The sequence below is a fragment of the Ovis aries genome, chromosome X (genome assembly GCF_016772045.2).
Source record: "Ovis aries strain OAR_USU_Benz2616 breed Rambouillet chromosome X, ARS-UI_Ramb_v3.0, whole genome shotgun sequence".
Taxonomy (NCBI): domain Eukaryota; kingdom Metazoa; phylum Chordata; class Mammalia; order Artiodactyla; family Bovidae; genus Ovis; species Ovis aries.
In genome coordinates, this window is record NC_056080.1 from 119,538,137 (window position 1) to 119,677,847 (window position 139,711).

General features: G+C 36.4%; 1 protein-coding gene and 1 non-coding gene across 5 annotated transcripts; both read left to right on the forward strand.

Annotated features, from left to right (window-relative positions):
- The first annotated feature begins 9,367 nt into the window (after window positions 1-9,367).
- On the forward strand, window positions 9,368-115,286 carry LRCH2 (leucine rich repeats and calponin homology domain containing 2). 4 transcript variants are annotated; one of them, XM_060407885.1, is made up of 22 exons: window positions 9,424-9,787; window positions 43,688-43,832; window positions 47,539-47,665; window positions 51,967-52,072; window positions 52,155-52,291; window positions 61,822-61,955; window positions 68,794-68,881; window positions 69,203-69,314; window positions 69,756-69,853; window positions 69,950-70,008; window positions 74,899-75,006; window positions 78,741-78,818; window positions 80,634-80,699; window positions 90,347-90,395; window positions 90,471-90,587; window positions 100,201-100,245; window positions 102,274-102,324; window positions 104,563-104,620; window positions 105,368-105,480; window positions 105,653-105,790; window positions 105,943-106,020; window positions 112,553-115,286. In XM_060407885.1, the coding sequence occupies exons 1-22, from the start codon at window positions 9,439-9,441 to the stop codon at window positions 112,670-112,672; spliced, it is 2,376 nt and encodes a 791-aa protein (XP_060263868.1). In that variant the 5' UTR covers window positions 9,424-9,438; the 3' UTR covers window positions 112,673-115,286. The 4 variants fall into 4 exon arrangements, with proteins under 4 accessions (XP_014960565.2, XP_027818767.1, XP_060263868.1 ...); XM_015105079.4 differs by lacking the exon at window positions 78,741-78,818 and having other exon boundaries at window positions 9,368-9,787; XM_060407886.1 differs by lacking the exon at window positions 102,274-102,324.
- Window positions 102,656-102,784, forward strand: LOC114111831 (small nucleolar RNA SNORA35). The gene has a single exon (XR_003587570.1). It is a non-coding gene; the product is annotated as a small nucleolar RNA SNORA35 (small nucleolar RNA).
- Window positions 115,287-139,711: the final 24,425 nt, after the last annotated feature.

Sequence of the window (139,711 nt, forward strand, 5' to 3'; positions counted from 1 at the left end):
AGGATTCAGTCTTTTGCAATCACAGCTCAGTGGTCAAGAATCTGCCTGCAAATGCTGGAGACATAAGAGAGGCAGGTTGATCCTTGGGTTGGGAAGATCCCTCGGAGAAAGGAATGGCAACCCACTCCAGTATTCTTGCCTGGAGAATCTCATGGATTGCAAAGCACAATGGGCTACAGTCCAGGGGGTTGCAAAGAGTCTGACACAACTGAGCATACACTCATACACATTTCCACCATTAGGTTTATTTTTAGCTGTAGGTTTTTCATAGATCCCCTTTTTTCCAGCTGAAGAAGTTTCTGGAAACTCACTCAAAACAATAAGATTGGGCAGTTGCAGGCCTTACTTCTTTTGTGTCTCATACCAGTATTACTGTTTTTGTTGACTGATACTCAGTATTTTGAAAGTCATCATTCTATATACATTGTCCAAATTTTTGATGGTCTCAGGTGAGAGGCTAAGTTTTGTCTTTAAAGCAGAAGAACTAACATTTTTTTTTCTGTGTCATATATAATATAGTAAAGATATTTAAAAACTGAACATTCCCAGTACTGGCAAAGGTATTTTTACTTAGAAAATTCCCTGGTGGTCTAGTGGTTAGGACTCTGTACTTTTACTAATGAGGGCATAAGTTCAGTCCTCAGTCTGGGAACTAAGATCCCACAAGCCATGTGGTACAGCCAAAAAAATTTTTTCTTGCTTATATTGCTATTGACAATGTAAACTGGTACAAGACTTTTGGAAATAACTTGGCAATGTTTATTAAGAGGATTAAAGTACTTCTACTCTATGATTGAATAACTGAATTTCTTAGGATCTAACATAAAGGAATAGTAAGAAAAATTCTTTATTAATAAAAATGTTAATAGAAAGCTTATATATAATAAAGGAATATTGGTAAGAACCCAGCTATCCCATAGCAGATATACATATCAAGTGGTATGTGGTTATATAATTGGATATCATCAAAAAGTCTACAAATAGTAAATGCTGGAGAAGGTGTCGAGAAAAGGGAAACTTTCTACACTGTTTGGTGGGAATGTAAATTGGTATAGCCACTATAAAAACAGTATGGAAGTTCCCTAAAAAACTAAAATAGAGTTAGTTACCATATGATCTAGTAATCCCACTCCTGGGCAAAACTATAATTCAAAAAGATACATGTACCTCAATGTTCATAGCAGCACTATTTACTATAGCCAAGACATGGAAGCAATGTAAATATCCATTGACAGATAAATGAGTAAAGAAGATGTGGTGTGTGTGTTTGTGTGTATGTATGTGTGTGTATATATATATATATATATATATATATATATGCATGTGTGTGTATAATGGAATATTAGTCTTTTAAAAGTATGAAATAATGACATGTGCAGCAACATGGATGGACCTAGAGATTATCATACTAAGTGAAGTAAGTTAGAGAAAGACAAATATCATATGATATCACTTGTATATGGAAGCTAAAAAAATGATGCAAATGAACTTATTTTAAAAACAGAAATAGACTCACAGAAAAAACACTTTATGGTTACCAAAGGGGAGAAGTGGGGGGAGGGATAAGTTAGGAGTTTGGAATTAACAAATACACACACACACACACACACACACACATATATATATATATATATAATAGTTAAACAATATGGACCTACTGTATAGCACAAGGGACTATATTCAGTATTTTGTAATAACCCATAGTGGAAAAGAATCTGACAGAGGAGCCTAATGGGCTATAGTCCATATGGTTGCAAAGAATTGGACACGACTGAAGAGACTTAGCATGTGTGTGTGTGTGTGTGTGTGTATATATATATATATACACATATATTGTGTATATATTTATATGATGTATATATACATATATATATAAAAGTCAGTCACTTTGTTGTACACTTGAAACATAAATTATATTTCAATTAAAAAAAGGGTTGATGTGAAACTTGATGAAAGTTGTTAATGAATAAACTTAATGATTTTATATAAGTTAACCAGGCAGCACTTAGCAACTGTTTTATGGAGATAGTTTGGAAGGAGTTAAACAGCTAAGAATTTTTGAAGTGAGAAAAGATACAAGGCAAATATCAATAGATTACTGCCAGAAGTTACAGTGGTTAAGAGCCTCAGTTTAGCAGTCAGGTATATTTCTATTCAAATTTTTGCTGTGCCACTTCTCAACTGAGACCTTGAACTAGTTACTTAATTTCTCTGGAGTGTAGTATCCTCACATGTAAAATGGGGATAATACTGTCCACTGCATAAGACTCTTGTGCAATTAAGAGAGATAATTTACCTTTCACTGCTAGATATTATTAGCTAGTAGAAAATTTTAATGATAACAATAATGACAATGATACTAGCTAAAGTTCTTACCATATGCTAGACTCATATTAATTTTAATCCTCATAATATCCCTATAAGGTAGGTAGTATTATCATTCCTATTTTTCAGATGAAAATGAAGTCATGAAGAAACTAAGGTTCTTGCCCAAGGCCACATAATTATTAAGTGGTAGAAGGGTAGAAGTAGAAAAGTCAATTAGGAGACAACTGTAGTAGTCCAGAGAAAATAGTGACTTGAGTTAAGGTTGTGGCAGTGGAGATAATGCTAGTAGTCAAACAGTACGGTGTATTTATATCTTTGGTTTTGTCAGCTTCTCAGAAGTTTATTGTCTATGACCAGTAGGAGAAATCTCAACCAGGTCAGGAAATTTTAAAGTCCTCTGAAACTTTAAGTATGTATCTTGGAAAAAAAGAACTTATTCTAAGTAGAGGTATTTAAGATGAAGATTTTATTAAGGAGAGTTTAAGAAATACAAAATGGAAGAAGGGGATGAAGTCATCAAGGATAACCTAACACTTTACTAATTAGTACCTTAGAATTGGAGAAGGAAATGGCAACCCACTCCAGTATTCTTGCCTGGAGAATCCTATGGACAGAGGAACCTTGCGGGCTGCAGTCCATGGGGTCGCAAGAGTCGGACACGACTGGGTGACTTTGAGTACTACTTGACTACCTTAGAATTATTTGCTCCATTATTTAATGACTATGGCTAGCTGTTTTAAGAAAGAGATTTTTAAAACCACAAAAGAGTGGCAAAGTATGTTAGTTTCCTACATCAATACACCTATTAAAGCCTGGAAGTGTGAAACATGAGGTCATCAGAACCAATATATTTTCTCCTACTTTGTAGAATCATACCATAATTGTAGACAAAGTACTTAAGCAGAAGTAAGTGTCTTCTTAAGGGTCAGCATTGCCAACCTATACTTATAAGTGAAGGCTGAAATTTCTGACTGCCACACCAAAAAAAAACCACATCTAAAATATTCTGCAATACTTCATAACACACTCTCTTATTGAGGGAACAGAGCTTTGACCCTTCTTCTGACAACCCACCAATAGGCTAACTGGGGTCATGATCATGACCATGGTTCAGAAGAAATAGTCTTATTGCTACATAGAGAGAAGCACTGGATTTTAAGGTCACGTGTGACCCAGTTATCACTTGAGAGCTTCAGGTTAACAGATTCAGCCTTTTAAAGAAATTGCATCAAAAATTAAAAAAAAAAAAACAAACATAATTTAGGCACACTGCCACCAGGCCTGAAGTCACTTCAGTCACAGTCCCACAGAGATTTATTTCATATGTTTATTTGATTTAGAGAAAGAAACAAAACCCCATAAACCTCTAACAGACACACTTTGCCATATATAGTGATGAAGATTTGAAGCAAAATTTAAGGTAAACAAATATAATTAGACTTTGGTAGATGCCCAACTTGATTCTTCATCATTTCATTCCAACCTTCATTTTATACACAGATTTTGGTCCAGTATTTCTATTTCATTCTGTTTAAGGAAATACAGAATCTAAATCTTTTTGGGATTTATCTTTTCTCCTGGGGTTTTAATCTATCTTGATATTGTAATTCTTTTAATGTTGTTGTTCATAAGCTAAGTTGTGTACAACTCTTTGCAACCTCCTCTGTTTCTGGGGTTCTTCAGGCAAGAATATTGGAATGAGTTGCCATTTCCTTCTCCAGGGTATCTTCCCGAACTAGGGGTCAAACCTAAGTCTTCTGCATTGGCAGGTGGATTCTTTACCATTTGAGCCACCTGGGAAGCCCAATTCCTTTAACAGGTTTTACTGAAATGTCATTAACATCTTTTATTTTTTCCCTTACACATGTATAGCCTGCCATGACAGTTGCCTAGGTCTTCCTTTTAGGAATTTAGATTTTACTTGAAAAGGCCCAATTTCATCATTTTCTCTCACATACAGCCAGCAGAGGAAGATAATTATACAAGATTGCCCAAAAGGCATATGGCTTGTTTCCATGTTTACCTATAAAAAGGAGACTTATAAAAAGGAAATAGGATTACTTTCCAATGTAATACCAAAGAAAGTGAAAAAATCTTTCTCAGCCTTATATTTTCTAATTGGACATAAGAGTAGTCTGAATAATTTAATGTGATATTTATTTTATTTACTTTCTTTTGGCCAAGCTAAACTAAGCAAAAATTCAGCAATCTGTATTTTACACACTAATAAGAAACTCTTCAGGATTTTTTAATAGACCTTTGTTGCTTCAGTTCAGTTCATTCACTCAGTCATGTCCGACTCTGTGACCCCATGGACTGTGGCACGCCAGGCTTCCCTGTCCATCACTAACTCCCAGAGCTTACTCAAAATCATGTCCATCAAGTCGGTGATGCCATCCAACCATCTGATTCTCTGTTGTCCCATTCTCCTCCTATCTTCAATCTTTCTCTGCATCAGGGTCTTTTCTAATGAGTCAGTTCTTCATTACCTCCACCATAGTTTGGCCTCAGGTCAAATAACAGGGAGGGAACATAGCCCCACCCATCAACAGAAAATTAGATTAAAGATTTATGGAGCCCTGCCCATCAAAACAAGACCCAGTTCCCCCGACAGTCAGTCTCTCCAATCAGGAAGCTTCCATAAGCCTTTATCCTTATTCATCAGAGGGCAGACAGAATGAAAACCCACAATATCAGAAAACTAATCAAACTGATTACATAGACCACAGCCTTGTCTAACTCAATGAAACTATGAGCCATGCCATAGTTGTATGGCTCATAACAAATCCATTAATCCCAAAGTTAATATTTCTTAGCTCAAAAGGGATTTGGAGAAATATAGAACGATTACTATTACTTAAAAGAGACTATTATATAACTAATCTTTAATGGTGATGTCAGTAAAGCACTATTATGTTCTGTCTTGGTGAGAATCCCTGCTATGATGCATGTATGGCCACCCAAGACGGACAGGTCATGGTGGAGAGTTCTGACAAAACGTGGTCCACTGGAGAAGGGAATGGCAAACCACTTCAGTATTCTTGCCTTGAGAACCTCTGTGTTGTTTACATAAAGCAAAAACATTTAAGATATATTTTAAAGGAGGATTTGGAACAGATATTTAAATTGATTTCATGATATCAGGAGCCCCTTTTTTTTGGGGGGGGGGCAAGAATACTGGAGTGGGTTGCTATTTCCTTCTCCAGGAGATCTTCCCGACCCAGAAATTGAACCCGGGTCTCATACTAGGAACACAGAGGTCAAAAACCTGGGATTGCATTAGAGACAGTAAGCAAGAATTGGAATCAAGTTACTGAATCACATAGTGAAAACACAAACGTTAGGAGAGGCAGAAACCTGGGGTGGATCAGTAAGGATGTAACTTCAAGAGCAACACAGAGGAAAAGGTCTATTAATACTGGTAGCACAGTAGTACAGAGGAATTTAAGAACTGCTGTGCTGATAATTCATCATTCACTTTGCTCAGTGTTCTACAGGCAAAGTAAACATAAAAAAGGTAACAATCATTATAATATATGTGCTTTGTGTAAATATCTCATGTAATCCTCACTAAAGTCTTCTGAGATAGCTAATAATGTTATGATCCTTGTTTTATAGACAAGAAATCTGAGACTTTGAGAGCTTAAATGACTTGTTTATCTTGCATCTTGTAAGCATCATAGCAGGGATTCTAACCAAGACAGAACATAATAGTGCTTACTGACATCACCATTAAAGATTAGTTATATAATAGTCTCTTTTTAGTAATAGTAATCATTCTATATTTCTCCAAATCCCTTTTGAGTTAAGAAATATTAACTTTGGGATTAATGGATTTGTTAGGATTGGTTAAAGCAGTGCAAAGGGGGAATTACCTGGTGGTCCAGTAGTTTGGACTCAGTGCTTTCACTGCCAGGGAACCTGGGTTTAATCCCTGATGGGGGAAGATCCCATCCAGAAAGCTGTGTTTAGTTCAGTTCAGCGACTGAACTAAACTAAACTAAACTATACTCACTCCTCCGATGGTTCCATGCTAGAACAGGGATTTTGGAAGGGACTGAAGATCAGGTTACCACAGAGAGGAAGGCCAAGTAAATTTCTCCTTCTCTCATTTCTCTGATTATTTTAGGTGTACTTCTTAGGGCTTTGTCTAATTCAGGACTTATGCTGAAAGAGGAGTGAGCAGAACTTCATATCACATTCCAGCAGCAGCTGTGGAATAGTTCAGTATGATATAAATAATATTTTCAGGGTTTCTAATATATGTCTTTTTAAAAATTTTTTAAAAATCTTAAGTGGAGTAGGTTGCCATGCCCTCCTCCAGGCGATCTTCCCGACCCAGGGATAGAAACCACGTCTCCTGCATTGCAGGGAGATTCTTTACTGCTGAGACACCAGGGAAGCACCCCTGATATGTCTTGACGATACTCAACATTTCACTGTTTCTTCTCTCCTGAGTTTAGTATTTCAATTCAGTTCAGTTCAGTTCAGTCGCTCAGTCCTGTCTGACTCATTGCAACCCCATGAATCGCAGCATGCCAGGCCTCCCTGCCCATCACCAACTCCCGGAGTTCACTCAAACTCATATCCATCCAGTCGGTGATGCCATCCAGCCATCTCATCCTAGGTCGTCCCCTTCTCCTCCTGCCCCCAATCCCTGCCAGCATCAGAGTCTTTTCCAATGAGTCAGCTCTTTGCATGAGGTGGCCAAAGTACTGGAGTTTCAGCTTTAGCATCATTCCTTCCAAAGAAATCCCAGGGCTGATCTCCTTCAGAATGGACTGGTTGGATCTCCTTGCAGTCCAAGGGACTCTCAAGAGTCTTCTCCAACACCACAGTTCAAAAGCATCAATTCTTTGGCACTCAGCCTTCTTCACAGTCCAACTCTCACATCCATACATGACCACAGGAAAAACCATAGCCTTGACTAGACGGACCTTAGTCGGCAAAGTAATGTCTCTGCTTTTGAATATGCTGTCTAGGTTGGTCATAACTTTTCTTCCAAGGAGTAAGTGTCTTTTAATTTCATGACTGCAGTCACCATCTGCAGTGTTCAGTACTTAACCAATGTTAAATACTAATATTTTCAGGAAACAAACTGCAGAGACTCCCTTGGCTTTTTCCTGCATCCTGATCAGAATTTTAACCTAAATTAATATTATAGTTCTGTCTAGTTCATCCCCAAGTTCACTGCCTTCTTCTAGATTCCAAGATAAAACATCTCACTTTTAATTTGTTTATATGCTGATAAGAACATCCTATAGTCTATCCCAGTAATCTTGATCTCTAATAGAAGAATTTGGAGCTTTGGACTCTGCCTTCTTCTCTATATTATTTATAAATGTTGGGTAACTACCAATTTGCTTGGTTCTCTTGAATACAAATCACATTTGTAGTTTTCCAGTGCTTTATTCAATAAAGACTGCATATTTTGTTCAAAATTCTTTGTCAAAGAGCTTCAGAATGTGTTATTTTGCCTGATTTTCATGTATATCTAGCCTACCTTGAAGGCTTCTTGTTTTTTCTACTTAGACTATCTTTTAAATTCTTTGAAAGATTACTTTTCTTCTTATATTGGTTGTATGAGGCCTTCATCTCTTGACAGGTATTCTGAGGACATACTTTTCCTGGAGTCCAATACATTGTTTTAAATAATCACTAATTTTTTTATTGCCTAGTTATTAAATGTTCCTTTCCTAATCTTATCTCTATCTAATGCATTTAGTTTCCCTTTCCATCCTTTTTGATTCTAGGAATTCTCAATTAATACCTAATTTGATTTGTGATGTAAGAAAGATGAGATATAAGGTAGAATGTTCTTTTTTGACACCAGTGAGTTTAAATAATTTGATTTCACTTCCTAATTCATTGTGGAGGTCTGATTTTCAGTCCTGGTCCTTCTGTGGGTCATGCATGTGGCAAATGTGATTTCTTGCACCATAGTTATCTTAGTTAACCTATATGGCCAGAAAGCAATTTAGACAAGTTGTAATTCTTTCCTGTATTTTTTTCCCCAAAGTAGTGATTTTTGTGGAGCTTTCTCCAAGAAAATGAGACTGTTGATAGATTGTTTAAACTGAAGTGGATGTAAAAGAGATGCACAAGATATTATAATTAATGATAACTGAATATGATCAAGTATTCTGATAGTTTTATTGTGTAACTTTTCTACGAGGGAAAAAGATTTGAATAACTCTGAGTGGGAGTGGAGGGAAGGCAGTGACCTACCTAAATGGTTGGCTTCAGGTTCCAAGAATGAACTCCGAAAATCCAAGATTGATTAGCTTCCTATCCACAGCATTAAATCTTCAGAAAGGCTGTATATCAAAAATAAACTTTAAGGTTGTTTGATGATCAGAGTTTTCCATCAGCCATACTAACATGATAAGAAACTCGAGATATTTTGGAGACCTTGGCAGGACTTCAAAGAGTTATAGAACAGAATGCAGAGAACTTTTCCAAGTTTTGGAAGGCAGCAGTTTGGCTGAGACACACACACACACTGAAACGAGAGGCTTCCTTGAAAACATTTTAAAAGGCTTTTCTTATTTTGGAATTCTAAATTATGGGAAAATTCATGCAGGCTTAAAAAACAATTCTGCACCCATATTCCTCCCCAAAGTTTCTCTCCGTGTTAACACTGCTAAAGGATTCCTGAGGCATTTGCAGTAAGCGTTTCAATCAGGTAGCTGATAGTCCTTCTAAATGCCGCTTCAAAATATTCTGAAACGAATCTCTTTCATCTCTAATATATTTACTTTTGTTTTGCAGATCTCAAAAGGTGAAGCAACTTAGAGATCTGGGGTCACATCCCTGACGACCTAGAGTTAAGCTGGTGTCGCTTCCCAAGATTTTGGTACCCAAAGCAGCGGAACCGGGGTTTAGCATCCTTCCTCTGATAGCACATTTCTTAAAGCAAGCATTCTGCACGTTTGAACAGCGTCTGTTCCATACCCAACACCTCCTCCCAGCCCGCCCCCTGGTTGCTTCCCACCCTCTACCTCGCACCCCCCACCTCCCGCCCCCAGCCTGCGCATGCGTCCTAAGAACCCCCTACACTCGCGGCACAGGCTCAGAGTATTGTCGGGGGCTATTCTCTCTCCCAGGAACATGGCGGCGAGTCAGGGAGGTGGTGGTAACAGTGGGGGCGGCAGTTGTGGTGGAGGTGGAAGTAGCGGTGGCGGTGGTGGGGCCGGAGGGGGAGGCGGCGGAACCGGAGTGGGAGGCGGCGGCGGCGGCGGGACCCTGGTGGTGCCCATCCCGGTACCGACTCTTTTCGGTCAGCCGTTCCCCAACGGGCCGCAGTGGAACCCGGGGAGCCTGCAGCCTCAACACACCGTGAGGAGCCTGGACCGGGCCCTGGAGGAGGCGGGCAACTCCGGCATCCTGAGCCTCAGCGGTAGGAAGCTCCGAGACTTCCCGGGCAGCGGCTACGACCTGACGGACACCACCCAAGCAGGTGACAGGGCGGGGAGGGGGAGGGGAAGCGGGGCGAGGAGGAGGTGGGGGCAGTGGGTTTCTGGGTGGCTGCGTGGCTGCGTTGTTAGACTCCGCTGGTCGGGGCGGGTGCGCGGGGGCGGCGAGACAGTCGCAGCAGCCAGCTCTGAATGTGAGGGGCAGAGCGGGGAAGTGGCGGCGGGGGGGTGGGCAGGAATGCTGACTGAAGGGTCTGTGGAAACCGGGTGGGATGTGAGGAGTGAAAGAGCATTATTGTTAAAGCGAGTTTCCCCCCTAAAGGGGTGGGGAGGGAGGCATTGACACCTTCCTGAATGCACTTCTTCCAACTCTCGTGAATGTTCCGGTCTTTCCTGGAGGAAAAAAAGACAATGCATAAGACCATAATCTATACATATTCTTTAAAGCCATGCGTGCCTGTAAGAATGGTATATCCCTTTTCCTAGTGCAGCAGCAATATTGCCACGGTTTTTTTTCTGTGTTCTTATTTTGTGTGTGTTTTAATCATCCTAGAATAGTCTTGCCTTCTTGTCACGTATGGCTTTAAATACTGAGATTTGTCATTTTCCTGGTGTTGAGGTAGTGGCGCTTAAATTAGTATTTGCTGCAACGGCAAATTAAATCATCAATCACTTATGTGTCTGCTTTACTAAGGGAAAGAATCCTTGTTTTGAGTTGTGCTGGAGTCTTAATTTTCATTACAGATGTAACCAAAAATTGTAAGGGCATTTTTGAGAATCAAAATTAACTCCATTCTTTTTGGAGTTGTGGGTTAACAGTTTATCATTTTGGATGAGAAATTGGCTATTGTAATGTTCTTCATATACTCTCTGGTACTCTTTGTTGTGGATGGCATTTTTTTGTTATGAACAGTCTCCCCTCTGCCTTATAAGCCAAGGCTGATTATTTTAGGTGTGTTTTGATTTGATGAAGGACTTTTCACTTTTCATAATCTTCAAATTTGTTATTTATGTATCTGTTTTCAGCTTTGCTGAAAGAAATCATGGACAAAATGATCTTAATAAATTTAGTGATTTTGAGGCAATGTAGTAAGTAAATTCACTCATAATGGGAGGTAATAAAAGATCTCTTATTTTCAGAATAACACTATTTCATTGTATTGTGTTTCTAGGTATTAAATCAAGATGTGTGTTTGGATGAGGGTGGGGAGAGGAAGAGAACCTAAAATTGAAGCCTCCTATCCAGTTATTCTCTTAGGAGTTATCCTAAGAACCATCAATGATTTTGTATGTTGGAAAGCATATTTGAGTGTTTACTCTTTCACTCTGAACAGATTTCCTAAACAATATGTTCACATATTCAAGATATATTGGCAAGACATTGTACTACTAGGTATGTTCTTCAAAGGCTTCAAGAAAAATGGTTTCAGGCATCATTATAGGGATATGTTGTTTTGCTTGTTGTTAGCTATAAAAGATTTATCTATCTATAGCGCAGAGTTGAAGTATCCTAGGTTGGCATTCTGGCCTTTCACTGTCTGGCTCCAGTTTATTGTTTCAACCTTAAGTCCTCAAATGCTCCTACATAGAACCCTCTGTTCCAAGTAGGTCAGCTCGCAGTTCCTCAAACATAGTTTATGAATTTCGGCCTTATCTTTGTAGAAGATCCATATTCATGAGATTTCCTTTTCTCCACCTATTTAATTTTGTTCAAGCCCCAGCTTTTCCAAGATGCTGTCTCCAACTCCCTTAGTCCAGGGCAGTCTTCTGTTTCTTTGAATTCCCATGGTACTTAATGTCTTTACCACTTACGTGCTAGTGCTGGCTTTATTTTCTTTTTTATGTTTTGCTTTCCCTGGGAAGATGGAAAACTGCTTACGGTCAGGGAATAAGTAATGCACTTCCTTAGTTTTCTCATTATATACATCTTATATTATACTTAATATTTTTCATAAATATGAGTATCATCTTATGTGATTATAACCATTGGCTTTTAGGGCTTTAGTTTGTTTTCTGAGGCAAGTTTTAACACAAACCAGAACCGTATTTATTCTTGGTAATATTCATTCATCATAAATTTTATCAGTGTCTACAGTAACAGAGAACTTTTTAAAATAATTCCACCTCATTTTACTTTAAAAAAAAAATTGAATTGGTGTTCCTTGTGGGAACAAGTGAGAATTTAAATTAGAGATCTGTGGGTGATTCATTTGCCATTCATTTTTGACCAAATTCAACCACAACTACTTAGGGGCAATAATCTTGTATGTAAAGAGACTAGTATCCATTATATATAAATGGAATTGAAGAAAAATAGAGCATGTTTGAGATTATACATACATACTTGTATATATACAAACATATAAATATGTATATGCAATATAGTCTCTGCTCAATGAAAACAGTTCTGTTTGTTGTTATTGTTATATTTAAAATGACTCTCAGTGGAATAATGTTTCAGTACCAAATTGATTAGTTAGACAGCAATGGTTTATTGAGTTGGGAAGAGACTGGAAGAAGGGAAAATCGGTAGGAAACTATTTGTTAATCTAGGTGTGAGGTGGTGAGAATCTAGGTGTGAGGTGGTGAGAATCTAGGTTAAAACAAAATTGGATTAGAAGGGGAAATTGATACATTTAAAGGAAGGGAGATGGCTCTTCACATTGTTTGCTGTTCCTTTCCCATGTACATAAAAGATGAAATAGACCTGTGGCTTTCCACCTTCCCTGCCAGTCTATGTTCGATACAGGATATGGGATGCTTGGGGCTGGTGCACGGGGATGATCCAGAGAGATGATATGGGGTGGGAGGTGGGATGTGGCAGATTCATGTCAATGTATGGCAAAACCAATACAATATTGTAAAGTAAAGTTAAAAAAATTAAAAAAAAAGATAGCAAGGGAGTTTTTTTGTTTGTTTGTTTGTTTGTTTTTTAATCTATGCCCGGGCTCCACCCCAGACCAATTAAATCAGTCTCAGGGGCAAAGAGGTGTGTGTGTGTGTGTGTGTGTGTGTGTGTGTGTGTGTGTGTGTGTGTGTGTGTGTGTGTGTGTGTGTGTGTGTGCGTGCCCGGGGTGTGTGTGTGTGTGTGTGTGTGTGTGTGTGTGTGTGTGTGTGTGTGTGCCCGGGCTCCACCCCAGACCAATTAAATCAGTCTCAGGGGCAAAGAGGTGTGTGTGTGTGTGTGTGTGTGTGTGTGTGTGTGTGTGTGTGTGTGTGTGTGTGTGTGTGTGTGTGTAAGTATTCCCAGGTGATTCTTCTGTGCAGTCAGGGTTGGGAAACTCTAGAATTTTTTAGACATTTAAGAAATATTTATTGTTTGAGTGAATGAGAACATTGATAAAAGTTTGGTGACTAACGCAAAGCTAATTGTCAAGAAGGTCAAAACCAAAGCTAGGAAGGAACTAAATGTTCAAGTTCTAGTTCAGTACTCTTTCTGATAGACTTGTGTAAAGCAGACTCATTTTTTTCATCATATTATGTCTTTAGTGACTAGGAACTTACAGGAAACTATAGTTTCTTCAGTTCCCTTGAATAACTGTTTTACATTTAACATTGTTGGATAAACTTGTGTTAAAATAATGACTGTAAAATATGTAGCAGCAAAATCTTAATTTCTCTATTAATAGTCTTCCTGTGAGGGAGTGTGGATTGTATGTAGCTGATGGCAAAGTTTATCTTTGGTATCTTTTTTATTTCTCTTTGCATTTCTGGTGTCTGTTCTTCTTCACCTGTCCCCTTCCTCCTGCTGCCCTCCTTATTTCTTTTTCCCTCTTCAGCCTCACTCCCTTTTCTTTGCTAGGATGGAGCTCAACTGCTAATAACTAATTATGGCAGCCTTTCTAGGCGATTAACATTTAAAAGGGAGAGTTTGCCAGTTTACTTGATTCTCCATTTGGTGGTTTGTGCTCATGACCTTTTTTGAATTGATATGCATTCCAGATACTTCTTAATTAAAATCCTCATGCATATAAAAACAGGAAATCAGGGATCTGAAAGTTTCAAGAAAATAGCTAACTCTGGTTGTAATGTCTTATCTTTGCTGGTCTGTGGGTAGACTTGGAAAGACAAAGGGAAACGGCCTAGAAAGTTTTAGTCTATCTGGATACTGTGATACTTGTTGACTTTAAGAGAGCTTAAAAATGATAATGGGTAATGGCTATGCAAACACATTTGGAAACTTTTCATATTTGACTGTCACCAGTACTACAGATAAGTCTCAGTCTATTTGCAGCTGCCCCCTCTGCTTCTTCATAGTTCTTTATGTCCATAAACAATAGGTCTGTGAAACAGATTTAGGAATTCTTTACATACATCAGATTGTGTTGTGTCCTGGTGAATCACATGTTTTCCTGTAAACCTGCAGTCAACTCTAGTATTTCCTACATGTGCTGGTTCACCTCTTCAACTGTGGAGCATGGTGTATTGTATCTGCTTGTAAAATGGAGCCGATTAAACTTTGCAGCTTCTGATTTTGTTACATAGGTGAAGGCCATCTAAGTGCATTCGGTGGAATAAGCTTGTGATTTTGTGGCCGGAATCAAATATCTGCCTTGCTTTATGTAATAAATATCTTGCTGAAAAGTTGAATATTAAGGACATTTTTGTTAGTTGACTCATATTTTAATTGGTTCAGATTGAATTTGAGTTGCTAAACCTTGCAGTGTTTTATTCAGTGATGAATTCTTCTAGAGCATAAATACTTGCCCTTTAATTTCTTTCTTTTGCAAGTTCACATTTTAAAATGTTAAAAAAAAAAGAACCAACTCAAAACCCATGGTAAATAAGAAACACAAAATAAAAAAAATGTTATCTTAAATCAGAGTGTATGGTTGTCATTAAACTCATACCATTTATACAGCTCCTTGTAAATTCTAAGCACTTTCATATATATTACCCTTTTGTATCCTAATAATAACCCTGTGGGCTTTGTAGAGTGCATAGTAATTACCCTTTGTTGTTGAGAGAGGTTAAGTGATTTGCCCGAAGTTAAATGGCTAGTATATGGCAGAGTGTGGGTCAGAGGCTAGATTTTCTAAATCTAACACTATTCCAGTGTTATTCCTGTTGCAACACTTTTTCTTCTTATAACAAAGCTATTAATAAACACTGTGCTAATAAATAGGTGATTTAATCTGAAAGATGAATGCTTATTTAGCTTCATAGACCATATAGTTTCTGTTTATGGTGCAGTGTGTTTTGTTTTGCACATGATATTTGCATAGCTTGTCTTCATGGTATTGGTTTTACAATAGGTACATTAAGCAAGCTTTTATTAAACTCTAACTATGGAAACATGATCCTATAAAGGTTTATAAAATAGGTGCATGTGTACAGTAATATATGTAATTATTAGAAAAGAGATGTAGCAATATTAAAAATATATATTTTAATAAATGATACAAATAAGTTATATGGAACTGTGGCATAAGGCTTAACTTTATTGGGAGTTAAGTTAGTTTGAGAAAATTTCCTATAAAGTTAACTCTTGCTGAATCTTGAGTTAAATGATCACTGTGGGATCAGCTTCAGTTCAGTTCAGTTGCTAAATTGTGTCCGACTGTTTGCGACCCTATGCATGCCGGGTTGGTTAGGATTAAGCAGAAAGGGACAATTGCAGGCTTTCAGGGGAGAAATTACACCCATATGGCGTTGAGAATGGCATTGCATATTAAGGGCAGATGTTAACTGAAAGTTCACTCTGTATTTTCTCAAACATACTTGGAGGCTGAGAGGATGGAATTGGTGGAGAGTTCAGTGTTAAAATACAAGAAGGGGAGGGAGAATCTTCATGGACTGGTCGTTAGCAATGGACATGGTCGTTAGCAGTGGACATGGTCGTTAGCAATGGAAGAGAGGGGTTACCTAGTTCTCTGACTTTTGCTAAGGTGGCGGGAATGTAGATCCCTGGGGATAATGATGTCTTAAATTTTAGTGTTAATCAATGCAGTGTCATGGGAAAACAAGTTTATAAGCATAGGAATAGGTACTCAATAGAGCAAAATGCTTTAAGGAATCATTATGGAGAATAAGCCACAGTTTAAAATTAGGACTGTGTGATAAGCAGCTAGATTAATTGCATTTGAAAAATATGATCTTACCATGTTTTCTGGAAAAAATTACCATATATACTTCATGACAGGTAAAAGAACAGAAGTGGTTGATTGGAATATTTTGGAATTGGGATTAGAGACACTGGCTTAAAGTTTAAAATTTAATATTTTGATTTAGATTGTTTGTAACATAAACTCTGAAGTATTTATTTATCATCAAAAGCATAAAGATATACAAGATCCAGAACCTCATTGACAGCATGAGAAGTGATGTTCAGGACACTTTTCACAAATAAAAGTAATTGAAGACTTAGAGCATGTTGATTTCCTGGGAGGTGGTATTTAAGTTCCAAGGCATACAGTCACACTTTGCAAAAGGGTATATCATTCTCCTAGCCCATCCCAACAGTACACTCTAAGGGATACTTAAACTGTGTGATGCCCCATGGTACAGAGACTGTTCATCATCATGAACAATTTAGAAGGGGAAACCTTTTACTTTTCTCTATACTTTGTGTATATTTAGGTAGTTCTTGAAGCATTGTAATACAATCAGTTCTCTGAAAAATTTCAGAAAGTTTTCTCTGCTTCCCTTTTTTTCCCCCATTTCCCTTTTATAGAAAAAAAAAATACCTTATACTCCAGGGAACCATTTAATGTAATAAAAGAAAACTGTACAAGTGAGTTTTATAACAATAATTTAAGTTTGTGTTTAGTTTCATTTTAAACTAGTGTATTCAGTCTGCTAAAGGTCTAACTTTTAGTCTTTACATTTCTACTGTTTCAAATATATTATAAATTGATAGCATTCCACTTATAGACTGCCAGTCAGTAGACTGTAATGGATAGTTAAACAATAGATATTGTCTAATATATGTTTTGATAAAAAATTTATTTTAAGTTTTTTTTCCAAATAGGAAAATAAAGTCTTACCTATTTGTGGACATTGTTTATCTGTGTACTCTTATAATTTGAGGCATGGATTGGTGTTTAAATTAATTATGCTTCTTTCGGTGAAATTTTATGCATAATATTAGGGATTTAAGGGGACACGAGACAGAAATAAAATGATTGTGTATAAACTTTTATTTGAACTGTATGGAGACTAACCAATTCTAGAACATTTGTGAATTTGGATTTGATTCAAAAATGACTTCGTGAAATGCTTATGTCCCTAAGAGACTCCAGAATATGCAGCATAGAAATTTTCCCCTCTTAAAAAAATAATTCCAGTATATAAATCCTTAGTACTTTAGCTAATTGGTTAGAGATGCCTGTGTCAATGGGAAATCAATTACTTTTAAAGATATTTATAAATTTAAAAATAGTAAATCAAACATAGATAACTATCCCCTTAATCTACCTTGATGAGTATGTAAGAATACATTTGTCATATCTATTTTATATAAATGGGCAAAATGGTAAAGTTGCTGCCTTTAGGGAATTTATGATTTTAAGTGGTGGTATAAATTAAGTATTCATGTATCTATTATATAGGCTAGATCATGGTTTTAAGGAATGGGGAACTTGCCCCCAAGAGATATTTGGTAATGTTGGGGCTTCCCTGGTAGCTCAGACGGTAAAGCGTCTGCCTGCAATGCAGGAGATCTGGGTTCAATCCCTGGGTTGGGATGATCCCCTGGAGAAGGAAATGGCAGCCCACTCCAGTACTCTTGCCTGGCAAATTCCATGGATGGAGGAGCCTGGTAGGTTACAGTCCATGGGATCACAAAGAGTCGGACACGACTGAGCAACTTCATTGGTTTTTGGAAACAGTTTTGATTGTTATAACTTGGGGATGCTACTCACATCTAGTGGGTAGAAGCCAGGGATGCTGCTCAGCATCTTAAAATGAACAGGACTGCACACACAACAAAGACTTTCCAGGTCCAAAATGTCAGTGGTGCCAAGACTGAGCACTGCTTGGCTAAAGTAAGATGAATGTCATAAGCGAAAACAAAGCAGTATGCAGATTTGAAGAGGGAGTGGTGACATCGATTATAGGATAGGCTTTGAAGGGGAAAGGATCAGATTTTATACTTAATCATAAAAAGAGGATCCAATTCTCTGCGACCCCATGGACTATAGCTCACCAGTCTCCTCTGTCCATGGAATTTTCCAGGCAAGAATACTGGAGTGGGTTGCCATTTCCTCCTCCAGGGGATATTCCCAACCCAGGGATCGAACCCATGTCTCCAGCATCTCCTGCAGTGGCAGGTGGGTTCTTTACCACTGTGACACCTGGGAAGCCCATTAAAAAAAAAAAAAAAAGAGGATACTACATGAATATTGACATCCCAGAATCTCTTGAAACTCAAAATGTCCAAAAAAAATCAACTTTTGTATTGACCCTAGGACCTCTGGTCTTGCAGACCAGAAACTTGGGAATTATTCTTGACTCGTCAACTTCCCTCACCATCTATATATGGTTGGAACTTAAGGGCTCTTGATCATAACTCTTTGAATAGCTTTCAATTCTGTTCCATTCCTGTCTAATCTCAGTGTCAGTTGTTGTTGTTTATGTCCTTCTCTCCTCACCTTTAACTGACCCTATCAGCGGTTTTTCCCAAATGATTTCTCTGCTTCACCTTCAGTTTGCTTCAAGTCCAATTCGTTCTTCATACTGTAGCCTGAGGACTCTTTCTCATGTGCAAAACTGCTTATCACTCGTTGCTACTAAGACAGCTTCCAGCCAGTAAGCTTGCTCCTTAATAATACATTGCTTAGTTCTTGTTTTGAACTTTTAAAAAATGTAATACATAACTCTGCTTTATATAACTGGTAGTTTTAATATTATATTGCTTACTGCTAAGTTGCAAAGATACAAATTGTTGTATGAAACTATAGTTCATTCTTTTTGATGGCTGAATTATCTTTCATTGTGCAACTATAGCATACTTTATCCACTTTCTCACTGGTGGCCATAATATTGTTAACATATTTTTACTCTTGTGAACAGTACTACTATAAGCAGCATTATTCACGTGTCCTGTTGTAGATGTACAATAATTTCTTGTGTGTATACTTGTGAATGAAATAGCTGGGTTATATAATAATATTTGTTGTTGTTCATTTGCCAAGTTGTGTCTGACTTTTGACCCCATGCACTGCAGCATGCCAGGCTCCCTGTCCTTCACCATTTCCTGGAGATTGCTCAAACTCATGTCTATTGAGTTGTTGATGTCATCCAACCATGCTGGATCATGGAAAAAGCAAGAGAGTTCCAGAAAAAACATCTATTTCTGCCTTATTGACTATGCCAGAGCCTTTGAGTGTGTGGATCACAATAAACTGTGGAAAATTCTGAAAGAGATGGGAATACCAGACCACCTGACCTGCCTCTTGAGAAATCTGTATGCAGATCAGGAAGCAACAGTTAGAACTGGACATGGAACAACAGACTGGTTCCAAACAGGAAAAGGAGTACGTCAAGGCTGTATATTGTCACCCTGCTTATTTAACTTCTATGCAGAGTACATAATGAGAAACGCTGGACTGGAAGAAGCACAAGCTGGAATCAAGATGGCCGGGAGAAATATCAATAACCTCAGATTTGCAGATGACACCACCATTATGGCAGAAAGTGAAGAGGAACTAAAAAGCCTCTTGATGAAAGTGAAAGAAGAGAGTGAAAAAGTTGGCTTAAAGCTCAACATTCAGAAAACGAAGATCATGGCATCCGGTCCCATCACTTCATGGGAAATAGATGGGGAAACAGTGTCAGACTTTATTTGGAGGGGGGGCTCCAAAATCACTGCAGATGGTGACTGCAGCCATGAAGTTAAAAGACGCTTACTCCTTGGAAGGAAAGTTATGACCAACCTATATAGCATATTCAAAAGCAGAGACATTACTTTGCCAACAAAGGTCCGTCTAGTCAAGGCTATGGTTTTTCCTGTGGTCATATATGGATGTGAGAGTTGGACTGTGAAGAAGGCTGAGCGCCGAAGAATTGATGCTTTTGAACTGTGGTGTTGGAGAAGACTCTTGAGAGTCCCTTGGACTGCAAGGAGATCCAACCAGTCCATTCTGAAGGAGATCAGCCCTGGGATTTCTTTGGAGGGAATGATGCTGAAGCTGAAACTCCAATACTTTGGCCTGCTCATGCGAAGAGTTGACTCACTGGAAAAAACTCTGATGCTGGGAGGGATTGAGGGCAGGAGGAGAAGGGGACGACAGAGGATGAGATGGCTGGATGGCATCACTGACTCGATGGACGTGAGTCTGAGTGAACTCTGGGAGTTAGTGATGTACAGGGAGGCCTGGCATGCTGTGATTCATGGGGTCACAAAGAGTCAGACATGACTGAGCGACTGAATTGAACTGAACCATCTCATCCTCTGTTGTCCCCTTCTCCTCCTGGCTTCAGTCTTGCCCAGCATCAGGGTCTTTTCCAATGACTCAGCTATCGTATCAGGTGGCCAAAGTATTCGAGCTTCAGCTTCAGCATCAGTCCTTCCAATGAATATTCAGGGTTGATTTCCTTTAGGATTGACTGGTTTCATCTTGCAGTTGAAGGAACTCTCAAGAGTCTTCCCCAGCACCACAGTTCAAAAGCTTCAGTTCTTCACCACTCAGCCTTCTTTATGGTCCAGCTCTCACATCCGTACCTGACTACTGGAAAAACCGCAGCTATTACTATACAGACCTATTTTGGCAAAGTGATATCTCTGCTTCTTAAAAACACTGGCTAGGCTTGACATAGCTGTTCTTCCAAGGAGCAAGCATCTTTTAATTTCGCAGTCAACTTCTGCATTGATTTTGTAGCCCAAGAAAATGAAATCTGACACTGTTTCCACATTTTCCCCATCTATTTGCTATGAAGTGATGGGACCGGATGCCATGATCTTAGTTTTTTAAATGTTGAATTTTAATCCAGCTTTTTTCCTCTCTTCTTTCACCTTCGTCAAAAGGCTCTTAAGTTCCTCTTCACTTTCTGCCATTAAAGTGGTGTCATATGCACAGCTAAGGTTATTGATATTTCTCCCAGCAATCTTGATACCAGCTTGTGCTTCATCCAGCCCAGCATTTCACATGATATACGCTGCATATAAGTTAAATAAGCAGGGTGACAATATATAGCCTTGACATACTCCTTTCTCAATTTTTTTCCATGTACAGTTCTAACTGTTGCTTCTTGACCTGCATACCTACCTCAGAAGGCAGGTAAGGTGCTTTGGTATTCCTTTCTCTTTAAGAATATTCCACAATTTGTTGTGATCCACATAGTCAAGGGGTTTAGCATAGTGAATGAAGCAGAAGTAGATTTTTTTAAAAAATTTTTTATTGGAGACTAATTACAATATTGTGGTTTTTGCCATACATTCGCATGAATCAGCCTTGGGTGTACATATGTTCCCCATCCTGACTCTCCCCCTCCACCCTCCCCATCCCATCCCTCAGGGTCATCCCAGTTCACCAGCCCTGAGCACCCTGTCTCATGTATTGAACCTGGACTGGCGATCTATTTCACATATGATAATATACATGTTTCAATGCTATTCTCTCAAATCATCCCACCCTTACCTTCTCCCACAGAGTCCAACAGTCTGTTCTTTACATCTGTGTTTCTTTTGCTATCTGACATATAGGGTCATCATTACCATCTTTCTAAATTCCATGTATATATGCTAATATACTGTATTGGGGTTTTTCTTTCTGACTTACTTCGCTCTGTATAATAGGCTCCAGTTTCATCCACCTCATTAGAACTGGCTCAAATGTATTCTTTTTAATGGCTGAGTAATATTCCGTTGTGTATATGTACCACAGCTTTCTTATCCATTCATCTTCTGATGGACATCTAGGTTGCTTCCATGTCCTGGCTATTGTAAACGGTGCTGCAATGAACATTGGGGTACACGTGTCTTTTTCAATTCTGGTTTCCTCACTGTGTATGCCCAGCAGTGGGATTGCTGGGTGGTATGGCAGTTCTATTTCCAGTTTTTTAAGGAATCTCCACAGTATTCTCCATAGTGGCTGTACTAGTTTGCATTCCCACCAACAGTATAAGAGGGTTCCTTTTTCTCTGCACCCTCTCCAGCATATATTTTTTGTAGACTTTTTAATAGCAGCCGTTCTGACCGGCATGAGATGGTACCTCACTGTGGTTTTGATTTGCATTTCTCTGATAATGAGTATGCTGAGCATTTTTTCATGTGTTTATTAGGCATTTGTATGTCTTCTTTGGAGAAATGTCTGTTTAGTTCTTTGGCCCATTTTTTGATTGGGTTGTTTATTTTTTCTGGAATTGAGCTGCAGGAGTTGCTTGTATATTTTTGAGATTAGTTCTTTGTCAGTTGCTTCATTTGCTATTATTTTCTCCCATTCTGAAGGCTTTTTCACCTTGCTTATAGTTTCCTTTATTGTGCAAAGTCTTTTATGTTTAATTAGGTCCCATTTGTTTTTAAGGAATTCGCTTACTTTTTCTATGATCAGCGTATGGCAATTTGACCTCTGGTTCCTCTGCCTTTTCTAAATACAGCTTGTACATCTGGACATTCTCTGTTTATGTACTGCTGAAACCTAGCTTGAAGGGTTTTGAGCATAATCTTGCTGGCATGTGAAATGAGTGCAATTGTACAGTACTTTTTACATTCTTTGGCATTGCCCTTCTTTGGGATTGGAATGAAAACTGATTTTTTGCAGTCCTGTGGCCACTGCTGAGTTTTCCAAATTTGTTGGCATAATGAATACAGCAATCTAACAGCATCATCTTTTAAGATTTGATATAGCTCAGCTGGAATTCCATCACCTTCTCTAGCTTTGTTTTTCAGTTCAGTTCAGTTGCTCAGTCGTGTCCGACTCTTTGGGACCCCATGAACTGCAGCATGCCAGGCTTCCCTGTCCATCACCAATTCCCAGAGTTTTCTCAAACTCATGTCCATTGAGTCAGTGATGGCATCTGACCATCTCATCCTCTGTTGTCCTCTTCTCCTCCTACCTTCAGTCTTTCCTAGTATTAGGGTCTTTTCCAGTGAGTCAGCTCTTCACATCAGATAGCCAAAGTATTGAAACTTCAGCTTCAGCATCAGTCCTTTGTAATGAATTGAATTACACCACTTTTGTTGTAATGCTTCTCAAGACCCACTTGACTTCACATTCCAGGACATCTGGCTGTAGGTGATTCACCACATCATTGTGGTTAACTGGGTGATTAAGAGCTGTTTTGTATAGTTCTGTGTATTCTTGCCACCTTTTCTTAATTTCTTCTGCTTCTGTTCCATCATTGCTATTTTATTCCTTTATTGTGCCTATCTTTGTATGAAATATTCCCTTGGTAACTCCAATTTTCTTAAAGAGATCTCTAGTTTTTCCCATTCTCTGGGACTCTGCATTTAGTTGAATATACCTTTCCCTTTCTCCTTTGCCTTTCACTTCTCTTCCTTTCTCAGCTATTTGTAAGGCCTCCTCAGACAACCACTTTGCCTTCTTTCATTTCTTTTTCTTGGGGATGGTTTTGGTCATCACCTCCTGTGAAATGTTATGAACCTCCATCCATGGTCCTTCAGGCACTCTGTGTACCAGATCTAGTCCCTTGAATCTATTTGTCACCTCCACTTTATAATCATAAGGGATTTGATTTAGGTCGTAATGAATGGCTTAATGGTTTTCCCTATATTCTTCAATCTGAGCCTGAATTTTACAATAAGAAGCTGATGATCTGAGTGACAGTCAGCTCCAGGTCTTGTTTTGGCTCACTGTATATGTCTTCTCCATCTTTGCTGCAAAGAATATAATTGGTCGATTTTGGTACTGACCATCTGGTGATGTCCCTGTGTAGAGTTGGCTCTTGTATTGTTGAAAAGGGGTGTTTGCTATGACCAGTGTGTTCTCTTGGCAAAACTCTGTTAGCCTTTGCCCTGCTTCATTTGGTACTCCAAGACCAAACTTGCCTGTTATTCCAGGTGTCTCTTGACTTCCTGCTTTTGCATTCCAGTCCCCTATGATGAAAAGGGCATCTTTTTTTGGTGTTAGTTCTAGAAGGTCTTGTAGGTCTTCATAGAACCATTCAACTTCAGCTTCTTCGGCATTAGTGGTTGGGGCATAGACTTGGATTACTGTGATATTGAATGGTTAGTCTTGGAAACGAACAGAGATCATTCTGTTGTTTTTGAGACTACACCCAAGTACTGCATTTCGGACTCTTGTTGACTATGAGGGCTACGCCATTTCTTCTAAGGTATTCTTTGACACAATAGTAGATATAATGGTCATCTGAGTTAAATTCACCCATTCCAGTGCATTTTAGTTCACTGATTGCTAAAATGTCCATGTTCACTCTTGCCACCTCCTGTTTGACCACTTCCAATTTACCTTGATTCATGGACCTAACATTCTAGGTTCCTATGCAGTATTGTTCTTTCCAGTGTTGTTCTGGAAGTAAGTCGGACTTTACTTCCATCACTAGTCACATCCACAACTGGGTGGGTGTTGTTTTTGCTTTGACTCCATTTCTTCATTCTTTCTGGAGTTATTTCTCCACTCTTCTCCAGTGACATATTGGGCACCTACTGACCTGCGGAGTTCATCTTTCAGTGTCATATCTTTTTGCCTTTTCATACTGTTCATGGCATGAATACTGAAGTGATTTGCCATTCCGTTCTCCAGCATCCCATGTTTTGTCAGAACTCTCCACCATGACCTGTTTATTTTGGGTGGCCCTACATGGCATGGCTCATAGTTTCATTGAGTTAGACAAGGCTGTGGTCCATGTGATCAGTTTGATTAGTTTTTGTGATTGTGGTTTTCATTCTCTGAAAACCACAGCCCTCTGATGAATAAGGATAAGAGGCTTATGGAAGCTTCTTGATGGGAGAGACTAACTGTTGGGGAAGCTGGATCTTGTTCTGATGGGCAGGGCCATGCTCAGTAAATCTTTAATCTAATTTTCTGTTCATGGTTGGGGCTGTGTTCCCTCCCAGTTGTTTGGCCTGAGGCCAAACTGTTGAGCCATGCCTCCACTCCTGGACACTCACAGGCAAGTCTGATTCAGTCTCTTGTGGGGACACTGCTCCATTCTCCTGGCTCCTAGTGCACACAGGTTTGATTTGTGTCTTCCAAGAATCTGTTTCCCCAGTCCTGTGGAAGTTCTGTGATCAAATCCTACTGGCCTCCAAAGTCAAATTTCCTGAGGGTTCTCAGTCCCTTTGCTGGATCCCCAGGTTGGTAAATCTGTTGTCAGTCCTAGAACTTTCTTAACAGTGCAGGAATTTCTTTGATCTAATTGTTCTGCAGTTTGTGGGTCATCTGCCTGGTGGCTGTATGGTGCAGCTAATGGTGACCTCCTCTAAGAGGGCTTATGCCACATGCTGCGTGACCCAGTTCTGCTGCAGTTAGAGCCCCTATCCCCATGGCAGGCCACCGCTGACCAGTGTCTCTTCAGGAGACACTCAAACACTCAAAGGCAGGTCTGGCTGTCTCTGTGGTCCTGGTGTACATAAGGTTTTGTTTGAGCCCTCCAAGTGTCTCTGGTGGGTATAGGGTTTGATTCTAAATGTGATTTTTCCCCTCTTACTGTCTTTTTGGGGCTTCCCCTTTGCCTTTGGACATGAGGTATCTTTCTGGTGGGATCCAACATTCTCCTGTCAATGGTTGTTCAGCATCAAGTTGCAGTTTTGGAGTTTTCACAGAAGATGAGCGCACATCCTTCTCTTTGATTCCTGTGCTCATTTACACATCTGAAGGTTGTCAGGGGGCCAGCAGGTTCTAGACACTAGGGGGACCAGCAGCTTTTAGACACATTCCCTAAGGACGGGTCACACGCTTGTCATCAGTTACTTAAGCCAGACTGGTTCCTCCTCATCCTGCAGATCTTGGTGGCCGCCACTTGGGATTCTGGCTGTGACAGCTATACCAACCCAGCTGGGGTTTGGAGTGGGTAGCCTATCCTTTCTCCAGGGGATGTTCCCGACCCAGGAATCGAACTGGGGTCTCCTGCATTTCAGGGAGATTCTTTAGCAGCTGAGCTACTAGGGAAGCCCCTGTAATATCTTTGAGAACCTTTAAAATGATGGGCAAATCATAGTGTCTTATTCTTTACTCTTCTTTTGATTAATAGTGAGGTTGAATGTATTTTCACATATATCTAGGTCATTAATAATTTTTATATTTGAATCTATTTATGTCCTTGGCCCAGGCTTTATATATGAACTGTTAGTATCATTTTGGTTAAATTTTTTTTTTAATTTATTTCACTGCACTGGGTCTTACTTGCAGCACTCTGAATCTTCAATTTTCGTTGGTGGCATGGGGATCTTTAATTGCAGCATGTGAACTGTTAGTTTCAGCATGCAAGATTTTTGTTGTGGCTTGTGAACTCCCAGTTGGTGCATGTGGGATCTAGTTCCCTGACCGGGTATTGAACACAGGCCCCTGCATTGGAGCACAGAGTCTTAGCCACTGGACCACCAGAGAAGTCCCTCATTTTGCTCTTTGATAGACTGTAGTTTTCTTTATGTAAAACTTATGTAGCTAAATCTAGAAATCTTTTCATTTGTGAATTATTTCTTCATTCGATGCTTTGAAAGTCCATCCCCAATTCTAGAATTGAGTGACTGTTCACTAAAATGTTTTTCTAGTTTTCTATGATTCATTATTATGTTTATCTTTTTCTTCCATCTGAAACTTATTTTAGTAAAAGTTATGTGATGAGGCTATAACATTTGTCTTTTGAAAATAAAAAGTTTTTGAGAACCACTTAATAATACAACATGAGTTCAAAATGCTAAATTTATAGTATAATAGATTTTATAGGGGTTGAAGTAGAGTGCCATTCTCAAACATCACTTTGATGTTTGAATGTCATTATACTGCATTATTTTTTTGTGAAATTGAAACAATATGTAGAATTTTCTACATACAGCTGTGCATAGAGCTTCCCCTTCCCCCCTTACAAAATAAAGTCTTGTCTTTCCACGTGGCTTAGTAATTGTATGACTCAAAGTCCTTTTCTCACTGAGCATGCATGTAATCTGTCCTTTGGTTAGCAGCTGTGCTTTCTCCTTGCAGCATCTGTTTTTGTTTGCACCCTTGTTTCTCAAAGCGCCTGTGCTCAAAAGGAGTCTTCCATTGTTGGTTGCTGCAGGTCACTGAGGTCTGCTTGTTATTGTTTCTCATAACTGTTGGCTTTAAAGCATTTTTATTCACTTTTTTGAATATCTACATCACTTTTTTCTCTCCACTGTACTTATGGTTAATACTTTAACTCATGAAGTAGCTTAGAAATTCTTGAGCTGTGCATCTTATTCAATGAGGCTTCAGTGCTATAGTGGAGAAGGCAATGGCACCCCACTCCAGTACTCTTGTCTGGAAAATCCCATAGATGGAGGAGCCTGGTAAGCTGCAGTCCATGGCGTCACTAAGAGTCGGAGACGACTTGAGCGGCTTCACTTTCACTTTTCACTTTCGTGCATTGGAGAAGGAAATGGCAACCCACTCCAGTGTTCTTGCCTGGAGAATCCCAGGGATGGGGGAGCCTGGTGGGCTGCCGTCTATGGGGTCACACAGAATCGGGCACAACTGAAGTGACTTAGCAGCAGCAGCAGCTATAGACTGATTTTTCATTATCTTGTTCTGAATGACAGCACAATACCTTTTTAGGGAATACTGAATCAAGAAATCACCTGTCTTTGCTGAGGACATCTGTTGAAAGCAGATGCCAGAGCCATGGGGTTGTCATTTCCCATCAAGTTCCAACATCAGAGTCTTAATACTTCAAAAATATTCTCCATTCTTTTATTGACAGACAGCTGTGGTGCCTCATGTTTTCTTGTTGCTTTTGTTTCTACTCCTAACGTTTCTTTTAGATGAGAAAATAGATAATGAAGCATTAATATTTTAGAGCATATTACTCAGATTTTATGTACACCAATTACTGAAAAGCACAGAAAATTTATTTTTTTCATTTTCATGTTGGGAAATAAGTATTTAAGCTAGTTGATTTTATGCACTTTCCTGAAGACATATAATTCTAGCATATATTTTTAATGTAAATAAGAACTGAATAGTCAGTTTTCAGCATTTTATTTTGTACCCTTATGAACATTATACATCATTGGCTGCAAATTGATAATTTTCCTTTCATTTCTTTTGTTTATTTCCTCTAGGGATTTAAGAATGTTTATTCATTTCCAGTAGCTCTGAGGTAGTGAAGAGCAGTAATTAAGTGATTTGGACAATCTTTTATAGGTAATCATGAGTAGAATTAGAATATAGTTCAGATACAGTCTAGTGCTCATCTACTAAATAACAGTTATACCGCATTTTTCAGTCTACAGGACTTCTGTAAACTGTGAGATAAACCCCAAGGATGATGAAGTATTGGTCCTGTCACAGCATGTTTGTACAAATCACAATTTTAGTCAAACTAAGTGGGAGTAATTTTTTTTTTTTTGTATAGTTCCTTTCACCGAAGTGTTAGGGAACACTAATTAGAATTTCTTAGAGGTGATATCTGATTTGCTTTTAACCTACCCTAACATGTAGTACCTGATTTGGTCCTTACGGAATTTTGAATGAATGACACAGGTTATGATTCAGTTTAGGATGCTGCCTGGGAAATAAGAATGAGACTTGGAAGGTGAGAATGAGGATTTGCCTGCCTCTGTCTCAGACTCTGAGTGCAGAACTACAGAGAATTTGGTGCTCATGATATTTATTTTACCTTGTATATTTTCTGTGGTGAGGCTGCAACTTCCAATCTCTGGTCAATAAGGAATGTACATGGTAGAGCTGGAGATAATATTCCATGGGTCTCATGTTTTTATACATCTTGCCAGTGAAGCACTAACAGCCCTTTGTTCAGGACCATCTTTGGGAAGAATGAGATAATTTCTGTCTCGAGAGCAAAGGACAATTATGCTTATTATCAAGAAAAACAATGTTTCCGTTTGAACACAGTGCAGGCATATGTACTGTCTATTATAAAAGATTTGAGTTCCCTTAATTCGAAGCTCCTCTTCTGTAATGTGGTGTATTGTATGTGCAAGTATCCATCTATACCCATATATGTTGCCCCTGTGAGATACTGGGAGAAAGACGAACTGCTACAGATATGCTGGTCATGCCACTTGCTGTGCTGTGAGTAATTAAGTCCTTTGACTCACACAGGGGTTTCATGCCTTCTGCCAGCACCCGTTAAACTGTTAGGCTAGCTTGTTGGCTGACAAGTAGGTTGAAGTCTCAGATCCTTTAGAATTCTTGACAAGTACTCAACAGAATGGTTTTGCCTATAAGATGTTACAAACCTTTTGAAGAAACTTGTTTAATTTTCTTTAATCCTTGTTAATTGAGTTGGTTAAAATATTGAAAAATTAATAAGGGTCCTCTCTTTTAAGGAGCCAAGAAAGCTGTGTGTTGGCTCAGACTAAGCAGTTCTGAAATGCTAAATTGGGAACAGCTGAAAGTTTTTTTAATGTTCATTATTTTCTTAACTGAAAATTGGGGCTTGAAGTAAGATTTTTGTTCTGCTTCCTATTGCAAGAAGAAACCTAGGATATGAATGTAGTTAGGAGATTTAGAATTTCTTTGATTCTACTTTGGGGTTCCAGTGGAACAGAATATTTGAAGTCTGGGACAGGAAGTCACAATGCATAATGTGTTGGAGGAATGGACAAGCACACATAAAACATGGACTTTGAAGTCACATCTAAGTTGGGAACCTCTGTGCTGTCAATTACTACTAGTTGTTTTTTAACATTAGACATGCCATTCAATATGTCTTTGATTCATGTGTATAATGAGGGGTAGTGGCTACCTCATAAGATTGTTTTGAAGATTAGAAATTGTGCAAAGCCTATAGCCTTCAGATCTAGCATATATGGAAGGTGCGTGTTTATGTTCACGCGCAAGTGTGTGTATAAGGTATTTGCTTTAGTTCCACTTAGCTTATTGTTGATGTGATTTTACAATTCTGATTTCAAATTATTTCTCTACTTAACTGTCATATTTCTTCAAGCAGAAAATTCTCTATCTCTGTTAATGATGAGCCTGTGTTCTAACAACACCCATCATTTGTTAGACATTTTTCCATAGGTGAAAATGTGACAGTTTTTCAGTTGATCTAGGATTTTCTTTTTAATAAGAGGAACTATAGCAGCCTGTACTATTAAATACCACCCAGAGAAGACTCATGTATCAGTTCATTTTAACAATATGTGACAAAAGTCATACAGCCTTTTGTACAGTGAATAAAACAAAACTGAAATTAGTATAGTATAATAGTACACGTTCTGAAAATAATTTGCTATACCGTGGCAGAAATGATAGCCAGTGGGCCAAGAATTGTACTTGGTGACAGATGGACCCATCTGTGGCTCTTGTGGCTGCAGCTTGGGAGGCAGCAAACAGATTTCCATTCCATCTGACTCCTTTTCTCCCTTCTCTAGCTTTTTTGACCTCTGAAACTTGAGTGATACAGAACATAATTTAGATCAGATTATTTAAAATGATCTATTAACGTCTTTAACAGGCTCCCAGCAGTTTTACAAGGAGCAGTTTGAAGGAAGGCAAGAAACAGTACACAGTCTGTCTACTGTTGAGTTATTGCCAATACTACTTGATATGATTTATAATAAAAACTAAGATGAAACCTAGTTCACTGGTGATACAGGTTTTTATCCTCAAGGATATTAATTAATTGAGTTATCACCTTACTACTAAAGAAAAAAATGTACAACTATTAAAATATTTTTGCAGGCATTTTCTCATTAATTTTGATAAACTATTTTTGAGAAATGTGTTTGTTTCCTGTGGCTGCTGTAACAAATGACCCATAAACTTGGTGGTTTGAAACAACAGAAATTTACTCTCTTATAGTTCTTGAGACCAGAAGTCCAAAATAAGTCTTTTGAAGCTAAAATCAAGGTTTCAGCAGGGATATAAACCCTCTGGAGACTTGAGAGAATCCACTCCTCACCTCTTCCAGCATCTGGTAACTGCTGGCATTCTGTGACCTCATCACTCCAGTGTCTTCCTCCATCTTTCACATGGCCTTTTCCTCAATGTGCATCTTGTTTCCCTCTGTTGTCTTCCTGTAAAGATATGTGCGATGGCACTTAGCACCCACCTGGATGGTGCAGAATATTCTCCATTGCAAGACACTTAATTATATCTGCCAAAAAATTTTACCATATAAGCTAATTCCTTGACAGGTTCCAGGAATTATTAGGACCTGATATCTTTGAGGGCTACCATTCAGCTCACTACAGGAAGATAAAGAGCAGAATTTAATTTCTTTTCTTGTGAGTATGTGGGAAAGGTGAAACATTTTTACAATTGTCATTTCCCAAGTCTTACTTGTCCCCTAAGAAGGTAGACTTTAAAGCTGTTGTGAAATGAATCTCACCATCAGGAAGAAATTAAAAGTTTGTTTTCCATCTTTAGATGGAACCATATTAAATAAAATACCAATTTTGCATGTATTTCTTGAGTATAATGTGTTCTTTTTTAATATTATTCTAGTTGCCTTACTGCATGTGTTCATTAAAAGATTTTTAATGTTATAAAATCTATTTAATTGTACATCACAAGGTAAAAATATTAAAACAGAGTTTAAATTTTATCCATTATATCTATGTAAAAGTTAATTTTTACTTTTTTGAAGGAAAATACGAGATGCTGTTAGTGTGAGATAGATCAAGAAATTAAAATACAGATTGTTACGTGTTATTGGCCACCTTTGTCTCTATGGTTGTATTTTTCTTTTGGCACTGTTCTGTTTACCCCATTCTTAGAAAAGATGTTTATACAGATTTAAAATATTGGAAAAGCCAAACAAGTAAAGAAATAATGCAATGAGCCCCCTAAAATAAAAAACGAAAAAGAAAAAAAAATATCTGAAAAAGCTTAGAACAAGATTTTCTTAGAGGCTTTATAATGGCTTGAGTTTTAATTTTGACTTTATTATGCTTTATTTGCTTTACTCAATTATACCTGAAAAATAATTGTAATTTAAAGTGGTGTTTACTAAATAAATATATTAGCTCATTCAGAAAATAGTTTATGAATGAAAATTCATTTAGATTCCCTAAGGGAATTCATAATATTACTTTGTAATTTAACCGAGTCTTGTTTTTGGAGGGGAAGGAAGATAAAGCATCACACAATAATAAATCTATAAATTATTAAAATAATATTTTGATTTTATTTAAATTATTGAAACCATTGGTTATTAATACTGATACTTTTGCTTTTTCTCCAGTTGCTTCTTTGAATGTTCTCTTTTTTATGGTTCTTGTATTTTCTCTTGACTGTTAGTTTTAGTCTCCTCTGCTTGCTTTTTTTTTTTCTATGCTTAACTAAACATTGGTCTTCTGAATGGCCCAGTCTTGAATTTCTTTTTGACTTAGTACTCTGATTTTAGGTGATGTCTTCCATTTTTATAGTGCTAACCATATTCCCACAACTTTCAATTTTATGTATCCATCCCAGACCTCACGTATGAAATCCAGAATGATCTGATTAACTGGCCATTTCACAATCCCTTATCTTTCAGATATCTCAGTTTGTACAAATGTAAAATTGAACCCTTGATTCTATCCTCTTCTTCAAAAAGCAAAAGAAAACTGTATAGCAAAAATAAGAATAAAAATCCTGTTCCACCTCTCACTTTTCTGTTAAGTAGCATCATTTAGTTGCCTAAGCCAGAATTCTGGATTCCATTCTTTTAAAAAAAATTATTTTTTAATTGAAGAATAATTACAGAATTTTGTTTTCTGTCAAATATCAACATGAGTCAGCAATAGGTAAACATATGTCCCCTCCCCTTTGTACCCCTCTAGGTTAATACAGAGCCCCTGTTTGAGTTTCCTGAGACATACAGCATATTCCCATTGGCTATCTATTTTACATATGGTAATGTAAGTACTCTCTCTATACATCTCATCTTCTCCTCCCCTCTCCCCGTGTCCTTAAGTCCTTTCTCTATATCTGTTTCTCTATTGCTGCCGTGCAAATAAATTCTTCAGTACCATCTTTTTAGATTCCGTATATATGCATTAGTATATGATATTTATCTTTCTCTTTCTGACTTACTTCACTCTGTATAACAGATCTACTTATTTTGAAAAATACTCCTTTATGTTGTGGTGAGTGCATATCATGAGATCTATCCTTTTAACATGAGATCTATCCTTTTAAGATAGATAGGTTCATCTACCTCATTAGAACTGACTCAAATGTGTTCCTTTTTATGGCTGAGTAATATTCCATTGTGTATATGTACCACAACTTCTTCATCCATTCATCTGTTGATGGACATCTAGGTTGCTTCCATGATCTAGCTATTGTAAATGTTGTAAATAGTGCTGCAGTGAACATTGGGGTACATGTGTCTTTTTCAGTTTTGATTTTCTCAGGGTTTATGCCAAGGAGTGAGATTGCTGGGTCATATGGTGGGTTTCTTCTTAGTTTTTTAAGGAATCTTCATACCATCTTCCACAGTGCCTCTATCAATTTGCATTCCCACCAGCAGTGCAAGAGGGTTTCCTTTTATCCACACCCTCTCCAGCATTTATTGTTTATAAACTTTTTGATGATGGGCATTGTGACTGGTGTGAGGTGATACTTCATTGTAGTTTTGATTTGCATTTCTCTAATGATGAGCAATATTGAGCATCTTTTCATGTGTTTGTTAGCCATCTATATGTCTTCTTTGGAGAAATGTCTCTTTAGGTCTTTTTCCCACTTTTTGACTGGCTTATTTGTTTTTCTGGTATTGAGTTGTATAAGCTGCTTGTATATTTTGGAAATTAATTCTTTGTCAGTTGTTTGATTTGCTGTTACTTTTTCCCATTCTGAGGGTTGTCTTTTCATCTGGCTTATAGTTTCCTTTGCTGTGCAAAAGCTTTTAAGTTTAATCAGATCCTACTTGTTTACTTTTGTTTTTATTTACATTCTTTAGGAGGTGGGTCATAGAGGGTCTTGCTTTGATTTATGTCATCAAGTGTTCTGCCTATGTTTTCCTCTAAGAATTTTATAGTTTCTGGTCTTGCATTTAGGTCTTTAATCCATTTTGAGTTTATCTTTGTGTATGATGTTAGTAGTTAGTGTTCTAATTTCATTCTTTTGCATGTAGCTGTCCAGTTTTCCCAGAACCACTTAAAGAAGAGGCTATCTTCTAACATGTATACTATCATGTGAATTGAATCGCCAGTCTATGTCTGACGCAGGATGCAGCATGCTTGGGGCTGGTGCATGGGGATGACCCAGAAAGATGTTATGGGGAGGGAGGTGGGAGGGGGGTTCATGTTTGGGAATGCATGTAAGAATTAAAGATTTTAAAATTTAAAAAATAAAAAACTAAAAATAAAAAAAAAAGAAGAGGCTATCTTTGCCCCATTGTATATTCTTGCCTCCTCTGTCAAAAATAAGGTACCCATAGGTGTATAGGTTTATTTCTGGGCTTTTTAACTTATTCCATTGGTCTATATTTCTCTTTTTGTGCTAGTACCATATAGTCTTGATGACTGTAGCTTTGTAGTATAGTCTGAAGTCAAGAAGGTTGATTCCTCCAACTCCATTCTACTTTTGCAAGACTGCTTTGGCTATTCAAGTTCTTTTGTGTTTCCATATGAATTGTGAAATTTTTTGTTATAGTTCTTGGCAATTTGATAGGGATTGCATTGAATCTATAGATTGCATTTGGTAGTTATAGTCATTTTCACAATGTTAATTCTTCCTACCCAGGAACATGGAATATCTCTCCATCTGTTTATGTCATCTTTGATTTCTTTCATTAGTGTTTTGTAATTTTTTGTATGGAGTTCTTTTGTCTCCTTAGGTAAGTTTATTCCTAGATATTTTATTAGTTTTGTTGCAGTGGTGAATGGGATTGATTCCTTAATTTCTTTTTCTGATTTTTCATTGTTAGTATATAGAAATGCAAGTGATTTCTGTGTATTGATTTTGTATCCTGTGACTTTGCTAAATTCACTGATCAGCTCTAGTAATTTTCTGATAGTTTCTTTAGGGTTTTCTATGTATAGTATCATGTCATCTGTGAACAGTGAGAACTTTACTTCTTTTTTTCTGATCTGGATTCCTTTTATTTCTTTTTCTTCTTGATTGCTGTAGCTAGGACATCCAAAATTATGTTGAATAATAGTGGTGAGAGTGGACACCTTTGTCTTGTTCCTGATCTTAGGGGGAATGCTTTCTGTTTTGCACCATTGAGAATAATGTTTGCTTTTGGCTTATATATGGCCTTCACTATGTTGAGGTAGGTTCCTTCTGTGACCATTCTTTTAAGAGTTTTAATCATAAGTGGGTGCTGGATTTCGTCAAAAGCTTTTTTTGCATCTATTGAGATTATCGTATGGTTTTTATCTTTCAGTTTGTTAATTTGGTGTATCACATTGATTGATTTGCATATATCGAAGAATCCTTGCAACCCTGGGATAAACCCAACTTGATCATGATGTAGCTTTTTAATGGTGAGCTTTTTAATGTGTTGTTGAATTGTTTGCTAGAATTTTGTTGAGGATTTTTGCATCTATGTTCATCAGTGATATTGGCCTGTAGATTTCTTTTTCTGTGTTGTATTTGTCTGGTTTTGGAATCAGGGTGATGGTGGCTTTGTTGAATGAGTTTAATAGTGTTCCTTCTTCTACAATTTTTGAAAGAGTTTTAGAAGGATAGGCATTAGCTTTCCTCTAAATGTTTGATAGAATTCACCTATGAAGCCATTTGGTCCTGGGCTTTTGTTCTTTTGGGAGATTTTTGATCAAAATTTTGATTTCAGTGCTTGTAATTGGGTTGTTCATAATTTCGATTTCTTGCTGGTTCAGTCTAGGAAGAGGTCATGTATGGATGTGAGAGTTGGACTGTAAAGAAAGCTGAGCACTGAAGAATTGATGCTTTTGAACTGTGGTAGAGATCCAGCCAGTCCATCCTAAAGGAGATCAGTTCTGGGTGTTCATTGGAAGGACTGATGTTGAAGCTGAAACTCCAATACTTTGGCCACCTGATGGGAAGAGCTGACTCATTTGAAAAGACCCTGATGCTGGGAAAGATTGAGGGCAGGAGGAGGAGGGGACAACAGAGGATGAGATGGTTGGATGGCATCACCAACTCGAGCGACATGGGTTTGGGTGGACTCTGGGAGTTGGTGATGGACAGGGAGGCCTGGTGTGCTGCGTTTCATGGGGTTGCAAACAGTTGGACACGACTGGGCGACTGAACTGAACTGAAGAATCTGTTTCTTCCAGGTTATCCATTTTGTTGCCATATAGTTGTTCATGATAGTCTCTTATAATCCTTTGTATTTCTGCATTGTCTGTTGTAACCTCTCCTTTTTCATTTCTAATTTTGCTGATTTGATTCTGCTCTCTTTTTTTCTTGATGAGTCTGGCTAAAGGTTTGTCAATTTTATCTTCTCAAAGAACCAGCTTTTAGTTTTATTAATCTTCACTAATTGTTAGTAAACCTTTACTAATTATTAAATTATTAATTATATAATTAATAACCTTTACTTATTTTTCCTTTATTTCTTTTTTCTTTTTCATTTATTTTTGCTCAGAAATTTATGATTTCTTTCCTTCTGCTAATCTTGTTTTTTTTTGTTCTTTTTCCAGTTGTTTTAGGTATAAAGTTAGGTTGTCTATTCGATGTTCTTCTTGTTTCTTGAGGTAGGGTTGTATGTCTACAAACTTCCCTCTTAACTGCTTTTGCTGCATACCATAGGTTTTGAACTGTCATGTTTTCATTGTCATTTGTTTCCAGGATATTTTTGATTTCCCTTTTTTATTTCCTCAGTAACCTGTTTGTTATTTAGAAATGTATTTTTTAATTTCCCTGCATTTGTGTTTTACAGTTTTTTTTTCTTGTAATTGGTATCTAGTCTCATAGCATTTTGGTTGGAAAAGATGCTTGATACGATTTCAGTTTTCTTAAATTTACTGAGGTTTGATTTGTGACTCAAGATGTAGTCTATCCTGGAAAATGTTCCGTGTGCACTTGAGAAGAAGGTGTATTCTTCTGCATTTGGATGCAATATCCTGAAGATATCAGTGAAATCTATCTCATCTAATGTATCATTTAAGACATGTTTCTTTATTAATTTTCTGTTTTGGTGAAGTGTCCGTTGGTAAGTGGGGTGTTAAAGTCTCCTACTATTATTGTGTTAATGCCCATTTCTCCTTTTATGTCTGTTAGTGTGTGTCTTGTGTATTGAGGTACTCCTATGTTGGGTGCAGAGATATTCACAATTGTTATGTCTTCCTTTTCGATTGATCCCTTGATCATGATGTAGTGTCCTTCCTTATCTTTTGTAGTATTCTTTATTTTGAGGTCTACTTTTTCTGAAATGAGGTTTATTACTCCTTTATTACAGCTTTCTTTTGCTTTCCATTTGCATGGAATATATTTTTTCATCCTCTCACTTTCAGTCTATATGTGTCTTTAGGTCTGAAGTCAGTTTCTTGTAGACAGCATGTATATGCGTCTTGTTTTAGTATCCATTCAACCAATCTGTGTCTTTTGGTTGGAGCATTTAATCCATTTACTTTCAATGATATATTTGTTCCTATTTCCAGTTTCTTAATTGTTTGGGGTTTGTTTTTGTAGATCTTCGATTTCCTGACTACATAAGTCTCTTTATCATTTGTTGTAAAGTTGATTTGGTGGTACTGAATTCTCTTAACTTTTACTTATCTGAAAAGCTTTTAATTTCTCCATCAGTCTTGCATGAGATCCTTGCTTGGTAGAGTAATCTTGGTTCTAGATTTTTCCCTTTCAGTACTTAGACTATATCCTGCCATTCCCTTCTGGGGTGCAGAGTTTCAGTAGAAAGATCAGTATAACCTGTTCAAAAATTTTGTCATACTCTTTCTTTTTCTCTTTTTTTTAATGGGACTCCTGTAATTCAAATTTTGGTGTGTTTAATATTGTCCCAGCAGTCTCTGAGTCTATCTTCAGTTCTTTTCTTTTCTTTTTTTTTTTACTTTATTCTCCTCTTTAGCAGTTATTTCCACCATTTTATCTTCTAGGTCTCTGATCTTTTCTTCTGCTTCAGATATTCTGCTATTGATTCCTGCTAGAGTATTTTTAATTTCAATTATTGTGTTCTTTGTCTCAGTACATTTTCTCTTTAATTCTTCTAGGTCTTTGTTAATTGATTCTTGCATTTTCTTCATTCTATTTTCTAGGTTTTTGATCATCTTTACTATCATTATTCTGAATTCTTTTTCAGATAATTTGCCTATTTCCTCTTCATTTATTTGGACTTTTTTGTTTCTAGTTTGATCCTTCATTTGTGCAGTATTTCCCTGCCTTTTCATTATTTTTTTAAAAACTTACTGTGTTTGAGGTCTCCTTTTCCCAGCCTTCAAGGTTGAATTCTTTCTTCTTTTTGGTTTCTGCCTGTCTAAGGTTTGTCCAGTGGTTTGTGTAGGCTTTGTGTAGCATGAGATTTGTGCTGAGTTTATTTTTATTTTTTTGATGGGCAGGGCTGAATGAGGTGATAATCCTGTCTGCTGATGATTGGGTTTGTATTTTTGTCTTGTTTGTTATCTGGATGAGTAGTAGCACAGGGTGCTACTGGTAGTTCGGTGATATTGGGTCTTGTATTCAACTGGTTTCCTTTGTGGGAGTTCTCACTATTTGATATTCCCTTGGGTTAGGAGTTCTCTGGTAGTCTAGGGTCTTGGAATCAGTTCTTCCACTCTGAAGGCTCAGGGCTTGATCTCTGGCCAGGAACAGAGATTCCACAAGTGGTTTGTTATGGCATTAAGTGAGATTAAGACAAATACCCAAAAATGAGAAACCCAAGATGATCCCCAGACAAATGGCAGTTACAAAATCATGCAAATAATAATTAAAATAATGGAATATACACATATACACACAAACAAAATCAAAATAGTCCAACAAAAATAAAGTACAATAGATTGACCCCACAAACACTGGAAACCAAAAATGATATCCACCAGTGAAGAACAAAACTAACTGAAACACAAGCTGAAAAACAAAACTAAAGCAAGGTGCCAACTGGGGAATAAAGCAATGAAAACAAAACTAACAAATATGATGAGAAAAAAGAAAAGAAAGAAGGAGTAGATATGCAAAGTTAAATAGAGGTAGATAAAGAAAATTTATATATATTAAAAAGTAACTGCAAGGGGAAAGGAACAGTAGAAAAAGCAAACAAAGGAAGAAATGTAGAAAAAATAATAGGTTTAAGAAATTTAAAAATTAAAATTAAAAAAAGAGGGAAAAAAAAAAAAAGCACCACAGAACTGCAAAAGGCCAATGTAGAGGTAGAGGTTTATAACAGGAATAAAAAGTGTGATTAAAAAAAAAAACTCAAAAGCTTAATTATATTTCATAGTGCTTATAAAATCAACAACTACAACAGAGGGGAAAAAAGGAAAGAAAAAAAAAACCCAAAGAAACTACAGGATAAGTCAAAATATAAGAAAAATAAATGTTTTTCTTGAGTCACTGCTGTCAGGGTTCTTTCCCTTGCTGGGAGTCACAGTCTAGCTCGCCTACCTAGGATGCCCTCCAGCACTGTTCTGGTCTCCAGATCTGCAGTGAGGGCAGCTCAGACTCTAATCTGGTCCTACTCCTTTGTGTTCTTGCCTCCAATGTCCACAGCTATCAGAACTAGTACGTTTTCTCTTGTGGGAATTCTCAATGTCCTTTTATATATTCCATAGACATAGGCTGCCTAGTTGATCATGTGGATTTAATCTGTAGCTTGTACAGCTGGTGGGAAGGTTTTGGGTCTTCTTCCTTAGCCACACTGCCTCTGGGTTTCAATTGTGGTTTTATTTCTACCTGTGTATGTGGGTCGTCCACTGGGGTTTGCTCCTGAGGCTGCCCTGGAAGACTTGTGTCTGCCCCAGTGAGGGTTAAGCATGAAGGTGGCACAGCTGCTTGGGTTGCAGGGACCCTGGCTGTGCCAAGTGTGCAGGGACCCAGACTGCCTCAGCCACAGGATTTATGGCCCTATCAGAGTCTTTTTTTTTTTTTTTCAAGCCTCTGGTAGCTGGTGATCAGAAGGCCTCTTTGGCTAGTCTTTCTCCATAGCCCCACCTGTTCAGGCACTTAGAAGGCTCCGTTGTCTGGGGTCCTTCTCTGTTGTTGGGTGCATCAGGTGCTTGATGGGCCAGCCTCTCTGTTGTTCAGTTACCGGTGCTGGCCTGTGGGGAGAAAGATTGTGGTGATGGCTCCACCCCCTATGCATGACTCGCCTTGCTTCCATGGCTTTCCTCCACAGGCATTTCCCACCACAGTCTCCTCCCTCAGGTCCCCTTGGTCCATCTCTCTGCAGTCAACAGCATCCCTCATCCTGGGATTGCTCTACAATCCCTACGCTCCAGCTCCCAGCTGCTGCGCCTTCTAGGGGACCTGCATCCCTTTCTGGGGTACATATGGCTGTGGCAAGGACTGTCTGATTCTCATTCCATTTAGGCTACCACAGATCAGCTGCTTCACTTTCAGCCTTAAATGTTACTCTTGTGACCCAGACAATTGCCTTGATGTGGGAATTGGACCCCTGTTTCAGTTGCCCCACCCACCAAGGGCAGGTCCAGTCCTACTAAAACTCCTGTTTTTCCCCCTAGTTCCTTCATCCTACTGAGTTTTGCTTGGTTCTATATATTCTTTTTTGGTGGTCAGGTACTCCTGTCAGCTCTCAGCTGGTATTCTGCAAGCACTTCTATCCTACTTTCTGCCATCTTGTTCTCCTTCTAGTCTTCTCTGGATTCCATTCTTGATTACTGTCTTTTATTTATCCCACATAGACAATTACATACCCAATTCCTGTAAGTACTAATATCAGAATATATTTCAAATTCTATTTTTTATCTTTATTCTTGCCATCTCCACGCAAGCTACCATCATCTAATTCTAGGGCCACTAGAATTTACGTATTATATGTGAGTACTTACTAAATATTATACAGAATAACAAACTGGGCAGAATTTGTTTTTAGGATTTCAAATTAACTGTAAGCAGTAATTTTCAACTCCTAGAGTTCTGACGTTATAAGGATAAGAGATAAAAGTCAAATGTAAAAGAAATATTCTAAACTAAAAAAAAGAAGTCTTCATTTTTCTCCCTCAATAGAGCTGCATGATGCCTGGGTATCTAGAGGAGGTGAGCCAGTAAATTGAAAACTTCTATTTCAGGTTCAGATTTTGATTTCTAATAATTCCATCTATCCTTTTATTTAGCTATTCAGAGTCTTCTGGTGAGAAGAAAAAGAATCCAAATTAACTTTTATATTATATAATCATAACTAATATATTCTTCAGCCAGTTACAAAATTTTGCATTAGGTGAATGAATGTGTGCATGTATACACACATATGTAAAAACATACATGGATATTAATATTCTGATTAGCAAATTATTATGCTGCTAAATAAATAGGTGTCATCCCTCAGAGTGAGAAATTTTAATGTTGGTAGGAAGCTGTTCTTGTGTGGGCAGACCAGATGAGGTACAGTGGCCTAAGATACACCATAGATGTTCTTCTTTTAACTTTTTATTTTATATTGGAGTATAGCCAGTTAACAATGTTATGATAGTTTCAGGTGGACAGTAAAGGGACTCAGCTGTACATATACATGTATCCATTCTTCCCCAAACTCCTCTGCTATCCAGGCTGCTACATAACACTGAGCAAAGTTCTCTGTGCTATACAGTAGGTTCTTGGTGGTTAACCATTTTAAATATAGCAATGGAGAAGGAAATGGCAACCTACTCCAGTACTCTTGCCTGGAAAATCCCATGAATGGAGGAGCCTGGTGGGCTACAGTCTATGGGATCGAGAAGAGTCGGACACGACTGAGAGACTTCACTTTCACTTTTCACTTTCATGCATTGGAGAAGGAAATGGCAACCCACTCCAGTATTCTTGCCTGGAGAATCCCAGGGACAGAGGAGGCTGGTGGGCTGCTGTCTGTGGGGTCACACAGGGTTGGACACAACTGAAGTGACTTAGCAGCAGCAGCATCAGTGTGTACATGTTGGTTCCAAACTCCTTAACTGCATAAATGTTTTTCTTGATAAAGGTAAATGATAGTCTTATGTTTTTAACCAAATAAGTATAATGAAGTAGTGTTAGCAAAGTATGTGTGTGTGCGTGCATGCTAAGTTGATTCAGTCAGGTCTGACTCTTTGTGACCCTGTGGACTGTAGCCCCCCAGGCTCCTCTGTCCATGGGATTCTCCAGGCAAGAGCACAGCAGTGGGTTGCCATTTCCTTCTCCGGGGAATCATTCCCACCCAGGGATCGAACTTGCATTTCTTAAGTCTCCTACATTGCCAGGTGGGTTCTTTACCACTAGCACCACCTGGGGAGCCCTTGCTGCTGCTGCTAAGTTGCTTCAGTTGTCTCCGACTCTGTGCGACCCCATAGACAGCAGCCCACCCGGCTCTCCCATCCCTGGGATTCTCCAGGCAAGAATACTGGAGTGGGTTGCCATTTCCTTCTCCTATGCATGAAAGTGAAAAGTGAAAGTGAAGTCGTGTCCGACTCCTAGCGATCCCGTGGACTGCAGCCTACCAGGCTTCTCCATCCATGGGACCTTCCCGGCAAGAGTACTGGAGTGGGTTGCCATTGCCTTCTCCCTTAGCAAAGTATATTCTGATGGTAAGATAGCTAATTTGATAATTGTTCAGGCAGAAGTTCTCAACAGGGGTAGGAGGGTTTATATTCCATGGGATGTTTTTTGATTACTATGACCAGAGGGTGTTAACTGGCATCTAGTAGATAGATGTTAGGGATGCTGCTAAATATTCTACAGTGCCTATGATAGCCCTATACAACAAATAGCTATGCAGTGCAAAAAGTCAATAATACTTTGGTTGAGAAACTCTTTTAGGGTATTTTTTTCCTGCCACATGATATCGTAAGTATTTTTCAAAATTTCATTTAACAAAGTATCAATAGATGTATAATAGTTATAATCTGTTTTTGTGTATGTATGTGTGTGTGTCTGTGCGTGTGCATGTGAAAAGTGAATAGAATTATTTGTTCGTACTTGGAATAGTTTAGGAGAGGAAGAAATCAAGTGTAAATGCTAAGTTTCTGGCTTGAGCGGCTCATGAGGAGTATGTTGGTGACATTATATAAAGTGAAAGAAACAGATACGTGGAAGGAGATCTTCAGTTAAGATTTTGCACTTGCAGAATTTGAGGTACTTGAGAGTTACAAAGAGGAAGTCCTAAAGATTAGCACATAAGTGTTCAAACATATATTTAATTTGAAATTGTCAGTATATGAATAGTAACCCTAGTTTGGGACTAAATCATCTAATAGAGTATGTCTTAAGGAAAGAGTACCTTATATCAGAGTCCTTAGGAACAAAAACATTTACAGTATGGGTAGAGGAGAATCTAGCAAGAGACTTAGTAGCAGCCAGGGAGATAACAGGAAATGATCCAGAAGTGTAGTTTTCCAGGCCCAGGGAAGAGAAACATTTCCAAATGGATGAGTGGCGGTTGATATGGAGGCTTAGTGACCTTGGTAGACATAAAAATGAATAGAAGGCAAATTATAATGGGTTGAAAAGTCCATGGTAAGTATGAAATATAGTTATGTTGTAGATTTATTTAAGTTTTACTGTAAATGAGGAAGAGGTGGATGGAGGGGGATGTGGGATCAGGGAAGGTTTTATTCATATTTTTAAATATCAGAGAGAATTCTTCATTGGTATTTTAAAAAATAATATTTAAAGATATTGAAGTGCAGTTTGTTAATGAACAGACTTTCCATGAGTATATTTCTATATATTTTTTGCCTGGTGAAGGCAAAAGGTCAAGGTCAGTATTTTGAATAGTTGGTTGGATTCTCAGTGATTTAGCAAGTATGTAAATAGTTCTGTTAATTACCACAAATGTAGGTATATGTTTGACATGCAGATGTTACTTTTATTTTTCAGATCTTTCAAGAAATCGTTTTACAGAAATTCCTTCTGAGGTCTGGTTATTTGCACCTCTTGAAACATTAAATTTATATCATAATTGCATCAAAATCATTCCTGAAGCCATTAAAAACCTGCAGATGTTAACATACCTTAACATTAGGTAAGGAAACAATTTTTGGGGGAATAAATCTTGTTTTTTAATACAGTTCTAATTCTTTAGTTGCAAAGGAATGTAATTGGTTTGGCTATGTAACCTATGTCTCAACAGCATCTTATTTGTATTTTCTATATGTCCACATTACTTAATAGGTTTTTGGTCTTGTTCTTGAGAGCAGTGCTTCTCAAACTTCAATGCCCAAAGGAACCAGATGCAGATTCTGATTTCATAGGCCAGCATTTCTAACAACTCTCTGGTAATGCCCATGCCTGCTGGTCCTTAGGTCAGTTTGAGTACCAAGGCTTTAGACCAGAAATATTTTGTTGAAATCATAGTACCACAACACAGGTTTATTTATTAGCACCCCCAATTAAAGTGGAACATTATAAAGAAATAGTTCTTGAGTTTTATTTTTCACTCTTGGGACTTCTTGTTGCTACTTCAAGGATGGATAGATTGGGATGGGATTATTGGAAGGTTAGGAAGTGGATAATAGTTGATGTTAATAATAAGTTCTTACTGTGTGCCAAGCAGTGTCAGAAATACTTTACCCATATTACCTCATCTCATCTTCACAACATTTTCAGATATATAGTTATTATCCCTGCGTTGCAAATGAGGAAATTGAAGCACGTAGGTTAACTATTTGCTCAAAATTACACACACTGCAACTGGTAGAGACAAGATTCGAATCAAAGCAGCCGTATGGCTGTAGAACTCTCATTCTTAGCTTTATGCTGTTTTTATAATAGACTGAACATTGAATAAGTATAAGAAAATAATTGCCCTACCGAATGAGTGACAGTGAATGGAAACTGGTATATTGTGACTTAATTTTAGAAGCTTGTTCTTATTTTTGTTTTATGTTTTGAATTATAAGGGAAAACTTCTTCCTTAATGAAATTACTTGTCTAAATTCTCAAATAGGGAAGTAGTAAATATAATTAATATATGTAAATGATAGTGTTCCTTTCTGTGATATTTATTATGTATATCTCCCTCGGTGGAATCACCTGGCAGTACAAATCACTTTAACTGAAACCATTTTAACCTAAAATGTGAGAGTATTTTAATTTCCTTCCATAGATATTGGTCATTTGGGTTGCTCCTTTCTTTAACTGGGTACATAATCTCCTTGGCCTGGCTTGGGAAAGGTTTGAGGGAAGTGAGGTATTTTTAAGTTTTTTGTCTTTATTATCATTTTATTTTGTTCTTTTATGGAAAAACAATTTGTCAAAAATTGTTGCATTTATATATTAACCTTTATGGTACATCTTAGAATAGTTTTACTAAAACTATGTGTCATTCTTTCCCATTTTGATCTCTAAAAGTTGACTTGTAATTTTTGTTTACAGACACAATATTAATATAACACTTGTTCTAATGACTGGCTTCCTTAGGCTATCTCTAAAGCATGTGGAAAAAGTGAAGATTTATGATTATTATCTATGTATAAAGAAATAGAGAGCTGACTGCTAACTCAATAAACTTGCTTCTTAAGGGAAGAAGAGAAACCAATTTTTAAACTTTCCTGGTATGAGGGAGATTAGATTGAATTTGTATGTGCCATTCTTTTTCCTATTTATTTATTTTTTATTTTGGTGAAAAGATTTTGAGAAACTTGTAAGATAATTTTTAGCTTATTCTTTCTTCCTGTATACTATGCTTCTTTTCAGTGGAATCCTCAGGAAGACCCTTTGTGCTCCAGACAGACCACTTTCTCAAGGATTGTACTTGATCCTTAAAGTGCAAGAGTTGTGACAAACACCTAGCATATTTGACATTCCAACAGTCTGGCTAGGATTTTTGGTCTTGGGGCATTAGCCTTTTTTATTAAAGTCTGTGCCGTGTGATTAAACCAGTCTAGTGTTTCTGAACATCCTCTGCAGGCATAAAATGGGGCAGAAGGGCTTGAAGTCCCTCTCTTGGGGTAACACTGGAGTTTTATTACTGTGTATGTTATATAAAATGCTATGTACAAGACTATAAATATCACTTTGAAAAGCAGGGAAAATAACAGCAAATTGCTAATGAATGCTTGATAGTATCTAAATGTAGTGGTACACTTTATATATATTTTGGTAGTAGAATTGTCTTAGCCCATTCATGGCACTATAACAATACCATAGACTGGGTGGTTATAAACAATAGAAATTTATTTTTCATAGTTTTGAGGGCTGGAAATTTGAAGATCAAAGTGCAAGCTGATTTAGTGTCTGGTGAAGACCAGTTTCCTGATTTATATAGATAGATGACTCTCTTCTAGCTGAGTCCTTACATGGAGTAAAGAGCAAAGGAGCACTCTGAGGTCTCTTTTTAAGGCCACTAATCACCTCCCAAAAGCCCTACCTCCATGTACCATCACACTGGGGATTAGGCTTCAGCATTATAGTTTTGAGTGGGGAGAACACAAACATTTAGTCTACAGCAGGGATAGTTTGGGTCAGTCTACAATGGCATGCAAATTTGGCCAAAATTAGTTTGAGGGTAAGGGACCCAAAGCCAAATCGCCTGGATTTGAATCCTGGTTCTCTCACTTACCAGCTCTGTGACTTTGAGCAGTTTACTTAATCTCTTTTAGACTTTTTCTTCGAATGTAAAATGGGCATTATGATAGTATCTATCTTCCTAAAGTAGGTTGTTGTGGGGATTAGTCAAGTTAATTCATGTGAGGTGCTGTAAACATGGCCTGCTGCTGCTGCTGCTAAGTCGCTTCAGTCATGTCCAACTCTGTGCGACCCCAGAGATGGCAGCCCACCAGGCTCCCCAGTCCCTGGGATTCTCCAGGCAAGAACACTGGAGTGTGTTGCCATTTCCTTCTCCAATGCATGAAAGTGAAAAGTGAAAGTGAAGTCGCTCAGTCGTGTCTGACTCTTAGCGACCCCATGGACTGTGGCCCACCAGGCTCCTCTGTCCATGGGACTTTCCAGGCAAGAGTGCTGGAGTGGGGTGCCATTGCCTTCTCCGGAACATGGCCTGCTCCATAGTAACAAATGTTAGGTGTCCTTATATTTTAATATATCTGCAGAGACAGGAATGATGTATCAACTGTGAGCTGAAAAGAAAGTGCTAGTAGACTGTTCCACCATAAACCTGCAACAAAAGAGAATGGGTTAAATACAATTTGTAAAGTTAAAAAATAATAATAAATAAATTTTTTAAAAAAGAGAGAATGGGTTACGGTTACTACATTTTAAAGGTATAATTCTATTCATTCTTTCATAAATTTGAACACACTGCATGCAAATTTATCCTTGGAGCCTTCCCCTAGTGAGAGGTGTAGAGGTATTGAATATAGTGAAATTATACCAAAGAGCAAGGTTCTGGCAATTCTTTAGCTTGGAAGAATTTTGAGAATTCTGAGTTAGAATTTTCTCTAGCTCAGAGAAATTTTGAGTTTTGAGAGCTGGTGATGTGTAGGACAATATTACAGATCACAGTGCAGGCTTGTGCCTGGGCAAGTGACTTAACCAAATTTCACCTTTAATTTTATTTGTATAATGCAAGTAATACCACCTGCCTTGTTAGGTTAATATGAGGATTTAATGAGACAGTGCATGTAAAAATATTAGCCTGTTACAAAGTAAGCATTAATTAAATAATAGTTGTTATTTAGTGAAAAATTCTTAATTTTGAAGTGATTTGTTCTTTTTCAACATACTTCATTTCAGACTTATTTCTCATAATGAGACTTTCTTATTCTTTTCAGTCGAAATCTTTTATCAACATTGCCAAAATACCTATTCGATCTTCCCCTTAAAGTTTTGGTCCTCAGTAATAATAAACTGGTATCCATTCCAGAAGAAATCGGAAAGTTAAAAGATTTAATGGAATTGGTGAGTAAAATAGTTGTATCGATTGTGTGTAATGTGTATAACACATATGTTTATATTTTGGGAGATTAATTCCTTAATGGAATTTCACTCTAATTAAAAAAAAAAATCTTGGTATTTGCCTAAGTTCTCTTTAGTGATATTTCGAGATACCCTTGCTTATGTCTGATTTTAGCTCACAACTACAATAAAAACCTTGGTTGTTCCTTACTCTTAGTGAGACCAGAAGACTTGCTTACAAATCTTAAAAAATACTTTTGGACAAATAACCAATTGTCTATCCTTTTCGTGGACAGTAAAGTTCTTAGATCAGGAAAAGGTAAGTTTTTTGTTTTTTTTTTTAAGGTTTTACAGGACTTCAATGAAGGCTTCAGAGAGAGGAGATAAGAAAGAGAGTACAATGCCTACGTGCAGTAGAATTAATAAAATGAGCTTCTTCTATATCCCCATGTAATTTTATAACACTTTGGAAATGAAGATAAATGGAAAGAGGCTTTTATATATAATTGATTGTAGAAATAGAAGAATAATTTAAAGTCATTACTTTGAACATATCATTTTAGGTATTATAGGACAATGAACTTAGAGAAACATAATCAAATCTTCAAAACAGTGAGCTATTTTCACATCTTTCTGTTACTTCTACCTTACACAATATACTATGCTGTTTATTTCTTTATTTTCTATTTTATCTTGAGTAATGCTTTTCCAATCATAGATTTTTTTCAAGTGTTCATAAATATGAGTTTTTATGTGTGGAGGGTGAAAAGTTTTCTTGAGGAACTTATGTACTAGTTTATAATGGGAAATTAATGTACAAATAGAATGTAATGAACAGAAATTTCAGAAATACCTTTTTTAAAATTCATAAGCATATGTAGTTGTAATGCAAGGAAACTTCCTTGAGCTTAGTCTTGTTATGTTGTAGAACCACATAATTTTATTATTGTAAGAAATCTTATAAGTAGTCAGATAAAACCACTTCCTAATGCAGGAATCCCTGACACATCTAGTTGTATATTTTCAATGGTGGACAAATCTTTGTGTTTGTGCATCTGAGGCAGCCCTAATTCTCTTTTGTAAAATTTTGTTAACTTTCTTATTTTAAACTAAGATACATGCCCCACCACTTTTATGCATTGGTCTAGAGACTATCATGTGAAGAAGTATAGATAATGATAACTTTTCTTCCCTTCAGATATTTATAAATTGTTGTGTGTGTATTCTCCATTTTACCAAACTCTAAGACCTGTTTTTCTGTGGCTTAAATATTTTTATTACCTTTGTTCCTTTTTTTAGTTTCTATATTTCTATTCTTTATTGCCTTTTATTTTTAGCTATTTCTATCCTGAAAATGCTCCCTTTTATTATAGTCTCTTTTAACATAACACTCAGAAATGAACAGAAGATGCCAGATGTGATCTAACAAATTCATAATACAAGGGGCTCATTGCTTTCTTTGACATGCACACTGTTAATGTTTTTAAAGATTTTATGCATATTCTCCTTTAAGATTCTATGAGTCTGGGACTTCCCTGATGGTCCAGTGGTTAAGAATTCACCTTGCAATGCAAGAGATGGAGGTTCCATCCTTGATCAGGAGACTAGGATCCCACATACCATCAAGCAACTAAGCCCACTTGCCACTAGAGAGCCAGAGTGCTGCAAGGGAAGATCCTGCATGATGCAACAAAGATCTTGTGTCTGCAAATAAGATTGGATGCAACCAAATAAATATTTTTTAAAAAAGATTCCGTGGCTCTGTAATTTCTTCTTTCTTTTTCATTCAGTTTTTGACCTATGTTTTAAATTATATTACATGAGATAGTTTTTGGATAAATGAAATTTCAAAAATATTTAGAATTTTGAGATTTAGTGTAGTATTTTTATTTAAACAGAATATTAAAACATATTAATCATTATTTTACTAGCACTGTAAAATTATTGCACTTTCAACTTTCAAAATCAGTAACTGGATAGGTTGCATTAGCATGGCTAATTGATAATTTTATTTTTTATTTTTTTAATTGACAATTTACATCACAGAATTAATTTGTGGATATTACCTGTCATTGGAATGTTTTTCCAGGACAGTATATCCTAGGAATGTCATAGCCAGCTATAGTGAAGTCTGTCATTAGATCTAGGAAATACTCTCAGGTCTTCAAATCCCAGCTGAGTATTTTGTAGAGTACCCATTGGTGAGTAGTTCAGTATCCTGTGCCGGGTTTGTTTCTTCTATGAAGTGGCAGCTTCCTGTCAAATTTTTATTAATTTTTTGTATGGACATCTTCAGTATTAGGCACCTTTGGGAGGGAGCCATAGTATCTACTTTAATGGATATTTTTCCGAAGTTTTTTTATCCATCATTTGGACTGTCCTCAACACAATAGCTAAGATGATGTTTGTCAAAACATAAGTTAGATTGTGTCATACCTGTGTTTAAAAGTTTCTGGTACCTGACCACATTTCTGAGTAAAAGCCAAAACTTTTCCCTCCATACTAGTCTTCCCCTTGCCCACTTTTCTCTAGCTACACTGGATTCATTGCTGTTCTTAGTACATGTTACATATGCTTTGCTTAAGAGCCTTTACATTTATTGGGCCTTCTGTCTGGAATATTCCTTTCTTATGTATTGGCATGGCTCATACTCTCACTTCTGATAATAGTGCTCAAATATTAACTACTTTATGAAACAATCTAAATCCTATCCTTCCCCAATATTACTAACACTACCATTTTCCTTTACCCTGCTCTGTTTTTTGCCTCCATAGCACTTCTAGTATATTGTGTAATCTGCTCCCTTTGCTATAATGCAGTATCCATAAGGAGCTACGAGGGCAGGACTTTTTGTTTGTTTTATTCATTGATACGTCCCCAGCACCTAGAACAGTGCCCAGCAAATAGTTTGTATTTGATAAATAGTTGTTAAATGAAGATGGCATGTAGATACATTTTAAAATCTATACATGATTAGATATTATTTAATGTTCTTTAGGGGCTTCCCCGATGACTCAGTGGTAAATCCACTTGCCAGTGCAGGAGATGAGGGTTTGATCTCTGGGTTGGAAAGATCCCCTGAAGAAGGGGATGGCTACCCATTCCAGTATTCTTGCCTGGGAAATCCCATGGACAGGAGAACCTGGCAGGCTACAGTCAATGGAGTTGCAAAAATGTTGGACACGACTCAGTGACTAAACAACAATATTCTTCTTTTGAATTTACCCTCCTGCCTTTTTTACTTTTGATAAAACAATACATGTATGTGCCACACCTTTCGTTCCAAGCTAAATGTCGTTTCCAGTCAAAGTTGGAAATTGGGGAGAGTTGCAGTAGAGTATGAATTTCATTTGCAGTTTGTCTAGAATGACTACTGCCTGAGATCTTGCAGATTCTTCTTCCCTTTCTGTTGATGTGATAAGAAAGGGGGAGAGGACTGCACAGTTTAATAACTTAAGCTATTCCTTTCTTCTGTTATTATGGAAATGTGGTATTGTTTACCTTTAAATTGAGGTTTGCATTTTAACATAACCATGAGGCAGTTCTGATCAGATCCCTTAGAATGTCCTTGGGTTATGATGTGAGCCACCAAATTTTGAGCCTGTAATCCCTCATAGAAACAGGTTTTGTTAAATTGATTCTGACCATGGGCTTTGATTCTCCAGCTCACATCTGTAAATCCTTGACTTTCTCACCTCCTGCCCAACCAGGTATCTCAAAACAACTACTTTTTGTGCTTAGTCACTCAGTCACGTCTGACTCTTTTGAGACCTCATGGACTGTAGCCCACCAGGCTCCTCTGTCCATGGGGATTTTCCAGGCAAGAATACTGGAGTGGGTTGCCATGTGCTCCTCCAGGGGGTCTTCCCAACCTAGGGATCAAACCCAGGTCGCCTGCATTGCAGGCAGATTCTTTATCATTTGAGTCACCAGGGAAGCCCAAACAACTACTATAATTGACAAATTATCCCAGTGATTGATAGTTATCTTTCATTTTACCTATGAATGAAGAGCACCTTCTGGTTTTAGTTGATAAGAGTGGTCTTTAGTTGAGATTTTCAAAATGCTGACTTGTGTATTACTAAGTTATAACCTCACACTTTTACACACAAAAAAATTAATGTTAATTGTGCTGGATTGATTTCATGATGTAATATAAATATAAATCTGCCTGATAATCCATATTTAGAGAAATGACATTGAAGGTGACTTGCTAGCTATTAGCCATGTGCTTTAATTAAAATTAGAAATATATCTCTATTTCTCCATTAGTTTGTTATAATTTTATTTTCTTTTTTCCTTAGGATATTAGCTGCAATGAGATTCAGGTTCTTCCCCAACAAATGGGAAAATTACAATCACTTAGAGAGCTAAATATAAGAAGGAATAATCTTCAGGCATTACCAGATGGTAAGATGCTCACTGTTCTTACTCACATGAATAAGAGAATAACTATATAGAATTTAATTAAATTATTTTTGTTTCTGAACAGAATTAGGAGATCTTCCCTTAGTCAAGCTGGATTTCTCTTGTAATAAAGTGACTGAAATTCCAGTTTGTTACAGGAAGCTGCATCATTTACAAGTAATAATTTTGGATAACAATCCTTTGCAAGTACCACCAGCACAGGTTTGTAATTTAAAACAATGATACTTGCTTCTTTCATTTTTATTCAAAATTACATGTTTCTGGTAAATACAAAAGCATCAGAATTAGCAGTCAGTTTGCTTTTGAGGTATTACTCTCAAAAGTGTTTTTTTTTTTTTTTTTTTTCCTGGGAAGTGGCTGTTTCACTTTGGTAGGAGGTTTAGCTTTGTTTTTAGACAATAGGATTTGGATAACCCAGATACCAACTTTCTGCTTGTGAACTGATAATTCTGGTTGTTTGTGTTATTTTAAAAGGATCGACTAAGGATTCTGTCTACCTCTGTCCTACTCAGGTATATATTTACTTAAGATTTGTTGTGTGATTGATTGAAATATATTTTTAGCACCAATAGGTGGAATCATAACAGAAAGATTCAAGTTAAAAATATTAATTCCTACTGTTTTGTTCAGTCACTCAGTCATGTCTGACTCTTTGCAACCCCATGGTCTGAAGCATGCCAGGCTTCCCTGTCCCTTATTGTCTCCCAGAGTTTGCTCACTCGTGTCCATTGAATCAGTGATGCCATCCAATCATCTTATTCTCTGTTGCCCTCTTCTCCTCCTGCCTTCAATCTTTCCCAGCATCAGGGTCTTTTCCAATGAGTTGGCTCTTCGCATCAGGTGGCCAGAGTTTTGGAGCTTCAGCTTCAGTATCAGTCCTTCCAATGAATATTCAGGGTTGATTTCCTTTGAGACTGACTGGTTTGACTTTAAGTTTGAGAATTAATTCATGTGGAATCCACTAAAATGATAGTAAAGGAGTACACTAAACTTTAAACCCATGAAGACAAAGATTGAGAGAGAAGAGGACAGCAGGGGAGAGATGGCAACAGAATTTTGGAAAATGGAAAATAGGTGAAATAGTGGTAACTAGGATCTCCACTTACATTGCACAAGAGTATCTGATTGAGGAGGCACATGGTAGTGAAGTGCCAGCCTGTACTCTATTTCCAAGCTATGTGCCCTGGCACTGGGTTTTTATACATCCAGAAGAGTTGCCTTTTTTCTCTCTTTTCCTACTAAGGTGCATTCCACTCATTGCAAACGAGTGCCTTTTTTCTAAATTCAAATACTAAAAGCTGACTGCAGTCCTGGCCTGGTAGTAGCTACCATAGCAGGATGTGGAAACCCAAAACCTGTGTCTGCTATGGGAGAAGGCAACAAGAAGCGAGTTGATTTTTACTGTGTTAAATCTGGGAATGGCTTGGGTGTTTCTTTGGTGATTATTGAATGAAACATGTAACTAAATAGAGGGATGAAAGACTGAAAACATGGAGGTCTGTAGAGCATCTAAGGGTCTGCTATTTAATAGGACTCTCTAAATAATGGAAATGTATAATCTGTGATGTCCAGTATTATTGTTCATTCGCTCAGTCATGTCAGACTCTTTGTGACCCCATGGACTGTAGCATGCCAGACTTCACTGTCTTTCACCATCTCCCAGAGCTTGCTCAAACTCATGTCCATTGAATCGGTGATGCCATCCAAACATCTCATCCTCTGTTGTCCACTTCTCCTCTTGCCTTTAGTCTTTCCAAACATCAGAGTCTTTTCCAATGAGTTCACTCTTCACATCAGGTAGCCATATATAGGAGCTTTAGCTTCAGCATCAGTCCTTCCAATGAATATTCAGGATTGATTTAATTTAGGATTGACTGGTTTGGTCTTTTTGCTATCCAAGGGACTCTCAAGAGTCTTCTCCAACACCACAGTTCAAAAGCATCAATTCTTTGGCACTCAGCCTTCTTTATGCCATGAACTTACAGATGTTCAAGCTGGATTTAGAAAAAGTAGAGAAACCAGAGATCAAATTGCCAGCATCCGTTGGATCATCGAACAAGCAAGAGAGTTCCAGAAAAACGTCTACTTCTGCTTTATTGACTCTGCCAAAGCCTTTGACTGTGTGGATCACAACAAATTGTGGAAAATTCTGAAAGAGATGGGAATACCAGACCACCTGACCTGTCTCTTGAGAAATCTGCATGCAGGTCAGGAAGCAACAGTTAGAACTGGACATGGAACAACAGACTGGTTCCAAATCGGGAAAGGAGTACGTCAAGGCTGTATATTGTCACCGTGCTTATTTAACTTATATGCAGAGTACATAATGAGGAATGCTGGTCTGGATGAAGCACAAGCTAGAATCAAGATTTCTGGGAGAAATATCAATAACCTCATATATGCAGATGACACCACCCATATGGCAGAAAGTGAAGAACTAAGGAGCCTCTTGATGAAGGTGAAAGAGAAGAGTGAAAAAGTTGGCTTAAAGCTCAACATTCAGAAAACTAAGATCATGGCATCTGACCCCACTTCATGGCAAATAGATGGGGAAAGAGTGGAAACAGTGGCTGACTTTATTTTTGGGGGCTCTAGAATCCCTGCAGTTGGTGATAGCAACCATGAAATTAAAAGATTCTTGCTCTTTGGAAGGAAAGTTATGACCAACCTAGACAGCATATTAAAAAGCAGTGACATTACTTTACCCACAAAGGTCTGTCTAGTCAAGGTTATGGTTTTTCCAGTAGTCATGTGTGAATGTGAGAGTTGGACTGTGAAGAAAGCTGAGCGTCGAAGAATTGATGCTTTTGCACTGTAGTGTTGGAGAAGACTCTTGAGAGTCCCTTCAAGGAGATCCAACCAGTCAATCCTAAAGGAAATCATTGCTGAATATACATTGGAAGGACTGATGTTGAAGCTGAAACTCCAATACTTTGGCCACCTGATGCGAAGAGCTAATTCATTTGAAAAGACCGTGATGCTGGGAAAGATTGAAGGCAGGAGGAGAAGGGGACAGCAGACGATGAGATGGTTAGATGGCATCTCCGACTCAATGGACATGAGTTTGAGCAAACTCTGGGAGTCAGTGATGGGCAGGGAAGCCTGGCATGTTGCAGTCCATGGGGTCGCAAAGAGTTGGGCACAACTGACTGAACTGAACTGAACTTCTTTATGGTCCAACCCTCAGATTTACACATGATTACTAGAAAAACCATAGGTTTGACTAGATGGACCTTTGTCACTGAAATAATGTCTTCCCTTTTCAATATGCTGTCTGCTGCTGCTGCTGCTAAGTCACTTCAGTCGCGTCCGACTCTGTGTGACCCCAGACGGCAGCCCACCAGGCTCCCTCATCCCTGGGATTCTCCAGGCAAGGACACTAGAGTGGGTTGCCATGTCCTTCTCCAGTGCATGAAAGTGAAGTCACTCAGTCATATCCAACTCGTAGTGACCCCATGGACTGCAGCCCACCAGGCTCCTCCATCCATGGGATTTTCCAGGCAAGACTACTGGAGTGGGGTGCCATTGCCTTCTCTGCAATATGTCTAGGTTTGTCATAGCTTTTCTTCCAAGGAGCAAGTGTCTTAATTTCATGGCTGCAGTCATCATCTGCACAGATTTTGGAGTCCAAGAAAATAAAGTCTGTCACTGTTTCCACTGTTTCCCCATCTATTTGCCATGAAGTGATGGGACTGGATGCCATGATTTTAGTTTTTTGAATGTTGAGTTTGAAGCTAGCTATTTCACTCTCCTCTTTCACTTTCATCAAGAGGCTCTTAGTTCCTTTCTGCTTTCTGCCATAACGGTGGTGTCTTCTGCATGTCTGAGGCTATTGAGATTTCTCCCGGCAATCTTGGTTTCAGCTTGTGCTTCATCCAGCCCAGCATTTTGCATGATGTACTCTATATATAAGTGAAATATGCAGGGTGACAATATACAGCCTTGATGTATTCCTTTCTCAATTTGGAACCAGTTCACTCTTTCATTTCCGTTTCTAACTGTTGCTTCTTGACCTGCATAGAAGTTTGTCAGGAGGCAGGTCAGGTGGTCTGATATTCCCATCTCTTTAATGTTCCACAGTTTGTTGTGATCCACACAGTCAAAGGCTTTAGCATAGTCAATGAAGCAGAAGTAGATGTTTTTCTGGAATTCTCTTGCTTTGTCTATGATCCAACAGATGTTGGCAATTTGATCTCTGGTTCCTCTGCCTTTTCTAATTCCAGCTTTGAACATCTGGAAGTTCATGGTTCATGTACTGTTGCAGCCTGGCTTGGAGAGTTTTGAGAATTAATTTGCTAGCATGTGAGATGCTTGCAGTTGTGCCATAGTTTGAGCATTCTTTGGCATTGCTTTTCTTTGGGATTGGAATGAAAACCGACCTTTTCCAATCCTGTGGCCACTGCTGAGTTTTCCAAATTTGCTGGCATATTGAGTGCAGCACTTTCACAGTGTCATCTTTTAGGATTTGAAATGGCTTAGCTGGAATCCCATCACCTTCACTAGCTTTGTTTGTAGTGATGCTTCCTAAGGCCCACTTGACTTTGCACTGCAGGATGTCTGGCTGTAGGTGAGTGATCACACCATTGTGGTTATCTGGGTCACTAAGATCTTTTATGTATAGTTCTTTTGTGTATTCTTGCCATCTTTTCTTAATATCTTCTGCTTCTGTTAGGTCCTTAACATTTCTGTCCTTTTTGTGCCCATCATTGTATGAAATGTTCCCTGGTATCTCTCATTTTCTTGAGGAGCTCTCTAGTCTTTCCCATTCTGTTGTTTTCCTCGATTGCTATTGAGTACTTGATATATGACTAGTGTGACTAAGGAACAACATTTTCCATTTAATTTCATTTTGATTAATTGAAATTTCAATAGTTTTACATGACTAGTTGTTAATATATTCAACAATACAGATCTAAATTTGCACTGATTTTGCCCTTAGTTCCGCAGCTACATGACTTCCACTTCTTGCCTTAGCAGAAACCTAGTGTTTACTCTGAGGAGTAGGTGGATTCTCTTAGATTCTCTTCCTCAGCTCATCAGCCAAATGAGTATCATTCCTTCCCTCAACATAAGCCTGGAGTTTACTCTTTAGAGCAGTGCTGTCTATTAGAACTTTCTGTAATGATGGAAATGTTCTATATTTGTACTGTCCTGTATTGTAGCCAAAAGTGGCTATTGAGCACTTGAAAGTATATAATGTGATTGAAGAATTGCAGTTTTAGTTTTATTTAGATTAAATAGCCACATGTGGCTAGTGACTACTATATTGGATAGCATAGCTGTAGAGAGACTCAACCAGAGTTAGGGGCTGCAGGTACAGCTATAGGTACTAATGAGATCCCATACTGACAACAGTGAATGCATATGTACTGAATATTGGGAGTGTCAGTAGACCTCTCTTGCTTGGCTCCCAGAATGCTGGCAGCCTCTCTTATGTGACTTAGGATGGATGATTTCTCTCTTGGTAGACTGATGGAACTAGGAGAAAAGACCTATAGGTATACTGATCATTGGCAGTCCCCTGAAGCACAAGTCACAATCTGTTCTCTAGACATGGGCTGGCCATTGATAAACTTCTCCCTCTTACATAGAGCTTCCATTTGACTTATCATTTTTCTTTTGAAAATGAACAGACAGCCATGGATCACTAGACATTGTAGAAATAATTTCTAACATGAAAGAGACTGAAAGGCTTCCATGAAGACAAAATGGGTCATATTCATAGCAATGGTAGTCAGAATGACTTCTCAGCAGCACCATGGGGAACTAGAAGATGTTAGAATGATGCCTTCAGTGACTGAAGGAATATTCCAAAATTTGTAAAGTCAAACTATCAGTCAATTGTAAGATAGAAAAAAAAAAAAACAGTTTCAAACATGCAAGATCTCAGAAATTTTAGCTGTCCTGCACACTTTACTAGAAAGCCAGTAGAGGGTGTACTATATCAAGATGAAGGAATAAATTAAGAAGAATTCTTCATGTCTAAGATAGACTGGTATGCATGGACCTAGAGTCTAGCAACCAATCAGTTTGGTGGGGGGAGGGTTGTCTCCCAAAAGAAAACAGAAAAATAATAAAGAAGTTAACAGTTGACTTGATGTACTTGTCAGTATGGAGAGACGTTTTACAGTTCTGTCAGAGTCAGGAATGAATTAGTAGCAGGCACACAGAAAATTATCAGTTCAGTTCAGTTGTTCAGTCATGTCCGACTCTTTGTGACCCCATGGGCTGCAGCACACCAGGCTTCCCTGTCCATCACCAACTCCTGGAGCTTACTCAAAGTCATGTCCATTGAGTTGGTGATGCTATTCAACCATCTCATCCTCTGTCGTCCCCTTCTCCTCCTGCCTTCAATCTTTCCCAGCATCAGGGTCTTCTCCAGTGAGTCAGTTCTTTGCATCAGAAAATTAAACAAAGGAGGAAAATGGGGCAAGTAGTCACTTTAGGAAAAACAAAAACTTACAAGAGAAAGGAAATGAATCTAACTAACCTCTGTGACTACTTTCTTGGTCATATTGTTGTAAATACTAGATTTTGATTTAATGAAAAATTGTGACATAGATGTAATAATAACAAAGATTTATATGGCATTTACCATGCTCCAAGCATTGTATTGAACATGCTTTACATACATTCACTCATTTCTTATAGCAACCCTATAAAATAAGTACTGTCATTATACTTCATTTTATAAAAGAGAAAACAGCTGTAGCTGTTTCCTGTCTTTTCCAAGGTCACATGACTAGCATGTGGTGGAGCCTGGTTTCAAACCAAGGCAATCTTAACTCCAGAGTTCATGTTCCAACCACTATGTTATGCTTCTGAAGAGGGAGCAAGTATGTTTATATGAGTTGATATAAATTGGTGAGTTGATATGGATTGGTGATGGGAGAATGGTGGTTTTATGATATGTGATAGTGGCGGTGATCTCATGCAGATGGCAGTGAGCAGTGGCTTGAAGCAAGATCTTAGTTCCCTGTCTAGAAATTGAACCTCTGCCTAGAGGCTAGAAGCAAAATTTAGCTAACTCTTGCCCCTGTTTGAAAGTAAGAATGTTTCAAGGAGGCAAAAACTGGAAAAACAGGTACATAGTATATTGTAGAGACACAGCACTTCACTGGTAGCTCAGACGATAAAGAATCTGCCTAAAATGCAGGAGACCCAGGATCGATTCCTGGGTCAGGAAGATCCCCTGGAGAAGGGTATGGCAACCCACTCCAGTATTCTTGCCTGGACAAGTCCATAGACAGATGAGCCCAGTGGGGTACAGTCCATGGAGTTGCAAAGAGTTGGACGCAACTTAGCGACTAACACAAGTCGGAGAGCACTCAGAGAAACAGTTTGTTTAAGAGAGAAGCAAGGCAGAGATACATACCTGGAGAGAAAGTGTGTGTGGTCGACCCTTAGCACCACCCCCCCACACCCCCTTCCCCAGCCAGTGAGGAGGAGCACACCAGCCCTAAATCATTCATAGAGGGCACTTTTTCCGAGTCTCGTTTGGCCAGTCATCTGGCTTTTACCTGGCTCTGAATCCCTATTTGGTTTAACTCAGGGTCCTCCCCTGTGTGTGTGTGTGCATCTCTTAGCCAAGATGGATTCCAAGGCAAGGGCTTCTGGGAAGAAGAGCATATTATGGTCTGGTGCCCCCTTCCTTCTCTGACCTACTGAGGAACCTTTCTGCACATGTGTAGTTAGAGAGGCCTCTTTGACCTTAAGAATGAGAAATATGTGGTCTCTTTATCTTCTATCCAAGTTCAAGCAGGACTCGGCTCCTCCTTTTTCCTGCCATTATCTTTATCTTGAAGTATCTGTCCACAGGGGACAGATTTCAGCTGCTCAGCCTGGGGCCCATCTGTCTGGTACGTCAGTGGTGTTGATAACACAAGAAATCTAAGTCCTCATCCTCCTTAGTAAGATCTTGATAAATAAAATCTATAATTGAAAAATAAAAAATACCACCAGAGCCATGTTATTTATAAATATGAAGATAAAAAGCAGAAACCAACTGAAAGAGTTAAATGTGGGGACTGGGTCTCAGTTGTGTCTGACTCTTTGTGACCCCATGGACTGTAGGCCACCAGGCTCCTCCCTCCATGGGTTTCTCCAGGCAAGAGTACTGGAGTGGGTTGCCATTTCCTTCTCCAGTGGATCTTCCCGACCCAGGGATTGAACCCCGGTCTCCTGCATTCCAGGCAGATGCTTTAACCTCTGAGCCACCAGGGAAGCCCAAAGAGGTGGAACAGGGGATTAATTTTTTGTTAACTGTTTGATAATTCTCTTTGATTTTAAAACTATATGTGAATTATGATGATATAAATTAAATTTACCAAAGTAATTTTTCAGCATTTAACTTGGAAATAGATAATTTTTACAAATTTGGATAGATAATAGGATATATTTTAATTGGTAATATATTTATGTTCTAAAGCACAAATGGTTTACATTTTCCTTTTAAACGAAATTTTTCAGTGGTTAGGTCAGATCTGGTAACCATTAGATTTACCTAAGAACCATTTTTCCTTTCTACCTGAAATGATAATTATGTTTTAATGTGCTATTTCTATTGTTTTCTTTATTGATTGTTTTTCTGTGTTGCTATGTGCTTCCATAAAACAATGTTTTCTCTTCTAAATTTTGAGAAATACTTATTTGATAACATTTATGGTGACTGCAGTTATCCTTTGTAAAGCAAAATTATTGTTTCCCTAATGCTCATTGTCCATCTTTTTTATATAAAATACTTTCTTTCACACAGTATTTTCCCCCTCATTATTCTTTTTCTTTATTGCCAATGAAAATAATTTTCCTGGATATTATATTAGTTGAATTGACCATTTAAAAATTTGTTTTGTTTTATTTTAAGTGGCTTACCATTACACCTTTCAACAAATTTATCCTGTATTTGCATTCTTTTGATTAACTTTCTTCCAGTGTTTAAACTTAGTGGTTCTGATGAGGTTACTTTAAAGAATTACGTGGGTTTTTTTTTTTTTTCTTCTGTTCTTACCACTACAATGAATATATTTCTTTTCATTTTTTTCTGGAGAAGGCAGTGGCAACCCAATCCAGTACTCTTGCCTGGGAAATCCCATGGACGGAGAAGCCTAGTGGGCTACAGTCCATAGGGTTGTGAGGAGTCGGACATAACTGAGTGACTTCACTTTCACTTATCACTTTCATGCATTGGAGAAGGAAATGGCAACCCACTCCAGTGTTCTTGCCTGGAGAATCCCAGGGATGGAAGAGCCTGGTGGGCTGCCGTCTATGGGGTCGCACAGAGTTGGACATGACTGACGCGACTTAGCAGCAGCAGCAGCATTTTTTCTAGTGAAGGCAACTTTTATGAATTATAAATTTTATATTGCTTAGTGGTTTGTACTTTGTGCTTTTAACGAAATAGTTCAGGGAAATACAGAAAAATTAACTTAGTTTTTTCTAATAAGAACAGAGACCACAATCAGTTCAGTTCAGTTCAGTTCAGTTGCTCAGTCGTGTCCGACTCTTTGCGACCCCATGACTCGCAGCACACCAGAATAGTTTTAGTTATTGTCAGTGCTGTCAGATTTTTTCACCTAGTGTCAGAAGTACAAAGTATTTAAATATGTAAAGTATCTATCATGATATCATGATTGTTATATCTCAGAGTAATTTGAAGTTATTAAAATTTATTAATAAATTGGTAAATGACTTTATATTTGGAACTATAATCTTACTGTATTATTTATTGACAGATATGTTTAAAAGGTAAAGTACACATATTTAAATACTTAAATATCCAAGCGTGTTGCAGAATGGATAAGAAACCAGATTCTCTGGATCTTCCATCATTGAGTAAAAGAATGCCCTCCCAACCTCTCACAGACAGGTAATGTAATATTCTGTAATATTCTAATTTCATGACGATGGTGTCTTCTCTCTATATATAGATGATATTTGTTTATTTTGAGTGAACTGAATATACTTAGGATGATTGGTCTAGTGTTAAAATCAGTAATTAGCTGAAGTGAAATATCACCATCATAGAGTGAACCTCTGATGGTAGAATAAATTTGGAGTTTTCTCAAAAAATTTATTATTAAAGCTTTTAGTAGTAAAATGTAAAGTAAAATATATTTATGACATTCTAGTACAGAAGAACTAATTTCTCAGCACTTGACAACTATTAATGTTCTACTGTAATCACTGTGCTGTACATTTGGAATAAGTAGAATTTGACTTTGAACTGAGGTTAGTGGAAGAGTAAGATGTGTGGTTGGTTACCTTTCACCTCCATTTTCTTGATGCATTTCTATATGGATATTTTTTGATTCATTTCTGTATGGATCAGGGATGATTTATCATTGATATTGTTTTTTTTTTCCTTAAAAGATTTTGAAATGTTAGATTTGATATATTTTTTTAATTCATCCTTTTGAGATGTAGATTGGTCTGAAAGATTTTATGAAAACATAATTCCATCCAATAGTATGGAAAATAATTTGGAGAAGGATGAGACTATACAAAGGGAGACTGTCCCTGACTAAAATATTTAAAGATTTGTTATTGTATTTATGGCATAGTTTAGACTACATGGAATGCCAGCGTAGTAAGTATTATTGTTAACAGTGCAAGTTTTTGAATCCGAAATAGGATTTTTCTCAAATATTTTTGTTGCCTTAGAATGATTAAGAATCTGAGCATTAAATTTAGTTGCCAAAGGATTAGTTTGCTTAATATTATAAATGATAGTTCAGTTCAGTTCAGTTCAGTCGCTCAGTCGTGTCCGACTCTTTGCAACCCCATGAATCGCAGCATGCCAGGCCTCCCTGTCCATCACCAACTCCCGGAGTTCACTCAGACTCACGTCCATCGAGTCAGTGATGCCATCCAGCCATCTGATCCTCTGTCGTCCCCTTCTCCTCCTGCCCCCAATCCCTCCCAGCATCAGAGTCTTTTCCAATGATAGTAGACCAAACAATTCTACAAAAATTAAAATTAATTCATATACTAATCTCTATTAATATGTTTTTATATTTATTTCAAAATTACTTTAGTAATGACATACATTATATTAGTCATTTATTTATTTAAGTTGAGTGCCTACCACTAGATTCAGGGTTTGTTGAATTACATATTGGCCGCGGCCCTCATGGAGCTCACATTCTAGTGGACGAGTTGGTTGTTAAATAAAACAAGAACATAGACACACACACATAATTTCAAGTTTTGGTGAGTGCTTTGAAGGGAAGGAACATGTTTCAGGAGTGTGGTTGAGGAGTGTCTCTTTGGGAAGGTGAGATTTTAAGTCAAGACCTGAAAGAAGAAAAGCTAGCTGTGGAGCGAGTGAGGGAATGAGCATTTCAGGCAGAAATAATGGCATGTGCAACGGTCTTAAGTTAGGAAGAAACTTGGTATGCTAAAACAACCTGAGAGGAGGCCAGCATTGTGGTACAAGTTGACTTTGGAAAGTTAGTCAGGGCTCAAGTTATATGGGGGCTTTGGAGGCTGTGGTAAGAAGTTTGAATTTTATTTAAAGTACAGTAGGTAGTCATTGGACAATTATAAACAGGAGGATAACATGATTAAATTATTTTTAAAGAAACTATTGTGGCTCTTATAGAGAAAATACATTGGAAGCAAACAAGTAAAAACACGGGGACTAGTTAGGGTGTTGTGGTACTACCAAAAGATCAAGGGGTCTAGAATAGGGTTATTGCAGTAGAGATGAAAAGGAGTGGACAGAATTGAGATAGATTTTGAAGATGGTATCTAGCAGTGCTGTCCAATTGAAAGGCAATATGAGCCACATTGGTAATTTTTAAATTTTCTTGTAACCCATTTAAAAAATAATAAATTAATTTTAATAATGCATATTACATTACCCAATATATTAAAAATGTCATTTCAGTATGTCAGTTCAGTTCAGTTGCTCAGTTGTGTCCAACTCTTTGTGACCCCATGGCCTGCAGCACGCCAGGTTTCCCTGTCCAGCACCAACACTTGGAGCTTGGTCAAACTCATGATCATCGAGTTGGTGATACCATCCAGCCATCTCATCCTCTGTCGTCCCCTTCTCCTCCTGCCTTCAATCTTTCCCAGCATCAGGGTCTTTTCAAATGAGTCAGTTCTTCTCATCAGGTGGCCAAAGTATTGGAGCTTCAGCTTCAGCATCAGTCCTTCCAATGAATATTCAGAACTGATTTCCTTTAGGATTGACTAGTTTGATCTCCTTGCAGTCCAAGGGACTCTCAAGAATCTTCTCGAACACCACAGTTGCAGAAGCATCAATTTTTTGGCACTCGGCTTTCTGGTCTAACGCATCCATACACGACTACTGGAAAAACCATAGCTTTGACTAGATGGACCTTTGTCAGCAAAGTAGTGTCTATTTTTATATACCTTTTTAATATGCTGTCTAGGTTTCTCATAGCTTTTCTTCCAAGGAGCAAGCATCTTTTAATTTTGTGGCTGCAGTCACCATCTGCAAGGATTTTGGAGCCCAAGAAAATAAAGTCTGACACTGTTTCTATTGTTTCTCCATCTATTTGCCATGAAGTGATGGGACCGGATGCCATGATTTTAGTTTTTTGAATGTTAAGTTTTAAGCCAACTTTTTCACTCTCCTCTTTCACTTTCATTAAGAGGCTCTTCAATTTCTTTTCACTTTTTGCCATAACGGTGGTATCATCTGCATATCTGAGGCTATTGATATTTCTCCTGGCAATCTTGATTCCAGCTTGTGCTTCATCCAGCCTGGAATTTTGTGTGATGTACTCTATATGTAAGTGAAATATGCAGGATGTCAATATACAGCCTTGATGTACTCCTTTCTCGATTTGGAACCAGTCTGTTGTTCCATGTCCAGTTCTAAATGTTGCTTCTTGGCCTGCATAGAAGTTTGTCAGGAGGCAGGTCAGGTGGTCTGGTATTCCCATCTCTTTCAGAATTCTCCACAGTTTGTTGTGATCTACATAGTTAAAGGCTTTGGCATAGTCAGTAAAGCAGAAGTAGATGTTTTTCTGGAACTCTCTTGCTTTTTCTATTATACAATGGATGTTGGCAATTTGATCTTTGGTTCCTCTGCCTTTTCTAAATCCAGGTTTGAACATCTGGAAGTTCATGGTTCATACACTGTTGAAGCCTGGCTTGGAGAATTTTGAGCATTACTTTGCTAGCATGCGGAGAAGGCAATGGCACCCCACTCTAGTACTCTTGCCTGGAAAATCCCATGGATGGAGGAGCCTGGAAGGCTGCAGTCCATGGGGTCGCTGAGGGTCAGACACGACTGAGCGACTTCACTTTCACTTTTCACTTTCATGCATTGGAGAAGGGAATGGCAACCCACTTCAGTGTTCTTGCCTGGAGAATCCCAGGGACGGGGGAGCCTGGTGGGCTGCCGTCTATGGGGTCACACAGAGTTGGACACGACTGAAGTGACTTAGCAGCAGTAGCAGTTGCTAGAGTGTGAGATGCTTGCAGTTGTGCCATAGTTTGAACATTCTTTGTCATTGCCTTTCTTTGGGATTGGAATTGAAACTGACTTTTTCCAGTCCTGTGGCTACTGCGGAGTTTTCCAAATTTGCTGGCATATTGAGTGCAGCACTCTCACAGTGTCATCTTTTAGGATTTGAAATGGCTTAGCTGGAATCCCATCACCTTCACTAGCTTTGTTTGTAGTGATGCTTCCCAAGGCCCACTTGACTTTGTACTGCAGGATGTCTGACTGTAGGTGAGTGATCACACCATCGTGGTTATCTTGGTCACTAAGATCTTTTATGTATAGTTCTTTTGTGTATTCTTGCCACCTTTTCTTAATATCTTCTGCTTCTGTTAGGTCTTTAACATTTCTGTCCTTTACCGTGCCCATCTTTGCATGAAATGTTCCCTTGATATCTCTCATTTTCTTGAAGAGATCTCTAGTCTGTCCCATTCTGGTGTCTTCCTCTATTTCTTTGCATTGACCACTGAGGAAAGGTTTCTTACCTCTCCTTGCTATTCCTTGGAACTTTGCATTCAGATGTGTATATCTTTCCTTTTCTCCTTTGCCTTTAGCTTTTTTTCTTTTCTCGGCTATTTGTAAGGCTTCCTCAGACAACCATTTTGCCTTTTTGCATTTCTTTTCCTTGGGGATGGTCTTGAATACTGCCTCTTGTACAGTGTCTTGAACCTCCATCCATAGTTCTTCTGGCACTCTATCAGATCTAATCCCTTGGATCTATTTGTCACTTCCACTGCATAATCGAAAGGGATTTGATTTAGGTCATACCTGATGGTCTAGTGGTTTTCCTTACTTTCTTCAATTTAAATCTGAATTTGGCAATAAGCAGTTCATGATCTGAACCACAGTCAGCTCCCGGTCTTGTTTTTGCTGACTGTATAAAGCTCCTTCATAATTGAAATTTCAATGTATAATTACAAAAAAAAAAAAACAACACTAGTGAGTTATTTCACTTTCTTTTAAATCTTTGAAATTTAGCGTGTATTTTACATTTGTAGCATGTCTCAATTTGGACTAGTTACATTTCAAATGCTCTGTTGCCAAGCATGACTAGTGGCTACTGTATTGGACAGGACAGATCAGTAGAGTTTATTTGTGGCTCTTGGGTGCACTTATCTCTCACACAGAGCTGGTATTGAATTACTCAATTCTTGTATGTACTTTCTAGTTTCTCACTCATGTTCTTGGCTATATGGTTCTTACTACTTAGAATACCTTTCCTTGATATTTTGTAAACTCTTTATTCTATATAGGCATTGTAGTAGTTATACTTATCTTCAGCTTTTGGAGTCAGACATAATATCTTCGTGAAGCTCTTCTCCAACTCTTAATAACTGTATGTCCTTGTATCATATGATCTCTGGTTTTTAGCTTTTTTGTATGTAAAAAGGAAAATAATCATATGGATGTTGTCAGGATTGAATGAAATAATGCATATAGAGTATTTATCACAGTGTCTTATTAATTCCTCAACAAATAGCTTATTATTATCATTGTCATCTGTTTCAAACACGCCATTGTATGTTAGTATAGTATAGTATATGGATGTATTATTGGGCGGTGGAGTTAGATGGATTTCAGTTCTAATCATGGTTTAACCTCTTAATTCCTTCTTGGCCTATGTAAGTTATTTAATCTCTCTGAGCCTGTTTCTTTATTTAAAATGTTAACAATACATATTTCAAAAGCTTGTTGTGAGAATTAAATGTGTGCCTAGCAACTAGTTCAGTAAATGATACTCTGTAAATGTAATAATATTTCCCTTTGGGAAGTTAACTTTTATTAGCTTTATTTCTTCGTTTGTAAGAAGAAATAATAATTCATAAATCATACAATTTCATTATAAATAAAATATGAGGTGCACCTGGCATAGTATCTAACACAATGTAGACACTCAGCAAATGCTAGCAATTGTTGTTTTTCATCCTTCAAGATTAATCTCAAATGCTTCTTTCTTGGGTGAAGCCTTTCCTCACCTTCCCAAGGAGAAATTTATATTTACCTTTGTTCTTGTTGTTTATTTGGTAAGTTGTGTCTAACTCTTTTGCGACCCCATGGACTATAGCCTGCCAGGCTCCTCTGACTATGATTTCTCAGGCAAGAATACTGGAGTGGGTTACCATTTCCTTCTCTGGGGATCTTCCCAACCCAGGGATCAAACCCCCGTCTCCTCCTTGGCAGGTGGATTCTTTACCACTGAACCATCTGGGAAGCCATATTTACCTTTGTCATATCTTTCAGAACAGATAAGCATATTCCCCCTCTGGGCTGAGAAAGCTTTGAAAGCAAACATTAAAATTAATCTCATCTCAGGTGTTCAGCATAGTGCCTTAACCCTTGGTAATTGCTTCCCTAAGTTTGTTGATATACTCCTGAAAAGTATAAAATCAGTATTTGGGGAAGAAATATAGCAGATCAGGGACTTCAGTGTTAGATAATCTTGGGATAAAACTTAGACTGCGATTTGCAAGTTGTATGTCATTGGGTCGTTTTTTCAGCCCCTTCTGGCCTCAGTTTCCTTTTCTGTAAAATGAGAAAGCACCAATAACCTGCTAGAATTTTCACAAGGAATGTGAAGTATTATCTTTAAAATACTTAAAAAAAAAACTTAGCCCAGTTCTTGGCATATAATCAGTGATCAATGTACAGTATATGGTAAATTTGCAAATTAATGTGAAAACTATTTTGCAACTTGGGTGGCATACTGTAATTCAGAAATTTACAAGGACAGCTCTTTCCTCACACCCAAACAATTGCTTATTCAATGTTTTACAGGTGTTTTTTTGGCCTTTTTTCTCTTAATTACTTAATGGTCCTTATTTATGAAGCTAAATATATTTTTAGAGATAATGAAGAAGAAATGATTGTATTAAGGTTAAAAGACATTTCAGCATTGTATGGTGAAATTTGACAAACTCATAAGAAAAATAGGTCTTTATCAAGATGATTTTCTAGCAGGACTCTCTGCTTTTCTGAATCTCTCAGAAGAAATAATAGGCTATTGTTAAGGCTATTGTAACCTATTTTACAACAAAGCACGTGAAACTATTACATGAGGGACATGAATAAAGTGTTTTATATGATCCAATATTTTTTCCTCATGTTTTTAAGGATCTTACATATCAAAAGTATATATTTTATATTATCTAGTGAAATTTTAGGTCAATTATGTATTATCTATTTAAGAAGAAAACCTTAACTGCCCTTAGAATTTGTATTTCCATAGTATGGAAGATTTTTATCCAAATAAAAATCATGGTCCTGACTCTGGAATTGGAAGTGATAATGGAGAGAAACGATTGTCTACAACAGAAGTGAGTCTTTTCTATTACTGAACTATTTTAAGATTTTAATAGAAAAACAAAAAAAAATTACTAGAGCTTTGAAGTAGATAGGCACTTGCACACATTTCATTTATTTTGCTTAAAAATGTGATCAGCATTGCATTTTATGACCTCAAGTTAAACAAAAGACGTGCAGTTTTAAAAGCAAAATAGTAAACCTCATATTAATTTTTGGTTTTAAAACTGGAGATTTGAATCAGGTATTCTGTACTTCATATATGTAATTAAAGTAACTAATCCTTATCATATGTTTAAAATGCTTAATTTTTACTTTTTACTTATTGCATTCAGCCATCAGATGATGACACAGTCAGCCTTCATTCTCAAGTCTCAGAATCAAATAGAGAGCAGACATCAAGAAATGACAGTCACTCAATAGGAAGTAAACCTGATTCTCAGAAAGGTAATTCATAAGGTGTCGCTGTTTTTATGTCATGTATTATATCCCTTTTTAAAATGAATATATTTTTTAAAGTGGGCTTTAAAAATAATAGTATGTGCATGCTTGCTAAGTTGCTTCAATCATGTCCAACTCTATGCAACCTATGGACCATAGGCTGTAACGCTCCTCTCTCTGTGAGATTCTCCAGACAAGAGTACTGGAGTGGGTTGCTGTGCGCTCCTCCAGGGGACCTTCCTAACCAAGGGATTGAACCAACATCTCTTGCATCTCCTGCATGGGCAGATGGGTTTTTTATCACTAGCGCCACCTGGGAAGCCCCCAAATTATAGTATCTTTGATAAACTCATTTATTGAGAAAAATATACTTTTTTCTAAGCACTGCAGTGTCAGAGCACACTGTTTACTATTTGTGTTTTCTAATAAGTATTAATCTATACTTAGACCAGGAGGTGTATGATTTTACTGATGCCAACACAGATGATGTAGTAGTTCCTGAACAAGGAGATGCACATATTGGATCATTTGTTGCTTTCCTTAAGGTAAAGAAAACTTTGTACAAATATCAATAACATGTTCTCCTTAATCTCACAAAAGTGAACCATACAATTTAAAATGATAACTTTCTTTTATGTAAGGGAAAAGAGAAAGGTCCTGAAAAATCTCAGAAAAATGAAGAATTGGGAGATGATAAAAGGTAAGCACACCTGAATTTGCAAATTGAAGTATTGCTTATTAATCCTTGAAATATCATTAGATATTTCTGCTTGAATGAATAATTTTTTGTTCATTTACCTGTTAATTTCAGATAGTTAATTTGTGAATATTTCATCTGTCTGCTTTCCTCAATGAAGCTGAAAATTATAGTAAACATATAAGCTGAATGTAGTATATACACTGTTTTTCTCCATAAGTGTGATTATAATGTCTCCTATTACTATTATTGAAGAAAATTATACTTTCCCATACATTGCCTCATTTAAGCTATTTAGCTGTTCTTTAAAACAGATAGTATTGGTATAATTTGACTGATTAGGAAACTAAGACCTGGAGTTTCAAATGTCTCAAACTGAGGTGTTCTGACTCTTGGCTTAATAAACTTTACATTACATGAGACTGGTTATGGTAATTTTAAGGGTATTTACCTCTCTATTTTATTAACATGATTTGCTTTGGATCTTCCCTGTATCCTTTATCTTATGAAATGATAGAAATTGACCTACCATATTTTTTCAGAAAAGAAAGAGTATTTGTTGAATACCTACCATCTACCAGGATCTGTGCTACATGCTTTCCTGTTTCTTACTTAAGTTCAGTTCAGTCGCTCAGTCGTGTCTGACTCTTTGAGACCCCATGAATCGCAGCACGCCAGGCCTCCCTGTCCATCACCATCTCCCGGAGTTCACTCAGACTCACGTCCATCGAGTCTGTGATGCCATCCAGCCATCTCATCCTCTGTTGTCCCTTTCTCCTCTTGCCCCCAATCCCTCCCAGCATCAGAGTCTTTTCCAGTGAGTCAACTCTTCTCACGAGGTGGCCAAAGTACTGGAGTTTCAGCTTTAGAATCATTCCTTCCAAAGAAATCCCAGGGCTGATCTCCTTCAGAATGGACTGGTTGGATCTCCTTGCAGTCCAAGGGACTCTCAAGAGTCTTCTCTGACACCACAGTTCAAAAGCATCAATTCTTTGGCACTCAGCCTTCTTCACAGTCCAACTCTCACATCCATACATGACCACAGGAAAAACCATAGCCTTGACTAGACGGACCCCGGTCGGCAAAGTAATGTCTCTGCTTTTGAATATGCTACCTAGGTTGGTCATAACTTTTCTTCCAAGGAGCAAGCGTCTTTTAATTTCATGGCTGCAGTCACCATCTGCAGTGATTTTGGAGCCCCCCAAAATAAAGTCTGGCACTGTTTCCACTGTTTCCCCATCTATTTCCCATGAAGCGATGGGACCGGATGCCATGATCTTCATTTTCTGAATGTTGAGCTTTAAGCCAACTTTTTTGCTCTCCTCTTTCACTTTCATCAAGAGGCTTTTCAGTTCCTCTTCATTTTCTGCCATAAGGGTGGTGTCATCTGCCTATCTGAGGTTATTGATATTTCTCCTGGCAATCTTGATTCCAGCTTGTGTTTCTTCCAGTCCAGCGTTTCTCATGATGTACTCTGCATAGAAGTTAAATAAGCAGGGTGACAATATACAGCCTTGACATACTCCTTTTCCTATTTGGATCCAGTCTGTTGTTCCATGTCCACTTCTAACTGTTGCTTCCTGGCCTGCATACAGATTTCTGAAGAGGCAGGTCAGGTGTTCTGGTATTCCCATCTCCTTCAGAATTTTCCACAGTTTATTGTGATCCACATAGTCAAAGGCTTTGGCATAGTCAGGAAAGCAGAAATAAATGTTTTTCTGGAACTCTCTTGCTTTTCCATGATCCAGCGGATGTTGGCAATTTGATCTCTGGTTCCTCTGCCTTTTCTAAAACCAGCTTGAACATCACGGAGTTCATGGTTCACGTATTGCTGAAGCCTGGCTTGGAGAATTTTGAGCATTACTTTACTAGCATGTGAGATGAGTGCAATTGTGTGGTAGTTTGAGCATTCTTTGGCATTGCCTTTCTTAGGAATTGGAATGAAAACTGACTTTTTCCAGTCCTGTGGCCACTTCTGAGTTTTCCAAATTTGCTGGCATATTGAGTGCAGCACTTTCATAGCATCATCTTTCAGGATTTGAAACAGCTCAACTGGAATTCCATCACCTCCACTAGCTTTGTTCATAGTGATGCTTTCTGAGGCCCACTTGACCTCACATTCCAAGATGTCTGGCTCTAGATTAGTGATCGCATCATCATGATTATCTGAGTCGTGAAGATCTTTTTGTACAGTTCTTCTGTGTATTCTTGCCACCTCTTCTTAATATCTTCTGCTTGTGTTAGGTCCATACCATTTCTGTCCTTTATCGAGCCCATCTTTGCATGAAATGTTCCCTTGGTATCTCTAATTTTCTTGAAGAGATCTCTAGTCTTTCCCATTCTGTTCTTTTCCTCTATTTCTTTGCATTGATTGCTGAAGAAGGCTTTCTTATCTCTTCTTGCTATTCTTTGGAACTCTGCATTCAGATGCTTATATCTTTCCTTTTCTCCTTTGCTTTTCGCTTCTCTTCTTTTCACAGCTATTTGTAAGGCCTCCCGAGACAGCCATTTTGCTTTTTTGCATTTCTTCTCCATGGGGATGTTCTCGATCCCTGTCTCCTGTACAATGTCACGAACCTCATTCCATGGTTCATCAGGCATTCTATCTATCAGATCTAGGCCCTTAAATCTATTTCTCACTTCCACTGTATAATCATAAGGGATTTGATTTAGGTCATACCTGAATGGTCTAGCAGTTGTGCCTACTTTCTTCAATTTGAGTCTGAATTTGATAATAAGGAGTTCATGATCTGAGGCACAGTCAGCTCCTGGTCTTGTTTTCGTTGACTGTATAGAACTTCTCCATCTTTGGCTGCAAAGAATATAATCAATCTGATTTTGGTGTTGACCATCTGGTGATGTCCATGTGTAGAGTCTTCTCTTGTGTTGTTGGAAGAGGGTGTTTGCTATGACCAGTGCATTGTCTTGTCAAAACTCTATTAGTCTTTGCCCTGCTTCATTCCGCATTCCAAGGCCAAATTTGCCTCTTACCCCAGGTGTTTCTTGACTTCCTACTTTTGCATTCCAGTCCACTATAATGAAAAAGACATCTTTTTTGAGTGTTAGTTCTAAAAGGTCTTGTAGGTCTTCATAGAACCGTTCAACTTCAGCTTCTTCAGCGTTACTGGTTGGGGCATAGGCTTGGATAACTGTGATATTGAATAATTTGCCTTGGAGATTAACAGAGATCATTCTTTTGTTTTTGAGATTGCATCCAAGTACTGGATTTCGGACTCTCTTGTTGACCATGATGGCTGTTCCATTTCTTCTGAGGGATTCCTGCCTGCAGTAGTAGATATAATGGTCATCTGAGTTAAATTCACCCATTCCAGTCCATTTTAGTTCACTGATTCCTAGAATGTAGACGTTTACCCTTGCCATCTCTTGTTTGACTACTTCCAATTTGCCTTGATTCATGGACCTGACATTCCAGGTTCCTATGCAATATTGCTCTTTACAGCATCGGATCTTGCTTCTATCACCAGTCACATCCACAACTGGGTATTGTTTTTGCTTTGGCTCCATCCCTTCATTCTTTCTGGAGTTATTTCTACACTGATCTCCAGTAGCATATTGGGCACCTAATGACCTGGGGAGTTCCTCTTTTGGAGTTTCTTACTTAATCTTCACTAAATCCTGCTTCTGCTGCTGAATCATGTCAGTCGTGTCCCACTCTGTGTGACCCCATAGACGGCAGCCCACCAGGCTCCTCCGTCCATGGGATTTTCCAGGCAAGAGTACTGATATGGGTTGCCATTGCCTTCTCTGTCACTAAATCCTACAGGGTGGATATTGTCCACATTTTTACAGATAAGGAAGGTGTTTCTTCTCTAAAACCACTTAGCTAGTGTCCACTAGAACCTTGGGTGTGTGTCTAGCTCTCTGATCCCCACGTTTTTCTCTTTTCTCTGTATTGTGCTTCCCTCAAATGACCTCATAAGTAACTTTAATAGTCATTAATCAATCATCTCTGGTGCCCCGTAAGGAGATACAGTGCTTTGCTTTACTCTCTGTGTTTCATCTTTCTCTTACTTTCTCATGTTATTGCATGAAGACAGTTGTCTTACCTTGAGAGACTCCAGTAGCATGCACGATATGGTAAAGATACAGAGTCTTAGGTTTGATACCATTATTTGTTTATTTACTTACTTACTTACTTACCTTACCATGCAGCATGCATGATCTTAGTTTCCCCACCAAGGATTGAATCTGTGTCCTCTTCATGGAAAGTGTAGAGTTTTAACCACTGGACTGCCAGGGAAGTCACTGACACCATTTTTTAAATGAAATGCCTTTGGGATAAAATTACTAGAGTTTAGAGAACAGTTTTAAAATTTCTTCGTTCTTTTTAAATGACAAAAAAGATACATATATTTTAATGAATTTTTTGGGCAGATTTTCCAATCTTATCTGAATCTATTTGCATTTCTACTACTTAAACATTTTATACAGAGATTTTAAAAATCAAAATAAATGAACTGATAAAAGCAGAGTGGTGATAAAATAAAAAATTTTCATAACATTTTCTATTTTTTCCTAAAGATAGGCCAAATAGAGCTCTGTGGTCCTTATTATACTCAAGATGGAGAATATGCATTGTTTTACTGTGGCCATTTCACATTTCAGAAATTACAAAATGGTAATGCAGTTTACTTTGTTAGCCATTAATTATATTAATATAACCAGAATGTGACATTTCCTATTGAGTAGAGAGGATAGATATTAATATGTTTTTATATTCCTTCAATATTCTTTATTTCTTATTTTAACATTTTAAATAAAAGAACATTTCACGTGCTAGTAAAAACAAAACATGGTTTCTCCATCTGAAAGCTGGCATAAAATATCATCTGCCTTACTTTTTGGATAATCAACGTTTATGTTACCTTTCAGACTTGGGAAAGAACAACTACTTGCTGAGGAAGAGGATGATGGTTTGAAGGAAGTAACTGATTTGAGGAAAATAGCTGTTCAGTTATTGCAGCAAGAGCAGAAGAACAGGTATTTTTTTCAGTAATGAGATTTATATGGGAAAATTTTATAATCATTAAATTTTATATTTAAAGATTGTCAAATAAACAGTAAACAAGAAGACCATCTACTAAAAGACAATAGGAAATACTTAGGAAAGAAATATAAAATTGCATATATAATTAACAGAATAATTTATACTCATATAGTCATTCTATTTATTGCTTAAGTATCTTTTATTCCTTTGTACTAAATAATAATAATTGATATTCATCTTAGCTAACAATAGCATTATATGTTATAAGCATTTTTTCTAAGTACATGTCACAAGTATATAGTGTGCTTTTTATCTGATTTTGAGTTACTCAGGATATGTGTAAACTCCTTAAAATTGAATTATATAATCACTGATTAAATCAGTGTGACAGTTTGAGAATCACAGGTTCACTTTAGTCTGTGTCTTGGTCAAGGAGCATTTCTCCCTCTGGCTAGGCATGTTATTGGCAATGAGCAGGACCTTGTGTTAATGAGTATAAAATCAGTGCAAGTCCATTTTTTATACAGAGAAGGTTCTGCGTGCTGCTGAGGGTTGGCTGTTATTGCCATCTTCATGTACTGAGAGTGCTACATTTATGTCAATAATTTTGAAATCATAAAGCAGAATTGAGATTTTGTTTGTTTGTTTTGAGAAAATTAAAAGAATAACTTTGGTGCCTTTAACTTGGATAACTGTTACATTTTTTACATATTCAAAGCAATAAATGTTTATGGATCACAGGACCATGTTTTAGGATGTTTAAAAAAGTATGTTGGCATTTGCTTAAAGATGTTTTGAAAAATAATTACTATTAAAACTTATTCAGTGACTGATGTGTGGTATTAGGGGCCACTATAATAGTTTTTAAAATGACCACTATGTATCTCTTTTTGCACTGCTACTACATGTATAGAATTAAAAACCATACTAGAAAATATCTTTATCCCTTCTATATCTAATGGACCCTCATTCCCAATTGACATTTTTCTTCTGTCATAACTTTCTGTCATGCTTTTCTGTCATCCTTTTTGAAGCTTATCTTTTAATCTTTCCTGTGTTTCATTTCTAATGGGCCTTTTTAAAAATTGACTACTTATGAGGTTATATGTATTTTCCCCCCTTCAGTAAAATTAAAGTATTGATGGTCCCGTTGGTTTAAGAGGTATGATGAAGCAAGCCACCACCTGCTCTATGTAGCTTATAAAGTAGTTAAGTTTTCTACCTCCCCTACTTGGCAGGTGAAAAAATTGCATTAATCATTATGAACAGAGAATATTGATTTTATAAGAACCCACAACAATATGTATTTCCCTCATGTCCAGAATTGCATTTGAGTGTATAATTTTAGATTTTAATATAGCCATATATATCATTTCTATATTTTCAGTTTTCTCCTATTGTATAGTTTTACATCTATCCCTCTGACTTAAATTACTCTTTCAACCTAAATATATCAAATGATGTTTCATAGGTCTTGGTTTTTGATAGTTTGTAATAAGTACAAAGCAGTACCTAGCTCTGCCTTGTACATAGTAGGTATTTGTTAATACTGTTACTGGTTAATTACTTGAAAATGAGATCAAATTTAAAGCTAGTATGAACCATTAACTTAGTTAATATGTTCTCTGTACATAATTTTTGTTATTTTTGAAATTTATGCAAAATTAATTTCTTTCTCTGAACTGTTTCTCCATTCCTTTTCAGATGTTAGTGCATATAAATATAAGAGCTTTTTGGATTAATAATCAGTGACATTAATATTATAATAACTATGTCTAATTTTTGAAGGCATTAAAATTTTATGATATCTGGACATAAAGTAAGGAGTACATTTTACTTTTAAAATGTGTAATCTATAGACAGTTTACATCCCTAACCAATTCTGTTCATGGCTAAACTTAAACTGGGCTCAGAATTATCTTATGCTGAATCTATTATTTTCTCCATTAAATCATATCATCCTTCCTTCTAAAATATCCTGCTATTGCTTATATCTCTTAGATTTAGATATTAAAATTGTTGTTTACTGTTACAACACATAAATTTGAGTTAGTCTAAAAGACAAAAGTAATCTTTTAAAAGAATATATTCCTTAGAGGATTTGAGTTTTTATACCTTCTCTGGTTGTAGATTTCCCCTTTCACAAAGTATCATTTTAGATTCTAGCTTTATTAGATGAAGAATCTGAAATGCTATTTAAAATTGCAAATCAACCAGAAGTTTTAATATTTCTTTTTAAGTTTTAATATAATCATTGCAGTATTTTTGTTTATTTATTGTTAGTATTGATTTAAAATAATTTATCTGGGGTAAGATTATTCTTGTATAGCAAGAAGTACCACTTAGGATTTCTACTTTGACTGTATGCTTGCTGTTTAGCTGTTCTTAGCTAGCTATTAATGGAAAGTAAATGCAGTGTTAACTCTCAGCTAAATCTAAAAGAAGCCAGCCATTGTTTCAAAATTAGAGGGAATTTAAAAACAGCTTATGTTGAGTTCAGTGATGACTTTCTTAGAGCAGCTTTGCCACTTTAGTTTACACTTTTTTTTAAGAGATATATGTAATTCTTTAATAAGGTTTATACTAGTACTTGGTAGATGGAACTATCCTAGGAAAATAGCAAGAGAATGTTGCATAGAATTGGTAATCAAAAAGGGTAGGAAAAGAGATCACCAAGTAAACCATCAAGTAGATAAATCCTAAGTGTTCAAAGTCTGAAGCCTAGTTATTTAGAAGACTGCCCTTCTTTGTCTAATTGAGATGCATATATTAAACTACTTTATATTGACAGTTTATTGTTAAATTTTTAAAAGCTAATCTTTATCCTCTTTCTTAAAAGATTGGATTATTTTTACTTGTATTTGAGTGTATTGAAGTCCCCTTGAGTCAGTGACCTTGTCTATATTAAAATAGTTCCACAAATCAAAATTTTATTTTTACTATAATTTTGGAAGTTAAATAAAAAACTATTATCTTAAAATAATATTGCTCTGTAAATTATTTAACCAATTCTTCAAATTTCCACCAACTCTACTTATGTATCTTAGTATTAGAGAAGTGGGTATCTTAGTATTAGAGAAGTGGCTGCTGCTCTTTCTTATACTGATTTTCTTACTGTGTGGCTTATTAAGTAAATGTTTAGCTGGCTTCTTAAAATTTAATTTTCATGCTAAAGAAACGATTATATGAAGACTTTTGCAATGAATAGCTTCAGTTGATTGGTTCCCCATAGCATGTTCATTCCTGTTAGCTTATTCTGTAGTATTTTCTAATACATATTTACTTTTAATAAGTATTTGATTTGCTTTTATGTGTGTCCTGAGAGTTTTTACTTACTGTGGAAAGATGTACTTCTGAGTACTATGTAATACAGTTCAATTTTAAAAAGTAATTATGAAAAGTTATATTGAAGTATAATTAATTATGGATCATGTAAAGCAAAATCAGATTTTGAGCAGTTTAGTATTTTAGTTTTGAATTATAGAAATTATGTACATTACTTTTTCATGTGATTTTTTTTCTTTTTCTGATCATATGAACTCTTAATTTGAGGAGCATCATGTTAACTTCTAGCTTGTTATAACTAATTAGGTAGTTCTCTCAACCCTTAAAATCTATCCATTCTTTCTTTTCTGCTTGCTTTACTAATGACTTCCCTATCCTCTCCCAAAACATCTTACTTCTTCCATCTTTTGGTTTGGTTGATGTACGTGAAATATGAATACAGACGGAGGCCTTTATGTTATAGAGCATCATTCAGTGAAAAATTCTTCCAGAGGACCAGAGCAGCAGGACGTGCATCAAGGTATCTAGAGTTTGTGGACACCTTAAGTATTAAGTGGCCAGGTTGATGCAGCTGAATTATATATATACTCTTTTACCTAAAATTCAGTATTGGTACCTGGATTATGGAAGTGTTTTGATAATCTAGAATAGATATTTAGATAAAACAAACATTTATTTTGACTCTGAGTATCACACAGTAAAACATTAAATATCAATGTACAGAGTAAAATTTTTCAGAGAATTTTCAATATAAAATATATTTTATCAGTAAGTAGAGCTCAACATTTTTCTTTCTCCTCTAATGTGACTCATGCACATCAGTAGTCACACACTACTAGTGTGTGTGGTGTGGGGAGAATTCCGAATTTACTGCAGTGGAGGGCATTGTAGTTTGACGCCCCCTTCCAAGGGAATAATTCTGACCCTCACCCTCTCCAAGGATACTTTGCAGTGCTAAAAAGGATACATTTCCTTTTTAAATCAATTTTTTACTCTTTCAGTTTTATCGAGATATAATTAACATGCAGCCTTGTATAAGGTGTTTGGTATAATGATTTGACTTCCATAAATCATGAAATCATTATCATAAGCAGTTTAGTGAACATCCATCATTTCATACACAGAACTAAAGAAACAGAAAAAATATTTTTCCATGTGAAGAGAATTCTTAGGATTCACTTCCTCTTTAAAAAATTACTCTTTAATGATGTATTTTTTCCTGATGTTCTTAGATATTTTATTATCTAAATTCCTCTGCATTTGGGGATTCGATACAATTTTAGTGCCTGTCCACACAAAGAAGGATAAAGGTGTCAGTAATCTAGAAATTACTTGGTGCAAAGCTACACTGCTTTGTGTGTGATACTGGTCATTTGCCTCTCGCTGTAGCTTCCTCCTGTTGAGGCTCTACTAGATCTTAGCTAGTGAGAAAAAAACTGGGGTGATGGAAATTGGTTTCTTTATGAAACCATCTTTCTGGAGTTATGAACATATTTATTTCATTATATATTTTAATAGTCAATATGCATCTTTAATTTGAAATTCTCTTCTCTGTATTCCTTTGATAGTTGACATCCGATTATATTATTTTGAATAAAAGGCAGATGTTCTACTCCTTATAAAACTAAACTTTAAAATTGAAAATTAACATTTATATCCATAGTAAATAGATAAATATTAACTCAAATATATTAGTTACTTATATTAAAGATAGATCATTGTTTATTGCTTTTGACTTTGAGATCAATACTTAGAATTATATAAAATTATGAACAAATGGTTCTCTTATGTAATGGTTTATCACTCTTTATTTTTCTTTCTTTTTTTGATTTTCTTCAAATATATTGTTTCATTCTGTTATTAAAAGTTTTATAGACTTGTGGATTTTTTTAAAGAATTGAACTTTAGCACTGGCTTTGCATTTGGAATTAAGGTTTATTATTTGGCAAAATGATTGTTTATTATATCTACATGGCCGTATCATTTGCTATGCTGGGAAAAATGAAATCAGTTATGATGATACTTAAACAATCTGCATCTCTTTATTTTCTATCTCAGCTAAAAGTTAGATATGCACAGGAAAATAACATGGCTGGAAAATATCCAAGCCTCGAAAAAGGTTTTATAAAAGAAAATGCATGGAAGAATTGGTGAGCTTCATTCCTTCATAATAGCCAGTGAACTTATGGGCATCTGATCTAAATAATACTTAAATATTGTTTTCTAGCAAAGATCTTCATGGACCAGATGCAGTTTATTATCAACATTTTTATATCATGTATATATACTATTCTCTTTAATATATTATGAAATTAATGTGCTGATTTATTTCTAGGATTCTTAATCATTCAACTTATGTCATAAGAAACAAGCCAAAACAAACTATGGAATGCGAAAAGAGGTATAAAAATATCTTAGTTCTTATGGTTAATATTATATAATGAGAGTTGATCATTTGACAGTAATGTTCCTATATGTAGGCTTTAATAGAATAATTGATATCAATTTAATATAATGAGATAATTTAAAGAAGAAATGGCTTTTAAAATGTTTTTTTAATGTACTATACAACACAAGTTAAATTGACTTTTGATGTAAACAAATGCAAGAATGCCAACTTAAACTTTTTGTGCGCATACCTGCATTTTGTTTTGATGACAGAATCATTTATCCATTTATTGTTGTTGTTCAATCGCTATGTCCTACTCTTTGAAATGCTATGAACTGCACTACACCAGGCTTTCCTGTCCTTCACTATCTTCCTGAGTTTGCTCAGACTTGTGTCCATTGTGTTGATGACACTATCCAACCATCTCATTCTCTCACCTCCTTCTCCTCTTGTTCTCAATATTTATCCATTTAGCAGACATTTATTGTATTACTGTTATGGTCAGGAATAATGTATTATCATTGATTGTATTTGTTCTCTATGTTATAGTTCACTTTTTAACTTATTTTTAATTAGGTTTTATTTACTTCTTCTGTATGAATACATGGTCTAAATCCAGGTATATGAATTCCAGAGAACTAGAAGACCTTGAAAGTTTCTATTTATTCTTTTTGTTGGTTTGAAAATTTGCACCAACCTCAACTTCTGAGTTATTCCTGTGGGAATATAAAAGTTGAAGGCTAGGGTATGGGTACAGAATAACACAGAGAGAGAATTAACATTTGTTAAATGGTTGTTGTATGTATACTCTTCTTAGTGCTTTAGCTGTATGATCTCATTTAATCCTCATAATAACTTATTAAGTTGTTGCTATTGTCATCCCCATTTTATAGGTGAGAAACTGAGGCTCAGAAATTGCCATAGCTTTTCAGGGTCACACAGCTAGTAAATGGTATAGTGAGAATTTAAACCCAGGATGTCTGGCTTCAGAACCCCAACTTTTAATGTTTGGAAACAAGAACAGCTTGCTTTCTCCAGATGCATACATTTCACTGATGTCTTTTCCAAACTACCTTACAATCCAAACTAGACTTACTTTTCCCAAATCTATTTCTTCTCCTGTATAGTGCACCTTGAGTGAATGTGCCACTGTTTATATAGTCAACTTTGGAATCATTGGAAATTGCTTTCTCTTACACATTTCTTCCCAATCCAGTCAGTCACAGAAAACTTTAGCTTCTTAACATTATTTGCATCTTAGCTTCTTAACATTATTTGCATCTGTCTCAACCTCTCCATTCCTGTTGCAGTTATGTTGGCTCAGGCCCTGTCTTTTCTGCCTGGACTACTGCAACAGTTCGCAGCCAAACCTTGTTTCTCAAGTTTGGCCTACCTTTAAATTTGTTTTCTGTGCTAATGGTGTAAGAGTGATGGTTCTAAAGTACAGGCCTGACTATGTGTTTCCAAGTTATTAATCTTCTTTTTCTAACTTTTAGGATAAAGCTTAAAATGTTTGGCTTAACCCATAAGATTGAAGTGAGTTTCTGCCTAGCTTGAAAGCCTCAGCCTGTGTACTCTTGCACTGGCACCTTTTACAGCTAGGAACCGTAGTGCTCCTTCCTTTATTCCAACATGATTTCACATCTCTGTGTTCTGTGTCCTGGTGTTTCTGCTGGAATTTCCCCTTCTTCTTCCATTTTTCACTTAGGCTTTTAGAATTCAGTTCAGGCATAAGATAACTTTTTATACCCAAATCGAGAAACATTCAGCTGTCTCAAATTTCACTTGTGTGCATGTGCGTGCTCAGTCACTCAGTCATGTCCAACTCTTTGTGACCCCATGAATTGTAGCCCACCAGGCTCCTCTGTCCATGGGATTCTTCTGGCAAGAATGCTGGAATGGATTGCCATTTCTTCCTCCAGGAGATCTTCATGACCCAGGGATTGAGCCCTCATCTCCTATATCTTCTGCATTAAACTGGATTTAACCCACTCTCTCCCTTTTTGAATACTGATTCTTTATCTTACATGTTTTTGTCCTTGAAGTTTCTGTTATTACATTCCTTCTCAGTTTCTTTCTTTTTTTAATTTAGTTTAATTGGAGGCTAATTACTTTACAGTATTGTAGTACTATTTTCCATACATTGTCAGTTTCTTTCATTTCTATCTTAAGCTTTTTCACCAGGTTCCTAACATTCTCTTGAGAAAGCCCCAATTACCCAAACTTCAAAATGGTGATTTTCAATCTTGGCCTTTTCTTTACAGAACTCTTACTGTCACTTTTCTCATTTTCAGAACAGTCACCTAATTTCTTCTTTAAAAACAAAACAAAATTTTAGTTTTTTCCTGTTTATAAGAATAATGTAGCTTTATTGTTTAAAAATAGGAAAATTTTGTCATAAAGGAAAAAAAGAATCATCTGTTATCCTACTCCCCAGAGATGACAAGTCTTAATATTTTGGTATTTTCCCCTTAAACCAGTTTTCTATATATATATGCATGAACATTTGCATGTGCATGTGTATTTCTGTGTGCATATGTATGTATATACATACACACACACAGCAGAGTTGCATTGCCTGTTACCTACTCAACAGCTCCGCTAGGATGTATGATGCATTTGAGACTTAACCTTCCCAAATAGCACTTTTAATCATTCACTTTGCCCCTCAAAACTTAACTCTTCTTGCATTTTTCCCCATTTCAGAAAATGTCAGCTCCATCCTTCTATTAATAGTTGCTCAGCTCAAAGACCTCAGAGTCATCTGTAACTTGTCACTTTCTTTCACATTCCATAACTAATCCTTTAGCACCTCCTGTTGACTCTACCTTCAAAATATGCCCAGAATCTGATCATGTCTTACCACTTCCACACGTATCACCCCAGCCCTAGAAATCTCTTACTTCAGTTCTAACAGCCTTATATCAAGTCTCCTTTCCATCTTTGCTTTTCTCTAGTCTGTTTTCAATTGAAAAAAAAGAAGAATCAGTTTGATATTTTTAAAATGTAAGTTACATCATGTCGTTCTTCAGAATTTTCTAATGATCTCTCATTTCATTCAGAATGAAAACCAGGGTCCTTTAAGGACTTGTGAACCTCTGCATTATTTGGCTCCCTACTGTGTTCCTCTTGCCTTGTTCTTCCTGCTTGTTAGTCCTTCTCTAGTTATGCTGGCCTCCTTGTTGACTCGCAATACACCAGGTTTCCCACCCTCTCAAAGCTTTTGCCTCTATTGAAATGATTTCCTCTCAGAAAACCATATGGCTTATTCCCTTGTCTTTACGTTTCTGCTCAACTTTCATTGCTTCAGCAAGAGATTCCCTGGACAACTTAGATAAAAGAGCATCCCTTCCCCATTCCTTCTTCCCTTTTTGCATGCCCTGCTTTACTTTTCTCCACAGAACTTAGTACTGTCTGACATTGTAAATATATACTTTTTTACCATCTGACATTCTCAGTACTTTATTATTTATATCTCAGACTTCTTTATTTGTTTATTGTTTGTCTTCACCACCCCACCACCACCTGGGTGCATTACAGTGTTGTTTTTATCAATTACTAAGAGGAGACTATTTGAAATTTCCAACACTGTGGATTTGTCTTGCTCTTTAAAGTTCTTTCATTTTTCCTTCATATATTCTAAAGCTGTTATTAAATACATAAATGTTTAGGATTATAATGTCCTTTTGGTGAATTTACATCTTTGTCTTTATAAAATGACTTTTTAAATATTCCTGGTTAGGGTGGCGTTTTTGTGTGTGGTGTACAGGGTCTTAGTTCCTCAATCAGGGATTAAACCCATGCGTGCTTCAAAGAATGCACAGACTCTTAACCATTGGACCACCAGGGAAGTCCCCTGGTTATATTCTTTGCTCTGAAGTATACTTCCCTGATATTATATAGTCACCTCAGCTTTCTTCTAGTTTAATTTCTTTCTTAGTGTTTATATGATATATCTTTCTTCTTCCTTTTACATTTAACCTATTTGTGTCTTTATGGAGAAAGGCAGTTTCTTATTGTTAGCATATGGTAGTATCTTTTCTATCAAATCTGACAGTCTGATTTTTAATTGCACTCTTAGGATTTTTAATATTTAATTGAAACTACTTGTATTAATGGATTTAAGTCTACTGTATTATTAGGTGTTTAATTTTTGTCTTATGCATTATTTTTAGATATCTTCCATCTTTTTCTCCTGTCTTTTGAATTATATTTTGAAATTCCTATTTATCTCTGTTGTGGGCTTATTAGACATAACTAGTTCTTATGTTAGTGATTGTTTTAAGGTTTAAAGTATATGTAATTTATGACAGTCTACCTTTAAGTGCTATTATGCATATATATATTGGATAAGAAAAAGAGTATACTTCTATTTCTTCCCTCCTGGCCTTTGCAATATTGTTGCCATATGTTTTACATTTGTGTTAACATCAGTTCAGTTCAGTTCAGTTACTCAGTTGTGTCCGACTCATTGTGAACCCATGAATCGCAGCATGCCAGGCCTCCCTGTTCATCAACTCCCGGACTTCACTCAAACTCACATCCATCGAGTCAGTGATGCCATCCAGCCATCTCATCCTCTGTCGTCCCCTTTTCCTCCTGCCCCCAAGCCCTCCCAGCATCAGAGTCTTTTCCAATGAGTCAACTCTTCACATGAGGTGGCCAAAGTACTGGAGTTTCAGCTTTAGCATCATTCCTTCCAAAACCACCTAGGACTGATCTCCTTTAGAACAGACTGGTTGGATCTCCTTGCAGCCCATGGGACTCTCAAGTGTCTTCTTCTCCAACACCACAGTTCAAAAGCATCAATTCTTTGGTGCTCAGCTTTCTTCACAGTCCAACTCTCGCATCCATACATAACTACTGGAAAAACCATAGCCTTGACTAGACGGACCTTTGTTGCCAAAGTAATGTCTCTGCTTTTCAATAAGCTATCTAGGTTGGTCATAACTTTCCTTCCAAGGAGTAAGTGTCTTTTAATTTCATGGCTGCAATCACCATCCGCAGTGACCCTGGAGCCCAAAAAAATAAAGTCTGTCACTGTTTCCACTGTTTCCTCATCTATTTCCCATGAAGTGATGGGACCAGATGCAATGATCTTCGTTTTCTGAATGTTGAGCTTTAAGCCAACTTTTTCACTCTCCACTTTCACTTTCATCAAGAGGCTTTTTAGTTCCTCTTCACTTTCTGCCATAAGGGTGGTGTCATCTGCATATCTGAGGTTATTGATATTTCTCCCAGCCATCTTGATTCTAGCTTGTGCTTCTTCCAGCCCAGCGTTTCTCATGATGTACTCTGCATAGAAGTTAAATAAGCAGGGTGACAGTATACAGCCTTGACATACTCCTTTTCCTATTTGGAACCAGTTGGTTGTTCCATGTCCACTTCTAACTGTTGCTTCCTGACCTGCATCTAAGTTTCTCAAGAGGCAAGTCAGGTGGTCTGTATTCCCATCTCTTTCAGAATTTTCCACAGTTTATTGTGATCCACACAGTGAAAGGCTCTGGCATAGTCAATAAAGCAGAAATAGATGTTTTTCTGGAACTCTCTTGCTTTTTCCATGATCCAGCGGATGTTGGCAATTTGATCGCTGGTTCCTCTGCCTTTTCTAAAACCAGCTTGAACATCTGGAAGTTCACGGTTCACGTATTGCTAAAGCCTGGCTTGGAGAATTTTGAGCATTACTTTACTAGCGTGTGAGATGAGTGTAATTATATGATAGTTTGAGCATTCTTTGGCATTGCCTTTCTTTGGGATTGGAATGAAAACTGACCTTTTCCAGTCCTGTGGCCACTGCTGAGTGTTCCAAATTTGCTGGCATATTGAGTGCAGCACTTTCACAGCATCATCTTTCAGGATTTGAAATAGCTCTACTGGAATTCCATCACCTCCACTGGCTTTGTTCATAGTGATGCTTTCTAAGTCCCACCTTGACTTCTCATTCCAGGATGTTTGGCTCTAGGTGAGTGATCACACCATCATGATTATCCAGGTCATGAAGATATCTTTTGTACAGTTCTTCCGTGTATTTTGCCACCTCTTCTTAATATCTTCTGCTTGTGTTAGGTCCATACCATTTCTGTCCTTTATCGAGCCCATCTTTGCATGAAATGTTCCCTTGGTATCTCTAATTTTCTTGAAGAGATCTCTAGTCTTTCCCATTCTGTTCTTTTCCTCTATTTCTTTGCATTGTTCGCTGAAGAAGGCTTTCTTATCTCTTCTTGCTATTCTTTGGAACTCTGCATTCAGATGCTTATATCTTTCCTTTTCTCCTTTGCTTTTCACTTCTCTTCTTTTCACAGCCATTTGTAAGGCTTCCCCAGACAGCCATTTTGCTTTTTTGCATTTCTTTTCCATGGGGATGTTCTTGATCCCTGTCTCCTGTACAATGTCACGAACCTCATTCTGTACTTCATCAGGCACTCTATCAGATCTAGGCCCTTAAGTCTATTTCTCACTTCCACTGTATAATCATAAGGAATTTGATTTAGGTCATACCTGAATGGTCTAGTGGTTTTCCCTACTTTCTTCAATTTAAGTCTGAATTTGGCAATAATGAGTTCATGATCTGAGCCACAGTCAGTTCCCGGTCTTGTTTTTGCTGACTGTATAGAACTTCTCCATCTTTGGCTGCAAAGAATATAATCAATCAGATTTTGGTGTTGACCATCTGGTGATGTCCATGTGTAGAGTCTTCTCTTGTGTTGTTGGAAGAGGGTGTTTGCTATGACCAGTGCGTTCTCTTGGGAAAACTCTATTAGCCTTGCCCTGCTTCATTCCATATTCCAGGACCAAATTTGCCTGTTACTCCAGGTGTTTCTTGACTTCCTACTTTGCATTCCAGTCCCCTATAATGAAAAGGACATCTTTTTTGGGTGTTAGTTTTAAAAGGTCTTGTAGGTCTTCATAAAACCATTCAACTTCAGTTTCTTCAGCGTTACTGATTGGGGCATAGACTTGGATTACCATGACATTGAATGGTTTGCCTTGGAAATGAACAGAGATCATTCTGTTGTTTCTGAGATTGCATCCAAGTACTGCATTTCGGACTCTTTTGTTGACCATGATGGCTACTCCATTTCTTCTAAGGGATACCTGCCCACAGTAGTAGATATAATGGTCATCTGAGTTAAATTCACCATTCCCGTCCATTTTAGTTCACTGATACCTAGAATGTCGATGTTTTCTCTTGCCATCTCCTGTTTGACCGCTTCCAATTTGCCTTGATTCATGGACCTGACATTCCAGGTTCCTATGCAATATTGCTCTTTACAGCATCAGACCTTGCTTCTCTCACCAGTCACATCCACAACTGGCTATTGTTTTTGTTTTGGCTCCATCCCTTCTTTCTTTCTGGAGTTATTTCTCCACTGATCTCCAGTAGCATATTGGACACCTACTGACCTGGGGAATTCCTCTTTCAGTATCCTATCATTTTGCCTTTTCATTCCGTTCATGGGGTTCTCAAGGCAAGAATACTGAAGTGGTTTGCCATTCCCTTCTCCAGTGTACCACATTCTGTCAGACCTCTCCACCATGACCCGCCCATCTTGAGTGGCCCCCCAGGGCATGGCTTAGTTTCATTGAGTTAGACAAGGCTGTGGTCCTAGTGTGATCAGATTGACTAGTTTTCTGTGAGTATGGTTTCAGTGTGTCTGCCCTCTTGCAACACCTACCGTCTTACTTGGGTTTCTCTTAGCTTGGACGTGGGGTATCTCTTCACTGCTGCTCCAGCAAAGTGTAGCCGCTGCTCCTTACCTTGGGCGAGGGGTATCTCCTCACCGCTGCCCCTCCTGACCTTGAACGTGGAGTAGCTCCTCTCGGCCCTCCTACGCCTGCGCAGCCACTGCTCCTTGGACGTAGGGTTGCTCCTCTCGGCCACCGCCCTGACTTTGGGCATGGTGTAGCTCCTCTTGGCTGCTGCCCCTGGCCTCGGGCAGGAGGTAGCTCTTCCCGGCCGCTACCCCTGACCTCAGACACAGCGTAGCTCCTCTTGGCCGCTCCTGTGCATCGCAGCCTGGCACTCATGGCCGTCGCCCCTGACCTTGGACACAGGGTATCTCCTCTCGGCCACCACCCCTGACCTCGGATGTGGGATATTACGTGGTTATTATTCTTGCTTTAAATAGTCAATTGTTTCCTTAAAGAGATTTAATCAGAATAATGTCTTCTATCTTTACCCCTTTAGTTACCATCTCCAGTAGCCTTCGTTCCTTTGTGTAGCTCTGTATTTCCATGTATATCATTTTCCTTCTATCTGATAGAACTATTATCACATTACTTTTCCTGCTGGTCTGCTGATGTTGAATCCTTCAGTTTCTGTAATGTTTTAAAAAGTCTTGGAAATTCCCTGGTGGTCCAGTGGTTAGAACTTGGTGCTTTCACTGCTATGGTGCTGGGTTCAACCCCTGGTCAGGGAATTAAGATCCCATAAGCCACGTGGTGTGGCCAAAAAAAAAATGTATTTCACTTTCATTTTTGAAATATCTTTGCTAGTATAAAATTCTCATTTGTTAATTTCATTTTCTTTTTGTACCTTAAAGAGGTTTTTCTCCTGTCTTCTGGATTGTGCTGTTTCCTGTGAGAACTCTCTTGTCAGTTCACTGAACCTAATGTGTATTTTTTTCTCTGGCTGCTTTTTAGATTTTATCTTTATCATTTGCTTTTAATTTAATTGTGATGTATCTTATTGTAGTATTCTTCATTTTCTTTTTTTTTGCTTGGAGTTCATAGTGCTTCTCAAATTTCTGTGTTCATTGTTTTCATGAAATTTGAAAATTTGAAGTCTTTATTTATCTTCATCTTTCCTATCACATAGCATATATTATTTTGGAACTACAGTTATATTAGGTCACTTGAAGTTTCATGCAGATCATCTAAAGAAATTGCATTTTTTTTTTTTTTAGTTTTTGGTAATGAATTAATATAATAAATAGCCTATAATATTTTTTGACTATATGTCTCTAGATACTACATTTCTTTTGGGCTCAATTGGAGTTCTTTTGAACTCCAATTATATTAGGTCACTTGAAGTTTCATGCAGATCATCTAAAGAAATTGTATTATTATTATTATTTTTTAGTTTTTGGTAATGAATTAATTGACAAGATTTGGGAGCTTCCCTGGTGGCTCAGATGGTAAAGCATCTGCCTGCAGTGTGGGAGACCTGGGTTTGATTCCTGGGTCGGGAAGATCCCTTGGAGAAGGAAATGGCAATCCATTCCAGCACTTTTTCCTGGAAAATCCCATGGACGGAATAGCCTGATAGGCTACAGTCCATGTGGTTGGAAAGAGTCGGACATGAGTGAGCGACTTCACTTTCACTTTAATGAATTAATATTATAAATATCCTATAATATATCTTGACTATATGTCTCTAGATATGGCATTATTTTTGAGCCCAAAAGAGCCGAAATGCTCTATGCATAGGGTGTGATTAAATAATAAATGCATTTTGATGTTTTTTAAAGGAGCATAAGTTATTCGGAATTGAATACATTTTGTGAAAGTTTTATGTTATTAGTTCAAAGCATAGGCATGGGTAAATTCTTTAGATTTCTGGTAAAAAGAAAAAACTGATAACTTTGTAATGTTAATAATGTATACTTAAGGTATACATTCTAAATATTTTAAATATTAAGGCATTTTTAATTTTTCAGTGTCTCAGCAGATGAAGTTAATTCACCATTATCACCCCTCATATGGCAGGTAAGAAATTAAATTGCTGTTATATCTAATATTTTTTTATCATTTATCTCATTAAAAGAAGTTATCTTTTTACAGCCCTTAGAAAATCAAAAGGATCAAACAGATGAGCAGCAATGGCCAGAATCTCACCCGATAATCTGGCAGAGTGAAGAAAGGAGGAGGAGCAAACAGATTAGAAAAGAATATTTTAAGGTACTTTATTCAGTTATAAAATGTACTTTGTAATTATTAGCTTTGATTTTATCCATTTTGTTTTACATTAATATGACAGAATATAACTCTCTAGTTAAATATAGTGAATGTGTTATCTTGATTTCCTACATGCATGTGGTATAATTATATGATCCAGTTATTTCCATAAAATTTCAGCAATTCAAAATAATTAAGAGTAGATCAGAGTGAATTGTGATTTGCCAGATACTTTACAAGAAATATGAATGTTTACTACACTGATTGTTGTACCAATATCTAATAATGTTTTAAAAGAATTGCCTAAAAAAGGTCTTTCATTCAGTTTGTTTCAATAAAGAGTTGACACATTTTCACAATTAGCGTTTAACTGTTTCAGTGTAAATAAATTCTATTTATATTATCCTAAAAAGCCTGTCCCCCATTTTCTTATTACCTTAATATATTTCTTAGGATGATGTTTCGTCTTGGCTCAATTAAAGGCTCAGGCCATCTGAATTATCTCAAATTTCTAGTTAGCAGAATTTTAATGAAATTTCATTGCATACACCTTCGTAAACATTGTAATACTTTTTGTCTATTTGTGATTCAGGTCTGCTGTATTGTAGTGACCAGTCATTAGAATTGGAGTACTCTTGAATTTGTTATTGGGATTTCTGATTCAAATGAACAGTGAAAAGAAGTTCCTGCTCTATTCAGCAAATTTTGTTGTCTTTGTGAACTTTTTCTGTTTCCCCAAACCTAATTTTGTCTAATAATAAATACATATATAAGTACGTAGTTCTTATTTCATGCTGTTATCAGTTTGGTAAAAGTGAATCTCTATGCACATTGATCAGTTTTCTTTTTATGGATGTGTAACATATATTTGGAAGTAGTATCATATGCCCAAAACAAAAATGTTATATGTCTTAGTCTGTGTAAGTTTATGCTGTCAACAAATAACTGCTGGATCCTTTTAATGAGCCTCATGTTACCTGGTCAATATGAGAGATAATGAAGAAATAAAAGACACAAGGAAAAAGGGAAAGACATTCTAGATAGAACCCTGGTCAATACCCTTTACAAATCTGTAGTTATATTTACATTCTGGCATTTATTAATTTAAAGTCCCCTCTTTTTGTTTATGGAACTTGAATAAAGGCACTAAAGGAAATTTGTTAACAGATAAAACTTGATGAATAACTGATGATGTGGTATAAATTTTAATATTTTTAACTAATAAAAGAGATTTGATATTTATTTGATCATTAGTATAGTAAAAGCATACAGATTTCTGTTTGTCAAAATACTTATATATGGCAGTTAGTAAGTGCCAGGCACTGTTCTAAGTACTTACTTTACAAATATCAACTCATTTAATCTTTATAACAACCCTATGAGTAAGTACGTTTATTACCATGTTTACTTTATAGATGGGCAAATTAAGGCACAGAGAGGCTAAGTAATATCCTCCAGGTCACTTAGGATAACAAACGTCTGAGTTCATTGAACCCAGAGCCTATGCTGTGCTGCCTGTTGATCTACTGTGGATAGCCTAATACCAAATGAACACTTTTGTGTTTTTAATTTATTGTAACTCAAGTAAAACTCTCAATAAAAGTCTTAATGGAAGCCTCAGTGAACCTTAAAAAAATAGTTGTTTGATTTAATTAGAATAATTTTTGTTTAATATTTTGTTTTCTATGGCTTAAGTATACCTTCCACAATATTACCATTTTATAAGTTGCTAAGGGATCAAATAAGATAATATTTGAAGAGTCCATAATCATCATTCAACAAATGCGAATTTCTACTATAGTTAATAAAGTAGGTGCAAAGATAAGCTTCAATTACTGGGAAATGTTTTAAGCAATTATGTAGTTCTCCTCAATAGTCAGAAGATGTCAGTGTTAGGACAGTGTAAAAAATTGAATGTCAACAATTTTTTCCTAAGATGTTAAAAAAACTGTAAAATTGAGATACTACTAAGTGAAGTCAAAAGTGTTATTCAGATTTGCCAATGTTTTCATGATTAAAATATCGTCGATTTCTGTGAAGTTTCTTTCTTTCAAAAAGAAAATTTCTTTTAATCACTTATCCCTCAGGAATCAAAAGGCTTACTCATAAGATATAATATTGAACATAATTTTATAGAGATTAACTATATATCTAAATTAAGTTCAATATTATATCTTATGAGTAACCCTTTAATGTATACTACTATAGAGATGGCTTCCCTGGTGGCTCAGAGGTTAAAACATCTGCCTCCAATGCGGGAGACCTGGGTGCGATCCCTGGGTCGGAAAGATCCCCTGGAGAAGGAAATGGCAACCCACTCCAGTATTCTTGCCTGGAGAATCCCATGGACAGAGGAGCCTGGTAGGCTACAGTCTACAGGGTTGCAAAGAGTCGGACATGACTGAGCGACTTCACCTTGACTATAGAGATACATATCAAATTTTCACTAAACTCACTCAGTGATGGCTCCTTTAACTTTGCTTTGTTTTGAAACATAGAGCTTTTGTGCACCTTTACCCCAGCACATATAAATGACTGAACCATAGGATTTCTTTGTTTGTTTCCCATGATAAATTATTCATGATGCTGTTATTTAGGAAATTTATTGAAAATGTGTGTGTGTAAACTCTAGCTCTCCGGTTTCTTAGTTGCTGGGACTGGTTTGGGGAGGTATGTTTTTCAGGTAAGCCCCTGAAATGAAATTAAAAAATGTTTCAACATAATTGGCCAGATGATGTGATTAAGAAGATAATCTAGGTCAAACTATATGAGTAAGTAGATCATTGTAGGAGAGTTATGTTAGCTCTTTTAGACTCTTGGCCACCCTTGTTCAGATTACAATTCTAGTAAATAAAATTTAACGTCATTGTTACTGAAGTAAAATCACTGCATTTCTCAAAGTAAGGATATTCCAGAAAATACATTACCTTAAAAAAGAAAATCTTAGAGAAATGTGTTAGTATATAAACAAAGTATGAAAATTTAACCTTTTTTTGATAATGTTCAATGTAAATTAGTAGCTTTCATTTCGTGTAGGAATGACAATACAAATTTCTAAATGCATTTGATGATTCTTTTCTAAATAAAGTTAAAAACACTAGATAACTATGCTAAATTAGTTTTTTAACATAATTTTATTTATTTTAATATAAATTTATTTATTTTAATTAGAGGCTAATTACTTTACAATATTGTATTGGTTTTGCCATACATCAACATGAAGGATTATTTGATTTATTTAAATGCCAGATATATTTGTCTTCAAATGTATCTCGTTACTTTTGTGATAAAGCATTATGACTCTTAGAATACCTATTTAATTTGTAAATATAGTATGATATTTTAATTAGGCTTAACATGAAGGAAAATATTTTCGTGTGTTTTCTCTGACCATATTTAACTGTATACCGGAATAGGGAAGCCACCTGGGCTTGTGAAGTGAATTGATTTGTTCTGAGTCAGTTTGTGCACAAGTACTGTCTTTCCTGTGAAGTTAATATGAGCTTCAGAGATGAACGAACTAATCTTTGTCTCCTAAATAGACCTTTATTGTATAGTATTTGAATTTAGAATTAATGAAACTTCAGTTTTTCAAACTAATATTAATTGAGGACAGCTGAGGTGAATTAGTAACAATTTGGACTTACAGAATATTTTAAATCTATGTATATATTCAAATTTGAGTTTTAGGATATTTAAATATGTACAGTAATGCAAAATAAGTATCTTTCTAAGTTTTTGTGTATAATGGATATTTTAAATTAGAATAGTACTTGAGTAACAATAATACAAGTCTCATCAAGTTTTTGACTGCATCATCCTCTGTTTCTTTCCTTTATCAATTATCTGCTCACTCTTCTATGTCCTGTCTCTTTACCTTCCATCTTATAAATGTGCTCAGACCTCTACCGTTATCCCTGATTCCCGAACAGCTGTTGCCTTGTTTCTTTGTTTTCTTCTGGGACCAAACTTACCTTTGCTAGATCTGCAGTTTTTAATCACTCCTTAACTCACTGTGGGCTTTCCTGGTAGCTCAGCTGGTAAAGAATCCACCTGCAATGCAGAAGACCCTGGTTTGATCCCTGGGTTTCGAAGATCTCCTGGAGAAGGGATAGGCTACCCACTCCATTATTCTTGGACTTCCCTGGTGGCTCAGACGATAGAGAATCTGCCTGCCATTCAGGAGACCTGGGTTCAATCCCTAGGTTGGGAAGATCCCCTAGAGAAGGGAATGACAACCCACTTCAGTATTCTTGCCTGGAGAATTCCATGGACAGAGGACCCTGGCAGGCTACAGTCCATGGGGTTTCAAAGAGTCGGATACAACTGAGCGACTTTCACTTCACTTAACTCACTGCAGTGCAGCTTTTACTTCCATTTCTCCATTAAAATAGTCTCACTACTGCTGCTGCTGCTGCTGCTAAGTTGCTTCAGTCGTGTCTGACTCTGTGTGACCCGATAGACGGCGGCCCACCAAGCTCCCCTCTCCCTGGGATTCTCCAGGCAAGAACACTGGAGTGGGTTGCCATTTCCTTCTCCAATGCATGAAAGTGAAAAGTGAAAGTGAAGTCGCTCAGTCGTGTCCTATCCGACTCTCAGCAACTCCATGGACTGCAGCCTACCAGGCTCCTCCGTCCATGGGATTTTCCAGGCAAGAGTACTGGAGTGGGGTGCCATTGCCTTCTCCGAAATAGCCTCACTGGAGCGTAACATACCTACTAATGGCAAAATTCAGTTTAGCGTTTGACAGTGATGAGACCTCTTTCTTCTCAAAACCCCTTGCTTGGTTTCTTCCTCATTTTCCTTCCCCAATTCTTCTTTTTTCTTTTTGATACTCCTGGCTAACTTTTCTTCTGATTTTTCTCCTACTTGATTTTAGGGTCTCATCCTCTTTCCTTACTCTCTCTGAAGCTTTTATGATTTCAGATGTCTCATACTCTCCTGGGTCTAAATTTACATCTCATAACTTTTTTTCACTTGTCTCTGTACCTGTGTTTCTAATTGTCTGGATACCATGTTTTTCATACTCATCGTGTCTCCCTGTCCCATCCCACCACCATGGAACTTGCTCCTCCTCTCTATTCTTTATTTTAGTTAATAGCAGTATTACCCACCCAGTTTTCTAAGCTCTGTACCTCAGTCTTCCTTGATCTTGCTCTCTTTCTTTCTCCTCACCTACTTGTTCACCAGAATGCTAACTATACATCTTTCTCCAGTTCATTACCTCTTCTCCATATCTACTGCCCTTGCTTGTGTCGGAACCCATATTCTTTCTTTTATTGGCAGTTGTGTTAATAATAACTTCTTAATGGTTCCACTTTCTCTAGTTTCACAGGTTATAGAGAAATCCCTGGCTTAAAATTCTTTATTGGCTCCTCATTAGCAATAACAAAATATGGACTTTTTGAAAGCATCATGTCCATCTTTACCTAAGTTCTGTTACCTGACACAGTCTCAGTAGCAACTCTTTGACTTTTTCCTAGGCTGAACTTTTTGTCCTTTGTGCTCTCCTTCTTCTGAGCATGCTCATTTTCTTATTCCTGAAAAATCCCTACTAATCATTTAGGATTTAGGGATGAGAGTATAGCACAGTGGTTAAGAGCCTTGTCCTCAGAAATCAAACCACTTTGGTTCCAGTTCTCACTTAGATATCTAATTGAGTGATTTGGTAAATCTGGTAAATTACCTAATCTTTCTGAGCTTATTATTTTTATTTTTTCTTCAAATGACTCTTTTGGTATCTTCCTTCACAGGATTATTGTAGCTACTGAATTATTTAATGAATAATGAATTATTTAATGAATAATGTAAAGTGCTTAAAACAGTACTTGCCACAGAGTGTATACTTAATTAGTGTGTGTGTTATTCACTCAGTCGTGTCCAACTCTTTGCGACCCCACGGACTATAGCCTGCCAGACTCCTCTGTCCATGGGATTCTCCAGACAAGAACTGGAGTGGATTGCCATACCCTTCTCCAGACTTCAGTTCAGTTCAGCCCAGTCGCTCAGTTGGGTCCAACTCTTTGCGACCCCATGGACTGCAGCTTGCCAGGCTTCCCTGTCCATCACCAAACTCCTGGAGCTTACTCAAACTCATTTCCATCGAGTCAGTGATGCCATCCAACTATCTCACCCTCTGGCATCCCCTTCTCCTGCCTTCAATCTTTCTCAGCATCAGGGTCTTTTCCAGTGAGTCACTTCTTCTCAGGAGATGGCCCAAGTATCAAGAGTTTCAGCTTCAGCATCAGTCCTTCCAATGAATATTCAGGACTGATTTCCTTTAGGATTGACTGGTTGGATCTCCTTGCAGTCCAAGGGACTCTCAAGAGTCTTCTCCAATACCCCAGTTCAAAAACATCAATTCTTCAGTGCTCAGCTTTATGATCCATCTCTCACAATCCATACATGACTACTGGAAAAACCATAGCTTTAACTAGACGGACCTTTGTTGGCAAAGTAATGTTTCTGGTTTTTAATATGCTGTCTAGGTTGGTCATAGCTTTTCTTCCAAGGAACAAGCATCTTTTATTTTATTTTTTTTCTTAAATAGATTTTTATTTGCTCTTTTATTTAACAAATATTTTCAACATTGAACTTTCTCAAATTTATGAGCATCTACCTTATGCTGAGGAAAGGAAATATTTTCAGATATAATTTTCTTTTTTTTTAATTTTTAAAATTTTTATTTTTTTAATATTTCTTTTTCTTTCTTTCTTTCTTTTTTCTTTTTTTTTTTTTACTGTATTGGTTTTGCCACACATTGACATGAATCCACCATGGGTGTACATGCGTTTAATTTCATGGCAGCAGTCACCATCTGTAGTGATTTTGGAGCCCAAGAAAATAAAGTCTGTCACTGTTTCCATTGTTTCCCCATTTATTTGCCATGAAGTGGTGGGACCAGATGCCATTCTTAGTTTTCTGAATGTTGAGCTTTAAGCCAACTTTTTCACTCTTCTCTTACACTTTCATCAAGAGACTCTTTAGTTCTTCGCTTTCTGCCATAAGGGTGGTGTCATCTCCATATTTGAGGTTATTGATATTTCTCCTGGCAATCTTGATTCCAGCTTGTGCTTCATGCAGCCTGACATTTCACATGATGTACTCTGCATATAAGTTAAAATAAACAGGGTGACAATATACAGCCTTGACGTACTCTTTTCCTGATTTGGAACCAGTCTGTTGTTCCATGTCCAGTTCTAACTGTTGCTTCTTGACCTGCATACAAATTTCTGTATGTATTTCTCCAGACTTAATTAGCTTATTATTTACTAAAATGTCATTCTTTTGTGTTTGGTTTGTTTTTCTACTAGTCATCTTTTATCAGGTGTTAATTCTCAAATAAAATATGAAAGGATTCAGTAAAGATCAGGGCTTTTGGGCAAAGGTAGTCACGGTCAGGAATGCAGATTGTGTCCTCTTCAGTGGGTACTTGTATAACTGCTCATGTTTGAGTTCCTTGTAAGAAAGGCAGCAGTTGAAAAGCATGTAAGCATAGAAACTCCAGTGACATGCTTGTAATACCTTTTTGAAAACCTTTTTGAAACTCTTCAACAGTGCCTTTAGAGGTGAAATCTTGAAGCAGTAACAAGCTTGGGCAGTGCCCTTGTTTTGACATCCATGAATTTCTTCTCCTTCAATATTATGACTGATGCTTTCTTGGGGTCCTGGTGTTCACTCTCCAGGTGTCACTCTATTATTGAAATAGAACAAGTACCATCAGTGACATCATGCTTAAGGGTGGAAAATAGGTTTATTCACACATGCCAGCTCTGTTTGATGGCTATCTGGAACACTGGGTTGAAAGTGTATTGAGGCTTTGTCTGGGATTGGCTGCCAAGAACACCTTGGTAGATTACTGATAGTTTTTGTAAGCCACAGGAGAGACAGTAGAGGAATTTAGGTCTTATGTTTATAATCCCTGATACTGTTCATCCTCCAGTGTGTGGATGAGTTACCAGGTAGGTTAGCTGTTTTTTGAACAGTTTTGGAAGATAATTCTGCATAAGTAAAGGGGGCATTAAATAGAACCTTGAATGCCAGCAGAGAAATCTGGACATAATTGGAAAGTTAGTTTTTTTTTTTCAGTAGAAGAGTTAGTGTTTTGAAAAAGGTCAATCTACCACTGATTTGCAGGAAAATTTCTGTGATGGCAGAATCAGAAGAACTTTCAGTTCAGTTCAGTTCAGTTCAGTCGCTCAGTCGTGTCCAACTCTTTGCGACCCCATGAATTGCAGCACGCGAGGCCTCCCTGTCCATCACCATCTCCCGGAATTCACTCAAACTCACGTCCATCGGGTCAGTGATGCCATCCAGCCATCTCATTCTCTGTTGTCACCTTCTCCTCCTGCCCTCAATCCCTCCCAGCATCAGAGTCTTTTCCAATGAGTCAACTCTTCGCATGAAGTGGTCAAAGTATTAGAGTTTCAGCTTCAGCATCAGTCCTTCCAATGAACACCCAGGACTAATTTCCTTTAGAATGGACTGGTTGGATCTCCTTGCAGTCCACGGGACTCTCAAGAGTCTTCTCCAACACCACAGTTCAAAAGCATCAATTCTTTGGTGCTCATCTTTCTTCACAGTCCAACTTTCACATCCATACATGACCACTGGAAAAACCATAGCCTTGACTAGATTGACCTTTGTTGGCAAAGTAATGTCTCTGCTTTTCAGTATGCTCTCTTTTTATAACTTTTCTTCCAAGGAGTAAGCGTCTTTTAATTTCATGGCTGCAATCACCATCTGCAGTGATTTTGGAGCCCCCAAAAATAAAGTCTGACACTGTTTCCACTGTTTCCCCATCTATTTCCCATGAAGTGATGAGACCAGATTCCATGTGTCAAAACTGTATTTCCTTGATTATTGATCCTAGTAAAAGCACTTTTTACATTCTAGCATTTGTGATATTAAGCATATTACCTCTGTTCCTTGTATAAAATGGAGATAACAGTATTTACCTCAGAGTTGTTAAGATTAAGTGGGTCCATACATACAAGACACTTCAGTCAGTGCAAAGTGTATATTAATAGTAAGCACTAGTATAAGTGTTAGCTATTATCACTGTTACTATTATTGTATAGTCAATATATACATGTAATATAGTATTTCTTAACCTAAAATCAATAGGTTTCTTAAAAATGAATGACATTTTGAATGGTAAGATTGCAGACTAAGCATGAGGTAATAAGGCCTAGAATAGACTAATAGTTTAATAGTTGAGAGAATTCAGAAGTCTGAGAGACTTTTCAGAAAGAACTGACCTGATGTTTTGTATATAGTGGATTAAGAAAAAGGAGGATTTAAGACAAGACTCAGCAAACCTGAATGAATGGGAAATAGATTGGTTTAGGAAATAAATGTTACTTGATGTATGTACTTAGAACAATGCCTTGCATGTAGAAAGTATTACTTGTGTTAGCTATTATAGTAGTAGGACTGTTTAAAATGGTTATGAAATTAAACAGTTTAAAGATATTTACATACAATTTACATTTTACATGTAATATAGATAATTTAAAAGTATCAAAATGTAAATAAACCTTATATATATAAAATTTACTAGTTAGAAAATTCACGTCTAAGGAAAAATAAAGTATGTGTTTTAAATATTTTTCAGTATAAATCATCAAGGAAGAGTTCAAGTGGCAATGAAAACAATGAGGTGAGAAAAGAGGGTAATATTAACAATTATTTAAAACATTTATTTTCATATGTAGTTGGCTCAATCAGGGTAAAATATAATCCATCTTGTTATTGATTTAATGTGTGGATTTTCTCCAATAATAAAAAAATTAGCATGATTAGACTGGTATTAATTTGATTATATAATTTCCACATGTTGTTAGTAGTTTGGTCTTAGAATTTTATTAACATTCATATTAAAACTGTAACTAAAATTCTTGCATATTTTATCTTCTTAAATCAGCATGGTGGTCAATTGAGATTTTTCCTTTGAAACTTACTAATCTCGTTTCACAACTCTGTATACTATTTTAACATTTAAAATTAGATTTCTACAGTTTGAGCATTACTATAAATTTTTCTACCTCATCATTTTAACTTGTACATCAGCCTGGCATTTTTGAAATGATACAGTCTCATCACCATAAATACTTAAGTAACTCTATGTACTTTAGTTTGGACAGATTGGTAATTAATTTGATGTTGAATACTTGAGAGGACTTCTGAAAACTCTTTTAAATTTAAGATATGGAATCACCCAAAAAGTGTGTGTTGTACTGTAGGTTTGAGGTTCAGCTTGGATGATTTCTTTGTTCCTTTTTATGTTTAATCCACTTTGGTTCTGCATGCTTCAATATCTAATCAGTTACCAAAACCTACTCTTTTTTTCTGGATACAGAAATATTTTGAATACATTCCCCACCTGCATTTCTGCTCTGGCACAAGCCCTTATCATTTCTGGCCTGCACTACTGCAGTAGCATACTTAATCTTCTCCCTTTCTCCAATCCATTTTCCTCTCTGCTGCCAATGATTGTTTCAAAGAACGCAAATATGATCAGGCCATTCCCTTGCTTAGAAACCTTCTCTATCTCCTCATCACTTAAAAGGTAAATTTAGGGTTCTTCTTGGTCAAGCTTCGGCTGCCCACATCAGCCTCAATTCATGATTTACCTTCCTTTCACCATACTCTTCAAAAATACAGAACTACAAGATTTTCTACTAAACACAGCACAGCACAAGGTTTTCTGCACTCATCCTTACATTTATTGTTTCTGTGCCTTTGTCCTTGTTGTCCTCTCATCTTGGAATATTGTTAAACATCTACTCAGTTTTTAGTTTCTCAGGAAACTTGCCTTTACTTATCAGCCCCACCATTTCCCCAAGTATCCCTTATCTGTGCCTAATAATATGTCATGCATAGCTCTATTATTGTTCTGAGAAGTTTGTATTACTTCTGTAAATGAATCTATTTTCCCCCCTAGACTGAGAGATCCTTGAGTGAATGATATTTTACTAAGTTTCAATATTCCCAGGGTCTAGCACCAGTGTCTGACATATAGTAGACAGTCAGTAATCATTTGTTGATGATGAATGTATACTTTATCTTGTATGTATATTCAAGGTTAAAAGTTAAGATTTTCGTATTTGTTTAGTAGTAGTCATTGAGAAAAAAACATGAACCATTTAGTAGTAGTTTATGCAGTTCAGTTCTTTGTCATTATTTCTAAGCTTATATTAGATAAACGTAATTTTCCAGGTAAATGTTATTATTTGGGGTGATGGAATTTTTGCATGCGTCCATGTGTCTGTCTCACATTAGAATATATTGCTGCCATTTCTTATCAGGAATTAATCTTAAATTGTGGCTATTTTCTAAGAAATATAGAAAGATTTTTCATTAGTAATATTTAAAGGAAATAAACTTGTAAGAAAATATTTGATGTAAGTAGACACTACTTATAAACTCTAAATTGCTTATGAATCACCTGGGGATTTTACTGAAATACAGATTCTGATTCAGTAGGTCTTGGGTGGGGCCTGAGATTCTGCATTTCTAACAAGCTTCCAGAAGATACTGATGCTACTGGTCTACAGACCACATTTTGGCAAGGTGGTGGATGGTATTTTCCAGATCCTTCTTTAGTAGTTTCAGTTTTCCTTTTACATGTCTGAATCATCATTCATATTTTAATTTCATGTTTCATGTTTTTATTTTTATATTTTAGCAAGACAGTGATAATGCTAATATGTCACCACAATCGCCAGTATCATCTGAGGTACAAGTTCTGTTTTTTAAATGTGTTTACATAGGTTTTCTTTGTCGCTTCTCTCTAACCTCATCTTTCTTTTGTAAATGTAGTTTATTCGCCCATATTTAAAAATCCATAGTAGGTTAATTTGTACAAAACTAGCTTACAAAAACTTCTAAGAACACCATGTTTTGGTACAAATATTCATAATGAATATCACTTAAATTACTTATTGAAAAATGCCTATAGATCACATGAAATAATTCACTTTATAAATTTTTATGTTTTATAATTCATCAATATTTTGAAATAAATGACAAGAGTAGCTTTCAGATTTTAAATTTGAAAAAAAATACTTCAGCATTGTGCAATGGCCTTTGGTTTTTCTCATAACCAATTAGGTCTGAAAGCAATGCAAGAAAAACTTCCTTTTTCCACGAGAAACATCCCTGTAGTGGGTTGTTCCTATCGACAAGAGGGTACACTTTTCCTAGCATCTTAGACCTAAGGAGGGGCCATGGGGAAAAGGGGTAGATGAAAGTTAAGAGTTTCTGAGATCTCAACCAAATATTCTTTTGGTTTGAATGATTGACTCTTCTAATTTAGTTAAACTTGTTGCTTTTAATATGTTATGAGATAAATTTTAAAAATCCTAAACAATAGCTCTTTTACTTCAGATTACTTAGTATTCTAAAACTGTACTGGCATTAGTAAATAGATGATTTTTTATTTATTTGGTGAATTCAGGACTTTGTCTAAATATTTGGATAATCCAAAATCACAATATAGTTTTGGTTAATTAGACAATATTTCATTTTATATAGGTGGTATTAGTTTTTTTAAAGCCAGAATTGTTTGTGTATTGTTTTGGGTCAGTTGCATTATAAAACTTTAAGATGGACTTGGACATTAGTTTTCTAAACATGTTTCTAAATTACTTATATGGCAGGTAAACTGGTTTACATTCTTTTTTCAAAACAGTTTAGGATATGCTAAAATTCGTCTCTGTCACATGCTTTTGTAAATCCTTTCTTTTACTTTCAGTTATAACAAATGTAGGTGATAACTTATTTTCTTAGATTTTTTGTGATTTTATGATCTATGCTCAATGAGAAGAGGATCAGTGCCAATTTTCTCAAATTATATTGCTTTTGTAACACATTTTCCTTACATTTGGATAAATTAAATTTTTGTCTGGAAATTCATAGTACTTTAACTGAAATAATCAAGACAAACAGGCTTGTGGATAGATAGGTGGTCAGCATGTGTTTTGGTAGCTCAGCTGATGTTCAACTTGAATTGCTTATCCCATGTTAATCAGAAAATTAAGACAGTCACCAGAATGCTGATTGTTTCAGTTTCATCAGTGAAAGGAAAATGGTAAAAACAATTAGTTTAGTGCTTTACTATTAACAAAGTGCTTGCCTGTACATTTAAACCTAAGAGCAGTCCCACTAGCTGGGTATTATCCTCATCCTTTTACAGCTCAAGAGTGATAAGTTTTCCTAAAGACTTCAGTCAATAAATGGTAGAGGAGTGACTGAAGCCCAAACTCTTAACAACTTCATAGTTGTTGTACAGATTAAATAAGATGCTATTAAAATTGCATTAGCTTTCCATTTTATAATTTACAAAGTGCTTTCTTTTAGTTATCTCAGTTAATTTTTACAGCAGCCTATTTTAAAGGTGAAAGGATAGTTACAGAAAAATAAAATGTTTTGCTTAAAACTTAGTCTAAACTTTCTGACTCTACGTTCAGATTTTTTAAATATACCACGTTTCTTTTCACAGTACAGTACTGTTTGAAAGCACTTTGAAATAATGTGAATTCAGATAGAAGAAATAATGCTTTATTCTCTATCACTCTGCAGCCACTGTTAGTTTGAATGTGTATATTTGCCTCAGATTATCCACTAAGGGTCAAGTCCATAGTAGATAGTAAGTAAACGCCACTAATTTCACTTATCTCTTCATTGAAACTTTTTTCCATTTTTCAGGAGACTTTAATCTGGTTCTTCATTAAAAAAAAGAGTATATGTTTATTTGATTCACTTCAATAACTTTCATTTCCCTTATACTAAGAGAGAAGTTAATTAGCAAATATTTGTAGACCTTTTAAAAATGAAACATTATCTGTTTGAATTAAACTGCAGTTTACCTTTCTCTACTCCACTAATTATGGAAAAAAATACTTCTCAAAATTGGCATGAATATAACTACTTTATTTTGAAAGAAAAAAGATTTTATTTGTTTTTTTGTTTTTAGGAGTATGATAGAACTGATGTTTTTTCACATGGTCCCTTTGGCTTGAAGCCTAGATCAGGTAAATATATATTCTGCAAATACAATCTATTGGTTATATACAAAACTAGAGTTTCTCAGCTTAAATGGGATTGATTCCTTAGTTTTAAGTACACGTAGATTCATTCTTTCCCCTCTCCTAAAAGTAATTTTCTCTTAACCTTATTTGTCTTTCCAATTCCCATTCCCCATTTCTTTCTTCCTCTTTACCTTCAAGCTCCTGAAACCTCAGCTTTTTGCCTTAGATATACTGCAGTCTTATTTCTACTCTACTGTGACTGCTATTAGAATGACCACTCTGCCAGCAGACCAAACACTGTTTGAAATTATAGCACTCCATTATATTGTGGTTTTAAAAAGGGATCTTTTCGCATTTGGCAAGCCCAAAAGAAAATGGATCCATGTTACTTGGCAAGGTATTGAATTATAGTTTTTATTCCTGAATAACTGTATTGACCTTCAAGAATAATTTCCTATTTCTTTAAAGATAATAAAGGCTGATTTCTTAACCTGGATCATGTTTCTAATATATGTTTAAGTAAGAACATCTATAGGTGGTAGCAGTTGTTACACTTGTCTTCCCTGTTGTTTTCAATTATGCAGATAAGTAAATTTCAATTATATTCTGTAAAAAAATATTAGAATTCATTAATAATGAAAGTGCTTTATGTCATTTTGTTCTAGTTCTTTGTATCATGCCTCTTTCCCTGCCAATGGTTGATCCTTCTGATTAGCTTTATAATAAGCTAGGAAATTTCTGTTTTTATAGCTTTCAGCCGCTCATCTCGCCAGGAATATGGGGCAGCAGATCCAGGTTTTACAATGAGAAGAAAGATGGAACATCTACGGGAAGAGCGAGAACAAATACGACAGCTTCGCAATGTAAGTCGCATTGACCTTTCAGGTCTGCTTTATAGAAATGGGTTTAACTTGGAAAATTAAAAAAGAATATATTATTTTCAGTACTCTTTAAAATTTTAGATTATGTAATGATTAGTTATATACATATATATTTAAATAGAATGTCTGTGATTTATACCCATTTCTTTTACAGAATCTTGAATCCAGGTTAAAAGTAATTTTGCCTGATGACATAGGAGCTGCACTGATGGATGGGGTTGTTCTTTGCCATTTAGCCAATCATATAAGGCCACGCTCTGTAGCTAGTATTCATGTGCCATCACCAGCAGTGGTAAGTTTTGGCTACAGTTTGTTAGTTCTCTAAAGGAAGATAAAGCTGCTTGAAACAATCTTTAAATAATATTCTTCAATAAATATAATTTTCGGTTTTTATAAGTTTTGTACAAATATACCTGAAAATATACTATTTTTCTTACTTTACAGCCTAAACTTAGCATGGCGAAATGTCGAAGAAATGTAGAAAATTTTCTTGACGCTTGTAAAAAGTTGGGTGTCTCGCAGGTAATTATTTTTCTAACAAAATGATCTTTTAAATATGAATTTATTACATACAAACTGGCTTCTTCACAGTAGGCAAGAATAATGCTTTTTGAACATGAAAATGAATACCTTCCTTTTCACCTTCTACTGAATTCCATATTTAAATGTAAAAGCTGCCTATTGAATGATTTTTAAGCTGCTTTTAAAGTAATTGTAAAATAGCTACATATGTAGAAAAATTTACTAACCATGCACATCATCGAATAAACATAACTTACTGGTCATATGACAGGTTGATTGTGATGCTGTTGCTACTCTTATTTTTCCTGATAGAGAATATTTGGATTCCTTTAATCTAAGAATAGACTCTGATTGGAAGATTTGCATTCAGTGTGAACAACATTTAAAACTTTATTTAAAATGTCAATTTGGAAATCTTAGTAACATTATGATAATACCTCACTGGATAAACTTTTTCTGACATTTGTAGAAATTAGCTTATGTTTTATGTAATAATTGTAATAGTATTAAATTAACAAAGCAATATTATAAATATATAATGAAAATGAAAAATCAAAATATTGCTTTTTTGATAACATTATAAACTTAACAACATGATGAACTGTTGAGAGGACTTGGAATTGTTAGCAGATCACAATGTAGTTGTACTTTTTTCCTTTTATTTTTTAAAGTATATTTTATTGAGATATCATTGACATAACATTTTGTAAGTTTAAGGTGTACCATGTGTTGTTTTGATACACTTAAATATTGTAATTATTAAGTTCTCTTTTCAATAGTGTCATAATAATCTGGTTTACAAATTCTACTGTGACCTCTTCCTACAAATGAATAAATATAATTTATATAGAGAGAATCAGTTGATACTGTTTAATTTGGAAGCTATATGCAAGCTAGTTACTTCTTGTCTATGCTTGACATGATGTTTTGAAATTTTAATTCCTAAGCATCTTTATGTTAGTTCTTTCTTTATATACTCACTCTTAATCTCTTAGTGAGAAAGAAAAATTAGGATGGTTATTTTTCTAGTTTGTTATTGCGTTGTGTATATTTTCCTGTTTTGTCAGTTTTTAAGAGTTTTTTGATGAGGGGTTCTCAGTCAACATTTATTAAATGAATGACATTTTACAGATGAAGAAACTGAGGCACAGAGAGCTTAGAAAACTTATCCAAGTTTGCTAAACTTTACTTTTACTAAAACTTTAGTAAACGTGGAAGCAAACTATGAACCCCAGTGATCTAATTCCAGAACCCACCCTCTAACTTGGATATTCTCTATTTCTGTTCTTTTACATGAATTGAAAGACAATCTAACTTACTCCTGACACTTTCTTTATACATTAGGCAAGGAGAATGACAGGAAACGTCTTATGAAAACCATTCTACTTAGCATGCTCTCATCTTCTTTCTCCTATTTGTTCTATGACAGAGTTAGTGACTCACCCGTCCTCACCATAAAGGTGGCTCATCAGCTTTCATTTTCAAAACTCTCTAGGTATTGGTAACAAAAGGAGAGATTTTATTTTTAGCTTCAATTTGTTTTTCCCTGACTTGAAAATGATCATATATAGTCAGTTTTTAAATTTAACTTTTTAGGATATTTTTCTATTTTTAACAGTTTTATTGAAGTATAATTGACATACAATAAAGTTCATATAAGTATACAGTTTGATGAATTTTGACATATGCCTATACCATGAAATCATTACCATAGTCAGGATAATGAACATGTCCATTACCTTCAAAAGTTTCCTTTTATCCCTTTGCAATCCTCTAGTCAACCACTAAAAGCTGTTTTCTGTTATTATAGTTTAGTTTGCATTTTCCATCTGGAGTTATATATAACTGGAATGATAAAATATGTATGATTTTTTTTCTGGCTTCTTTTGCTCAGTGTAGCTATTCTAAGACTCATAATATTGCATGTATAAAAAGGTCATTCCATTTTATTATTGTGTAGTATTTTATTATATGAATATATCACAATTTGTCAGTCCATTGACCCGTTTGTTGATGGCCATTTGGATTGTTTGCAGTTTTAGGGACTACTGTAAATAAGGCTGCTATGAATATTTATGTACTAGTCTTTGGATATATACATTCTTTAATTTTGAGTAGGCGCATGAAAGTGGAATGGCTAGAACATACAGGAGGTATATGCTTAACATTGAGTATAAAACTTTTCCAAAGTGGTTATATCATTTTACATTCCCATCAGCAGCGTAGGAGAGTTCCAGTTCCTCCACATCCTCAGTAATATTCAATATGGTCAGTGTCTTTTTAAATTTATTCATTTTAATAGGTATGTACAGTTTGTCAGTGTGGTTTTAGTTTCCATTTGTCTGAAGACTAATGATGTTGATCATTTTTTCAATGTCTTATTTTCCATTTGTATGACTTTTATGAAGTGTTTGTTCCAATCTTTTGTCTATCTTTTGAGTTGTTTTCTTACTGAGTTTGAGATTCTTTATAAATTGTAGATAACGTCCTTTATTGGATGTGTGGATCAAGTCCTTTATCAGATACAATATATGATTTACAAATACTGTATCCCAGTCTTTGCCTTGTCTTTTCATTCTCATTATAGTATCTTTCAAAGAGCAGAAATTTTAATTTTTTTGTAATTTGTCATTTAAAAAAAGTGATTGTACTTTTGGTGTCAAACCAAAGAAATCTTTGCATAAATTAAGGTCACAAAGATTTTCTCCTATATTTATTTCTAGAATTTTTATGGTCTTAATTTTTACATTTAGGTCTATAATCAAATTTTAGTTAATTTTTATACATGTTGAAAGGTATGGGTTGAAGTTATCTTTTTTTTAGGCCTGGGCACACACATTGTTTTTTATTTTAAAAAATATTTAATATATCATAAAATTCACCCATTTAAAGTGTATAATTCAATGGTTTTTAGTATAGTCACAGAGTTGGACAGCAAACTATTAATAAAGGTAGAATATTTTTATCACCCCAAAAGAAACCTCTTAGCTGTTAGCAGTCCCTCCTCTTTTTTATCTGTATGAATTTGCCTATTCCTTGACATTACATATTAATAATGTCATATGATATGGAGTCTTTTGTGTGTGGCTTCTTTCATTTAGCATAATGCTGTCAAGGTTTATCCATGTTGTAGCATAAAGCAGTACAGACATACTCAGGTTTATTGCGCTTCACTTTATTGTGCACCACAAATACAGCATTTTTTATGAATTCAAGGTTTGTGACAGCCCTGCACTGTCAGATGATGATTAGTATTTTTTAGTAATATTTTTTAATTGTTTTTTTTAAAAGATGTAATGTTATTGCACGCTAAGAGACTAGAGTATAATGTAAATATAACTTTTATATACATTGGGAAACAAAATTCATGTGACTTACTTTATTGCAATATTTGCTTTATTTTGGTGGTCTAGAACTGGAGTCTCACTATCTCTGAGGCATGACTGTACTTCATTTTTTGGGGTTGAGTAATAGTCCATTATATGTATGTACCACATTTTGTTCACCATTCGTCAGTTGATGGATATTTGGGCTGTTTCCACTCATTGTTTATTATGAATAATGTTACTGTGAACATTCATGAACATGTTTTTGTTTGAATGCTTGTTTTAATTCTCTTAGTTAACAAGGTTATGTGGTAGGTTAAATGGTTGCTCTGTGCTGGGTTATATCTGTTATATCTGCTCTCTGTTTATCTTTTTGAGGAACTACTAAATTATTTTCCAGTTTACATTCACAGAAGCAATGTATGTGGGTTCTAATTTCTCTGCATCCTCACCAATTATTCTTGTCTACCTTTTTGATTCTAGTCATCCTAGTAGGAGGTCTGAAGTGGTCTCATTGTGTGTGGTTTTTAAAATTATTTATTTATTTTTTAATTTAAATGTTGATTAGCTTTTCCTTAATGGCTAATGATGTTGGTCATCTTTTTGTGTGCCTGTTAACTATTTGTATATATTCTTTGGAGAAATGTCTTTTCAAATCCTGTGCTCATTTGTTAATTGAATTAGTCACCTTTTATTATTTCTTTATATATTCCAGATACAAGTTCCTTGTGAGATACATGATTCTAGTTTGCTGAGAGTGCTTACCAGGAATGAATGTTGAATTTTGTCAAGTGCTTTTTCTACATCTACTGAGTTAACATTTTTTTTCTTTCACAGCATTGTTAATTACATTGGTCGGTTTTCAGATATTAACTCAAACCTGGACTCCTGGGATCAACCCCACTTGGTCATGATGGATTTTGTTGTTGTTACTTTTTTTATGTTGTTGGATTCAATTTGTTAAAATTTTGTTTAGCCCTTTTGCATCTATATCAATAGGGTTATTGTTCGTTAGTTTTCTTTCTTTTAAAGTTTTTGTCTGGTTTTGGTGTCAAGATAATGCTGACCTTATGGAACATGTTAGGAAGTATTCCCCACTCTTCACTTTTATTGAATATTATGGATAGAATTAATATTATTTACTCATTAAATATTTAGTCACAGTCATTATTGAACTTTGAATCCATCTAGGCAGGGGGTTTTCTTTGTAGGAAATTTTTTAACTACAGTTTCAATTTCTTTAATGAATATAGGGCTATTCTAATTTTCTATTTCTTGTATGAGCTTTGATATATGGTGTCTTTCAGAGAATTTGTCCTTTTCATCTAGTTTGTCAAACATGTTGCTATAATGTTGTTTATAATGTCCCCCTTTTTATCATTTTAGTATTTGTAGACTCTCCTGTGGCATCACTTCTTTTATTCCTGATATTGTTAATTCGTGTATTGTTCTGTCTTTTTCCTGATTAATCTAGCTAGGGATTTTGTGAATTAAAAAAAAAATTCTCAGTGAACTAACGTTTGGTTTTATTGATTTTTTTCACTAATATTTTGTTTTTTAATTTTATTGGTTTCCTCTCTCAACTTGATTATTTCCTTCTTTCTGCTTACCATTGGTTTAATTTGCTCTTCTTTTTCTAGTTTCTGAGGTGGGAGCTGATGCCATTGATTTGAAACCTTTTTTAGTTTCTGATATATGTTGGTGATTATTTGAATAAACAAGCGAAATATTAGGAGGGCAATAAATGTTGCAGTGAAATTGGAGTGAGAAGATAGTTTTTGAGAACTATGATAAATGAGATAGTATCAGTAGTATTCGATGACTGAGTCAGGGGAATAAGGAAGAAACACGATTATGATTCCCAGGTTTATGTTGAGAGAGACTGAATAGTGTATTACTGACTGAGGTATAGAACACAGACAGGAAAGTTAATTTAGTAAGGAAGTAGTTCTGTTGTGGACATAGTGATTTTGATATGTCTGTTGGACATCCATTTGGCTGTATCAAGTTGACGTTTGTATCTGGAGCTCAGTAGAGAGATCTTGGCAGGAAATAAAGATTTGAAAATTATCAGGATGGAAGATATAGTTGTTACTCATTGGGATTAGGGGCCCTATCTTGCCAAAGTTTCCAATGTTTCAAGAAACACTGGATTAAAAAAAGTAATGTTGTAAAACACTATGCTAGTCACCTAAACCAAATCATGGACCATATGGGACCTATAAATGGTCTGTTTGCCGTCTACTCTATCCACTACTAGCTTATTTTCCTGAGATTAGTGAGTGTTCCAACTGAAGCAGTAGACTGTATCATTTCTTCAAAAAATGCTACCGAATTTATTTGATGCTGTGCACATTCATGCATATCTTCAATTAAAATCCTTGTGATTTTGATGAGGCTTTGAGAATACCAAGGAGAGAATACAGTATAGAAAGAGAAGAGGGTGAAGACAGAACCCTTGGAAACATTAAGAATGTTAAAAGAGGATCACTGAAAGCTAATGAAACCTAATGCAAAGTTGTCTCTAAACCTTCTTTCTCATAGAATTGTGAAGAAATGACATATATAATGACTTAGAAGAGAAGACAGTTGTTATTTATCAAATTCTAGACTATTTGAACTAAGAAGCAACACAACATCACTAGAAGCTGGAGGGAAGTCATCTTATGACAAAAAAAGTACTGAAGTGCTATATACATCACAGACCATGGAACCTAAGAACTGGTAGAAGGAACCAGAGTGGCTAGTTTTGTATAGGACTGAGCAGGTTACAAGATGTTTAAAATGCTTCCATATATAGATTCTTCTATTTGTTTCTCATACAGTTCCATTTTCAGGATGAAAAAACAGTATCTCAGGGAATTTTAGTACCTTTAGTACTCCATATGACCCTTAGATCTCTTGGCTGGAAATATAGTGCTCTTTCTGCTCTAGCACAAGGGCTTAGGGAACATCTAGCACCGCCGTCTCACTTAAAAATATTTTCTTATTGTGTAGATCAGATCAACCTCAGATAAAAATACAGCCCATGAAATAGAATTCCATACCATAAAAATCTATTGAAGCAGACATCTTAAAAGTTTATTTCATTAGAATGGTATAATTTTTACCTGGAGTTTTATAAAAACTCAGTTCTGACTTACTGAGGTTTTGCTGTACTATTAAAAAGCACATGTTTAGATATCATTTTTTGTTTGTTTTTTCAGGAAAGACTCTGTTTGCCTCATCATATTTTGGAAGAAAGAGGTCTTGTGAAAGTTGGTGTCACAGTTCAGGCTCTTCTTGAATTACCTACAACCAAGGCATCTCAGCTTTCTACGGCTTGACATAACATTAAAAAATCCTAAATGTCTAGTTTCATTTATTTGAAGTGATTTCAGATATCTCAAATTTATGAATAAGGATGTCTAGTCAAAAATACTTTTATTATTCAAGCTTTAGATTTAAGAAAAATCATGTTAAAACATCAAAATTCAATTTTGAATTGCCCAAACTTCTTTTGAGGGAAAACTAGATCCACTTAATAAGAGTTTTTGATAAATTCAAATTCTCTTTTTACTAAGTTAGCTAATAATCTTGATTATTTTTCAATAATCAGATTAATACTAAGTTTAAAATGTGATTTCAATATAATAATCACATTAGGTTTAATTTTTTATCATAGCATACTGGTAAACATCTGGATAAGGTAATCATTTTTTTACCAATTTAAAACTAATTCTATATTTGAGTTATTTAATATACTTGTGATTCTAGTTTATACATAATTTCTTCAGTCTTTGGTCTTAGTTTTATAGAAAAAGTGAGTAGAAATTACAGAACTCTGGCTTTATATTGAATTCTTTTAGTATTATAGGTTGGTGCCAAAATATTTTCAGTTGTACTGTAGATTGTTTACATGTGAAGTGCCTGTGTAATTCATGACTCTCCTATAGTCTTAAGCATTTTTGCAGTTTTTTAAATGTAATAATGGAATTTGAAAATATTTTAGTAGATTTTGTAACTTCAGTAATATGTGAGGATAAATGTGCCTCACATTGTGACATTTGTGTTTTTTATTTAGTCCATTGCAGTTTTCTTAAACTGGTTATTTCATGTTGTCAGAAAAACGATGTTAATATGCTTAATTTATACTATTTAATTTTGCAAAACTTAATCATCTTTTGAAATGTATTATTTGAAGAGTATTTTATTTCTGTATTGAAAATGTTACACAAAACAGTAAGGTTTTTGAGAACTAGCAGAGTATTTAATTATCAAGGAAATTTTGATAAAACTGCCAAAGTTTGGGTTTATGTCTTGACTTTCAGGAACGTTACTACATCAGTATGCTGCCTTTGGTTATATTCAGATTCAGAGCGCAGCAGCTGAGGAGTAGGTTTTTATTAGAAAATATGTCCATTTGTGGATCCTGTAAATCTTAACTGATCCTCAATTAACATGATGAAATAAACACAGACCACTCTATAAATCTTTTCATTAGCATACTATTATATAAAGCCCTTGTTTAATTTAAAGATGGATAAATTTACATTTTTAATAGTGCAGGAATTTTTCAAAAACATTACTGTAATGAATAACTCAGTTTCCTATAGAAAAACTTAAGTATAATTACTTTTGTAGTAGTCAAGCAAGTATCATATCTTAAGTATGTGATTATTTGCACTTGTTACCTCTTAATATGGATGCAACTTACTAGAAATGTTGGCCTGGGTGTTTCAATGATATATAAAAAAGGTAAAAGCTATTGTGCCAAATGATATAATAAGGATTGGTTTAAGAGCAACTCTACTTTTTTTGATCTGTTGGCATGAAGCCATATAATTAAGTTTTGGCTTTAGGATACAGATGTGTTTTTCACATTCCCTGAGGGTCAAATCGGAGCTTTTAAAGAATTAAAGCTTTTTATGACTAAAAGTTTTAAAAATTAAATTATTGATAATTTATTACTTTAAATATTTGAGCTAATTAGTTATTTTTTAGTTGGATCTAAAAAAAGTCATTGACAAAAATCTCTCTTTAGTGAAAACTTGGGTAATAAAGTAAGAAATTACAAATATGTACCTTAGTTATTAGTTTTTAATGTAAAAATTTGACAGTGTTACAAATAAAGTGATCATTAAAAAGCTACAGCAATCATTCATACTGCTTTCATAGTTATCATGCTGTAGAATTCCTTAATCTAGATGTTAATTATTTTACAAGTATTTTCATGTTTTGTATCATTGAAATATTAGTGAAATTATAGGTCATTTCCTTATTGCATTTCACTTACTTGTCAATTAATTATTACTTTAAAGAAAAAATACACCAGAACCTCTGTAACATTCTTTATTGTAAAGCAAAGTTCCATTTAAGATGGGTCTATCTGAAGTCCACCATGGCAGTTTTATTTACTGAGTGACAAAAGGAACGCTTCTCTGGCAGTTTCACAGCATAGTCCCCAAGCAAACATTATACCAAGTCTCTGATGTATTCCTTTTAGTAGTTTTTGAGTAAGTATAAAATTTATTCAAAATAGTTTTTATGGTTATTATATATTTACTTCACCAGTTATTGAATAAGGAATGATTATCATTATTTGAATTGGATTTGTGTTTTGAAGAACGTTAAGTAATCAAACTAAAATATTTTATTAGGCCCTAAAACATACAGTAGATAGCTTACTTCCTGCTAAATTTTATTCCTATATGGCACAAGAAAGAAGTGATGTTGGATATGTTAGAACTGAAATAAGGAGTAAATATACGTTACCATTGTTTAATAATTATCTTTACAGAAGTGCTAGTTTATTGACTTTTCTAACTGAATTTTTTGAATTCAGAAATGTTTGTATTGGTCACAGATCTATCATGATTGATTTTCTGATGCATTTAAAAATAAATGGAACACTAAATGTATATTACCGATGCAAACTGTGTATAAAGTTGAGCACAAAAATTAAAGGCTGAGATTTCTTTTTTTCCCCTTTCTACCTCTTCTCCTAACATCACAGCATCCATTTTCTGTAGGTATTTGATAACTTGTGTCTATGTTCCCTAGTATGGAAAAATAGACTTTGAGAGGATATTCAAAGTAAGTTTAGTCCAGATTTTCTGTACATCATGATATTTTTAGTAGGCAATGTTTTCTTTAAAAAAAAATGGTTTCTTTGGATATCTTTAGAAAATGATGTCATCTTAATCCTGTAAAGGACTCTCTGTGCTTCCTGTCATTCAAAGTTAGAAATAAATTTATTTTTACTGTGCTCCATTAGTATCCATCAAGTAGCTACCTAAATAAATAAGAAATGTATTATGTACATGTGTAAATACATGAAAAAAAATAGATTTTTCAGTTAGCAAGTTGAATTTTCTGGAACTTTGTTTAGATACCTCAGTCACTTCTAATGCAGAGAAATACAAAGCAGTGTTGTATAATTTATAAAGTAGTAATTGAAATTATACCCTAGGGCTATTATTCTTTTTCATTATATAAGTTTCAGGTATACAGCATTATAATTCAACATGTATACATATACTACAGATTGGTCACCACCACAAAGCTGGTTATCATCCATCACTATACAGTTTACCCACTTCAGCTATATTGCCTTTCCCCTACCCCCTTACCCTCTGATAAACTGCTAATCTGATCTTGGAATCTATCAGTTTGTTTTTGTTTTATTTTCTTTTAGATTTCACTTGGCATAATACCTTCAAGGTCCATCCTTGTGTAAATGGCAGAATTTCATTCTTTTTTATGGCTGAGTAGATTTTATTGTGTATAAAACCATATTTTTAGTCATCCATCAATGGATGCTTAGTTTATTTCCATATCTTGATTATTGTAAATAATGCTGCAGTTAACATAGGGGTGCATATATTTTTTTAAAATTAGTGTTTTGTGTTCTTTAGATAAATACCCAGAAGTGGAATAGCTGGGTCATATGGTAGTTCTAGTCTTAATTTTTTGAGGAATTTCTCTGCTGTTTTCCATAGAGGCTCTATCAATTCACTACTCCACCAACAGTGTACAAGGGTTCCCTTTTCTCCACATCCTTGCCAACACTTATTATTTTTTGTCTTTTAAATAATAGCCATTCTTACAGGCAGGTGATATCTCATTTTGGTTTTGATATGCAGTTCCCTAATAATTAGTGATGTTGAACATCTTTTCATGTACTTGTTGGTTATCTGTATGTCTTTGGAAAAATGTCTATTTAGATCCTCTTCACATTTTTAATCAGTTTTTTTTATTGTTGTTACTGTTGAGTTGTATGTGCTCTGTATTTATTTTGAATATTAACCCTTTATCAGATATGTGATTTACAAATATCTTCCCCAGTCAGGAGATTGCCATTTTATTTTGATTATGATTTCCTTTGTTGTGTGAAAGCTTTTTAGTTTGATGTAACTCATTTGTTTATTTTTGCTTTTGTTTCCCTTGAGTCAGATCTGCAAAAACATTGCTAAGACTGATGTCAATGAGGTTGCCACCTGTTAAAATTTAATTGTTTTTCATGCTCATATTTTGCAAGTTTAATTTTTGAAATTTACCTCTCAGTACTACGTTTGTCATTGACTATTCATTTCTGCTAGTTGGCTCTGACAGTCATATTTCTTTAAAAAATAATTATTTTGAATGATTGTATGCTATATTTTCATGGAGAAAATTGACATATCCCATAGATTCGTAAAATATTCTATGTAGAAAACAATCTATTTCATTAAGTTTTATATATTTTTTCAACTTTTCAACTATTTTTTTTCATATATGATATTATACATGTTTCAGTGCCATTCTCCTAAATCATCCCACTGTCTCCCTCTCCCACAGAGTCCAAAAGCCTGTTCTATACATCTGTGTCTCTTTTGCTTAAAACAGTTTATTTCTAAAGCAGTTAACTCTGAAATCTTTCTCTGTGTTTTAGAATATTTCACATTAGCTTAAATATAATGCTTTTATGTTTATGGTTCTGTTGCAGATAAATCATTAATATTACTCAGAAGCTCTGGTAATTTTGGCCTATGAAAATGTTAATCAAAAGTATTTTTTAAAACAAATTATAAAGTAGGAAAATTTTCACTTTTTTCTGTGCTTGTTTCTAGGTACTTTTGATATTATTTGAAAATTAGTTGGTAAGATTTATATCAGTTGTTTAGTTGCTAAGTCATGTCTGACACTTTGCAACCCCATGTACTATTACAGCCCACCAGGTTCCTCTGTCCATGGAATTGTCCAGGCAAAATTATCAAAGAACCCAAGATCAAGCCTGTGTCTCCTATGTTGCCAGGCAAATTTTTTACCACTGAACCACCAGGGAAGCCCCATGCATAGTTCATCGATGGCTCCAATCTATAAACTCACAGTCAAAAGTTTTTCATTATTTTCTGTAAAATTCTTATGTAGTTATTAAGTCTTCAATTTTATGAAAATAGAGAGTTAAGTAATAGTTAAAAGAAAGCCATTTCTATTTTTTAAAGAGCATTTTTGAGAGGTTGAGAGAGAAAAGAGAGAAGAAAGGACAATTTGGAGATATTTAGAAAATTGATAAATTGTAATCTTGGAGAGGTAAGGCTTTAAGAAATGGGATAAGTATTTGTTGCAAAAAGATCACTTTTTTAAAAAGTAAAAATGTTATTATGGCTCTTCATCTATCTTAAGGTTGGCATAACAATTTGTGGGCTTTTATTACACTGTGTACATTTTTCTTACATTTATTTACTTTCTTTAAAAATCAGCTGAAATTTTGGTTGAGATTACATTGAATTTAAATATTAATGTGGAGACAATTGATATATTTATAATAAGTCTTCCCATTCAAGAGCATGGAATATATCTCTATTCAGCTCAACTGTTTCCTATGTTCAGTTCAGTTCAGTTCAGTCGCTCAGTCGTGTCCGACTCTTTGTGACCCCATGAACCACAGCACGCCAGGCCTCCCTGTCCATCACCAACTCCTGGAGTCCACCCAAACCCATGTCCATCAAATCGGTGATGCCATCCAACCATCTCATCCTGTGTTGTCCCCTTCTTCTCCTGCCCTCAATCTTTCCCAGCATCAGGGTCTTTTCAAATGAGTCAGCTCTTCGCATCAGGTGGCCAGAGTACTGGAGTTTCAGCTTCAACGTCAGTCCTTCCAATGAACACTCAAAACTGATCTCCTTTAAAATGGACTGGTTGGATCTTCTTGCAGTCCAAGTGACTCTCAAAAGTCTTCTCCAATACCACCTATATTTCCTATATTAGAGTTAATAATTTTCTCCATAAAGGTATTAGGCCTTCCTGATTAATGTAATGCCTAAGATATTTTTAAATTTTGATACTATTGTGAATATTATATTTTAAATTCTATTAATTGGTTGTTGCTGGCATGGGAAAATGCTATTGATTTGTATCTGGAAGTCTTGCTTAACTGTTCATAGTTTTAATGATTTGCTAATTCTACACATTCTTCTATGCAAACGATCATATAATTTTCAAATAGTTTTAAGGTCTTCCTTCTAATCTTTAAACTTCTTTATATTTTATGTATTTTTTATAACATTGTCCAGAACCTGCAATACTATGTTAAACTGCAGTGATAGCTGGCAGCTTTGTACTCATTTTGGTTTTAATGGAAATATAACTAATGTTGTTCTATTAAGTATAATATTTTCTATAAGTTTTTGAACATTTATCAAGTAACCAGCTTTCATGACTTTTAAAAATAATCATAAATAGATGTGGAACCTTACCAAATATATTTTTGCATCAATTGTAATTTAATCCAATAGTCTGTTATACAAAGATTTATATTAACAGATTTTCTGATGTTGACTCAACTTTGTATTCATAGGATAAATATTTCTTTATAATAATTTTTTTAAACCTCATATTTTATTTGGCTAGCTCTATGTCATGCGTATTTCAAGGAGATGCAGACTAGAGACAAAACCAGAACATAAACCTTTTCTTTTCCTAACCGTTCCCCTCATTGCTGCCTCCAGCTAACCTTTGCACCAGACTTCAGCCTCTTGTCACACCTTCACAAGGGGTTTTCAGGAATTTCTTAAAATTAGTTATTTGGGTCTATGTTTACCTGTATAGTTTCTTGAAAATTAATGGGGAAAAAAGCTAGTAATCTTGCTCGTTTTCCATCATTGACAGGACCTTTGGAAGTCTTGTTTAGGTATTTTATATATGAGCTACTATTAAACCAGAGTCTCCTCTTTTGTATTTGTACAGTTTAGTTTTTGAACCTTTACATTTCTTCTCAATACATTTTATCTTGTTATTTGTCAGACCTTTCCAAAATATTTTTTGAGTTTTGATTCTGCAGTTCAAAATTTTATAATCACACCATTTATGTCTTCATCTAAGTCTTTATATATTGTGATGTTCAGCATTTTATGAATGTGGTAGTCTGGTTGAGATCTTATTCACTGTTGATAGCAATCAACACTGTGAATGTCATTTGTCAACCAGTTACGAACCTACCAGAGTCGCCTAGGTCAGTGCTTCTCAAACTTTAATGTGCACACAGATTACCTGGAAATCTTGTTAAAATGAACCAATCAAGTAGGTCTGGGGAAGAGTCTGAGATTTTGCATTTATAACAAGCTTTTATGTGAGGTTGTTGCTGATGGTCTGTGGAACAGACTTTGAGTAGCAAGGACCTAGGCACATTTCTTAATCACAAATAAAGTAATCATGAGCAGCTTTGTAAATAAAGCTTTGTAAATATTCCTTATTCTTCAGGAATAAGATACATTAAAAATAAGATTTTCCCTGACTTGCCTGCCAGGAAAAACCATAAAAAGAAATTAAATTTGCTCTATAAACTGCCACAGGAAGCTGCCTACTAATCTCTCTGTACATTGCCAGGATCCTGAAAACACTGAAGATGCAGTTTTTGGTTAATAGTATTATTAGTAATAAGCCCTATTTTGGACCAGCTTAGTTTCTGCCAAGTCTTCAACAAACTCAGACAGACTGACAAATTAGACCAAAATACTTAGAAATTCTCATTCGCTTGCTTCCATCTATTTGCCTGCATGTTTCTAGGCTCCTGGTTATGATGAAAATTTGGAGGAATGCTTGATATACAGATATGACTGATTTAAAAATCATCTAGATAATGGTAAGTAGGTGTTTCTAAAGTTTCAGGGTGTGTGTAATTAGTTTCTACATATTTTAGACATGCCATGAAAAGCTACTTTTGCTTACCTTAATTCATTTCAATTATTTATGAAAATATTAAGCAAAAATAAGAGTTAAAATTTTGTCTGGAATATTGATATCAGTGCAGTTCACATATTTTAATGAGATGTAGATGTTTAGAACAGTACTTCAAGATAGTCTGTTTCCTATGTTATTATAAGTGAAATAACATGAGAACCATCCACCTCCTTAAAAGTGCTTGATTATATATATATATATATATATATATATATATATATATATAGTTATGAGGTCATACTACAAAAATAAAATATATTGCTGAAGACATTGCTGAGCTGATAATAAGGCACCATAGCTGCAGATTAGCCTGATGTTTTCTGAAAATATTGTGTTTTGACAGTTGCATGGGACTTGAGGATAGGAGATAAAATCTGAGATTTTTTCAAAGTTGGCATTCCAAAAGAGAATGTGGCATAAAGCTTAAACTTCAAAAGGTTGTGTAATAAGAAGAAAAAGGAAATTGCCTTGCTTGACTTTGACATTAAGTGGAAAAGAAAAAAAAAAATCTCTCATAAGTATTTAAAACCCCAAATTAACCATCTCCAGCATGGCTTGTAACTTATTACACATTTTTTGTGTATATTCCAAAAGCCTCACGCATAGAGTTTAATTGAAGTGTACTCAGATTGGTAATGTTTTCAGGTAACGTACGTCAAGGCTGTATATTGTCACCCTGCTTATTTAACTTCTATGCAGAGTACATCATGAGAAACGCTGGACTGGAAGAAACACAAGCTGGAATCAAGATTGCCGGGAGAAATATCAATAACCTCAGATATGCAGATGACACCACCCTTATGGCAGAAAGTGAAGAGGAGCTAAAAAGCCTCTTGATGAAAGTGAAAGAGGGGAGCGAAAAAGTTGGCTTAAAGCTCAACATTCAGAAAACGAAGATCATGGCATCTGGTCCCATGACTTCATGGGAAATAGATGGAGAAACAGTGGAAACAGTGTCAGACTTTATTTTTTTGGTCTCCAAAATCACTGCAGATGGTGACTGCAGCCATGAAATTAAAAGAGGCTTACTCCTTGAAAGAAAAGTTATGACCAACCTAGATAGCATATTCAAAAGCAGAGATATTACTTTGCCAACTAAGGTCCGTCTAGTCAAGGCTATGGTTTTCCTGTGGTCATGTATGGATGTGAGAGTTGGACTGTGAAGAAGGCTGAGCGCCGAAGAATTGATGCTTTTGAACTGTGGTGTTGGAGAAGGCTCTTGAGAGTCCTTGGACTGCAAGGAGATCCAACCAGTCCATTCTGAAGGAGATCAGCCCTGGGTGTTCTTTGGAAGGAATGATGCTAAAGCTGAAACTCCAGTACTTTGGCCACCTCATGCAAAGAGTTGACTCATTGGAAAAGACTCTGATGCTGGGAGGGATTGGGGTCAGGAGGAGAAGGGGATGACCAAGGATGAGATGGCTGGATGGCATCATGGACTCGATGGACGTGAGTCTGAGTGAACTCCGGGAGATGGTGATGGACAGGGAGGCCTGGCATGCTGCGATTCATGGGGTCGCAAAGAGTCGGACACGACTGAGCGACTGAACTGAACTGAACAAAGCAAAGGAGTGTCTGTTTTGGAGGAGTGAATCTTCAATGACAAATTCTCGGAGTTTTATAGAATATAAACTCACAGTCAAATTTCAAAAACAAACCACAAGAAAACAAGGGTTCAACAGAGATAGTAGAAAATAGACTAAGAAGTGAAAAGACTTTAGATGTTGAAATTACTGAGCACAGAATATAAAAGATTTTTGAAAGTGTTTGGAGATATTAAATATGGAAATTGATAGTATGAATAAAGGACCAAAGACTATAAAAAAGACCAAGCAGATGTTTTTAAAACTATCAAAATGATCCAGAAATAACGTTATAATCACTAAATTTAAAAAATTCAGTGAACAGATTTTGGAGCACAGAGGTAGCTGAAGAGAGAATGAAGAAGAAATTACCTGGAATTCATCAAAGTGAGGAAGAGAGAAATTTAGATATGGGAGATAAAAGGGGAAAGGTCTAATCTCTATAATGGGATTTCCAAAAGAAGAGGTGAAAGAAAACGGGCGAGAGAGAATATTCGAATAGAAGAAACCTGAAATTTACCAAAATGGAATAAAAAATAATTCTTAAAGAGACCAACCAATCTCAAGCAAAATAAAAAATATTCAAACTTAGAAACAAATATAGAATGCCAGAGGTAAAGCAAAAGACAAAGCGCTAAGAGTGAAATGAGCTACAAACCATCAGTGATTATGCTGATTACTTATTTTTCTAAAACAATGAAAGCTAGAAGACGGTAGAATAATATCCTCAGTATCTATTAGAAAATCATTATCAACCTAGAATTGTATAGTCAGACTGGTTTTTCAAAACTAGGACAAAATATTTATAAAGGAAATCAACTCTGAATATTAACTGGAAGGACTGATGCTGAAGCTGAAGCTCCAATACTTTGGCCACCTGATGTGAAGAGCTGATTCATTGAAAAAAACCCTGATGCTGGGAAAGATTGAAAGCAGGAGGAGAAGGGGACAACAGAGGATGAGATGTTTGGATGTTATCACCAACTCAGTGAACATGAGTTTGAGCAAACTCCGGGAGATGGTGAAGGACAGGAAAGTCTGCATGCTGCAGTCCATGGGGTCCCAAAGAGTCAGAAACGACTGAGTGACTCAGCGACAACAACAACTAAGATTGTTTACCACTAATAGAATCACATTAATGAAAAATTTAAAAGAAGCACTTTAGGCAGAGGGAAAATGATGTGAGATCATCTGAGATTCAAGAACAAATGATAAATAAGAGTAAAGCTAAACATATAGGTAAATCAGAATAAACATTGACTATTAAATTATAACAGTGATGGCTAAAAAGACTATATATGATAAAATACCTGACCATATTTAGCATACCTTGAGAGGAAATTGTTATATTAATGTTCTATGATGCTTATCTTTTCAGGAGAAGGTAAGATTTTTTTTTTTTTAACTTTGGACTTTAAGCATGTATAAGAAAATACAGTAACAACTAAAAGATTAAAGAAAAATTATTCTAAAATAGGAGGAATGAATGGTTTGAGAAAAAGAGTCAATCAAAATAGAAATATGATGAGAGAAGCACTTCCACATTGGTAGTGTATGGACCTCTGGAAATCAGTTCCTTCATAGAAGAAATGAGAACAGCAAAATTTGTTGAAATTAACTCACAATTCTGAAAATTTACCAAAGCCTTGTGACAATACAAGGAGCACTTATTTAAGAGAAATGAATGAATCTCAGTAAAATAGTAAGCGTTATGAAATTTTGACTTGCCCTGTTTCCATTCTCCTTTTGTGAGCTCTTGGGTAGCCTTGAAAACCAACAGTCTCAGGACCATGTGAGCTGTGAATAACTACAGCCTCACATATATAAAAAGGAACAGAATGGATTTGGAGTTCCCCAAAGAGCCTCATTCCCAGAACATTTGACCTTTTGGTATTTCTCTGGGAAATCCTTGTTATCAGAACTGGCTTTTGTTTGACCTGACTCTGGGCTTGCTTGATGAGGAAAGTCTATCCTTAGAACACTTTTCATTAAAAAAAAAATTAGAGGCAGTTGTTTAACATCACAGTCTCTTCAGGGGGCATCAATGGATGGGACAAACAGGCAGCAAGCCAAAAACTTAAAAATCTGGGGAATGAAGTGTCCATAGGAATCTGAAAAGTTCTGATGTATCCCGGGGGATCTAGGTGGCCATGAACATGTGCACGTGTGAGCAAATACCCAAGAAAGAACTGAGAAGACCTAATCTCTTATCTGGCTGACCTTGAAGTTCTGCAAAAGCAGGAAATAAAGGCTAAGATGTGATTGTAAACTGCCAATATTGAAGGCATTTGTCAACAAACCACCTACCTCAGTAAAAGATAGGAGGCTTACTAGTTTGAGATGGTTGAGGTAACTGCTGTTCAGTCATTAGCTGACCACTCAGCTATCTGAACAGAGACTTCAGTAGCCACAAAAAGCTAAGAATATAATCTGAAGAATTGGTTAAGGGAAGACACTAAACAAATATCAACAACACACCCTGGGGAAGGAAAATCTGATTTCCAGAGTTGCCACATTATATTATTTAAAACATCCAATTTTCAACAACAAAAAATCACAAGACACAAAGAAATGGGAAAGTATGGTGCATACACTTAAAAAATGTAGTCAGTAGAAACTGTCCCTGAGGAAGCCCTGAATTTTGATATACCAGTACTATTCAATGAATACAAATAAGCAATTATAAATATGTTCAAAAAATTAAAGGAAGCCATGTATCAAGAGTTAAAAGAGGTATGAAAATGATGTTCACCAAATACAGAATATCAATAAAGAGTATTTATAAGGCAGAACCAAATAGAAATTTCACAGTTGAAAAGTGCAGTTCATTAGAGTCAGTCTCAAAAGCAGATTTGAGGTAACAGAAGAAATAATCAGACATGTTTAGGATAGGACAATTGAGATTATCCAGTGTGAGAACAGAAAAAAAAATGAAAAATATGAATAGAGACCTGTGGGACACCATCAAACATACTTACACATAAAACTTCTCAAATTTGATGAAAACATTATTCTATACATCCAAGAAGCTCAACAAATTCCAAGTAGGATAAACTCAGAGATACACTCCAAGACAAATCATGATCAAAGTGTTAAAAGAAAATGAGAGAAACTTGAAAACAGCAAGCAAAAAATGACTGATTATGTGCAAGGGAACCTTGATAAGATTCACAGCTGATTTCTCATCAGAAAGAATAGAAGCCAGAAGGCAGTGGGAGTCTGGTGCCACGAAACGTGAGAATTGAAGATAAGTGACAACAGAAGGTTGAAGTGTTAGAACATGAAATCTAAATTTTATGGGAAAGAAAAGCAAAGACAAAAGGTTTATATGGATTAAGTAGATGGGTCTGTGAGATGGTTGAAGAACTGATGTCTCGATATTGGTAGGGTGAGAATCCTGAAAGTATTCTCAAATGGTATAGTGACAAATTTATTTCAGAAGTAATTAGTTCTGGGTGACTGACTGCAAGGTCCAGAGGGTTGTCGTGGAAGTGCACAACTGAAATGGGATAAAAGTTACGTAAGACAGAGATTAAGGTCCCATCACTTACCCAGAGGTAAATTGAATATGGCAGAAATAATAGCCTCTACTTGACAGTATAGCAGGAGAAATATCCAGAGATAAACCTGTTTAAATCAGAGTTAGAGAAGGAAATTGCAGTCAGTGAAGAAGCTTCAGTTGTAGCACAGTTAAAATATTCTGAAAGTTTTGAAGTAAGAGATAGAGATCAGTGGTAGATTCAGTCAGGTGAAAAGAATAGGTAGAAGGTGAATAGAGAGCTGAATGAACTTAGGTTCATACAGAAATGACAGATGTGTGAATTAAGCTGCTTGACAGTTATAAGAAATCCTGACTTCCTTTAGTGGATGTTGACAAATAGCTGTAGGTTCTTTGCACTTCTAAGAGGATTTGAGTCTTGGATTCAAGGGAGGGAGTTATTTTCTGGCTTGAATTTCTAAGGGGTCTGGCTCATAGCTCTAAAGATTCAGAGTAGATGTGAGGCTCCCATTACCTCTATTTCATTTCACTAATTCTTTTGAAGAGTCCAGATATTCTGGATGGAAGAGTCCAGTAGATGTTCTGTAGAATATCTTACATTCGGGATGTGTTTGAACTTTTTCTTATGATTACTTTCAGGTGAAACATCTCTAGCGAGAAGATGACGTGTGTTAGTTGCTCAGTCGTGTCCGACTTTTTAATAATACTATGGACTATAGCCTGCCAGGCTCCTCTGTCCAAGGAATTCTCCAGGCAAGAATACTGGAGTAGGTAGCCATTCCCTTCTCCAGGAGATCTTCCTTTACTGTCTGAGCCACTGGTGACACATATCTAGTGAGAAGATAACATGAGCAGTGTGTATAATTCTCACAGCATCACATTAGGATGCATATCATGTCAAGCCATTCCATTATTATTGAGGTCAAGCTTTACCACCAGGGTAATGTGGTGACCACCAGATCTGTCTGTTGTAAAGCACTATTTCCCTTTTGGTCTAATCAGCCACAGCTTGAGGGTGAACAAGGTCATTTGGTATAGACTATGGTGATGTATACCCAGCAGGGATGTGAAAAACAGGCAATAAGCTATCACTGGTATATATAAATAATCCAAAGATGATAATCAATAGATAAGAACTGTAAGAGAATTGCTTATAGAAACATACACAAGGGAGCAATCATTTATGTGTGCCTAGAGTGGAGATGGAGGCTGTGGAGGAAATAAGGGAAAACTGTGGAGCAAAGGTGATATTTGAAAATTAAGTCTTTCAAGATAAGTTGGGGTTTATTAGTGGTTGAAAGTGATGGGGGGAAACAGCATGAGGGGAAAAAAGGTAGAGACCTGAAATTATATGGTTTAGCTGTGAGGAAAAAGTCCTGAGTGCTAGCATGTAAGATGCATGTAAATGAGTGACTGAGAGATAAGGTTGGAAAGGTAGACTAGGATAGGTAGTGAAAAACCCTGAACTCCACGCTAAGGAATTTAGCCATGATTCTGTAAGAAATGATGCTAAGGAACGGTTCTAAGCAAAGGAATATTCATATTGGGCTTTTGGAGACAAGATTGACAAGAAGTCTGAGACAGGTTTTTGTGAGAAATGTTGAGGACACAGATTAGGTCAGTGGCAGTGGGTAGGAGAGGAAATGACTAATATGAGAGAGATTTTAGGGTGAAATCAACAGAATTTGATGAGTGGTTACATATAGGCATTGGAGGGAAAGTCAAGTATATTTTAGGCTTTCTGACTTGAATCATATTAATGGAGATGCCCTTACCAATATAAGGAAGGGAATAGGAGAAGCAGATCTGGAACAGGACAGTTAAGTCCCACATATATTGAATTTGAGTTACTTACAGTTTTCTATTGTAATTTCTGTTGATTTTTTCTTCTTTCTAAGCTTTTTTCCTCTATTTTATTCCATATTCATATTTGGATCACAGGGAGTAAATTGGAGTGATGTGAACAACACAACTTTCAAGTAGGCCTGCAAGATATGTCCTTTGGGGCTGGTGCACTGAGATGACCCAGAGGGATGGTAAAGGGAGGGAGGAGGGAGGGGAGTTCAGGATGGGGAACATGTGTATACCTGTGGCAGATTCATGTTGATGTATGGCAATACAATATTATAAAGTAATTAACCTCTAATTAAAATGAATAAATTTATATTTAAAATAAATAAATAAATAAAAGTCAAAAATATAACCAGGAAGGAATCAGTCAATTGTTCCCTGGGGGTGTACATTGGCATATCTGAACAAACTTGAATTAAAATCTAGGAAAGACCTGTTCTTAAAAGATTTGTGTACCTACTCATTGATATGCTTTATGAAGTGACTAGAACCATTTAATTTTGCAGTCAAATGAGAAAATCAACCCACAGATCGAACCTTAAGTAGCAGATAAAATGTTTCTCATTCTTGAGAAGCCAAGGATTTGCTATATTAGCCCCAATTAAGACAAATCAAGTGTTTTCTTTTTCTTGAACTTCTTTGTTTTTCTGACAAGCTGTTTTTATTTATTATATCCAATTCCACTGAACTTTCTGATTTGAATAGATGCTAAAAATAAATTCCCTAGAGAAGAAAAAACTAATGAACAAAGAAAATAAGCCAACATTATGACATGGAACTGCATGCACAGCTGGTGCACACTAATAAACAACATCCAAAAAGACTTGTGTTCTGAAGAACATTTCCTTAATTATGGTCATGATCTGTGCCTTCCAAGAATAATATAGTGTATGTAGTATTTTAACAAGGGTAGAAAAGATGTTAGTAACAAGATCTCTATTTTTATTAGAATTTTTCAGGTCATGACATATATAAAAATGCCTATCATATATTTCTAGGAAAGTAGGATAAGAAATATTTAAGCTGTAAAATGTTGATAATTTTGAAAATATTTTAAAATGGGAATGGTAGATTTATGAAACTTTAAATAAAACCTCAAGATTTCTAGAATGCTCAGGAGTTTCAAGGCATGGGTGTCCCCCCCACCCCCCATTAAAGCAAGTTCCTTCTTTGGAAGTTTCACTGCCAATTTCCTTTTTGTTTAATTTCGGATATGTTGTGTAATGGGCAGGGTTTATAACTCAATTTTCCCAGATATATTTTAATTTAATGTTCTTTCTCTGGACTATGTCCTAGTTTTTTTCTAATCTAACAATTGTCTAATATAACTTTGACTGTGAATGTCACTTGAAGTGTGAAAAGAAACTGAGATTAAAGCATTCTAATGGGAAAAAAGAGCCATAATACATGTTTGCCTGTACTCCATATTTTCTTGTTTATTATTTGGCTTTCATTTTTGTATACTTCGCCTATTTGTGCCCAGAAATTACACACTGATTCTATATCTTCTAATCTACTAGATCGATCTTGTCTGGATTAGAAATTAATGAACAGTGATTAGGAAATGAAGTATAGAATGAGAAATCTGCAGAACAAAGGGAAACTTTAAGATTTGGAGATAGACCTAATCAAACTTATGAAGCAGACAAACATGTTTCTTTTGCAGCTTCTGTTCTTGTTCAGCCTCTCTCCCCATCTCCATTATCTTACTTTTGCTCTTTCATCACCTTCCTGTCTTGCTTGATTTTACTTCCTATAGGGCCTTGCCCTTTGCTAGCTTGACAGCTGTGTCCTTGAAGATAATAATGGATGCATCTAAAAGTATCCTTTGTACAAGTATTTGCATTTTGCTAAAAAGAAGTCAGTCCTGAATATTCATTGGAAGACTGATGCTGAACCTGAAGCTCCAGTACTTTGGCCACCTGATGTGAAGAACTGACTCATTAGGAAAGACCCTGATGCTAGAAAAGACTGAAGACAGGAGGAGAAGGGGATGACAGAGGATGAATTGTTTGGATAGTATCACTGACTTGATGGACATGAGTTTGAGCAAGCTCTGGGAGTTGGTACTGGACAGGGAAGCCTGGTGTACTGCAGTCCCTAGGGTTGCAAAGAGTTGGACACTACTGAGCCACTGAACTGAACTGAACTGAACTGAAAAGTCTGTTACAGAGTGGAATTCTCTCTAGGTTCAGTAATGAGTTCCTATGTCTTAATGGAATTTGCTCCACCATTTGTATATGGGTGTACTTCGTGCTCCTAATTTTCATACTTCTCACTTTCATATCTGCTTCCCTCTCAAACTTCAGTCTTCTAGCTACCCCAGTCTGACCAGGCTTTGTACATATTCAGTTCCCAGAAGATATTGCTACTCTTACCAGGAGAGTCAAAGTGAAGTGTGATGAATATGTGTATGAGGAGAGTGAACTATACCTAAATGTGTATACACAAACATGCAGGGACAGGTTTGCAGACTTTACTGAGAACTATAATTCCAGTCTGTAAGGAATGAAGACTCTTCCAATCAATATAAATAACAATATAAGAACCTCTTTCAATGGGGACATCTGCTTGACTACTGCATACAGGGAAAGGGGATTTTATCTATTTCAGGAAATCTTTTATCTGTCATTATTATTATTTTTGAATTTTCCAGTGAACTATGTCAGATCTGTGATACAGGCTTAAAAATGATCTTTTTTATTAGTTACTCTGAAACTACTTAATAAGTGTCTCTTTCTACATCTCTGTCTCTGTGTATTCCCTTTGAATTAGCTTTTCTCTCCTTTTCCATGGGAATAGTATGTATTTTCAGGGATCAAAACTATTCCCTGGTGCTCTAGGGAACATAAGACATAGCTAAGATGGCCTTGGGAAATATGGGATGGAAGAGAGAATACATAAAGGCTTTATTCTTTTGAAGGCCACTCTGGTCATAAAGACAGACTAGGGAAAAAAGAAAAAAAAAAGTCTAAACCTTGCCATGCCATGAAGAAATCATCTCTTTTAGTATGATGTTCTACAATTCCTGTGGAAAACAGTTTGAATGAACAAAGGTACAGATGGGACTATAGACATACCAGTTTTTTTGTGTTTTGCAGATACTGTGTGTGTATGTTTTTTTTAATTAATTCAGTTAGTTCAGTCATTCAGTCGTGTCCAACTCTCTGCGACCCCATGAACTGCAGAACGCCAGGCCTCCCTATCCATCACCAACTCCCTGAGTTCACCCAAACCCATGTCCATTGAGTTGGTGATGCCATCCAACCATCTCATGCGCTGTTGTCCCCTTCTCCTCCTGCCCTCAATCTTTCCCAGCATCAGGGTCTTTTAAAATGAGTCAGCTCTTCGCATCAGGTGGCCAAAGTATTTCAGCTTCAGCATCAGTCCTTCCAATAAATATTAAGGACTGATTTCCTTTCGGATGGACTGGTTGGATCTCCATGCAGTCCAAGGGACTCTCGAGTCTTCTCCAACACCACAGTTCAAAAGCATCAATTCTTCGGCACTCAGCTTTCTTTATAGTCCAACTCTCACATCCATACATGACCACTGGAAAAACCATAGCCTTGACTAGACGGACCTTGTTGACAAAGCAATATCTCTGCTTTTGAATATGCTGTCTAGGTTGGTCGTAACTTTCCTTCCAAGGAGTAAGTGTCTTTTAATTTCATGTCTGCAATCACCATCTGCAGTGATTTTGGAGCCCAGAAAATCAACCATTGTCTCCACTGCTTCCCCATCTCTTTGCCATAAAGTGATGGGGTCAGATGCCATGATCTTAGTTTTCTGAATGTTGAGCTTTAAACCAACTTTTTCACTCTCCTCTTTCACCTTCATCTAGAGGCTCCTTAGTTCTTCACTTTCTGCCATAAGGGTGGTGTCATCTGCATATCTGAGGTTATTGATACTTCTCCCAGCAATCTTGATTCCAGCCTGTGATTCCTCTAGCCCAGCGTTTCTCATGATGTACTCTGCATATAAGTTAAATAAACAGGGTGAAAATATACAGCCTTGACATACTCCCTTTCCTATTTGGAACCAGTCTGTTGTTCCATGTTCAGTTCTAACTGTTGCTTCCTGACCTGCATACAGGTTTCTCAAGAGTTAAGTCAGGTGGTCTGGGATTCCCATCTCTTTCAGAATTTTCCAGTTTATTGTGATCCACACAGTCAACTGGTACTCTCTTGCTTTTTTGATGATTCATCAGATGTTGGCAATTTGATCTCTGGTTCCTTTGCCTTTTTTAAAACCAGCTTGAACATCTGGAAGTTCACAGTTCACGTACTGCTGAAGCCTGGCTTGGAGAATTTTGAGCATTACTTTACTAGTGTGTGAGATGAGTGCAGTTGTGTGGTAGTTCGAGCATTCTTTGGCATTGCCTTTCTTTGGGATTGGAATGAAAATTGACCTTTTCCAGTCCTGTGGCCACTGCTGAGTTTTCCAAATTTGGTGGCATATTGAGTGCAGCACTTTCACAGCATCATCTTTCAGGATTTGAAATAGCTCAACTGGAATTCCATCACTTCCACTAGCTTTGTTAGTAGTGATGCTTCCTAAGACCCATTTGACTTCACATTCCAGAATGTCTGGCTCTAGGTGAGTGATCACACCGTCGTGACTATCTGGGTCGTGAAGATCTTTTTGTACAGTTCTTCTGTGTATTCTTGCCACCTCTTCTTAATATCTTCTGCTTCTGTTAGGTCCCTACAAATTCTGTCCTTTGTTGAGCCCATCTTTGCATGAAATGTTCCCTTGGTATCTCTAATTTTCTTGAAGAGATCGCTAGTCGTTCCCACTCTATTGTTTTCCTCTATTTCTTTGCATTGATCACTGAGGAAGGCTTTCTTATCTCTCCTTACTATTCTTTGGAACTCTGCATTAAAATGGGTATATCTTTCCTTTTCTTTTTTGCTTTTTGCTTCCTTTCTTTTCACAGCTATTTGTAAGGCTTCCTCAGACAGCCATTTTGCTTTTATGCATTTCTTTTCCATGGGGATGGTCTTGCTCCCTGTCTCCTGTACAATGTCACAAACCCACCTCCATAGTTCTTCAGGCACTCTATCTATCAGATCTAATCCCTTGAATCTATTTGTCACTTCCACTGTATAATCATAAGGGATTTGATTTAGGTCATACCTGAATGGTCGAGTGGTTTTCCCTACTTTCTTCAATTTGAGTCTGAATTTGGCAATAAGGAGTTCATGATCTGAGCCACAGTCAGCTCCCAGTCTTGTTTTTGCTAACTGTATAGCGCTTCTCCACCTTTGGCTGCAAAGAATATAATCAGTCTGATTTCAGTGTTGGCCATCTGGTGATGTCCATGTGTAGCATCTTCTCTTGTGTTGTTGGAAGATGGTGTTTGCTATGACCAGTCCGTTCTCTTGGCAGAACTCTATTAGCCTTTGCCCTGCTTCATTCTGTACTCCAAGGCCAAATTTACCTGTTACTCCAGGTGTTTCTTGACTTCCTACTTTTGCATTCCAGTCCCCTATAATGAAAAGAACATCTTTGGGGGGTATTAGTTCTAGAAGGTCTTGTAGGTCTTCATAGAACCGTTCAATTTCAGCTTCTGTGTTTCTGGTCAGGGCATAGACTTGGATTACCGTGATATTGAATGGTTTGCCTTGGAAACGAACAGAGATCAGTCTGTCGTTTTTGAGATTGCATCCAAGTACTGCATTTCGGACTCTTGTTGAAGATGATGGCTACTCCATTTCTTCTAAGGGATTCCTGCCCACAGTTGTAGCTATAATCAATTTGTTTTAATTGGAGGCTAATTATAATATTTTGGTGCTTTTTGCCATACATTCACATGAATCAGCCATGGGTGTACATGTGTTCCCCATCCTGAATCCATCCCTCCTCCCTCCCCATCCCATCCCTCAGGATGTTTTCTTTACAAACTTTTTTTGTTTGTGACAACTCTGCTTCAAGCAAGTCAATTGGTGCCGTTTTTGAAACAGCATTTCCTCGCTTTGTGTTTCTGTCACATTTTTGTAATTCTCACAATATTTTAAACTTTTTCATCATTATTACATCTTTTATGGTGGTTTGTGATCAGTGATCTCTAATGTTACTATTGTAGTTGTTTTTGAGTGCCATGAACTGCACTCATATAAGATAGTGAACTTAAATTGATAATCATTGTGTGTGTGCTGAGTATTCCATTGGCCAGCCATGCCCATATTACTCCCCCTGTCCTCAGGCCTCACTATTCCTCCCTATAACAATATTGAAAATAGGCTAATTAATAATCTTACAGTGCCTCTGAGTGTTTAAGTGAAAGAATGAATCACATTTCTCTCACTTTATTTATTTAGTTATTTAGTTAGTTATTTCCCCTACCAGGAATGGAATCTAGGCCCTAGGCAGTGGAAGTTCAGAGTCCTAATCACTGGACCAAATTTCTCACACTTTAAATAAAAAGTTAGAAATCATTAAACTTAGGAAGATGTGTGTTGAAAGCTGAGACAAGGCTAAAAGCTAGGCCTCTTGTGCCAGTTAAGTTATGCATGCATATGAAAAATTTGTGAAAGAGATTGAAAGTACTACTCCAGTGAACACATGAGTGATAAGAAAGAAAAACAGCTGTGTTGCTATGCAGATGTTTTAATGACTGGATAGATGGTCAAACCAGCCACAATATTCCTTTAATCCAAAGCCTAATCCAGAGCAAGGCTCTAAATCTATTCAATCCATGATGGCTGAGAGAGTTGAGGAAGCTGCAAAAGAAAAGTTTGAAGTTAGCAGAGATTGGTTCATGAGGCTGAAGGAAAGAAACCATCTCTATAACAAGTGGTGCAGCAAGTTATCCAGACCATCTAGCTAAGATGCTTAATGAAGTTGGCTCAACTAAACAATAGATTTTCAATGTAGATGAACCAGCCTTCCATTGGCAGATAATACCATCTTGGACTTTGATAGCTAGAGAGAAGTCAGTTCTTACCTTCAAAGGACAAGGTGACTGTCTGGTTAAGGGCTAATGCAGCTGGTGACTTTAAATTGAAGCCAATGTTCATTTACCATTCTGAAAATTCCATGTATGTTATATCTACTTTGCCTGTGCTCTGTAAATGGAATAGCAAAACCTGGCTGACAGCACATCATGTTTTCAACATGGTTTACTGAATATTTTAAGCCCACTGTTGAAACCTACTGCTCAGGAAAAAAGATTCTTTTCAAAATATTCCAGCTAACTGAAAATGCACTGGGTCACCCAGAAGCTCTGATGGAGATATACAATAAGATTAATGTGTTTTCATGCCTGCTAACATATCAATTCTGCAACCCATGGAGCACGGAGATAGACTTTCTTTCAAGTCTTATGATTTAAACATTTTGTAAATCTATAGTTAACCATAGTGATTCTTCTGTTGGATCTGGGCAAAGTCAACTTAAAACCTTCTTGAAAGAATTCACCATTCTAGGTACCATTAAGAACATTCCTGTCATGGGAATGGCAAAATATCAGCATAAACAGCAGTTTGGGTAAAGTTGATTCCAACCCTTATGGATGACTTTGAAGGGTTCAAGACTTCAGTAGAGGAAGTCACTACATATGTGGTGAAAATAGCAAGAGACCTAGGATTAGACATAGAACCTGAAGATGTGAGTCGATTGTTCTAATCTCATGATAAAACTTTAATAAATGAGGAGTTGTTTCTTATGGATGAGCAAAGAAAGTTGTTTCTTGAGATGGACTCTACTCCTGGTGAAGATGCTGTGAAGATTGTTGAAGTGACAGGAAAGAATTTAGAATATTACATAAAATTAGTTGATAGAGCATTGTCAGGGTTTGAGAGGACTGACTCCAATTTTGAAAGTTCTACTGTGGGTAAAATGCTATCAGGCAGCATCACATGTTACAGATAAATTGTTCATGAAAGGAAGAATCACTTGATGTGGCAAACTTCATTGTTGTCTTATTTTAAGAAATTGCCACAGCAGTCTTCAGCAAACACCACCCTGATCAGTCAGCAGCCATCAACATCAAGGCAAGACCCTTCACCAGCAAAAAATTGTGACTTGCTGAAGGTTCAATTGATGGCTAACATTTTAACAAATAAAATATTTAAAATTAAGATATATACATATTCAATATATATTTTTCAGATGTAATGCTATCACACACTTGATAAACTACAATGTAAACATAACTTTTATATGCACTGGGAAATTTTTTAAAGTTTGTATGACTAGCTTTATAGCAATACTTGCTTTACTGTGGTGGTCTCGAACCAAACCTGCAATATCTCCAAGGTACGCTTATATAATAAATTGGAAGATATGTAAACACAGTGATTTGTTTGAGAATTTTTTCTCCGATAGCAGTAGTGTATGTTCCCCCAGCCTTTCTATAAACTCTGATTCCCTATACATACTGTACATTGTTGTCTTTTTTATGTTTGTTCAGAAATCAACTGCAAACTGGTAACTATCTACCAAAGTCTGTTCTACTCTCCTTCTTGGGCACCTAACTAGATTATATTTCCCAGCTTCCCTTGCAGTTAGGTTAGGCCATCTGACAAAGTTCTTTCCAGTGGAATGGGAGCAGAGGTTACAAACACCAGTTCCAGGACTTGCCCATAGAACCTTCATGTGTACACTTCCAAATTTTGTTTGCTTTTCCAAAATTGCCAAATTTTATTTCCAAATTTTATTTTATTACTTTCCATGGGAAGGAATGATGACAACCAAAGGAACCTTGGAAACAATATGTTGAAAGGTTTTTTTGTTGTTGTTATTTTTATTTTATTTTATTTTTTATAATTTTAAAATCTTTAATTCTTACATGCGTTGAAAGTGTTAATAGAAGGATTTCTTGGTGACCTGAATACCCACTCTGGATTGTTAAGTGAACAAGAATTAAGTTTTTGTTACATTTGAGCAATTATATGTTTGTGTTTATTTGTTAATAGCAGCTTCACCTACAAATTTATGTTGTAGTTCTTCCCTGGTGTAGTTCTTCTCAGGAAGTTGTAGAGCTTCCATGATGACTCAGTTGGTAAAGAATCTGCCTGTAATGCAGGAGACCTGGGTTCAATCCCTGGGTTGGGAAGATACCTTGGAGGAGGGCATGGCAACCCACTCCAGTATTCTTGCCTGGAGAATCCCCATGGACAGAGGAGCCTAGCAGGCTGCAGGTCATGGGGTCGCAAAGAGTCAGACATGACTGAGCGACTAAGCACACACTATGTTGTAATAGGAGAAGACTGTATTCCCCATAAAATGTGGCACAATGCTGAGCATGGAGTTAGTACTCAATAAGTATTAGTTGAATGAATGAGCCAGTTGTTGAGTCAGTGAGTTGTATCCAACTCTTTGTTACCCCATGGACTGCAGCACACCAGGCTTCCCTAAAGTGAAGTGAAGTGAAGTGAAGTCAAAGTCACTCAGTCGTGTCCGACTCTTTGCGACCCCTTGGGCTGTACTATCCATGGAATTCTCTAGGCCAGAATACTGGAATAGGTTGCTGTTTCCTTCTTTAGGGGATCTTCCCGACCCAGGGATTGAACCTGGATCTCCTGCAATATCCATTCCAGTATTCTGGCCTGGAGAATTCCAGTATAATCCATGGAGTCTCAAAGAGTCAGATATGATGGAGCGACTTTAACTTTCTTTTTCTTTTTTTTTTTTTTCGACTTTAACTTTCACACCTGCAATATTGGCAGGCGGATTGTTTACCACTGAGTCACTAGAGAAGCCCTAGACTGTTAATAGAATCATTTAATTAGTATGGGACCCAGTTTTTGACAATCTCTTACACTCATTCTTCCTAAATGAGCTTTAACATTATAGAGTAGATATAGTAAAAGCTCAGCTAGAAAGCATAGGGATTGAATTTGAGATACCATGACTAGACAGTTTTCTAGTTAGGGATCATAAAGCAACAGAAAACATTTTTTAGTGCTTTTTGGATAATATTTGAAAATTTTGAAATTCCTTTTCTGACTGTTGCATGGACCAGTACAGTGTTATCTCAAGTTAGAGAAATATACTCTAGGGGTTGTTTTAGGTGGACATTGGTGTTGAGTATACATATAAGAATGTCTATTTTAATCAAAAATAATGAATCTGTTTTATTATATATAATAAAAAATACTATGTATAATTACTTATATATAATGTCATCACATGGTCTGTTTGATAACGGAGGGTCACATGTGATGTCATATAATCTCTGATGTATCCCAGAGTAAAAGTATAGAGGAATGCATCAAAACAGTTACTTAATGGTTTAATTTCACAATAGTACAAGATGTTGCACATTACATTTTCCCAGTTAGATTTCTTTATCATGTTATTTAAATTTTAAGCAAACTAACCCTCACAAAGAATATTGATGATATTGCTAATAATGTAAACATGATGAAGAAATTGACAGTATTCTTTGTCAACTGTATTATTAGTTTAAATACAAAAGAAATCCAAGAAACATGATGATCTAATAAGTCCTGCTGAAATGATGGCCTACAGCATTCAAAGTTAACAAGACTCTGATATATGAATGTATTAATATATCCTGTATAGTAATAGTGAACTTCACCTTCAAAATGTTTTTTGCCTTAAGAGATTAGCTAATTATGACACTATGTGTATAACTTATAATTGAACATATATACTGAGAGACTGTATTTAAATAAGAAAACGTAGTGGATTTTATTATCTATGAGCTTGGAGATCACCATCTTAATACAACTTCTTACCATATTAGCAATTTTTATTCACATGTCTGTTTTCCATTCAGTTCAGTTCAGTCGCCCAGTTGTGTCTGACTCTTTGCGACTCAATGCACTGCTGCACACTAGGCCTCCCTGTCCGTTAGCAACTCCCGGGGTCTACTCAAACTCATGTCCATTGAGTCGGTGATACCATCCAACCATCGCCTTCACCTCCCCACTTCAATCTTCCCCAGCATCAGGGTCTTTTAAAATGAGTCAGCTCTTCACATCAGGTGGCCAAAGTATTGGAGTTTCAACTTCAACATCAGTCCTTCCAATGTATATTCAGGACTGATTTCCTTTTGGGTGGACTGGTTGGATCTCCTTGCAGTCCAAGGGATTGTCAACAGTCTTCTCCAACACCACAGTTCCAAAAGCATCAATTCTTTGGTGCTCAGCTTTCTTTATAGTCCAACTCTCACATCCATACATGACCAATGGAAAAACCATAGCCTTGACTAGACGGACTTGTTGACAAAGTAATGTCTCTGCTTTTTAATATGCCATCTGGTTGGTCACAACTTTTATTCCAAGGAGTAAGCATCTGTTAATTTCATGGTTACAGTCAGCATCAGCAGTGATATTGAAGGCCCCCAAAATACATACAGTCTGTCACTGTTTCCACTGTTTCCCCAATTGTTTGCCATGAACTGATGGGACCAGATGCCATGATCTTAGTTTTCTGAATGTTGAACTTTAAGCCAACTTTTTCATTCTCCTCTTTCACTTTCATCAAGAGGCTCTTTAGTTCTTCTTTGCTTTCTGCCACAAAGGTGGTGTCATCTGCATATCTGAGGTTATTGATATTTCTCCCGGCCATCTTGATTCCAGCTTGTGCTTCATCCAATGCAGCGTTCCTCATTATGTACTCTGCATATAAGTTAAATAAGCAGGGTGACAATATACAGCCTTGACGTACTCCTTTTTCTATTTGGAACCAGTCTGTTGTTCCATGTCCAGTTCTAACTGTTGCTTCCTGACCTGCATACAGATTTCTCAAGAGCCAGGTCAGGTGGTCTGGTAGTCCCATCTCTTTAAGAATTTGTGATTCATACAGTCAAAGGCTTTGGCATAGTCAATAAAGCAGAAATAGATGTTTTTCTGGAACTCTCTTGCTTTTTCCATGATCCAGTGGATGCTGGTATTTAGATCTCTGGTTCCTCTGCCTTCTCTAAAACCAGCTTGAACATCTGGAAGTTCACAGTTCACATATTGTTGAAGCCTGGCCTGGAGAATTTTGAGCATTACTTTACTAGCGTTTGAGATGAGTGCAATTGTGCAGTAGTTTGAGCATTCTTTGCCATTGCCTTTCTTTGGGATAGGAGTGAAAACTGACCTTTTCCAGTCCTGTGGCCACTGCTGAGTGTTCCAAATTTGGTGGCATATTGAGTGTGGCACTTTCACAGCATCATCTTTCAGGATTTGAAATAGCTCCACTGGAATTCCATCACCTCCACTAGCTTTGTTCGTAGTGATGCTTCCTAAGGCCCATTTGACTTTGCACTG

Excerpts from the sequence above, each read along its gene's own strand:
- LRCH2 (XM_060407885.1), top strand. The coding sequence starts at position 9,439 with ATGGCGGCGAGTCAGGGAGGTGGTGGTAACAGTGGGGGCGGCAGTTGT. Across the intron at positions 75,007-78,740 it reads CAGCAAGAGCAGAAGAACAG|ACGGAGGCCTTTATGTTATA; the intron begins GTATTTTTTTCA and ends ATATGAATACAG. Across the intron at positions 78,819-80,633 it reads GCAGCAGGACGTGCATCAAG|GATTCTTAATCATTCAACTT; the intron begins GTATCTAGAGTT and ends ATTTATTTCTAG.